Raw genomic sequence first — 144,179 nt, 5'->3', positions numbered from 1 at the left:
TCAACAAGGGCTCAATCTCCAGACTGCTCCATCACTCTGCCACAAGTCATTCCCACCACTGAAACTAAGCTATAATTCTGGGCAATCCTCCCTAAACACTCATTGTGATTCACCTCTCCCTACCCACCCCATAAGCCCCAATCATTGCTGCCTTTTTCCCTGTCTCCCATAACAGAGACCCCATTGCTTTTTCCATACAACCCCATAATCACACCACACCATTTTCATTGACTAAAAGCCATATCTGGAAGTGGATTTTTACTGGTGCTAGATTAGTCATCCCCAAAAGATTACAAAATTAGCTGTAAATAGGTATGCAATAGGATTAGTGTTGTTTCTCCCTGAAAGATGCATTACAACATGGCCAGTGGCCACCTGGTTTCCAATGCCTGCCTCAGTTCCGAACCTGGATACCACAGTTTTGTTGCACACACAGCTGAAATTTGTAGTAGGTTCCACTGTAGAAATGATGATTGGTGCCCCAGATCAATGCAATTCTAGTACAACCATTTGGATGGACTGAAATTTCTAGGTCATGGTATTTCTGACATTTGTTGTACCATTTCCAGATGAGTTCTATGACCCTAAGTTGTTTAAGGCTTACCTAGATCACTAAATTTCTAAGTTTGCTTCCTCGAGACAGTCTGAGCTTTGTTATGTAACGATTTTGATGATGACTAATCTTTTGCATTTTGCAAAAGGCAGTATGTGATTATTTCTCAAAGAAGAGAAAATCTGCAGATGCTGGAAAGCCAAGCAACACACAAAAATACTGGAGGAACTCAGCAGATCAGGCAGCATCTATGGAAAAGAGTAAACAGATGACGTTTCGGGCCGAGACACTTCATCAGGATTGGAGCGAAAAGATGAGAAGTCAGAGTAAGAAGGTGGTGGAAGGTGAGGAAGAAATGCAAGGTAGTGGGTGACAGGTGAAACCAGAAGGGACGGAAGGGTGAAGTAAGGAGCTGGAAAGTTGATTGGTGAGAAAGATGAGGGGCTGGAGAAGGCCATGGAAAAAAGGGAGGGAGTGGAGCAGCAGAGGGAGGTGATGGGCAGGTAAGGAGATAAGGTGAAAGAGGGAAAAGGGAATGGTGAGGGGGAGGGGTCATTAACAGAAATTCATGCTGTCAGGTTGGAGGCTACACAGACAGAATATAAGGTGTTGCTCTTCAACCTGAGTGTGGCCCCATCACGACAGTAGAGGAGGCCAAGGACTGACATGTCAGAATGGGAAGTGGAATTAGAATGGGTGGCCACTGGGAGATCCCACTTTTCTTGGCGGATGGAGCATTGGTGATCGGCAAAGCGATCTCCCAATTTACTTAAGGTACCACTGATATACAGAAGACCACACTGGGAGCACCAGATACAGTAGATGACCCCAACAGACTCACAGGTGAAGAGTCGCCTCACGTGGACGGACTGTTTGGGGCTCTGAATGGTAGTGAGGAAGGAGGTGTAGGGGCAGATGTAGCACTTGTTCCGCATGAAGAATAAGTGCCGGGGGGAGGTTACTGTGGGGAGTCGAATGGGCACGGGAGATGCGTAGGGACTGATCCCTACAGAAAGCAGAAAGTAGGAGGGAGGGAAAGATGTGCTTGGTGGTGGGATCCCATTGGAGATGGCAGAAGTTATGAAGAACTACATGTTGGACACAGAGGCTGGTGGGGTGGAAGGTGAGGATAAGAGGAACCTGATCCCTGGTGGAGTGGCGGGATGATGAGGTGATGGCTGATGTGTGCAAAATGGAAGAGATGTGATTAAAGACAGCATTGATGGTGGATGATGGGAAGCCCCTTTTTTTGAAGGAGGATAATCTCCTTCATTCTGGAATGAAAAACCACATCCTGAGAGCGGATATGGCAGAGACAGAGGAATTGAGAGAAGGGGATTGCATTTTTACAAGAAACTGGGTGGGAGGAGATAGAGTACAGGTAGCTGTGAGAGTCAGTACATTTATAAAAGACATCAATGGATAAGCTGCCTCCAGAGAGAGACAGAGAGATCGAGAAAGGGGAAGTTGATGTCAGAAATGGACCAGGTAAATTTGAGGGCAGGGTGGAAATTGAAGGCAAAATTGATGAAGGTAACGAGCTCTGCATGGGTGCAGGAAGCAGCACCAATGCAGTTGTCGATGTAGAATAGGAAAGGTTGGGGAGTGATACCAGTGTAGACTTGGAACATAGACTGTTCCATGTTGCCAACAAAAAGGCGAGCTTAACTAGGATCCACGAGTACCCATGACTACACCTCTTTTTTAAGGAAGTGGTAGGAGCCGAAGAAATTATTGAGATTGAGGACCAGTTCCAACAGATGGAGAAGGGGAACTGGTTGGGTCTGGTGTCCAGAAAGAAACGGGGAGCCTTGAAGCCTTCCTGGTGTGGGATGAAGGTGTATAGGGACTGAACGTCCATAGTGTCACGGATGTAGGTGGGAAGGGACCACCTACTTATATGCAGATATAAGTTCAGTTGTGCAGGAAAAAAGGTTCTACCTGGATAGGCAGGTTTGTGGATTTTGGGGTAGGAGGTAGAGTCGGGAGGTGAAGGTGAGGGAACTGTGAGGTTCGCGGCAGTGGAGGCCACTTTCCACGTACATCCATGACACTTCATGTGCTCTTAATCTTTTCAATGACTTCAAGTTCCCTGGCCTCGATCACCTTACTTTTACTCTGGCTGCCCAGTCCCCAAAACATCTCCATTCCCCACCAGGAAGGCCTCAAAGCTCTCCATTTCTTTCTGGACACCAGACCCTACCAGCTTCCCTCCACCATCACTCTTCTCCACCTGGCGGAACTGATCCTCTCAATAATTTCTCCTTCAGCTCCTCCCACTTCCTTCAAACAGAAGGTGTAGCCAAGGGCACTCGCATGGGTCCCAGCTATTCCTGCCTTTTTATTAGTTACATGGAACAGTCTATACCAGCCTACACTGGTATCACTCCCCTACTTTGCCTGTGCTGCATCAACGACTGTATTGGTGCTGCCTCCTGCACCCATGTGGAACTCATCGACTTCATCAACTTTGCCTCCGATTTCCACCCTACCCTCAATTTTTCCTGGTCCATTTCTGACACCTACCTCCCCTTTCTTGATTTCTCTGTCTCTATCTCTGGAGAGAGCTTATCCACTAATGTCTTTTATAAACCCACAGATTCTCACAACTACCTAGACTATACCTCTTCCCACCCTGTTTCTCGTAAAAATGCCACCCCCTTCTCTCAGTTCCTCAGTCTCCACCCCATCTGTTCTCTGGACGAGGCTTTCCATTCCAGAACTAAAGAGATGTCTGCCTTCTTTTAAAAAAAAGAGCTTCCTTTCTTCCACCATCATTGCTGCCCTCAACCGCATCTCTTCCATTTCACGCACGTGTGCCCTCACCCCATCCTCCTGCCACCCCACCAGGGATAGGGTTTCTCTTGTCCTCACCCACCACCCCACCAGCCTCCATATCCAGTATATAATTCTCTGTAATTTCTGCTATCTCCAACAGGATCCCACCACTAAGCACATCTTTCCCTCCACACTACTTTCTGCTTTCTGCAGGGATCACTCCCTACACAACTCTCTTGTCTATTCATCCCTCCCCATTGATCTCCCTCCTGGCACTTATTCTTGCAAGCGGAACAAGAGCCACACCTGCCCCTACACCTCCTCCCTCACTCCCAGTCAGGGCCCCAAATAGCCCTTCCAGGTGAGGCGACACTTCACCTGTGAGTCTATTGGGGTCATCTGCTGTATCCGGTGTTCCTGGTGTGGCCTCCTGTATATCAGTGAGACCTGATGTGGATTGGGAGGCCGCTTCGCCAAGTATCTATGCTCCGTCCACCGGAAAAAATGGGATCTCCCAGTTGCCACCCATTTTAATTCCACTTCCCATTCCGATATGTCGGTTCTTGGCCCTCTTTACTGCTGCGATGAGGCGATACTCATATTAGACCATAAGACCATAAGACAAAGGAGCAGAAGTCAGCCACTCGGCCCATCGAGTCTGCTCCGCCATTTTATCATGAGCTGATCCATTCTCCCATCTAGTCCCACTCCCCCGCCTTCTCACCATAACCTTTGATGCCCTGGCTACTCAGATACCCATCAATCTCTGCCTTAAATACACCCAATGACTTGGCCTCCACTGCTGCCCGTGGCAACAAATTCCATAGATTCACCACCCTCTGACTAAAAAAATTTCTTTGCATTTCTGTTCTGAATGGGCGCCCTTCAATCCTTAAGTCATGCCCTCTCGTACTAGACTCCCCCATCATGGGAAACAACCTTGCCACATCCACTCTGTCCATGCCTTTCAACATTCGAAATGTTTCTATGAGGTCTCCCCTCATTCTTCTAAACTCCAAGGAATACAGTCCAAGAGCGGACAAACATTCGCTCATATGTTCCTCATATGTTAACCCTCTCATTCCCGGAATCATTCTAGTGAATCTTCTCTGTACCCTCTCCAACATCAGCACATCCTTTCTTAAATAAGGAGACCAAAACTGCCCACAGTACTCCAAGTGAGGTCTCACCAGCGCCTTATAGAACCTCATCATCACATACCTGCTCCTATACTCTATTCCTCTAGAAATGAGTGCCAACATTGCATTCGCCTTCTTCACTACTGACTCAACCTGGAGGTTAACTTTAAGGGTATCTTGTACGAGGACTCCCAAGTCCCGTTGCATCTCAGAAGGAACAATACTTTGTATTCCATCTGGGGAGCCTCCAAACTGATGGCATGAACGTCAATTTCTCAAACTTCCAGTAATGGCACCCCCCCCCCCTACTTTTACCATTCCCCATTCCCATTTCCCTCTCTCATCCTATCTCCTTACCTGCCCATCACCTCCTTCTGCTGCTCTTCCCCCTTCCCTTTCTTCCATGTCCTTCTGTTCTCCCCGCCCAGCCCTTTTACCTTTTTCACCAATTAACTTCCCAGCTCTTTGCATCACCCCTCCCTCCCGGTTTCACCTATCACCTGCCACCTTGTACTTCTTCCTCTCCTCTCCCCATCTTCTTATCCTGACTTGTCAGCTTCTCTCTCCAGTCCTGATGAATTTTCTTGCCCCGAATCATCAACTGTTAACTCTTTTCCATAGATACTGCCTGGCCTGCTGAGTTCCTCCAGCATTTTGTGTGTATTACTTCTGAGCAGTTCTCCCTATTTTCTTCATTCATTATCTCTACTGCATTTGATACAGCTTTCAGCAAGGCTCTTTCTGCATGAATTAAAACAAAATTTAAGCTAAGTAAACAAACCATGAGGGTTCTAACTTCTCCTACAGTCAGAATATATATGTACATGTTTAAGTAAAGGTTTTTGCAAGTCATATTCAGTAGCTTCATTGTAAACAGGAAAGAAAATATATGAACAGTAGATTTTTCAATGGATCTGGGGGCTCAGTGAGCTCCCTGATGTGTTGGAGGGTGTGAACTATGGGGTGTGACTGACCTCAACTCCTCCATTTTGACATTAAATTAAGTTTGCTGTCAGCTGGCAGATACAGGCCCAGAAAGTTCTGACATTGTTTGGCCAGGGTTCTGATTCAACCTTGAAGCTTAGGCAACTTGTACGTTGTAATTCAGTGAAATTCAGCCAGGAGGAATGGTCTTGAGAACCCTCTGCCGGATTATAAAATCCACCTTGTTTACTGTTATCTCTGCTTATTTTTCAGAATTTTCTTCCTGTTCATTATCTGTGAGCCAGGACCCCAAATTTGGGCCACCGGTACCATCTGGGGGTAATAATTCTTATAGTGATTTTTGGCAAGGTATACACCCCTAGTGCTAGAAAATATGTGATAGCATTGCAGCGGTGGTACCTGTGACATGTGGTCAACATAAACCACCAAAGCACCTTCTACTCCCTTATGCAGTAAAAACACTGGCGGGTAACACTGAGCTCATCCAAACACTGAACAGGCTTGGACATGGGGTGTCTTACTCCCAACTTGAAGAGAACGACACTGCTCTGTATCTCCAAAAGCTAGCAACAGCCTCCAACCAGAGAGCTATACTTCCAGCCTCCATCAAGCCTCATGTTTTCACCAGTGTTGCATGGGACAATATCGATAGACTTGAGGAAACTTTCACTGGAAAGGGTACATCACACAGAGTCAATGGCATAGTGGTACAGGCCAGTGTCTATGGAACACATCTGCCAAGCTTCCACATATTGAGAAACTGAAGCAGAGATCAGTCACCATTGAGGACCAAGAACTGGAAGTACAAATGTTTGTATATGTAGCAGGTGCACGTGTGGGCCCACAGCCTCTCCCCACCAGGGAGCACTGTGCCCAGGAAACCAAGGAAGCTGCTCTTACTGCCTGCAAGAAGAACCTGGTGTGGATACTTGCAAGGCAAACAGATCCAGAGAATCAGACAATCCAAGCTGGACTGGTTTTAATATCAGCACCAGGGACCAAGAACCAATCTCACAAGATATTGTTGGGTATCTGCCAACCATCAATTCACCAGCCACAGAGCTGACCACAGTATCTGAAATCCTGAACCAATCAGAGCTAATCAGGAAGGAACTTCATCTAGAAACAATTGTGGTAGTTATGGATCAAGCACTCTATGCAAAAGCCACTGAAATTGCCTGGAAGCACAAAGAGCACTTCTCCAACATTCTTCTCAGGATGGGGACATTCCATACCATATGTAATGCCTTAGCCATCCTAGGAAAGCGACTTCAGGATGCTGGTCTAAAGGACATATGCATAAAGACTGGAATTGTCGCAGAGGGGTCCATCAATGGAGTCCTTGATGGTAAACACTACAACCATGCTGTCAGGATCCACAGGTACATCTATGAAGCCATAGATGAATCTATGAATCCATGTGAGATTCACATGGGCAGGGTTCACACCGTGGGTTGAGGACAACGTTCCAGAGAGGAGTGAGATGATCAAATCATTCTTAGACCATGTGAACGACATAGCCAGTGACTTGAACCAACAGAAGTTGAACAATCTGCTGCAAAGTCCACTCTTAGCTGAGCTGATAACCCTCTGGACAGACTTTCTGGAACACCTCCGTCACAACAATGGAGAGTTATCTGCATTCTGGATATCATACTTTGACATGGTAGAGAACGTAGTACTTGGTCTTCTGCGTGCTTCTCGTCAGAGGGACAGCGAGCCAACTACCAGGCTGGTATATGGAGATGTTTGGAGAAGGACCCACAAGTGCCAAGCCCTGTTGGCAGAGGATGGAAGATGGAGAGAGAAGAGGAAGCTGAACAGTTGGTGGTGCACTGGATGGAAGGCCAGCCAGCACCCGATGCCGTCCTGAATCTACTGGCCTGTAACTGTTCAAAAAAATGTTCACTCCCAAGATGTATGTGTGTTGCAAATGGCCTCAGGTGTACTGACATATGTAGACTGGCAGACTGTGAGAACCAGGCATCCATCTCAGAGAGTGTGGAAAGTTCAGATAAAGATGTGGAAGACTTGGAAAATTATTATTATTATTAATAGGTTATGAAAGTATGGAAAATGAAGTGTGGAAAACAGTCTTTGATTAGATATATTCATTTTACAACCAAATGGAGCCTAGGTTATGGCCGTGTGGAACGCCACATTTGAATTATTGTACTGTAATTTTATATGCTATGGCAAAAGCTGAAGATTATTTTGATTTGATACAACAATATGGAAAATATGACATTGATAAAACTCCAGAAATCTCTCCAAATTAGGTTTTTTTACCTTTTGAGGGGTGGGATAACATTTTCTGCTGTACTGATGTTAATATGGAATATATACAAAAAGTGATTATCTGAATTCCTGAATAAATTCTCTACAAATCCATGTGATTATATGTGTCCTAGGGTTTTTATTGACTTTTCCAAAATAAACATCAGACAAATATTTTTCTAAAAATGAAATGATTCACTCTACTGAAATTATATGATTATGAAGACACGTAGTCCTCTTTTATTATCATTTAGTAATGCATGCATTAAGAAATGATACATTATTTCCTCCAGTGTGATATCACAAAACACAGGGCAAACCAAGACTGAAAAAACTAACAAAACCACATAATTATAACATATAGTTACAAACAGTGTAACAATACCATAACTTGATGAAGCCCATGAGCCCAATAAAGTTCAAAGTCTCTCAAATGTCCCACATCTCACGCAGACGGAAGAAGGAAGAAAAGCTCTCCCTGCCATACCGACCACAATCCGACTCTGAGTCATCTGAAAACTTCGAGCTCTGGTCAGCTCTCCGACACCGAGTACTGAGCGCCATCTCTGTTCGAACGAATCGACCTCCTCGGTCACCAAAAGCAGGCAAGGCCGGGGATTTTGAGGCCTACCCTCTGAAAGATTCCTGACCACGTGGTAATGACAGCAGCAAATGGGCGTTTCAGAAATTTCTCCAGATGTTCCTCTGTGCTTTTACGTCCATTCTCCATCAAATCAGAATTGTCCACGGCCCCTATTAACAGATACGATATTTTTCACTGGAGGGCTGCGCACACTGTACTGCAAGTGCCACCAATGACATAGTTTTCAATGTATAATTTTATAACAATATTTGATGAGAACTGCTTGAACTCAGTTAACATTCTGACAAATTTCAATGTTGAGTGATCACTGATGACAAAATACCACTAGGTTGAATATGTATGTTGTACTTTATATTGGCCACTTTTCAGAAATGCTTATTTTGGGGTAGTGTTATAAAATGCATGATAGCACACACAAAGCTACCACTGGTGCAATGCTATCACATATTTTTCAGCTCTAGAGGTGTATACCTTGCCAAAAGTCACAATGAGCATTATTCCCCTCAGATGGTACCAACCAACCTTACTGGCTCACGGACTATTAATACTATGCCTATTTTCTCATTATTTCTCTTTACCCATCTACTATTCCATTCTTTCATGTCCTACTGCCGTGCTTAATCCTAATATTTGAAAATACTCCATTATGGTACTTCCTAAGCTTCATTTCTTTATTTTTTGTGCCCCACTAACTTTTGCAAAGTCTTGTGGTGGTTCTTTGTTTACTGGATGTTAATGCGTACCAAAGCAGTCTGTGACAATGGTTTCTGTTTCTCTTTTCGCTGCTTCTTCCCACCAGCATTTTTGAGGCTGATGTTGAAACCCATCAGTTCCTGTCTGAGCGGCAACTTGGATCAGTTTGACTACCGAAGTAACAGGTCCTCAGCAGATGCCATTTCATTGGCTCTTCACAAAACCCTGGAACATCTGGACAGCAAGGATGTGTAAATCAGGATGTTCTTTATTGATTACAGCTCAGCATTTAATAAAATCATCCCTTCAAAACTAATCAGTGAACTCCAAGACCTGGGCCTCAATACCCCCTTGTGTATTAGGATCCTGGATCTCCTCACCTGTAGACCCCAGTGAGTTTGGAATGGCAAAAATATCCCCTCCGGAATCTCCCATCAGCACAGGAACACCACAGGCATGTGTGCTTTGCTCCCTGCACGCCATATATGTTTGCTGATGACACCACTGTGCGGTCTCTATCAAAGTTGGTGATAAATCAGGAAGGAGATTGAAAATTTGACTGAGTGATGTAATAACATCAACCTCTCATCACTTTCAATAAGACCAAGGAACGGATTGTAGACTTCAGGAGAGGGAAATCAGAGGTCCATGAGTCAGTACTCAGAGGAGGAGAGGGTCAGTAACACCAATGCTTTCAAGTGGAAAATCCTACAAAAAGTAGTGGATTTGGCCCAGTACATCACAGGTAAAGCCCTCCTCCCAACCATTGAACACATCCACATGAAACATTGTCAGAGAAAAGCAGCATGCATCATCAAAGATCCTCACCACTCAGGCCATGTTCTTTTCTCGCTGCTGCCATCAGGTAGAAGGTACAGGTGCCTCAAGACTCGCACCACCAGGTTCAAGAACAGTTACTACGCCTCAGCCATCAGGCTCTTAAACAAAAGGGGATAACTACACTCATTCGATACCTGGTGTTCCCACAACTGATGATGGTCTCACTTTAAGGACTCCTTGTCTTGCTATTTCATGCTCTTTCATTCCATGTTGTTTCATATTTGTTATTTATTGCTATTTGCATATGCACAAATTTGTTGTTCATTGATCCTGTTTACATGTACCATTCTAGAGATTTGCTATGTATGCCTGCAGGAAAAAGAATCTCAGGGTTGTGTGTGGTGACATGTATGTACTCTGATAATAAATTTTATTTTGAACTTTGATTTTTGAGGATATTGGAAATCCCTGATAATTATTACTATATTCACATACTTACAAACCAGTTTCTTCAAATTTATTTCCTCTACTGCTGGTTTAAATAATGTCCCCCATCTTTCAAGTCAATCTGTTAAAATAATTTCTGTTAGTTTATTTAGTGCCAGTTTTGTCTTTTGTCCTAATGCCATTGTAATATCCTTGAATATCAACAACAATTGTTGCTCAAAATCTGAAATAGAAACAGAAACTCCAAGAAGCACTCAGCAGGTCAAGGAGAACGTTTCTCTTTCTTTAAAAGCTACCTGACCTGAGAATTTCCAGAACTTCTACTTTTATACAGTTTTTCACTAGTCTAGCTGCTGCCTGTCTTGTCTTTGCTTTTCGTGGCAGTGATATATTAAGAAAAATTTTGAAGCCAATTGTATTCACAGTATAGCTGTGTTTCAGTCATCTTCACGATATCAAGATCTTGCCCATAAATTATTGCATTGTCTACTCATTTTGTTTTAAACATTGCACACATTGTTGTCAGAATAGTCAATTATTATTCCTCCATTTTATAATGGTTATTAAAGACTGACTTATTTAATTTCTAACCACTTGTGCTTTCTCTGTTCTTTCTTTTAGTTTGTTCTTTCCTGTTTATTCCTGGCTCTTTTATGGTACCTTCTAAAGATTCCAGCATTGTTTAAAGTTTTATGAGCAGCCTAGCTATTCTTTTTTTTTGGAAAACTCATTGCTGGAGGAACTCAGTGGATTAAACAGCACCTGTAGAGGCAAAGAGATGGTCAATACTTTGAATTGTGACCCTGCATCAGCACTGGAAGTGTGGAGGCAAGATAAAGAGGTGAGGGGAAGAGATGAGAAGAGGGGGTAGGTGGAAGTAAGTGAAAGTATGCATGTGTCACCATATACTAACTTGACATTCATTTTCTTGCAGGCATTTACAGGAAAATAAAGAAATGCAATATAATTTATGAAAAACTATACATAAATAAAGACTGACAAACAACCCACATGATAGATAGATATACATATAAAAATTGAGAACATAAATTGTAGAGACCTTGAAAGTGAGCCTCTAGATTGTGGGATCAGTTCAGAGTTGAATTGAGTGAAGTTATCCATGCCAGTTCAGAAGCCTGATGGCTGTAGGGTAATAACTGTTCCTGAACCTGGTGCTGTGGGATCCAAGAGTCTTGTACCTCTTGCCCAATGGTAGTAGCAAGAAGAAATTGACCAACAACAGCGGTGTCATGAGCATGTATTCAGCCACGCAATCATAGCGAGTAGATGCTGATAGTGATTATGGAGGAGATGTTGCCATCTGTACCTTCTGGGGTCTGCAAATGAGAAAACAAAGGATCCATTTGCAGAGAAAGGTATCAAAGCCCAGGTCTTGAAGCTTAGTGATTAGTTTTGAGGGGACGCATGCTGAGCTGTAGTCAATGAAGAGCATTCAGATATATGCATCTACATTGTCTGGGTGTCCCAGAGCTGAGTGAGGAGCCAATGAAATAGCATCTGCAGTTAACCTGTTGTGATGGTAGGCAAATTGGAGCAGATCCATGTCACTCTTCAGGCAGGAGTTCATATGCTTCATGACCAACCTCTCAAAGCGCTTCGTCACAATGGATGTAAGTGGTACTGGGGGATAGTCACTGAGGCAGGTTACCACGTTTTTCTTGGGCACCAGTACGACTGCAGCCTTTTGAAGCAGGTGGGTCCTCAGTCTGCCAAAGCGAGAGGTTGAAGATCTCTTTGAACTTTCCAGACAGTTGGTTAGCGTAGGTCTCCAGTATACCGTCTGAGCCAGATACTTTCTGTAGGTTCACCTTCCTGAAGGGGCTCTTACAGCCTCAGGCTAAAATCACAGGGTTGTTGAGGCTGTGAGGACTTGTGAACGTGCTTCCATATTATGTCGGACAAAGTGAGCATTAAAGGATTAAAATCATTTGGGAGCATTGTTCTTGTTCAGAAGGGTCTCGTCCCAAAACATCGACTGTACTCTTTTCCATGGATGCTGCCTAGCCTGCTGAGTTCCTCCAGCATTTGTGTGTGTTTCTTGTTCAGGGACTGCCCATCCAAATGTTAAATGTCCTTCCTGTGGCAGCGCTGCCAGTATCTTTACAATGAAATGTTTCCACCCCACTTCACAGTTTATCCATACATTAATCTGTCTGTGTCTTAGTCACTAACATTCTGCTTTTCATCTAAACACTTCTTTATTACTATTTGTTAAATACAACTTTTGGATCCTCCAGCTCTCTGATCAGAATATATTCCTGCCATTTCAAAGTGACTGTCTCGTGTACAAGATAATGAGAGGCATTGATCGTGTGGATAGTCAGAGGCTTTTCCCCAGGGCTGAAATGGCTAGCACAAAAGGGCATAGTTTTAAGGCGTTTGGAAGTAGATACAGAGGAGATGTTAGGGGTAAGTTTTTTACGCAGAGAGTGGTGAGTGCATGGAATGGGCTGCTGGCAACGGTGGAGGCGGAAATGATAGGGTCTTTTAAGAGACTCCTGGATGGCTACATGGAACTTAGAAAAATAGAGAGCTATGGGTAAAGCCTAGGTAGTTCTAAGGTAGGGACATGTTCAGCACAGCTTTGTGGGCCAAATGGCCTGTATTGTGCTGTAGGTTTTCTATGTTTCTATGACTATGTTGGTAATAAACTCTTGTGCACTCTTGGATCTTGGTACAAACCACACTGGCCTGGAACTTCTGGAGCACCCAAATGAATGTGCTAGATTATCATATTGGAGCTCTTACGAATGTTTCATTTGTCGATCCCAATTTTCTTTATTAAGTAGCAGTTGCAGCATGAGCTTCAGACACTACTGAAAAGGTTTTGCATATTGCATTGCCAAAAGTGTGTCGTACAGGACCCAGGCAATTGGGGGACCAGGGGAAAAAGCCACGAGGCTTGGCAAAAGGATTGAAGCTGGGAATTCTGTTCACGTGCAAGGTAAATGGAAGGTGGGGTGGGTGTTTTAGAAAGGTCGAGGCCAGGAAGGGGGAGTGTGGTTCAGAGGCAGCAATCAAGCTGTTGGAGGTTGAAAGGGGTTCTCCATATGCTGGCTGAGCTGGCGAAAATGAGCAGTTGAGAGGATCAGGAGGGTGGGGAAGGAGATTATTTATTGGGAAGGCTCATGGAAAGGTGGGGCATGGGTCTTGGTTCAGAAGATTTGGGCTGTGCCTGGGACAGGGGGAAGGTTTGAGAGAACAACATCAGAATGGGAGATCATCATTGTATGTTGTGGGGGTGCTGGGGAAGTCTAAAAATGAAAGTTAATTATAGAACTTAGCTTACAGGAGGACTAACCTGCTGTAGCATTCTTAGAACCTAATCATTTTAAAGATGCACAATAATGCACTTCTTAGACCATTTTGTCCTATTTCCATGCAACCCTTGAGCAGAGATGTTGCTTGGTAATGGTTGCAGCCCAAACATGGTTGATTTGAAGATCACATTTAGAGGCACAAGGGCCAATCACACAGAGTGCCCAGTCAAATTTGCAGCCTGACACAAAATAACCAGGGAATACTCCCCTTCGCTTTTCATTCTGAATAAAGTCATAACTCAGGTTTAAAAAAAACAGTGATCAAAGTTCTGGGTTACTGTCCTTGCCCCTAATTATAGATTCCTACAGAGCGGAGTTATTTTTACTCTGCGCAGGCTCAACATTTTGCTGTCCTCTTCGAGTCTTTTTTATCCTCACAGATATTGAATACACTGTACCTTTAGATTGGAGCTGAACCGACGAGACATCCTTTACCACCTCTTCTCTGTTTAATCTTACCTTTAACTAAGTGATAGTCTTACCCTCTCCTTGCATGAGTACCCTGGTGTTGTGCACTATATTCACTGGACAACAAAGATTTTGCTTCCTGAATACTTCTGTGTGTATTTTATGGATTTTGGGCTGCTGATCATGAAAATCATCATGGAATTTCCCTATCATGCACCATTTGTTTGAAATTACCTATATTTGTTACTTCAATTCATAATTCAAGTCAACTAAAATGTTGCCCACAATGTAAGCTGAAAAGTTTTCTGTCTTGTCCAGGCATTTTTGGGCATGCTTAGGTAGGGTGGATGCTGCATAGCAGGACAGGTTTTAGAAAGGCTATAAATTAACATGAAGGATTTCAATAGCTGAGACAGATGTTTCCCAGAATAACTGATGCCAAGATTAAGGAAGGCATTTTTGTTGATCCACAAATTAAACAGGCCTCAATGACAGACAATTCAAAGAACCTCTAGTGGGACCATAGAAAATTGCATGGAAGATATTCAAGGATGTTGTTAAAAAAAATTATTGGCAACTGCAGAGCACCAAACAAAGTGCAGCTGGTTGACAACATAGATGAAGCATACAAAACCACGTCACTGAAGATTCATTTTCTGCATTCCCATTTAAACTTCTTCCCTGAAAATCTTAGCATTATCAGTGACGAGCATGCTGAAGGGTTTCACAAGGACATTGTGGTCCTGGAGAAATGATACCCGCAAATGGAGTCCATCAATGCTGGCTGATTATTGTTGGACACTTAAGCAAGAACCCTCAGACACCAAGTACAAACGAAAATCATCAACAAAACAATTTTAGTGAAGTTGAACTATTGCAAAGAATCAGCTGTTACACAATTAAATGCAATATATTCAATAAAAGTTAACTTGTTTATCCAAATTTCTATCTGATACAAATAGTCTGAAATTATATTAGTGTTCAGCTTCAAGGGATCTATCATAAAAAAATACTGAGGAAGCAACACTTTTGTAAAAAGATTTGTTGTCCAGTGTTACTTACTATATTACTTCTCCCTGCTGCTTCTTTGCAGTTTTGAGCATCTCGAGCTCAGATCCCGGCCAACACCTCAGAACTGGGCTGTTTTGAGGTCTTGTCAGTTCATTTATGGCAGCATGAATGAATGTAAACCACTGGCTCATTTCTCTTTGACCTGTACTTCAGAAAATGTTCGTCCTACCTCTATAGAGTCAACACTCAAAGGGATGTCTAGCTACTAATCCATGTGGATGATTACCTTAATTTTGTGCCATTCCATGTATAATTGTCGTCTTCCTTCACATTCAGGGTATTATTTTGGTTTCATATAAGGCCTGTCTTTATCATAGTCTGGATATCAGTTGTAAATTTGCAGTATGAGATAAGTAAGCTCAGTTTAATTGGATAAAGATGTGCCAAGTCCCATTCATTTCGAGATGATCTCCATTTGGAATCATTTGATAAGGTACAGAGTCAGGAGCAAAGTCTGCAGATAATAGTGTCATAGAGTACTACAGCATAGAAATGGGCCCTTTGGACCATCAAGTCTGTGTCTGCCTAGTCCCATCTACCTGCACCCAGACAATAGTCCTCCATACCCCTCTCATCCACGAAAATATCTAAACTTCTCTTGTATGTTACAATTGGACCTTCATCTCTACCATTTTCGCTGGCAACTTTTCACACTCCTGCCACCTTTGAGTGAATAGGTTTCTTCTCAGGTTCCTCTTAAATATTTTACCTTTCACCCTAAACCTACAGTTCTCATCTCAAACAATGTGAGGTTAAAAAAATCCTGAATAGGTGCACCCTATCGGTATCCCTCATAATTTTAGAAACATAGAAAACCAACAGCACAATGCAGGCCCTTTGGCTGACAGAGCTGTGCTGAACATGTCCTTACCTTAGAACTACCTAGGCTTTACCCACAGCTCTCTACTTTTCTAAGCTCCACGTAGCCATCCAGGAGTCTCTTAAAAGACCCTATCGTTTCTGCCTCCGCCACTGCTGCCAGCAGTCCATTCCATGCACTCACCACTCTCTGCATAAAGAGCTTACCCCTGACATCTCTGTACCTACTTCCAAGCACCTTAAAACTATGCCCTCTCATGCTAACCATTTCAGCCCTGGGAAAAAGCCTCTGACTATCCACACAATCAATGCCTGTCATTATCTTGTACACCTCTATCAGGTCACCTCTCATCTTCTGTGGCTCCAAGGAGAAAAGGCTGAGTTCACTCAACCTATTCTCATAAGGCATACTCCCCAATCCAGGCAACATCCTTGTAAATCTCCTCCGCACCCTTTTTATGGTTTCCACATCCTTTCTGTAGTGAGGCGACCAGAATTGAGCACAGTACTCCAAGTGGGGTCTGACTAGGGTCCTATACAGCTGCAACATTACCACTCAGCTCTTGAACTCAATCCCACGGTTGATGAAGGCCAATGTATCGTGTGCTTTCTTAACCACAGAGTCAACCTGCGTAGCAGCTTTGCGTGTCCTATGGACTTGGACCCCAAGATCCCTCTGACCCTCCACATTGCCAAGAGTCTTACCATGAATGCTCTATTCTGCCATCATATTTGACCTACCAAAAGGAACCACCTCACACTTATCCGGGTTGAACTCCATCTGCCACTCCTCAGCCCAGTTTTGCATCCTATCGATGTCCCCCTGTAGCCTCTGACAGCCCTCCACACTATCCACAACACCCCCAACCTTTGTGTCATCAGCAAATTTACTAACCCATCCCTCAACTTCCTCATCCAGGTCATTTATAAAAATCACGAAGAGTAAGGATCCCAGAACAGATCCTTGAGGCACATCACTGGTCACCGACCTCCATGCAGAATATGACCCATCTACAACCACTCTTTGCCTTCTGTGGGCAAGCCAGTTCTGGATCCACAAAGCAATGTTATCTTGGATCCGATTTTGTATAGGTTTACAAGATCACTCCTCTTTCTGCTGCTCTTCAGGGAATAAATTCCTAACCTATTCAACCTTTTCGTATAACTCAAATCCTCAAGTTTTAGAAACATCCTTGTAAAATTTCACTGCACTCTTTCAAGCTTATTAATATTTTTCATGTAGGGAAGTGCCCAGAACTGCACACAATACACTAAATTCGGCCAAACCAATGTCTTGTCCATTTTGTGGTGGCACAGTAGCATGGTGGCTAGTACAACGCTTTACTGTACAGGTGACTGGGTTCAATTCCCACCATTGCTTGTAAGGCGTTTGTACATTCTCGCTGTGACCGCGTGGGTTTCCTCCGGGTACTCCGGTTTCCTCCTGCAGTCCAAAGACGTACCGGTTGGTAAGTTAATTGGTCAGTATAAGATTGTCTAGCAATTAAAATTGGGGGAATTTGCTGGGCAGCGTGGCTCGAAGATCCTGCTTTGCAATAAATAAATACATTTATGAAGGCCAATGTGTCAAAAGCTGTCTTTATAACCCTATCTACCTAGAGTTCAAGGAATGTTGGATCTGTATTATCTGGTTCCTTTGTTCTACTGCTCACCTCAGAGCCAAAGCCCCACCATTCACTGTGTATGTGTTACCTTGGTTTGTCCTTACGAAGACTGCCACCTCATACATGAAATTCTATTTGCCATTTTTCAGTCTATTTTCACAGCTTGTTAAGTTCACTTTTCAAACTTCAATAGCCTTTCTGCCTGTGCACTACGACCTGAATCTTGGTGTCACCCACAACAATGGCATCGGCTTTATATTGTTTCATTAGAGGAAATTGTGATACCTTCTGGGATTGTACCCTTTACCAGCTCAGCACTAACACTTTACACTGGGTACAACTTTATGCCCATATAGCTACAGCTGAAATACTAGGCACAGATCTGGTCTCTGTACTACACTGCAGCCGCTGGAAATAAAAACTGACAATGCTTGAGCATCTGGATCCAAGAGAATGCATAAACACCATTGATCAATTTGAGGAAAGGAAACATTGGAAAGAGATTCCTGAAGATTTGAGATCTTGAGGGTGATAGATTGGTAGGAATTAATTATATTCTGATTGTGACAAATTGATTGTGAGTATGAAGGCATGAGGAAAGAGTATTGGTTTTATCAAAGTCAAGTTTGTCATTTGCACAAATACATATATGCATAGATGCAATAAGAACTTAATTTCAGCAGCACCACATAGCATTGTGTAAGAAGTATTCTCAAAAACATAAATTATACATAATTTTACAAGAAAACAATTAGAACAAAATAAAGTCTATTTTAGTGCAAAGTGGTAATAGTGTTACACAGTTGTAATCAAGGTTGTGCAAGTTGGTTCAAGAATCAACTGGCTGAAAGGAAGTGGCTGTTCTTGAAGCTGGTGTTATAGTACTATAGGCTTCTGTATCTCCTGCCTGATAGTAGCAGCAAAAAGATCACATTGCCATATATTGGCCTACTATTTAAGACTTAGTTTTCAGGAGAAATCCCAAAGTTTCCAATGCTATGCTTCTAAGAGAAAGCCACAACAGTCATCATCCAGCTAACCCAACTGGAATTGTGGATTGACAGAGTCTGAGACTAGGTCCTAATGGTTAATTTGCATCCACAGCAATGAGTGAGATGCTGCAACATTTGTGTTTGAAACTCTTTGATTACAATGTGGTCCATCCTTCCAATCCATTCTTTGTAATTAACCTGGATCTTTCAGTTGACAGAATTAATAGAAAAGGCATTCGCTGAGAACCAGAAGAGCAAAAAAATGGATTTAGGTTATGATATGCAAGGTAAGCACAACAAAACATCCATTATCTCTACAATGCAGCCACTGTGCTGACCTTCTGTGCACTGAGGGGTCTAAAGTACAAATAGACACAGGCTTAGTTTTTGCACTTTACATTTTCCATTCATCTGGTTGGATGGAATGAAATGTGAGTGGCCGACACCTCTGCACTCCCACGTATCTTTCCATGTATTTTGATGGGAGGGTGTGGGCACGTGGCCAAGTGGTTAAGGCATTCGACTAGTGACCTGAAGGTCATGAGTTTGAGCCCCAGCCAAGGCAGCGTGTTTTTGTCCTGGAGCAAGGCACTTAAGCACACAGTGCTCTGCAACAACACTGGTGCCAAGCTGTATCGGCCCTTGCCCTTCCCTTGGACAACATCGGTGTCGTGGAGAGGGGAGACTTGCAGCATAGGCAACTGCTGGTCTTCCACACAACCTTGCCCAGGCCTGCGCCCTGGCGAGTGAAGACTTTTCAGGCACAGATCCATGGTCTCGCAAGACTTATGGATGCCTTTATTAAAGGAGGCCATTAAAACGAAACTTCTTGAAAGAACAGGGCTACATATTCATTTCCACCTATTTTGTAGAGTTACAGTTTGATGATGGGAAAATTGTAATTGCTTCATTGTGTTCTTACTGTAAATTGGATGACCCTGCCGATGGTTTAGAATGGGATTGAGTCCGCAAAGGATCTTCCAGTGCACAGGTGGCTGAACCAGGAGGATCGAGGTTCACTGTTGGGAGCTGTCTCCTATGAACATAGATGGAGTCTTTTTCCAAAGAAGGAAATGTCCGATTCCTTTATATAGAAAGGGGAAATTTTAAAGGAGATTGACATGACATGTTTTCAGTGCATAGGGTGTGTTAGGTGTTGGAGTGTCCTGCTGGGGAGGTGGTAGAAGCAGATAAAATAGTAATGTAAGAGACATTTAGACAGGTATATGAATGCGAGGGGATGTAGATTATGTGCAAGTGAATGGGATTTATTTAAAATTGGTGTGGTTGGCACAGGTATCGGCCAAGGGGCTTGTTCCTATCCTGTACTGTTTTACGTTCTACAACTCTCCTTTTCCAGATGACTTTGACTACATAATAACAGGCAACAATGGTGTTCTCACAAGAGAGGAAATCAAAAGACAGAGCGAGCTTCTAGTCCAAGATAAAACGAGAGTAGTGAGGAGAGTGAAGAAGAAAGACAGGAAACAATATGTCAGCAAGAAAAAAGTTGTTTGTTAGATTGGAATCTGATTTTGTGCATTAGTCACTGAAAATAAAATCTTTTTACAGTGGAAACATTTAGCAGGTTTGTATGACAATGCTTTTATTGTTTCAGCACATGTTCCTACTAGTCTATGATTATCATTGTTTAACCAATAATTCAGTGTCCTGTGCACCCACCTTGGTTCTGTGCATGTTTCATAGTAAATGACATCAATAGAGAGAGGTGAACTAATCTTACTTACCATGAAACATGCACAGAATCAAGCCCTCTGTATACACACATCCATCAAACGTGTCCCGACAGGCTCAGTGCAGTTCTGATGAAGGATTATGGACCTGATATGTTGCCTGGTAACGGTCTGTTTCTCTTTCTACAAATGGCTACCTGGCACAGAATGCTTCTGGCATTTTCTGTTTTTATTACAGTACAATTTAAGGATGCCTGTAACTAACCCAGCAAAAACACCCTTGATACAGGGATAGTGGTGAGTGAAAGATGGGGTCAGGGGTTTGAAGGTTGATATAAAGAAATTACCCCTAGATTGTCCTATCAAACTCTCTCAAAGTAGTTTAAACCTAGAAAAGATATAGAGCAAAACTGTGATATCCCATAACCATCCAACTGAAGTACATTTCTGTGACAGACCATCCATCAGAAGGAAAGTGGGCAAATCTTCAGCCAAATGCAGGGAGCAATGATCTCCCAGTGGCCACCCATTTTAATTCCACTTCCCATTCCCATTCTATTATGTCCATCCATGGCCTCCTCCACTGTCAGGATAAGGCCACACTTAGGTTGGAGGAACACCTTATATTCCGTTTGGATGGCTTCCAGATGTCATGAACATTGATTTCTCAAACTTCCAGTAATGCCTCCATCCCCCCCCCCCCTTTCACTATTTCCCATTCCCTTGTCCTTCTCCCAATTATCTCCTTACCCACCCATTGCCCCTCCCCCTTTCTTCCGTGGCCTTCAGTCTCTTTCACCAATCAACTTCCTGGCTCTTTGCTTCATCCCTCTGCCTCCATGTTTCACCTATCGCCTGGCATCTCTCTCTCCTCCCCCCACCTTTCAAATCTACTCCTCTGCTTTTCTTCCTCTAGGCCTGCCGAAGGGTTTCGGCCTGAAACGTTGACTGTACTTTTTTTTTTTCCATAGATGCTGCCTGGCCTGCTGAATTCCTCCAGCATTTTGTGTGTGTAGCCACTATATATGGTTTGTTGAACCTTACCAAAGCCTTCAGTTCCATCACTTGGGAACACCACTGTAGAATACACTCTTAAATGAGTGGTTATATCTCTGCTTGCTGGCTTCGTGCCTCACTGAGAAGCTGATGGGATAGAGCAATCAAGGGAACTCTACATTAGAATGCATGCTGACCATCACATCCAGGCAAATCCACCCTTGGCGCAGCTGCCACAATACTCCTCTGAACGTTCAACAGCTCTGGGTGGGGTTGGGGGTGGTTCAGTGACACAGCTAATGGATCTGTTTGGCAGGGGAGGTTGAGTAGCTGCCTCACAGTTCTATCGATCTGGGTCCAATCCTGACCTTGAATGCCATCTGTGTGGAGTTTGCACGTTCTTCCTGTGATAATGTGGGTTTCTTCCCATGTCCAAAAGACATGCAAGTTGGGAGGCCACTGTAAATTCCTTCTAGTTTGTAGGAAAGTGGAAGAATCAGGGGATTGTGATGGAAATGTGGGAAGAATAAATTGGGATTAGTATAAGTGGATCATTGATGGCTGGTGCCTCTTGCTGCAAGCCTTCAAGCAAGAGCTGAACCCTCATTCTGGCCAGCTTATGAGTCACACATCAAGACACAAAAGCGTATGCAACCTCTCTCGGAAAGGTGCGGGGTACCTGTCGATAAATGGCACCAATGTTTCAGTGACCTCCAAGGCTCGTAATTGCACTGACTGTCAATTATAGCAGAGTCTAGAGGTGGTTGAAGAGCCAAGGTAGGGGAGGTTGTCATCAACTTTAAGCCAGCCTTCTACATGGCACAGTGACTGAAATACAGTTAGTCACTTGGACTGAATTAGAAAAAAAGCAGTCATAGTAGTTGCTTGGAAGCATAATTGAACTTGTGGTGAATTAGAAGACACAAGGCAGTTTTTAATTGACTGGAATCCATAGCTCTGAAAAAAAATTATAGACCTGAAATGTTAACGTTGACCTTCACAAATGCTGTCTGATCTGCTGAGTATTTTGCCGCACCTTCTATTTTTATTTCAGAGTTCTTGCATCTGCAGTATTTTGCTTTTGTTACTGTTGAATTTTCCATCTCCAGGAGTCCTCTCTGTGGGGGAAAAAAAAGCTCTGCTCCTCTCTGATGGGATATCTATCTCTTACTTTGTTCATCGCCAGTAATTCCTATTTCTCTTGTATTTGCGAAGGTGTTGACTAAAACCAGCCACATCCCTTCTAGTTCTGGTGAAAGGTCATCAGAAATACAGGTCCTTCCCATGTTACAAATGCCCGACTTATGGACACTCCGTGAATATGAATAAATGTTTGGGAGCTGTGGCAGGATTTGATGTGGATGTATTTGATGGCTACTGCATACATCTGCCAGCTGAGAATGGACATTTCAGTGTGCCTTCTCTATCTTCTGTATGCACTGCCAGAGCTGCAATAGTCACAGAAACAGGCCCTTCAGCCCAACGAGTACACACCAAGCACAGCATCCTTCCTGCTCGTCCCAGTTGCCTGCATTCTGCCCATTACCCTCCAATCCCCTCCCAAACATTGCTTTTGAATCTGCCTTGATCATTTTATCTGGTAGTTCATTTCAGGTACTCACTGCCCTCTGCAAAGAAGTTATCTCTCAGGTCTCTTAATTCTCTCTTCCCTTATTTTTTATCTGTGCCCTCTGTCATGGTCCAGTCCGTTGACTCCTCATTTCAGTTTATTTCCTTTTCCCCGTGTTCCACTGGGCTCCTTGATTAGGGCACCTGATCCTCATTCAAACCGGCAGCATAAAAATTCTGCCTTACATCTACTCGCTGCTGGTTCATCACCTCAGCAGTGCAGCTATGCTCGTTCCGAGAGCCTGCTGTCCGCAGTTCCTGGGTCGAATCGAGAGCTTGCCATCCAGTTGAGTTTTTCCGGCCGCTTGCTGCTTCATGTGCTACCCGGAGCCGAGATACGAATGGACTGTTGTTGCTGGCTTTTGTCATCTTGCGTCCGGCTGAGTATTGCAGGCTGTTTGTCGCTACTCCGAGCCGTGATACGAATTGCCTGTCATTGTTTGGTTTTGTTTTGTTGCTCAGTGACCAAGTCCAGGCTTGATGTCCAAGTCGAGTCCAAGTCCGGGCTCCGTGTCCGAGCTCCTCCTGTTTGTTGTCCCACACCGACATCCACGTAAGCATTCTATCCTCGCTCCCCGGCTTTCCTTGCAACTATTAATAAACACACCTCTGATAATGCTACCTCCGTGTCTGTGTCCTGCACTTGGGTCCGCCTCCCTACGCCCCATTGTAACACCCTCGAGTTTTAGAGTCCTCAACCCTGAACCAGTATGACTGACAACCTTATCTATACTGCTCATGATTTATTAAGCTTCTATGAGGTCACACTTCATTTTTCTACGCTTCAAGTGTAGCCAGCCTCTCCCTATAACTCAGGTCTTCTATCTCTTCTGCAGCCTCTCCAGCTTGATATTGTCTTTCCTATACAGCGAGACCAAAACTGTACCTAGTTCTTCAAATGTGACTTCACCAATGACATATAACTGCAACATAATGTCCCTACTCCTAAACTTAATGCCCTCAGTGACAAAGGCTAGCAGACAATGTCTTCACCACCCTGTCTACTTGTGCTGCTATTTTCAGCAAAGTACACTCTAGTATTCCGTCCCTCTGTTCCACAACACTTGTCATTTGCCATTCACTGTGAAAGTTCCGCATGTCCAGAATACATCACCTCACACTTACAGTAGATATCTAAGTAAAGATACTCAAAAACTTCTATAGACGTACCGTGGAGAGCATTCTGACAGGCTGCGTGACTGGCTGGTAGGGGGGGGTGGTGGTGGGCGGCTACTGCATGGGACTAAAAGAAGCTACAGAGGGTCTACATCTTGGGTACTAGCCTACAAAGTACTTATGACATCTTCAAGGAGCGGTGTCTCAGAAAGGCAGCGTCCATTATTAAAGACCTCCAGCACCCAGGGCATGCCCTTTCTTAATGTTACCATCAGGTAGGAGATACAGAAGTCTGAAGGCACACACTCAGTGATTCAGGAACAGCTTCTTCTCTTGTGCCATCCGATTCCTAAATGGACATTGAACCCATGAACGCTACTTTACTTTTACTTTATTGTCGCCAAACAATTGTACTAAAGCGTACAATCATCACAGCGATATTTGATTATGCGCTTCGCGCTCTCTGGCATAGAAATCGATAGTAAATATAATAAAAATTTAATATATAAATCATAAATAGAAAAGGGAAAGTAAGGTAGTGCAAAAAACTGAAAGGCAGGTCCGGATATTTGGAGGGTACAGCTCAGATCCGGGTCAGGATCTGTTCAGCAGTCTTATCACAGTTGAAAAGAAGCTGTACCCAAATCTGGCCGTATAAGTCTTCAAGCTCCTGAGCCTTCTCCCGGAAGGAAGAGGGATGAAAAGTCTGTTGGCTGGGTGGGTCGTATCCTTGATTATTCTGGCAGCACTGCTCCGACAGTGTGCGGTGTAAAGTGAATCCGAGGACGGAAGATTGGTTTGTGTGATGTGCTGGGCTGTGTTCACGATCTTCTGCAGCTTCTACCGGTCTTGGACAGGACAACTTCCATACCAGGTTGTGATGCACCCTAGAAGAATGCTTTCTACGGTGCATCCATAAAAATTAGTGAGGGTTTTAGGGGACAGGCCAAATTTCTTTAGCTTTCTCAGGAAGTAAAGGCACTGATGGGCCTTCTTGGCAATGGACTCTGCTTGGTTGGACCAAGTCAGCTCATTTGTGATATTGACCCCGAGGAACTTAAAGCTTCTGACCTGTTCCACCTGCGCACCACCGATGTAGATGGGTTTGTGTGGTCTCACTTTTTCAGTATATATTATTTCTGTTTTGCATGATTTTTAATCTATTCAATATATATATCCTGTAATTGATTTACTTATTTATTTATTATTATTATTATTCAATATTATGTATTGCATTGAACTGCTGCTGTTGGGTTAATAAATTTCACATCACATAATAAACCCGATTCCGATTCTGAAATCCATTTGCCATACATCAGCCCATCCCCCGAACTGGTCAAGATCTCTTTCAATTCATTGTAACTGCTACACAGTCAACAAGAGCCCCCAATTTAGTATCATCAACAAACTCGCTAATCACATGTATATTCATCCCCAAATCATTTACGCATGGCACTGTGCAAGTCTTAGACTCGTATGTATAGCTCAGGTGTCTTAAGAACTTTGCATAGTACTGTAGTAATTTTATGTATTGCTTTGTACTGCTGCTGCAAAAAAAAGAGGTGGGTGATAATGAATCTGATTCTGATATGGGTCTCCATTGTGGACTGTGAGTGGAAAGGAGGCAGAGAGGAGAATCATAGTTCAGAAAAGGGTAGGGAGCAGGAAGCAACAGACAGATATTCTGCAAAGATCAATAAACCAATTGTTTGGAATCAAATGACCTTGCCTGGTGTCTCAGGGCTGGGTGTGTCTGCACCCGCCCCCGGCACTCTATCTCTCTCGGCTGCCCTTCTGCAGCCCTCCACCCTCACCATTCCCAACATCCTTTGCTCCCGCCAAATATACAAACTCACTCTCCATTCCACATTGACAAGTACAGTATTTGTGCAAGGACCTCTGTGATTTCTTCCCTGGCCTCCCATAAGGTCTGAGGGTACACTGTTGGACCCCGGAGGTCTGCCCACCTTAATGCATTTGAAGGCTATAAGTACCTTCTTCCTTATGCGCAAGACCCAGGCTTTACTGTGAGCACACACAAGGACTCAAATACTTGCGCTAACAGCACTTCGTGCATTACTGTGATATTCTGGTGCTGCTGCAACTTATTTTCTGCTACTTATCTATTCAATACTGTTTTGTTTTTATCTACGGCTTTATCTAATTGCCTGAGAGGAAGCCAAATAGAGTTTCATTGTACCTATGTATAATGACAATAAAGATAATTCAATTCAAAAACTACTTATTACATCATGTCTTTGGTGTCCATTAGTGGCACTGAAGAGAAATAGACATGAAAAATCTCAGCCATCTTCTGCGGCTCCCCACATAGACAGCCCTAATAGGTTTTTAAAGGACGTAGTCATCTCTTCACTGTTATATCACTGATTCTCAGCATCATCATTAACCTTGCCTTCCAAATCAATCCTATCACCATTTTTTTGCTCTCCTGTTTTTCCTTTTATGTCTGGGCTTAAACTTTTTGTATATATTTGACAGGGATTCATTTTTACCCAGCTGCTTAAATGTAACACAGGCTTCCTTCTTTATCCCAACCAGGCCCTTGATATCTGTTGTCAGCCAGGGTTCCCTGAAATTGGTAGCTTTTCCTTATCAGGAACCCTCTGGCCCTGGACTTGTGATATGACCCTTTTAAAGGCCACTAACTTGCCAACTATTCATTTGCTTTTAAACAGTCACAAAATTCAGGCGGGAGGAGAAGTTAGCGGCGCGACGCAGCGCACGCTGCTCTCCGGTGAAATGATATCGTATTTGTAAGTAGGATGCCGTGCACAATTCTGATTTGATGGAGACAGACGTGAGAAGCACAGAGGAACATCTGGAGAAACTTCTGAAATGCTCGGTTCGCTGCTGCTGCTACTGTGCGATCGAGAATCTCCGGAGGGAAGGCTCCAAAATCCCCAGCTCTGCCTGCTGCTGGCGACTGAGGCTGGGGTCGAAGCGTTCGGCAGAGGTGGTGCTCGGTACTCGGTGTCGGAGGGCTGGTCAAAGGCTCGAAGTTTTCGGACAACTCGGAGTCGGACTGTGGTCGGGCATGGCAGGGAGAATTTTCTTTCTTCTCCCGTCTGCGTGAGATGTGGGACTTTCGAGAGACTTTGAACTTTTTTACTGTGCCCATGGCCTGTTCTTCATCAAGTTATGGTATTGTTGCACTGTTGTAACTATATGTTATAATTATGTGGTTTTTGTTAGTTTTTCAGTCTTGGTCTGTCCTGTGTTTCTGTGATATCACACCGGAGGAATATTGTATCATTTCTTAATGCATGCATTACTAAATGACAATAAAAGCATGTCCTCAGAATTTAATTCACTTCAACTAGATCCTATCTCATGTTGAAGTCAGTTCATGACTTCAGTATGAAGCACTGCTCCATATTTTAAAACTATGGTGACAGGACCAAAAGTGCTCTGTGTTACTTGGCCTGCATCGTTACCTAAGAGGAGGCCCAGAAGCTCCTTCTCAAGCAGCTTCCTCTACATATTGCGTGAAGAAACTATCTTGGATGCAACACACAAATTCTGCTACATCCAGGTCGAGTAAAGCAGAGCTGAGGGCACTGGGCAGACTCAGTCACTCACTCATCGAGCCAGTGAGGCTGGCTCGCGGCCGCTCTTCCGAGACTCACTTGCTGCCCCATCACGGCTGTTTCTGTGATCCTCTCCCATGCATGGTTTTTGTTTACTGTACTTCCCAACAATTCCCAGGAACCGTGCCTCATCAGCCTAGGAATTGTCTTATTTTGGATGTCATTTATGGTCGACATTGGAATTCAGTTATTATTGTCATGCATACATTGAAAAGCTTGCCTTGCATACTGTTCCTACAGATCAATTTATTGTAGTGTAGTACAAGGTAAAACTGACAGAATGCAGACAAAAGTGTAACAGCAACAGAGAAAGTGCAGTGGAAGTAGACAATAAAATAGAAGATCATAATGTAAGGTAGATTGAGAGGTCAGGAGTCCATCTTATACTGGAGACCCGAGTTATAAACAGCGGGATATGAAACGTTCACTTCGTCTCTCCAGAAACACAGCCTGGTGTTTCCAGCATTTCCCATTTTTATATCAGATTTCCAGAATGTGCATTTTTACCTTTTATGACCAAGTCAGAATGCAGTGCGATTTGGAGGAGGAGTCTGCAGGTGGTGGTGGTATTCATATAAGCCTATCGCTCTTATTTCCACCCACCCACCAAGATTTTACTCATTGCGAGTTCGGGAGGTGCTGTCTGATTTGCACTCAGCAGATGTCTCGCATTACATTTCTAACTGCACAGTCCCGTCCACGTAATTCGGATTTCGCTTTCGAAGTTCTAGCCCATTATCTCACTACGGCTGCAAACTTAAAAGGATTGCACTGATGAACTTCTTTAGCATTCTTCGATGCAACTTCCGCAGACTTAGCAATATTGCTTGCAAGACCATTAATGGTATCGACGCGTCCAATAACTTTAACGGCTAATCCAGCTCAGCACCTTCCCGCCCAGCGGTGCCAGAACAGGCGTGTTTGCATGGTTAGAGGGATAATGTGAATCCAGCTGCGAGAAGTGCCACATCATTATTTCCCAGGAGTCTAACTCCTGTCTGGCAGAGGGAGGTAACACACCTCCGCTACCTCAGGACCGTGCTGCCCAATCATCAGCTTCACTGCACCCAGTGCAAAATTCAACCAGCAACACCCAGCAGGCGCAATCCCGGCGCAAGAGCCGGCAGAGGGCGGAGATGGGCAGGCGCAATCCCGGCGCAAGAGCTGGCAGAGGGCGGAGATGGGCAGGCGCAGTGTGAGCGTGCCGGGTACCTTCGCTTGTCCGTGCCGACTGCGCAGGCGCACGAGTTTTTTCCTCCGCCCCCTGACCCCGAGCTGCGACGCCGGGCCTGCCGTGTTGATGTGCCGCTATTGGAGTGGAAGCTGTGGTTGCTCGTCCTCGGCTTCGGTCCCAGTCGCGGGGTCGAGGCTGCCTCCCCGGCAACATGTTTTCGGCTCTGAAGAAGCTGGTGGGCACGGAGCAGGTCCCGGGCAAGGACCGGGCCATCCCGGTCGGGCTCCAGAGCATGAACCAAAGTCTGCAGCGGAGATTTGCCAAGGGAGTGCAGTACAACAGTGAGTGTGGCCGGGAACTGGGGAACTGGGGAACAGGGGTGGTGGGGTGGGACAGGGTCCGGAGGTCGGGGTGCCTCAACTGTGGAGATGGGCCAAGGGTGGTGGAGGTTGGAACCACTGTGTGAGAAACCCTAGGGCCGAAATCAAGGATAGTGGGAATTGGGGCCAAGGGAGAGGGGTTTGGAGCCAGGTGTAGCAGAATTCCTGGCGCTTGTGTAAAGAAAGGGTGGTGGGTCAGTAGCCAAGGGTCTCAGAGGCCATTGGACCTGTGTTTGGGGACAATGGTCAAGGACATGAGTTGAGAGTTAAAGGGCAAAAGTTTAGGGGGAACTTCTTTACTCAGAGAGTGGTGGCTGTGTGGAACGAGCTTCCAGCAGAAGTGGTTGAGGCAGGTTCGATGTTATCATTTAAAGTTATATATGGACAGGAAAGGAATGGAGGGTTATGGGCTGAGTGCAGGTCGGTGGGACTAGGTGAGAGTAAGAGTTCGGTACGGACCAGAAGGGCCGAGATGACCTGTTTCCGTGCTGTAATTGTTATATGGTTATATGGAATGTATGTTGTGAACAACAGTTATTGAAGTGAACTGGAGTCAAAAAAATATAGCAACAGCTGGATCAGTGGCATGGATTAATTTGGATAAGGACAAAAGGTAAATTAAGAGAGGGAATGGTGCCTTTCAGTGGCAAGTGTCAAGGCTGAGTGGTGTTGGAGAAATGAGTGTGATTGGTGCTTGGACAAGGTGCTGAGATGCTTGCCCAGTGCAGGAAGTTCAAGGATGGAGAGAATAACGGGTATGCCCGAGGGTGGAGGTGTGCTGCTGGAGGACTCTGGGGCTTTGAGTAATATGTGCAAGAGTGTCCTCCTGCAGTCTTGTCTCTGAGTGGAGAATCCAGTTCTCTAATTACTGCATTGGCTGTGGCTGTGTTCCAGTCAGCGCAAACTTTCTGGGTCAAAACTTTCTGCCTGTCACCTTCATACTTTCCAACTTGGAAAACGGCTAAATTAATTGCTACATCTTGGCTAAGATGTTGGAAGTTCTGAGGGCATTTAATTAGATGTAAAATCAGGCATTGGCAGAGATTAATGTTACACCATTAGCCTCTAGCTGTCAGTTGTCTGGAATATGACAGAGCAGTTTGCTTGCTTTTAGTGCATTTATGCCATAATGGGAACTGGAAGGAGATAAAGGACAAAACAGAGCTTGCCTGCAGAATGTCACTAATTTTAAGTGTTTTGATGTTGTCATGCTGTCCTATAATTTAATGAAGTAATGTTGGTATTTATAGTTATTCCAGTAATGTATCTCAAAGACTCATAAATGTTTGTAACTGAACAGAGAACAAATATTTTAGCCCAAGGTTATGCAGAGACAGACCTGCACTCACTGGTACTACAAGCCAGTGTAATGTAAGAATAAATCCCCTGGCCATTGGAACTGCACACATGTATCCCCCTGTTATACTGATAGACATCCTTTTCCTGGAGTTATATGGAGACTGGCCTGTATCCACGTTCATGCAGCTGTCAACCTGTCTCCACCAGAACCGTATACAAGATAGATCTCTACATAAAGACTGACTTCTCCCCACAAGTAGTCTACCCTAGACTTATGCAGGAATAAAACTATCCCCACCACTACTGCATCCTAGTCCACATCAGTATTATTATCACAATTTGAATGAATAGATCAAATAGCAATTAGAGACAGCATTGTCATTTTCTCCATTCTAACATTACAGCTGATACCTGTCGTCCCTCCTCCATTGCTCCTGAAATGCAGTGACCACAACTGCCTTATTGTGCTATAACCAACGGTTAATGAAGTATCAGCGTAACTTCCTTACTTTGGTACTCTGCCTCTCTTAATGATTCCCAGAATCCCTTAGAATCTGTAATTCATTCTTTTGACACGTATTGCAACTTTTAAAGATGTGCACATGTTACAAGGTACCTTGTTTCCACTCTTTCCTTTCGAGCTGTGCCATTTTATCCCATGTTGCCTCTGCTTATTCTTTCCTCCAAAGTACATCACTTCACACCTAAGTTAAATTGTATCTGAATTAGCTTTAATATCACTGGTGTATGTTGCGCAAATTGTTAATTTAGCGGCAACAGTACAATACAGTACATGATAAATATAGGAAAAAATGAATCACATTAAGTATATATGTATATTAAATGGTTGATTGTCATCCGTCTGTCTCAAAGGACAATGGGTGATGATGATCATTATCACAAGCCTGGGCGGAAGGTATGGAGATCCTGAGATGCCCAGTCATCAAGATCCCCCTCTCGACCTCACCAGTGTAGTCCAAAGGAAAGCTTGTGAAGTGATATGTTTGGCACCAGCTTGGCTGCAGGAGCTGCTGGAAGGATGCTCAATGATGTCTAGCTGCCTTAGGGACTCCACTCCGGATCTGCCGCCTGGGTTTACTCCCGTAGCCTTTATCTCTCCCGAGGCTGCCCACAAGGCAGTGGAGCTATTAACCCATAGGTGGGGATCTGGTTCACAATCACCAGGGCGTGTCCACACACTGGTGGGCCTGCGTGCAATGGGTACAGGGACCAAACCTCCTCCCTGTCCTCTGGAGTTTAGCCTGAGTCCAGTTTTGGGTGTCGTTAACGAGGTTCTACATGAAGCTTGCTGTTGAAGTGCCTATGTACTGGCAGGGAGAGACACATCCAGCTCTCCTTTTCGCAAGATTGCTAGCCAGCGGTGGAAGCTGAAAGTGAAAGTGACAAGCACTACCCACTACACTATCACATTAGATGCATCACAACAAAAATAGTGCAGAAATAGAAATAATTTTAAAAAACTTTAAAAAGTGAGGTAGTGTTCATAGGTTCAATGTCCATTTAGAATCGGATGGCAGAAGAAAAAAAGCTGTTCCTGAATGATATCTGCCTATTTTGGAATTTTATTATGTCTGCCAGTCCATTATTTTGCTTACTGTTTCAAATCATATTTCCAAGACTTATGTCATCCACAAATTTGGAAATGCTGGTGTGCTTCTGTATCTAAGATATGACTGTGTACTCAGTATATACTCATGTACAGGAGCTACCTAATGTGACCACTGAGTATATGTTCATGGTCTTCTGCTGCTGTAGCCCATCAACTTCGAGGTTTTGCATTCAGAGATGCTCTTCTGCACAACTATTTGTAACAAGTGCTTATTTAAGTTACTGTCACCTTCTTGTGAGCTTGAACCAGTCTGGCCCCTCTAACCTCTCACTAACAAGGCCTTTATTGCCATAGAACTGCTGCTCACTGGATGTTTTTTTTTGTTTTTCGCACCATTTTCTGTAAACTCTAGAGACTGTTGTACATGAAAATCCCAAGAGATCAGCAGCTACTGAAATATTGAAACCACCCTGTGTGGCACCAACAACATTCTATGATCAAAGTCACTCAGATCACTTTTCTTCCCTGGTCTGATGTTTGGGCTGAACAGTAATGGAATGTCCTGACTATGTCTGCGTGCTTTTATGCATTGAGTTGCTGCCACATGATTAGCTGATATATTTGCATTAATGAGCAGATGTACCTAATAATGTGGCCACTGAGTATATATGACAAAGGAGAAGTGATCCTGATATTTACCCTTTAAGTACCATTGACTCCTGTCCTTCAGGTTGAGTGGACAGCCAAATACCATCACTCTGCTTTCCGGCCAGTTTCCTCTGAGTCCCACTGTTAGTTCCTTAAATCTATCAGCCTCGGTTTACTACTGTTTTATGTAGGACCTTGACAAATGCTGCCTTCAGTTTTGGTGCGCCATTATCAAAAAAAGTGTAATTCGTTAAATGTGACTTGACTTTATCAAATGTGACCTGACTATTTTTGGAACTTGGAGTGCTTATTAATATTTTCCATAACTGTTTCCAAAAATTTCCTCTTATGAGGATAAATGGACTGGACTGTGGTTGCTTTTTAATCAAGTGTTTTTTTCTATTTCTATTCTTCACTCCAAGTAAAACCCCTGTGTCCAGGGAGATTCTGTTGAGGCCTTTTGCAGTCTCCACCACATCTCCCTCTTCCAATGATGTTGCATCCTATCTGTATCAGGAGTCTTGCTTACTTACGCTAGTGAGTACTTTTCTGATGTTATAGTTGAGATTTGGGCAGCATCCTCTTCCTTTTGTAAAAACCATTCAGTGCCCCATTTGTATTTTTTAATCAGCCCACTTGTAGAACTTAGAACAACACAGGAACAGGCCATCAACCCACTATGGTATACTGAACCAATTAAATTAGTAATCAAATGGTCACTAAACTAATCACTTCTGCCTACACAACGTGCCCATATCCTTCTGTTTCCCTTACATTCACGTGCCTATCTAAAATCTCTAACGTATCTGCCTTTACCACTACCCAAGGCAGCACATTCCAGGCACCCAGCATTCTGTGGTTTTTAAAAAAAAAACACTTGCCTGAATTTACCCAATCTCACTTTAAATGCATGCCCTCTGGTATTTGACATTTCAATCTCGGGATTAAAATATTGTCTGTCTACTCTATGCCTCTCATAATCTTATACATCTCTATTAGAACTCCACTCAGCCTTTGCTGCTCCAGAGAAAATAACCCAAGTTTTTCCAACCTCTCATTATAGCACATTCCCTCTAATCCTTGCAGCGTCTTGGTAAACCTCTTCTGCACCCTCTCCAAAAGCCTTGTCAACTTTCCTATAATGGAGCAGTCAGTACTATGTGAAATACTCCAGATGTGGCCCAACTAAAGTTCTGTAAAACTGCAACATAACTTTTGAACTCATTGCCTTGACTAATGAAGGCAAACATACCAAATGCCTTCATAACCACCCTATTAAATATTCATGTGTAGACACTTTGAGGGAGCTATGAACTTGGACCCCCAAGATCCCTCTGCTCAAAAACACTGTTTAGGGTCTTGCAGTTAACAGTGTACTGTCTCTTTGTTTGATCTACCAAGGTACAACACTTCATATTTGTCCAGGTTAAACTCCATTTGCCATTTTTCTGCCCACATCTGCTGTAATCTTTGCCAATCTTCTAAACTGTCCATAACACCACCAATCTTCATATCATCTGCAAACTTAAGCCAACCATCTACATTTTTTTCCAGGTCATTTATATACATCACAAGCAGTAGATATCCCAGTACAGATCCCTGTAGAACACTACCAATCACAAACCTCCAGCTAGAATAAGACCATAAGACAAAGAAGCAGAAGTGGGCCATTTGGCCCATCGAGTCTGCTCTGCCATTTTATCTCCTTCTACTACTTCTGTCTTCCATGGGCAAGCCAGTTCTGAAACCAAATGGTCAATTCACCATGGATCCCATGCATCTTAATCTCTGGATGATCCTCTCATGGGGGACCTTGTCAGACACCATATTAAAATCCATGTAGTCAACAGCCACGGCTCTACCTTCATCAATCATTCTCGTCAAAAATCTTAATCAGATTATTAAGACACGACTTGCACTAAACCACGTTAATTCTCCCAAATGAGACTGTGGTTTTCCAAATGCTCATAAATCCTATCCCTCAGAATTTACCCTAGTAGCTTCCCTTCCACTGACATCAGACTGTAGTTTCCAGGATTATTTCTGGTTCCCTTCTTGAATAATGGAGCATTTAGCTACTCGCCAGTCCTCTGGGATCTTACCTGTGGGCTAGAGAGGACACAACAATATTTGTCGAGGCTCCAGAAATCTCATCTCTTGCCTCCCTCGATAATCCATCATTCTATCAGGCCCTGGGGGGGGGGGGGTACATCCACCTTAATGTTCTCTAAGAGATACAACACCAGCTCCTCCTTTGCCACAGCATTTTAATACGCTTGGCACTGATCTCAGTATCCTCCACATCCTTCTCATTGGTAAATGTTGATGTAAAGTATTCATTTAGGACCTCACCCCTATCCTCTGCATCTAAGCAAATGTTCCCCCTTTTATCCTTGAATGGTCCTATCCTCTCTCTAGTTATCCTCTTGATGTATGAGAATGCCTTGGGATTCTCTTTAATCCTACTTGCCAAGGATTTTTCATGGCTTTCCTGATTTCATTTTTGAAATGCTTGCTCCTTTTACACCCTAATTTACATTTCTGTAGTAAGCTTTCCAATTCCCCATAATGTTAACTACTATTTCCTTTTCAGACTCTCTTCCTTCTCGTGCTGTCGTCATATTTTTCTTTTCACTTTCCCTCACGATTGACTAGATTCAGCCTGGTTCTCACTGAAATATTCACCTGACCTGCATAATGTTTCTTCTTCTATTCCCTTCAGCATCCAGGGCATTCTTTCTTTGATTCCTTCCCCTCTGCAGGAGTGTACCTTGCCCACAACCTGAAGGTCACCCAATCATCCTGTAATGGTATTTCCTACCAACAGTTCAGTCAACTTTGACTTGGCCAGGTCCTCTGTCATCTCATTGAAGCTAGCCATCCTGCTGTTTAGTTCTAGTTTTAGACTCTCCATACCTTGTTGTTTTCATTCTGACCCCTATGGTCCAATAAACATTGTTTCTCAAGTGTTCTCCTATGGACACTTGTCCCATTTGGATTGTCCCAGCGCAAGATCTAAAAAAAAAGTTCTTTTGTTGCAAAAAGAGTCCTCTGCTCCTGTGCCTCTGACCCCAGTTTTGTTCCAGTCAATATCAGCATAATTCAAATATGAATGTTAGCATCCTACCATTCTTGAATATTGTTTACTCCCTGGGGATTTGTTCCTCCATTTAGTGTCCTACAGACTTTCTCTAGAGCACTGGTAGGGAGAGTGACAGGCTGAATTCACCACTGTTTTACCCTAGTGTTGTATAGTGACATAACTGTACCCGATAGTGCACTACCCCAGTGTTACACAGAGACAAGGGCTGCACCTGCCTTTGCTTTGTTGGTTGTCCATCAATTTCGACAATGACAATTGTGTTTGTGCAGCTCATCTGATGTGTGTTTAGCTGCCAATTCTTGAACGGCATAGACATTCACAGTGGGGACAAGGGAGTTGTCCTGATTCTGTAGGAATGGCTCAGCTGTTGCTGCTGGTTTCCTCTTCTGTCAGGAAGTCCCCAGCTCCGCGTGATGCCTGTCTTCTAAGTTTGCTGTGAGCACGTTTAACCAAGGTGCGCCAACCAGTTCTGTCTCCTGCCCTATGTTCCAGATGCTGGGGAGCAAGCCCACTATAAGCAGTATTGGCTATCACGCAGACTTATTACCTCTTACAAGGTCTACCAAGGTTTTTACTTCCCCATGATAACTGGTCATAGAGCATCTGAGGGAGTCTGGAATCCTCCAGTTGTATAACCTGTCTGGTCCAACAAAGTTATGTTTTCAGGATCATGGCTACAATACTGGTAGTCTTTGCCCTATTGAGGACTTCCAGGTTTGTGATACGGTCATGCCAGTGGATACCCATAATGGATCTCATGTGGAAGTGCTCCAGCAGTTTGAGTTGCTTTTGTATACGGTCCACATTTCACAACCACACAGGAGGCTGGTGAGGAGAACAGCCTTGTACAAGTGGATCTTCATGGACATCTGGTTATTATGCTGTTTAGCACACGTGATCTCAGGCAGTCCAGGCTCTGACCAGCCTTGCAAATCCTGACATTGATTTCTTTATCCAAGGAACCATCACTGGAGGTGACACTGCCGAGGCGTTTAAATTCCTTTACTACCCTCAATGTTGTGCCTTCGATAGTGATGGAAGGCAGCACAGCACTGCATCCAGGAGCAGGCTGAAATAAGGCCTCTGTTTTGTCCACACTGACGGTGAGGCCAAACAGACGCGACGCTTCTCTGAACCCGTCAATAAACAGTTGCAGGTCAGACTCAGTGTGGGCCTTTGGAGCACAGTCATCTGCATAAAGTGCTCCGAGGACGACTCTTAACTGTCTTGGATAATAAAGTACAAGCACACACAACTGATGCTATTTAAAAGCTGCTCTCTGCAAAAGTGTCTGACAGCTACACAAGCACATGTGACTGACACTAATTAGAAACTGTTCAGCAACAGTCTTCTGTCCCAATTATGTGGCATAGTGTCCCAAATAAACAAAGGGAATCCTGGATATTTTCTTGATTGATCTTTTTGTTCTTTAAGAGTTGTCCCAAGTAAGTGTCTGCCTGGATTTACTGGAATCCACTGTAGTTGCTTTTGTTTAAGGAGTTAAGTGATTAAATCATTCAAGGGTCTTGAAGGGCAACTTTCTGCCACTTAGGGTAGTGGATATATGGAACAAACTGTCAGAGGATGTGGTAGAGATGGGTACAATTACAACATTTAAATACATTTCGTTGAGTACACAGATAGGAAAGGTTTGGGGGATATGGCCCATATCAGGTAGGCAACTTTAGCATGTTTGAGTTGGGCTGGAAGGCCCATTTCTGTACCATACAACTCTGGCATGGTAACTAGGAAATTAAAATTGTGTTAACAAACTAGCTAATCGTTCTGGTTTTCTGTTCCAGTGAAGATACTAATACGAGGTGATAGGAATACAGGAAAAACCACACTATGGCACAGACTGCAAGGCAAGAAGTTTGTGGAACAGTACATCCCAACTCAGGAGATCCAAGTCACCAGCATTCACTGGAGTTACAAGAGTAAGTTCTGAGAGCAAATGTGTTTTTTTTTTGAAAATGCCAGAAAAGGCGCATTGCTCAGCTATCTACACAGAATGCATGAGCAATGATTCAGTTGCTTATCTTAATTAGAAATTTTTGTTCTTTAACTTTGGTATTGTAAGACTGTGCTAAGTTGGAATTGAGAAAGCTGAGAATTCTTATCTAGTGACTATGTTGCTTCATTAATTGCAATTTGAGATCAGAACAGTATCTGGATATCAGTATCACTGCTGTACTGTGCTGAAGAGCTCTTCCTCCATCATATCGGGATCAAATGTTGCTGAGGATACGTATCATTGTGTCACATTGAAAATAAAAGATAAAGCTATCAGTAAATATGTTCAGGACAGATACATCATGGAGTAAAACTCCTTTGCACTCTTCTCTTAGACACTTCCTAAATAGTGAGTCACAGGTTAGCAGGAAAGTAAACCTTCCTTTACTCTACCTCATCAAATATTCCTAGCTCAGTTAAAATGCAGCTCCCACACAAACTGTAAACACACTCTGGTCAGACATTCTCAGGTCTGATTACCTATGATATTCCTTTTATATTCACAAGACAGACAAGGTATGAATTAGTTTCTGAATAAAGTTCCCAATGATAGTTGAGCAGAGGGCAATGACTGAAGCCTATACTAGCTGCCATTTACTATTGTTAAATTTCCCGAATGCATTGCATTTGTTGTGAAACATGTCCTTACAGAAAATAATTAGTATATGAAGAATAATAAATTTAGATTTAACATCTGAACTTTGTTTTCATTGTCTTTTCATTATTCTAATGCAAGCAGTTAATTTCATCAGTGTTGGTGTGCTTTAAGGACTAAACTGTATTCTGGTGAAATATTGCTTTTTTTTTTGTTAAATGTTGCTGTTCAAGCCAGATTTTTAAGAGGAATTTGAGTAAGTGGCCTTGAGTGCCAGGTATCTCTGCAGCTGAAATGAAGAAGGCTCATTGTTGTATTTAATACAAAAACTTAATCCCACTCCCCATAGCTGCTTACTGGTGCCAATGACCTTGCAGTATCTGCTGAAAACAAGCTAACTCAGCTTTAAAATTCAAGACGTTTGATTTTTGAAAAATATATTTTTCTTCCTCACGTTTGAAAAACTTTATGTTGATTTGATTGCTTCGAACTTCATGAATTAGCAAATCACGAATGGTCCCAGGTTGATTCCAATTGAAGTTAGAGTCCACATAGGTTCATGTCAGCTCTGACAGGGTTTGCAGGCCATTACTCTTTACAAGGCAAAACCTAACACCGTGAATGGCTGTGATGCTTCACCCTCAGATAAGCTCAATGCCTTTTATGCATAAACACAAGAAAATCTGCAGATGATGGAAATCCAAAGCAACATACACAAAATACTGGAGGAACTCAGCAGGTCGGGCAGCATCTATGGAAAAGAGTAAATAGTTGATGTTTCAGGCCGAGTCTCTTCTTCAGGACACGCTTTGAAAGGGAGAATAAAACTACACCCGTGTGAATCCCTGCAGCATCTTGTGACTCTGTGATCTCTGTCTCGGAGGCTGACATCAGAACATCTTTCACGAGGGTGAACCCTTGCAAGACATCAGGCTCTAACGGTGTACCTGGTAGGGCACTGAGAACCTGTGCCAACTAACTGGTGTTAGTGTTCAAGGACATCTTCAATCTCTCACTGCTGCAGTTGGTGTTCCTACCTGCTTCAGAAGGGCGATAATCATATCAGTGCCCAAGAAGAACAGGATGAGCTTTTTAATGACTATCACCCAGTTGCACTCACACCTGCTATAATGAAGTGCTTTGAGAGAGTGATAGTCATATCAGTGCCCAAGAAGAACAGGATGAGTTTTCGAATGATTACTGCCCAGTTGCACTCACATCTACTGTAATGAAGTGCTTTGAGAGGTTCATGATGGCTAGAATCAATTCCTGCCTAAGCACGGACCTGGACTTGCCGCAATTTACCTATCACCACAATAGATCTACAGTAGATACAATCACACTGGCTCTTCACTTATCCTTGGATCGTCTGAACTGGTGGTGGCATCCGTTAGTCTCATGAGACCATGGATCTGCTCCTGGAAGGGTTCAAGGGCGCAGACCTGGGTAAGGTTGTATGGAAGACCGGCAGTTGCCCATGCAGCAAGTCTCCCCTCTCCACGACACTAATGTTGTCCAAGGGAAGGGAAGGGCAAGGGCTGATACAGCTTGGCACCAGTGTGGTCGCAGGAGTTGCCAGAACAAGGTTGAAGGCAACGTTGGACTGCCTTAGGGACTCCAGCTCCGGATTTGTCCTCAGGGTTTACTCCCGAAGCCTTTCCCATGAGTGGGTATGGCCGCAAGGCAGCGGTGGTTTGAAATCAGAGTTTTCCCTCTCTTAGATGGACTGCCTTCCCAGGCTGATGAGCTCCATCTACCCGAAGCACTGGTTTTAAGGTGCCAGGACCCGCCTTCGCCCCTTCTCCTGTCAGTAGAAACAGTTCTGCTGGGCTTAGAGGCTAAGCCACACAAGAAGGCCAGGAGTTGGACTTGGTTGTCAGAGGCTATTTGAAGCGCATGCCGTGAGGAACACTTATAGGTAGTGGGAGCTTGTCCCCACTACCACTCCTCAGCTTGACAACCTTGGAACCAACATCATCTGAACTATAGTAATAACAATGTCAGGCTGCTGCTTATTGATTACAGCTCAGCATTCAACACTAACATATCCTCAATACCAATCAAAATCTTCAAAGCCTGGCCTCTGTACCTCCCTCTGCAAATGGATCATTGCCTTCCTTTATTGGGAGACCATACTCAGCATCCACGTTGACGATCAAATAACATTTCCTCCTTGTTGACAATCAAAACTGGCGCACCTCAATGGAGGGGAGGAGAAGATGGCGGTGCGATGCAGCGCGTGCGGCCGCTCTGAAATGGTATCATATTTGTTAAGTAGGGGCCATGCACAATTCTGATTTGATGGAGACAGACGTGAGAAGCACGGAGGAACATCTAGAGAAACTTCTGAAATGCCTGCTTTGCTGCTGCTGCTACTGTGCAATTGAGAATCTCCAGAGGGGAAGGCCCCAAATCCTCGGCTTTGCCTATTGCCTGTTGCCGGGGTCGAAGTGCTCGGCAAAGATGGTGCTCGGTGTCGGAGGCTCGAAGTTTTCGGACGGACTCAAGAGTCGGCTGTGGTCGGGTGCTTCCAGGGTGCTGCATCAGTAAGTTTGCGATGCTGGAGGATCATGGCAGGGAGTTTCTCCCTTCTACCGTCTGCGTGAGATGATGGGACTTTCGAGAGACTTTGAGGCATTTTTTTTTTACCGTGCCCAGGGTCTGTTCTTTATCGAATTACGGTATTGCTTTGCACTGTTGTAACTATATGTTATAATTATGTGGTTTTTGTCAGTTTTTTTAGTCTTGGTTTGTCTTGTGTTTATGTGATATCACACTGGAGGAACATTGTATCATTTCTTGATGCATGCATTACTGAATGACAATAAAAAAGGACTGCGTGTCCTCAACCTAATACATGCTTAGCCCAATGCACTACTCTCTCTACAGCCATGAAGGTGTGGCTGGGCATCAAATGCCAGCTATAAATTTGTGCGTGACACACCTATTGTTGGCAGAATTTCAGATGATGATGAGGCATACAGGAGTGAGATGGATCAGCTGGTTTTGAGTGCTGTCACAACACTCAATGTCAGTACGACTGAGGAATTGATTGTAGATATTTACTGACAGACAGCATGGAGTAGGCCCTTCGAGCCACATGCCCAACAACCCCCAATTTAATCCCTGCCTAATCACAGGACAATTTGTAATGACCAATTAACATCTTTGGACTGTGGGAGAAAACCAGAGCACTCGGAGGAAATCTACGTGGTCACGAGGAGAACATACAAACTCCTTACGGGCAGCAGTGGGAATTGAACCTGGGTTGATGGTGCTATAAATCATTGTGCTAACCACCACGATACCATGCAGACTTCAAGAAGGGGGAAGTGGAGGGAACACACACCAGGCCACATCGAGGGATCAGGAGTGGAAGGGGTGAGCAATATGGGAAATGAACCTTGTTAGGTGTCATGTCTCTCAGTGGGAGAGCATTTTGGAGACAGTGATCACAATTCTATCTCATTTACCATAGCATTAGAGAGGGATAGGAACAGACAAGTTAGAAAAGTGTTTAATTGGAGTAAGGGGAAATACGAAGCTATCAGGCAGGAACTTGGAAGCAGTAATTGGGAACAGGTGTTCTCAGGGAAATGTACGGCAGATATTTGGCAAATATTCAGGGGATATTTGAGTGGCATTCTGCATAGGTACATTCCAATGAGACGGAAAGGATGGTAGGGTACAGGAACTGTGGTATACAAGGCTGTTGAAAGTCTAGTCAATAAGAAAAGAAAAGCTTACAAAAGGTTCAAAAAAACTAGGTAATGACAGAGATCTAGTAGATTTATAAGGCTGGCAGGAAGGAGTTTAAGAATGAAATTAGGAGCCAAAAAGGGCCATGAGAAAGCCTTGGTGAGTGGGATTAAGGAAAACCCCCAAGGCATTCTACAGATATGTGAAGAGCAAGAGGATAAGATGTGAGAGAATAGGACCAATCAAGTGTGACATTGAAAAAGTGTGTATGGAACTGGAGGAGACAGCAGAGGTACTTAATGCGTACTTTGCTTCAGTATTCACTATGGAAAAGGATCTTGGCGATTGTAGGGATGACTTACAGCGAATTGAAAAGCTTGAGCATGTAGACATTAAGAAAGAGGATGTGCTGGAACTTTTAGAAAGCATCAAATTGGATAAGTCATCGGGACCAGATGAGATACCCCCCAGGCTACTGTGGGAGGCGAGGGAGCAGATTGCTGAGCCTCTGGCAATGATCTTTGCATCATCAGTGGGGGCAAGAGAGGTTCCAGAGGATTGGAGGGTTGCAGATATTGTTCCCTTATTCAAGAAAGGGAGTAGAGATAGCCCAGGAAATTGTAGACCAGTGAGTCTTACTTCAGTGGTTGTTAAGTTGATGGAGAAGATCCTGAGAGGCAGGATTTATGAACATTTGGAGAGGCATAATATGATTAGGAATAGTGAGCATGGCTTTGTGAAAGGCAGGTTGTGCTTTACGAACCTGATTGAATTTTTTGAGGATGTGACTAAACACATTGAAGAAGGTAGAGCTGTAGATGTAGTGTACGAGGGGTGATTGATAAGTTTGTGGCTTAAGGTAGAAGGAGTCAATTTTAGAAAACCTAGCACATTTATTTTTCAACATAGTCCCCTCCTACATTTACACACTTAGTCCAGCGGTCGTGGAGCATACGGGTCCCTTCTTTGTAGAAGTGGTCCACAGCAAGGGTGCTTGATAAGTTCGTGGCCTAAGGTAGAAGGAGATGAGTTATTAACTTCAAACTTTCTGCATTATCACTTAAAGAGTTGAACTGCACGTGCATGTAACGAGAGTGTCTTGGACCTCCAGGTGGTCCACAGCAGGGACGATTGATAAGTTCGTGGTCTAAGGTAGAAGGAGATGAGTTATACTGCTCTCGTTACATGCACGTGCAGTTCAACTCTGAGTGAAAATGCAGAAAGATTGAAGTTAATAACTCATCTCCTTCTACCCTAGGCCAGGAACTTATCAATCACCCCTGCTGTGGACCACTTCTGGAGGTCCAAGATGCCGACTTCTACAAGGAAGGGATCTGTATGCTCCACGACCGCTGGACTAAGTGTGTAAATGTAGGAAAAATAAATATGCTATGTTTTCTAAAATTGACTCCTTCTACCTTAGGCCACAAACTTATCAATCACCCCTTGTAAATGGATTTCAGCAAGGCACTTGGTACACCATGCGAGCTTATTGAGAAAGTAAGGAGGCATGGGATCCAAGGGGACCTTGCTTTGTGGATCCAGAATTGGCTTGCTCACAGAAGGCAAAGAGTGGTTGTAGATGGGTCATATTCTGCATGGAGGTCGGTGACCAGTGGTGTGCTTCATAGATCTGTTCTGGGACCCCTTCTCTTCATGATTTTTATAAATGTCCTGGATGAGGATGTGGAGGGATGGGTTAGTAAATCTGCTGATGACACAAAGGTTTGGGATGTTGTGGATAGTATGGAGGGTCATCAGAGGTTACAGCGGGACATCGATAGGATGCAAAACTGGGCTGAGAAGTGGCAGATGAGGTTCAACACATAAGTGTGAGATGGTTCATTTTGGTAGGTCAAATATGATGGCAGAATATATTAATAGTATTAATGATATAGTAAGACTCTTGACAGTGTGGAGGATCAGGGAGATCTTGGGGTCTGAGTCCATTGGACACTCAAAGCTGCTACGCAGGTTGACTTTGTGGTTAAGAAGGCATACATCAACTGTGGGATTGACTTCAAGAGCCGAGAGGTAATGTTATAGCTATATAGGACCCTGGTCAGACCCCACTTAGAGAACTGTGCTCAGTTCTGGTCACCTCACTACAGGAAGGATGTGGAAATTATAGAAAGGGTACAGAGGAGATTTACAAGAATGTTGCCTGGATTGGGGAGCATGCCTTATGAGAATAGATTGAGTGAACTCGGCCTTTTCTCTTTCGAGCAGCGGAGGATGAGAGATGACCTGATAGAGGTGTATAAGATGATGAGAGGCATTGATCTTGTGGATAGCCAGAGGCTTTTTCCCAGGACTGAAATGGCTAACACGAGAGGGCACATTTTTAAGGTGCTTGGAAGTAGGTACAGAGGAGACGTCAGGGGTAAGTTTTTTATGCAGAGAGTGGTGAGTGCGTGGAATGGGCTGCCGGCAGCGGTGGTGGAGGCGAATACGATAGGGTCTTTTAAGAGACTCCTGGATAGGTACATGGAGCTTAGAAAAATAGAGGGCTATGGGTAACCCTAGGTAATTTCTAAATAAGTACATGTTTGGTGCAGCATTGTGGGCCGAAGGACCTGTATTGTGCTGTAGGTGTTCTATGTTTCTAACATCAAGTTCCTGGGTGTCAACACCTTTGAAGATCTATCGTGGGCCCAACATATTGATGCAATTACAAAGAAGGTATGACAGCGGCTATTTTTCATTAGGACTTTGAGGAGACTTGGTTGGACACCAAAGACTCTTGCAAGTTTCTACAGATATACTGTGGAGAGCATTCTAACTTGTTGCATCACCGTCTAGTATGAACGGGCACAGGATCGGAAAAGGCTGCAGAAGATTGTGAACCCAACCAGCTCCATCATGGGCACTAGCCTCCCCAGCATCGAGAACATCTGCAAAAGGCAATCCCTCAGAAAGGTGGCATCACCCAGCACCTGCCCACTTCCCATTACTACCATCAAGGAGGAGGTACAAGAGCCTAAAGGCACTCAAAACTTTAGGGACAGTTTCTTCCTCTCCACCTTCAGATTTCTGAATGGCCAGCGAATCCATGTACACAACATCAATATTTTTTTCTCTTATTTTCACAATTTATTCAACTTTTCAAAATTTCTTATTGTAATTTGCTGTCTTGGATATTGTCTGTCACCTGGAGCTTATTTATCCTGTTTCATTGTTGCCTCGTGTCATAGGCTTCTTTAGCTTGCCCTGTTATTGCCTCGTGTCCTGACATAGCCAGTCCCATTGTGTGATTCATTTAGGTTGCTCTGATAGTGTACACTACCTTGAGTTTAGTGAGATGGTTTTGTTGGTGTCTGGAATTCAAGTAGCCTGGCCTATTATTGACTAAGTTTCTGGGCTCAGTTAGCCTTTTGTATTATTACCTGTTTGCTTGGTCAGCTTGCCACAGTCCAGTTCCTGTAGGCAAGTTTACTGTTGTCTGCAGGTTGGATAGATTCCTCCGTTATTATTGTGCCCCAGGTGCAGGTTGTCTATTCCATTATTTTCAGGTGTCTTGGGTTTGGTTAGCCAGTTCCTTATTAACTGGTAACTGGAGCTTAGTCTGTCCCATGATTGCCTGGTACTTGGTTATCTCATTCTATGATCGTCTGGAACCCTTAGATTTGGATAGACTGTCCTGCTGCTATTGGTGCCTGGAGGTTGTTAAGCCTCCGCATTATTCTCAGGAGTTTTGGGTTCGGTTAACCTGTCTGTTTTTTCTTAATGTTAAGGGTTTGGTTTCCTTGGTTATCACAGTGGGCTTGGTCAGACTCTCACCTGATTTTGAGCTCAGGGAAATTGTCCTGCTTATTATCTGGGGTCCCGGCTAGCTTAAGCTGTTGTATTAATATTAAATAGATTAACTTAGCCCAGTGCTCCAGCTAATAGCACCCTGTGCTGATGGAGATGGTCCCCTAGTTGTCTGACGTCCTGAGCTCTGACACCCTGCCCTTAGTTGGTTAGATTGGAGCTAAGATTATATATTTGTTTCAAATAAAACCAAAAATAGTTGGAAATATTTGGATGCAGCTTCTTTAATGGGAAGCGAAACAGTTAATATGTCTGGAGCTTGATTTGTCTGTTCTGGCTCATTTTGCTTTTCTATTTATTGCCTGACATTATTGATGTAAAGCCAGACAATGGTAGACCCATTTAGCAGGTGATGGAGTCACTCTAGTAAGAGTTAACATTTCAAATCAAAAAAGCTTTGAAGTGATTCTGACCTGAACTGTTAATGTTTGTTCTCTTTTCACAGATGCTGCCTTCCCTGTTTACCTAGTTTTAATTTGTATTTCTAGCATTTGCAGTTTATTTTTTCATTTTAATTTACTGACAGCGATCCCAGGGTCGATCATCTTTCTTCTCAATGATGGTGGTTCTGGGATTTATTACTGGTTCTGTTAGTGGAACTGTGGGTTCATTTGGCTTCTCTGCTCTTGTCTGAGTTCCTGAGACCCAATAGTCCATTCCATTGTTTCTGGTTTCTGGAGTCCTGTTCAGTGGTGGTGTTATTATTTGAGACTCCCTTGTTGATCAAACTCTGCAATAATTGCCTTGTGTACGGTGATCTTGCGTTCTAAAGTTTCAGTGGTGCAGGGATTCTGTTACACAGTGGCCTTCTATCTGTGTTCTTAGCTCATGTCTCCGTCAATGCTGTAAGTTTGATTTTTTTTTCAGTTTTTACATTCAAGTGAAAAAGTACCAACTTTTGTGTTTCAGCAACTGACGATATCGTGAAGGTGGAAGTTTGGGACATTGTGGATAAAGGTCAGTGCTCTCATTAACCTTTTCCTGTTTTGCTAAACGAGAGATTCATTTCTGTTGCATTTGTTGTGTAAATGTCTTCATTTTTCTGGAAAGAGCTGGAACTCTCAGTGCAGCTGTGTGAATTGTCTTTCGTCTTCTAATTTTGAAGTAAAATTTTCCTGCCTTTCCTCCTTAAAACTTGACTGTAAGGATTCATAGGCAGAATTATTTTTTTAACAATAATTTGTATGAGAGTTTTTATTGTGGCCTAAAGTGAATATTAAAGTAACTTGCAGCATTTGAAATCCTTCTGCCCATCTTGTCTATGCCAGCTCTCTCGAAGCGCAAGTTAATCCTCCTTTGTTGCCTGAGGTGCTATAGACTATTTATTAAATGTCCTTTTTGAGAGGTAGCTTTGAATCAGATTCCTCCACATTTTCACTGGGTGAAATCCAAATAACAACTTGTTCTTTAAAGAAGCCTTAAGTCTGTGATCTTCATGTTGTTGAGCCTCCAGTCAGTAGAACCACTTTCTCTTAAGTTTTTCTATAAAGCATGATGATTCTTTAACATTGGTTAAATTCCTCCACTTCTGTTCTGTAGGTTGAGCAATCCAGCTTCAGCAGCATTTCCACAGAACTGGTGCTTTATTACCTGTGTTGTTCGTGGAAATTTTCTCAACTGTCACCAGTATTTGACTTCTGTCGTTAAGCATGCTATCCAGAATTAGACAGAATACTCTAATAGAACCACATAGTCACAGAAACAGGATAGTTTCCCCGACACTGTTGGTACTTCTCAGACCACTGCTACCCCTAGCCCTCCGACATTGCATCTGCCCCTGCTTCCTCTTGGCAGTGTAAGAGCATGCGAATTTGGGAGTATGGTAACAACCTACATTATTGCTTTCCCTTGCCACCTCTGGCCTTGTACTCCAGCTCTCACTTTGGTTGTCACCTCTCCACTTTTGTTGTTCCCCCCTTTTTTTTTCTGACGCCCTTTATTTTCATTTTAGAACATAAAGCAGTAGAGAACAGAATGGCCCCTTTGGCACACAATGTTGTACCGACCTAGAAAGGCCTACTCCCTGATGTTAGTCAGACCTCAGACAAAGTTAGGAATCAAAAGATTGAGCATCTGCAACAAGTGTCCTGGGCTGTGTATATTTCAAAGCAAGAAGTATTGTAGGATAGGCGGATAATAGTGCTGAAGATGAGGTAGCTGGTTTACAAGCAGACGCAATGTGTAGTGAGGAGTGGTTGTTGAAAGGGCAAAATTGCAGTCAACAGGATGAGTTGCAACGTCAAAGGCAGACAAAGTCGAAAAGATGAATATAATACTGAAGTTGTATTTGAATGCGCACAGCATACGGAACAAGGTAGATTAACTTGTAGCACAGTTACAGTTTGGCATGTATGATGTTGTAGACATCACTGAATCATGGCTGAAAGAAGATTATAGTTGGGAGCTTAATGTCCAAAAATGTACCATTGTATCGAAAGGACAGGCAGGAAGGCAGAGCGAGCGGTGTTGCTGTGTTGGTAAAAAAAAAAAAAAAAAAAAAAAAAAAGAAATCAAATCAAATCACTCAAAAGAGTGACAGAGCATAGGAAGGTGTTGAATCATTGTGGATAGAGCTAAGGAACTGCAAGGATAAAAGGACCCTGATGGGAGTTGTATACAGATCCCCAAGGATGTGATCTACAAATTACAACAGGAGATAGAAAATGCATACCAAAAGGGCAATGGGGGATTTCAATATGCAGGTAGACTGGGGGGAAAACAGGTTGGTGCTAGATTCCAGGAGGGGAATTTCTAGAGTGCCACAAGATGGCTTTTTAGAGCAGCTCGTGGTTGAGCCCACTTGGGGATCAGCTATTCTGGATTTGGTGTTGTGCAATGAACCGAAATTAATTAGAGTGCTTAAGGTAAAAGAACCCTTGGGGGAAAGTGATTATAATGTGATAAAATTTGAGAAGGAGAAGCTAAAGTCAGATATATCAGTATCACAGTGGAGTAAATGGAACTACAGAGGCATGAGAGAGGAGTTGGCCAGCATTTATTGGAAAAGAACACTGGCAGGGATGATGGCAGACCGACAATGGCTAGAATTTCTGGAAACAATTCAAAAGGCACAGGATGTATACATCCCAAAGAGAAAGAAGTATTCTAAAAGCAAAATGACTGTGACTGACAAGAGGAATCAAAGCCGACATAAAATCCAGAGAGGGTGTATAATACAGCAAAAATTAGTGGGAAGTCAGAGGATTGGGAAACTTAAAAACGAACAAAAGGCAACAAAAAAGACATTCAGAGGGTAAAGATGGATTATGAAATTAAGCAAGCCAATAATTATAGAAGATACCAGAAGTTTCTTCAGATACATAAAGTGTAAAAAAGTTGAGAGTGGATATCGGACTGCGGGAAAATGATGCTGGAGAGGTACCAATAGTGGTACTGAATAAATATTTTGTATCAGTCTTCAGTGTGGAAGACTCTAGCAGTATGGTGAAAGTTGTCGAGGGTCATGAAGTGTGCGGAGTTACCATTACTAGAGAGAAGGTTGTAGGGAAACTGAAAGGTCTGAAGGTAGATAAGTCACCCAGACCAGATTGTGTACACCCCAGGATTCTGAAAGAGGTGGCTGAAGAGATTGTGGAGGCATTAGTAATGATCTTTCACGCATCACTACATTCTGGAATGGCTCCAGAAGACTGGAAAATTAAAATGTCACTCCTCTTCTAGAAGAAAGGAAACTATAGGCCAGTTAGTCTGATCTCAGTGCTTGAGAAGATGTTGAAGTCGATTATTAAGGATGAGGTCTCAGGGTACTTTCAGGCACGTGGTAAAATAGGCCGTAGTCAGTATGGTTTCGTCAAGGGAAAATCTTGTCTGATAAAACTGTTGGAATTCTTTGAAGAAATAACAAGCTGGATAGACAAAGGAGAATCGGTTGATGTGTATTTGGATTTTCAGAAGGCCTTTGACAAGGTGCCACTCATGAGGCTGCTTAACAAGCTATGAGCTCATGGTATTATAGGAAAGATTCTAGCATGGAAAAAACAGTAGCTGATTGGCAGGAGGCAAAGAGTGGGAATAAAGGAGCCTTTTCTGGTTGGTTGCTGGTGACCAGTGGTGTTCCTCGGGGGTCTGTGTTGGGACTGATTCTTTTTACGTCATATGTCAATGATTTGGATGATGGAATTGATGGCACTGTTGCAAAGTTTGCAGATGATATGAAGATAGGTGGAGAGGCAGGTAGTTTTGAGGAAGTGGGGAGGCGATAGAAGGACTTCGACAGTTTAGGAGAATGGACAAAGAAATGGCAAAGTCTTCATGTATATTTAAGGCAGAAGTTGTAAGTTTGCAGATGATATGAAGATAGGTGGAGAGGCAGGTAGTTTTGAGGAAGTGGGGAGGCGATGGAAGGACCTCGACAGTTTAGGAGAATGGGCAATGAAATGGCAAAGTCTTCATGTATATTTAAGGCAGAAGTTGGTAGATTCTTGACTGGTCAGGTCATATGATATGGGGAGACAGCAGGAGATTGAGGCTGAGAGGAAAATTGTATCAACCATGATGAAATGGCAGAGCAGACTTAATGTGCTGAATGACCTAATTCTGCTCCTACATCTTATGGTTTTATCAATATAACCCCTCCCTCCTACGTAGCCCATAACCCACAATTTTCCTTTCATCCACGCACCAAATACAGCTCCCTGTCAGTAATCCTACAACCTGGAAAAATTCCCTGGTTTCCCTCTTTATCGAATCCCATTGAGGTGAACTTGGGAGAGTGCTCTTTCTACAACTTGTAAGCTCCTTCTCATTTCACTTTGTGTCGTGGTTATCAATCCTCTGAATTCATTCTGTTCAGGTGGTGCAGTTCCCTCCACTGGTACATTGGGTGAGTGTTAGTCTGCTTGACAATGACTTTGTTTAGCTTCTGGCTGCAGAATCTGATTGCAAATGTAAGACGTATGTTGAACTTGATAGTCTTGTACTGTCTCAGGTGCATGTGGTTGCAATGACTAGTAAATTCTATGTAGTGTTAGTGTCTACATCTTACGTTTTTCTTTCATCAGTTTATCAACTGCTGCTACGCATGCTTACTCTGGATGGAGAATTTTCCATGGGCTCTGACTTCACTGAGATAGAGTTCCAGAAATACCTACTCAGCTACACTACAGTTGATGTGGCCTCTGGGGTGCAGTCCCACTGATGTGGCCTCTCAACACAGCACTTAAGAACTTGGAAATTGAAGCAAGAGTCGGCCATGTGGCGCTTGGCTAGCTGTGCTATTCAGTCAAATCACTGCTTATCTTTGATCTCATTAACACTCTCCTGTGCACTAGTCCACATCTCTTGATTCCCAAAACTCCATTGATCTGTTTCTTGAATAAGCTCAGCAACTAGCTCCACACTGTCTGAGTAGAAAATTCAGTAGCTACCTTGATGGCTGTCCTCTAATGTTCGGATGGTATCACAATTATAAATACTCTGGCTAGGGAAGACACCATCTGTGTATCCACTCTCGTCAGGCTACATCAGAATTTTGTACATTTCAATGAAATCACATCTCATTAATCTAACTTTTCTAGAGGACAGCGCTAACCTGTTTCACCTCTCTTTGTAGGACAATCCCAAAAGAGCCAATTTGGTGACCCTTGATCTTACTCGCTCTTCCATGGACATGTCCTTCCTGTGGACCTGAAAGTTGTTTGCAATGTAATCACAGCAGGGTTGTTCACCGATACAGAACTTTTTACTTCAGTCCTCTTGCGATTAAGACTTTCTATTGCATACTGTTCCTGCATATGAGTTTTCAGTGATTTGTGTACCAGAGTCCCCAGATTCTCTGAAACACCAGCATCTTTCAGTCCGTCACTGATTGTTTAAAAAAAAATCATTTAACCTTGTTATTTTTTCCATATTGTAAGGGACCTCTCAGTTTACCGGTTATATTCTGTCTGTCTTGTCCATATCCAGCCACTTGTCCTGGAGCCTCTCCTTCTACCTCACAACTGACACTTACCCAGCTTCCCATCATTACTAAACTTGGATCTTATTGCGCTTCATTTTCTCAGCAAAATCATGGATAAAGATTATGCATGACTCTGCCCTGATATCATCCACCTCCAGCATCCTCCCCTCACGAGTTATAGCCTTCGAGTTTTAAATAATAACCTGGGTGCTGACCTTTGCTGATGCACGGTTCTACAGTTCGGCAACAGCCTTGACTTTTGTGTGTTCTTATTCACAATGTTATGTTTAATAGATTGCCCATGGAGCAGATAAGCAAAATCTGGTTCAGTTTCATTTCATCGCTCAATTGGTTGGGCATTTACTTTATTAACTGTTCACATCTATTTAGCTTATCATTAGCCATCAGATGATGTGGCTGCTGCCACTCCTGTAAACTCCTTTAACCAGCTGTTTTATGGCACTCTGACCACGTGATTGTGGTTCTTTATGATTTGCGAGAATTTGAGACTTGCCTATCATGTCCGGAAAATGTTAGGATGAGATGTGAGATTGCTTGGAGAATCACCAACAGCTGCATATATTAACTGTGCGCATCCAGATGAACCCTTTTTGCACTCAGTTCCGTTTCCTGTTCCTAGTTTTGGATCAGTTTGTTTTTCAGCCCAGTTGTTTTGCACTTTTTTCATTACCAATGCTGACAGATTATAGTAGATTTTCTCCATCTGTGATTGGTTTTGTACATTACCATAGCCACTAATCTTTCAATTAAATAAAAATATCCAAGAATATTTTTAAAAATTCTACCATGATCAGCCTATCTGATCTTCATTTGCAAACCTATCTGAAAATACACATACAAACCAGTCTGAAAATGCCTTTGAATTGGACATCAACTTTTGGGAAGATTTATTCTGCAAACTTTCTATTGATTTTTATTTCTGTCCTAAATAATAACAAAACATTGCACACTGTACCTCCTACCTTGCTCCTTTCATGGTGCCATGTTAGGAAATTTGGTTAAACTTCATTTGCTGCAAATTGGAATACAAAATGCATATCAATATACTGTGTACATTGAATGACAGGTCATGGATGTTGCTGGTCAGGCCTGAATTTATTTGCTGTCCAAAACTAATTATAAATAAGGGTAGTTAAGAATAATCATGAAGGTCATTATTTTACCAGATGGGTTTTTGCATCAATCCAGTCATTTTATCATCCTCATTACTAATACAAGGTGTTCATTCTAGTAATTATTCAGAATTAAACTATTATGCTGCTCTGGTGGAATTTGCCTTGTCTTTGAGACTGGTGCGATTGACTACCGAATTACTAGATGATTAATTTGGCTTTGGAAGTTCCGAGTGCATGATATGAAAAAGAGCATGAGAATTCTCTGTGGTATCCTGGCCATTGTCTGTGTCTTAATCGCCATTACTAAACTGATTAATTAAATTAACTTGCGTGTGAAGATGTAAAAGGTGTGTTAGAAATACTTGCGGCTAATATGACCAATTTCTGCGCTGATCAGTGATGCGATTATAATACTAAATTTTAATTCCTGAAGCTTGCCTGTATGTATGAAAATTAGTAACACTTGATTGTCTTTGCATTGCCTGCATGATCATGACGTTGCTTCTCAGTATTTGGTGGAATTGTAAGCTAGAATACTGACCTTGTAAAGTGTCTTCTCCACCACCTCATGTTGCAGATGTTCAAAGTACTGTTAGATTGCACTTAGAGTATTGTGTATAGTTCTGGTTGCCACACCGCAGGAAGGGTTTGGTAGTAATAGGGAAAGTGCAGAAGAAATTCACCAAGATGTTGTCTGGAATGTAAGACTGTAGTTATAAAAGAGTTTGGATAAGCTGGGTTTGTTCTCGCTGAAGCCTCGGAGGCTGAGATCTTGCAAAAATTTACAAAGAGATGAGGGGCACAAGAAAAATGGTCAAAATCTTTTTCCTAGGTGAGTCTAAAGGTGGAACGAGCAGGTTTAGTGTAAGAGGGAAGAAATTTAAAGGAGATTTTCACACAGATGGTGGTTATCTGGAATAGGCTGCCAGATGAGGGGATAGATGCAGATAAGTCACAAAGTTTAGAAGACATTTGTCTAGGGTCTAGACTGATGCGAATGGGATATGCCTGGATGATCAGTATAGATGGAGTGGCTGAAAGTGTTGTTTCTGTGCTGTATGTTTCTATGATTTTGCATGCCAGTGAGAAAAGGGGTTAGAGATAATACTTGAGGGCACATTTTATGCAAAGTTTCTGTTGGAATAGAGACTTGAACTCCAGCATTGTGGAGTTGAATGAGAGTCACTGTGTGCAACTCGGGTGATGATTGGTTTCAGAAGTCTTTGTCCGTAGGAGTAGAGGAGAGAAAGAGGGAAAAATTACTGCTGGCTTAACATCCTAACTAGAAGATGTTGAGAACTTTGTATGTGACTGATGTACTCTCATGCTGCAATTGTCTGTCTCTCTTCAATAAGTGAACAAATTCTTATTGTTCTTCAAGCTTCTGCATTATTGTGATCCTTGAGAAAAGTTAATATCCACAAGAGCTGTAGAAGGTCTACTGCTCTACTGCTGCTGACCTGGCATTGAAAGATGCCCACCCCATTACCAGTGTTAGAGGAATCCCATTTTCTTCCACACATGCAAACTACACAGACAGCGCTGGAAATCAAAACTGAACCTGAGCAGCTGGACCTCTGAGGCTGCATCTTGCCTGCTGTGTCTTTGTGATGCCCAAACTGACCTTTTGCTGTCCACATGACCTTTTCATTCCACATGTTGCATCCCCTCTTCGCCCTTTGCTGCCAGCTATGTCTGATTGATTTCTGTACCCACACTTCAACTTGCTGAACTTTCAAGCCTGCTTGTTCATCGAGTTGCAGTGAAGAAGGGCGCCATTCAGCCCATTGCATCTCTGCTGGCTACACTCCAGTCCATTGCCATGTAGAGCAATTGGATATCCTTATTTCACTAAGTCCTTCCTGAGCAGTCAGTCTAGATATTAAACCGCTAATCATTCTTGTTTGTTTCAAAGTCAACCCAACCTAAGAACCTAACCAATACTAACAGTAAAATCAACAGAATCTTCTCTGTAATCACTCCATTCTTCCCTAATCTGCTGCAATTTCAGCATTATCTCCCCACTCTTTTACTCTGCTTCAGCTAATAAAAGCAGGCTCACTTCTCAGTCATCCTATTTGTTTATGACACTGCCTGCATTTGCACTTCAAGGTCCCTCTGTTCTTTTACACATAACTTCTACTATTTAACGTCTACTTCCTCTGTTTGCTTTCTGAAATTATATTTTCACAAACTTCTTTCAATTGAATTACATTTGGCACTTTTGTGCACATGAAACAGTTTATTGCTATCTTCCTTGTGTTTAACTTGCTTCCTTGTTATTGGCCACATTGCTAAAGTTGCTACCTTTGGCACATTTCTTAATCATGGCCCATACTTTTAGTCCAGATTATTAAAATGTACCAGTAATTCAAGGAATTTACTGCTGGGTCCTACAGAACGATGTGTTCAGGAACCGTTGAAACTTTGAAACTAATCTTTGCATTTTGAATCCAATTTATCATTTACTGTAGGATCCCACAGGCTTTCCTGATCAATCAGGTTTTCATGCTACGTCCAATTATTTGATACACTGTACACCTGCTTATTAATACAAACATCTTATCAGCCAATCATGTGGGAGTGACCCGTGCACAAAAGCATGCAGACATGGTCAAGAGGTTCAGTTGTTCAATCCAAACATCACAATGAGGAAGAAAAGTGATCTAAGTGACCAAGTTGCTTGATACTGCTGAAATTGCAGCAGACTTCGGAAGAATGGCGTGGTTACAGAGAAGATTCCTTTGATTTTGCCATCAGTATTGGTTAGATTTTTAGGTTGGGTTGACTTTGAAACAAAAGAGAATGATTATTGGTGCCATATGGGGTGGTTTGAATATCTCAGAAAATACAGATTTCCTGGGAATTTCACGCACAGCAGTCTAGAGTGCTGGTGAAAATGGTGTGAAAAAACAATAAAATATACGGTGAGCGGCAGTCCTGTGGGCGAAAATGCCTTGTTAATGGGAGAGGTCAAAGGAAAATGGTCAGAATGGTTCAAGCTGATAGGAAGGTGACAGTGACTCAAATAACCACGCATTACAATAATGGTACAAAAATGTTGAATACACTACTTGCTGCGTGTGGTGGTGGTAGAATTGGTTGAAACAGGGCCGTGACGTGAACGCTTCTACCTTGGTGAACCAGTTCACTTGCTCTTTGCTATTCCACTGCCGAATACGCCTGCCCTGCGTGGGAAAGATCTACTCATGCTAAGAAGATGGATGCTATTCTGAATGCAAGCTGCCAACTTATCACAGGTTGTTTAAAACCAACAAACACCAACAGCCTATATATCCTGGTGGGTATCGCTCCCCCTGATATAAGAAGAATAGAATGACTCTGTCAAACATCAGATGAGAGACACCCTCTATATGGTCATACACCTACACCCAGCCGCCTAAGGTCAAGGAAGAGCTTCATGAACAGTGTTGTTCCATTACAATCAACCCCATCTGAAGCCCGCATCGCCTTGTGGAAAGACCGGCTCACCAGTCTCAAACAACCCCCAATGACAGAAATTCCACCGGATGAAAGCCTTCCCCCAGGAGCTAATTGCAACTGAACAACCTGGAAGTGCCTTGACAGACTCAGGACCAGTGTAGGTCGTTCAAAGATGTCACTAAGCAAATGGGGATATACAACCAGCTCGACAACTTGTGAATGTGAAACTATGCAACATCTCCTGCAATGCGCATCGCTAGAGGAACCCTGTACTGTTGCAGATCTTGCTGAATTCAACAACAAGGCGCAAAAATGTGTCCAGTTCTGGCTGGGCCATGTATAGACTGTCTGTGGACACGATAAGAAGAAGAAAATTACAATAATAGGGTGCAGAAGAGCATCTCTGAGTGCACTACACATCAAACCTCGAATTGGATGGGTTTACAGCAGCAGAAGACAGAGAACATACATCTTTATCTCTTTATTTGCCCATCACATCCCTCTGATGCTCCTCCCCCTTCCCTTTCGTCCATAGTTTCCTACCCTCTCTTATCAGATTTCCCTCTTCTCCAGCTCGTTATCTCTCACCTATCAGCTTCCTAGCTCTTTACTTCACCCCTCTCTGTCTTCTGGTTTCACCCATCACCAACTACCTAATACTACTTATACCGCGCGCCCCCACCCCCCCCCCCACTTTCTTGCTCTAACTTCTCATCCTTTTTTTTTCTAGCCCTGATGAAGGGTCTTGGCTTGAAATGTTGACTGTTTACTTTTTTCCCAAAGATGCTGCCTGGCCTGCTGTGTTCCTCCAGCATTTTGTGCATGTGGCTTGGATTTACAGCATCTGCAGATTTTCTCAACTTGGAGTTTATGATGTTGAGGGCAAGATTCTTCCTGTGATTGTTCCTTGGCAGATGATGAACTGAATTTGAGGATGTTGATGAACATCTGAACAGCTGTCCTTCACCTAATAGATCTCCTTGTGGCAAAGCACTGCATTTTCCATCATGTAACAACATCTCCACACTAGCACCATCTGAATGCGATAGTAACTTAAACGCATGAGATTATGCACGAGTTCTATATTAACATTTTTACAAGAATTGTGGGGGTATAGGAGTTGTATGGCGCATCTGAACTCGTGTATGAAAAAATTGACACATGGAATGTGGTTTTGTATGGCAGTACCTTTCTTGGTCTGTATGCAATTGGATCCTTGACTCCCTAATCACAAGAGCACAATCTGTGCGGGTTGGTATTAATAACTCCTCCTCGCTGAAAATCAACACTGGCGCACCTCAGGTGTGTGTGCTTAGCCCACTGTTCTACTCTCTCTATACCCATGACAGTGGCCAGGCATAGCTCAAATGTCATATATAAATTTGCTGAGGATACAACCATTGTTGGCAGAATCTCAGATAGAGATGAGAAGCTATACAGGAGTGAGATATGCCAGCTAGCTGAGTGGTGTCGCAGCAACAACTTGCACTCAACGTCAGTAAGACCAAAGTGCTGATTGTGAACTTCAGAAAAGGTAGGACAAGGGATCACGAACCATTCCTCATAGAGGGATCAGAAGAAGAGAGAGAGAGATACATACATAAATACATACCCAGGAATGTGAAATTACTCAGAGAATCTCACCTGGTCCCAAAATATTTATGCACCTATAAAAAAGGCAAGACAGCAGTTATATTCATTAGGAGGTTTGGTTTGTCACCGAAGATGCTCAAACTTCTACAGATGTATCATGGACAACATTCCGACTGGCTGAATCACTGTCTGGTATTGGTGGGGGTGCTACTGCACAGGATCGAATGAAACTACATAAAGTTGTAAAACTAGTCAGCCCCAACTTGGGTATTAGCCTCCGTAGTATCCAAGACCTCTTCAAGGAGTGGTGTCTCAGAAAGGCACTGTCCATTATGAAGGACCCCCATCACCCAGGATATACCCTTCTTCTCATCAGTGTGTCCTTCCTGAAAGAACACTCAGGAACAGCTTCCCCTCTGCCATTGATTCCTAAATGGATGTTGAACCCATGAACACTAACTGACTTTAGTTGTTTTTGTTTTTGCACTATTTTTAATTTAACTTTAACACACACACACACACTCTAATTGATTTACTTATTTACTTTTCCTATATTATCATGTATTGCATTGTACTGCTGCCACTAAGTTAACAAATTTCACGACATCTGCTGGTGATATTAAACCTGATTCTGATGCTGATATCAGAAATCTCCGAAAGCTTGCTCATTTGGGAGTCATGGTTCTACATCAGTTGGTCCTTCCTCTTCTTGTGACCTCTGTTGCTCAACTCCAACAGATCTTTTTTGATCTTCTTACTATTTTACACAAACCCTTCTAAATTATCCTTGTATTCTACTTCACCCTCGGCCTCATTTACCAACTGAAAATGATCTTCGAGGTTTTCCAGGTTTATAAACCCAAGGGAATCATGCACACACCAGCAATGTCGCCCTTCGTATTTCTTGAAACAGTCAAACCAGCCATGGCTGTTCTTGAACTTACTATTTAACCTCTTCATCACGAAGGATGATTGCATTTCTTACTTTAATGGCTAGAAGGTCCATTTTGTTGAATGGGAAAGAGATTAACCCTCCTAAGGTATTTCATTGGTTTTCACAAACTATATGTGTTTGAATTTGGAGAAAATTAAAGTGCAGTTTATGACCCTTCCATTAAGTTTGAAAAAACTTGGAGGCCATTCATTCAGCATTTTCATTTGACGTAATTTGATCATTTCCAAACTTGTTTTATCTCTCTGTACTGTTGTTGGAGGGGAATGGAGTCGCCGACACGAACATTTTCTTCTTTTCCATTTTTAAGTTGTTAGTTTTGCCCAAGTCTTTTAGTTTAGTTGATTAATTTTGTTTTTCTTTGGGGATGGGGTTTTTTTTTTGTTTTTTTTTCTTTTTTGATTTGTATTATCCGTTGTCAGTTCTACATGATTGGGAGCTTTGTTAACTTAGACTATTTGATTTTATAATTACTTTTCTTAAGTGTAACAATATATCTCCTACTATTTGTATTATTGCTATGTTTTGTTTCTATATTTCGAAATTAATAAAAAGATTGAAAAAGAAAGAACTTATTGGCACCTTCAGAAGCATCATCACTTTTTACACCCCACATTCTTTGAATTCTTGTTCTAAAAATATTTTTCACGAAAAAGGGAAAAAGGGACTCATTTCATTGATTCTGATTTTCTAATACACACTTTCATTTCAATAGGTACTTGCATCAGTAGCCAATGGAAAACAACTCGAATGAATTTCCCATCAATACCTGGGATTTTAATTGCAACTTAATGCAAATGTTGATACGAATCTTTCTCTCTGCCCCCTAAAATTACGTACTGCAAATTCAAGGACATATGACCTATAGTGTGAATTACACTTAAATTAAAAATCGTAAATTGTGAATCTGTAAATCAAAGGATATAATTATTTACAAAGAGATATCAGGTCAGTCAACTTCTAACATCACAGTAGGTAAATTATTAAGACACAATTCTAGTGACAGCATGAATCTACACTTAGAGGTATGGGTTGATTTGGGAGAGTCGGCATGAATTAGGACATTTGTCTCTGAATGTAAGTGCACACAATGCAGTCTCCCAATCTACATTGGGCCTCACTCCATCCAGCAGAAAAAGTGGAATCTCGTGGTGGCCTCCTGTATATTGGTGAGATCTGATGTAGCTTGGGAAACCGCTTCACTAAGCACCTATGCTCCATCCGCCAGAGAAAGCAGGACCTCCCAGGGGCCACCCATTTCAATTCCACTTCCTATTCCCATTCCGACATGTCAGTCCATGGTTTCTTCTACTACTGCAATGAGGCCACACTCCGATTAGAGGAGCAACACCTTGTATTCTGTCTGGGTAGCCTCCAACCTGATGGCGTGAACATTGATTTCTCGAACTTCTGGTAATTGCCCGTCCCCTTCATCATTCCCAGTCCCATTTCCCTTTCACACCTCATCTCCTTACCTGCCCATCGCCTCCCTCTGGTACTCCTCCCCCCTTCCCTTTCTTCTGTGGCCTTCTGGCCTCTCCTATCAGATTCCCCTTTATCCAGCCCATGATCTCTTTCACCTATCAGCTTCCCAGCTCTTTACTTCACCCCTTCCCCCTCTCCCGGTTTCACATATCACCTACCACTTTGTTCTACATCCTCCCCTTCCCCTCCCCCACCCTCTTGCTCTAACTTCTCATCTCTTTTCCAGTCCTGATGAAGGATCTTGGCCCAAAACCTCGACTGTTTACTCTTTTCCATAGATGCTGTCTGGCCTGCTGAATTCCTACAGCATTTTGTGTATGTTGCTCATAAACTCCAGGTTTGGGTTCACCAACATCACCTTTTATCTGAATGCCAGTCATAACTAGCACGTCATATTTCCCAGTGGTGATGGAGGCCATTCACCCCACTGAGACTGTGCCAGCTTTCAGAGCCATTCCATTCACCATTTAGCTGTTTCCTCACATATCCATTAATACCTTCTGCCACACCCCCTGTTTCTCCTGCCATTAACCTACAATGGCCAGTTAACCTAACCAACCTGTGCACCACTGGGATGTGGAAAGACCCAGAAGCATTCAGTGCAATTGTAGGGAGAATGTGAAATCTCTTCATGGCACCGGAGGTCAGGATTGAACCTCAGTCTCTGGAGGTGTGTGGTATCTATAGAACTTGCAATACCATTGTGCCTCCTGCCACCACTAAGGTGCTATGCAAGTCTGCCATGAAGTTGCAGGAGTGGGCAACTCCACACATTGAGTCTAATCGCCATTCAATAAGGATACAGCTGACCTGCTTGCTACCTCATTCCTCTCTGGTTGAGTAACCTTTCATCCCCTTGCTAATCAAGAATTCTACTCCCATTTGCTTTTGAGCAAGTGTGTTTCAAAGACAGATAATTCAGTGAGAGAGAGAAAAAATTACTTCATCTGTCTTCAGTGATTAAACTCTTATTGTGAGACAGTGAGCCTTTATCTGTGTCTGGAGGGTATGTCCATCCTATCAGGGATCTTTATATTTCAGAGAATCATAGAGAGATCCAACATGGAAGCAGATCCTTCTGCCCAGAGACCGCGCCAACTGGCAAGCACCCATTTTACATTAACCTTGGCCTAATCTATTTTATTCTCCTTTTACTTGGTGAATATCCTGAAAGGGTACATTATGTATGATTTTATTATCTTAAGATTTGATTGTAAATAAGTCATATTTGACTATTTCAGATATTTGTGTTGATGTATTTTAAGGCTTGGGAACGGAAGCAGTATTTACACTGAAAATAATAGGAAATTCCTTTGTGATTTTCAATTAAGCTCTTTCCCACAATGTACTTCCCACCCCTTCCTGTTTGTCAAGATGTACCTACAACAGTGACACACGTCCCTCCAGTGTCATTCTTGTAGTCAAATATGAATAGAAACTTAGTCATAACCTGAACGATTTCTCTCTTATTTAGTACATTTTCCGCACCTACCAATTCCATCCATTTTCAAAGTTGTTTGGCTGCTTAATGTGCCCTCCAGTGTTTGTCATTTCTAATACTTTGTAACATCGGTGTTCATATCAGTTCTCTTTCCATGAATTGTTAATTGGGAATGATGCATGTATGCCTTCCGCCTGCACGCCAGGCTGCTATTAAGGTCTTGAAGCATCTTGGGTTTTGTTTTTCCTTGATGATAACACAATGTTTTTCTTTGCAGCCTAATTTCCACTTTCATCTTACTCTTCTAAACTCCTGTGGACTTGCTACAATTTTGAGTTTTTTTGCTATCTACCATACACCTCCCCTTCAGCTATTTCACTCTCTCTGTTTCTTCACATTCCACAGACCCTGGATTTGGGAGTTATTTTTTATTATTGCAGTCACACAGCTCAGAAACGGATCCGTGAGACCAACTGGACACCACCAATCAAGATTGCTATCTAAGCTAGTCCTATTTTCCTGCATTTGACCCATATCATGCTTAACATTTCCTATCCATGGACCTGTCCAAGTACCTTTTTAAATATTAATGCACCAGCTCTCTCTGTGTACTGACCACTGTCTGGGTAAAAACTTTACCCTTCAAGTTCCTATTAAATCTCTTCCTTTTCACCTTATCAAAGCCCCCTAGGTCTTGACTACCTAACTAATTATTTTCTTGATTCCTCAATCCTGGAAAAAAGACTGTATGTGTTAGCCCCTGTCTGTGCCCCTCATGATATGCACCTCTGTAAAAAGGTTCCTCATTCCCCTATGTTCTAGTGGGGGAAAATTTTCACAACTGGATCAACAGCTCTCCATAATTCAGTTCCTTGAATCCTGACAACATCATGAATCTCTACTGGCCTGTGTATAGCTTATTGGATCCAAATTAATGGATCTGAAGCAAAGGACCATATGCTGAGGAACCTAACTGAGTTGAACAGTTTTTGCTTGGGGTGGGTTGTGTTGTCGGTGTTTCTGGTCAAGTCCCTGCATTCAGACGTTGGTTCTGAACCTTCACCAGGTCTAACCTTTATCCCTTTCCATAACAATGCTAAGTGTAACTGAATCATGATTGATACTGCTAAGACACTGTTCTGGTGCCTTTTTTTTCCCCCTGCTATCTGGGTTGCTGTTGGAGTTGTACTTTCCCAGGCAAGTGGAGAGTATTCAATCACAGGCCTGTCATATTTGAATATGGTGTCAAAAAATGGGTCACTCGCCATATGATACCCTGAAACTGGCTGGCCCAGATGGCATGTTGGGCAATGTTGATGATAGGGGTCTTGGGGAATATCATTGAACATAATCATAAAGTATTCTGGGCAGAGACTACAAAAGGAACTACAGACCCCATTTCCAGAAAAGTTGGGGTATTTTCCAAAAACAAAAATCTGTGATATGTTAATTCACGTGAACCTTTATTTAACTGACAAAAGTACAAAGAAAAGATATTCAATCGTTTTTACTGACCAACTTAATTGTATTTTGTAAATATACACAAATTTAGAATTTGATGGCTTGCAACACACTCAACAAAAGTAGAGACAGAGTTAAAATAAGATTGAAAAGTGCACAGAATATTCAAGTAACACTGGTTTGGAAGACTCCACATTAAGCAGGCTAATTGGTAGCAGGTGAGGTATCATGATTGGGTATAAAAGTAGCGTCCATCAAAGGCTCAGTCTTTGCAAGCAAGGATGGGTCGTGGCTCACCCCTTTGTGCCAAAATTCGTGAGAGAATTGTTAGTCAGTTCAAAAGGAACATTTCTCAACACAAGATTGCAGAGAATTTAGGTCTTTCAACATCTACAGTACATAATATTGTGAAAAGATTCGGAGAATTCAGAGACATCTCAGTGCGTAAAGGGCAAGGTTGGAAACAGCTGTTGAATGCGCGTGATCTTCGAGCCCTCAGGTGGCACTGCCTAAGAAACCATCATGCTACTGTGACAATTATAGCCACCTGGGCTCGGGAGTACTTCAGAGAACCATTGCCACTCAACACAGTCCGTTGCTGCATCCAGAAATGCAACTTGAAACTGTATTATGCAAGGAGGAAACCATACATCAACTCTATGCACAAATGCCGGTGAGTTCTCTGGGCCCGAGCTCATCTCAGATGGACCGAAAGACTGTGGAACCGTGTGCTGTGGTCAGATGAGTCCACATTTCAGCTAGTTTTTGGAAAAAACGGGCACGAAGTTCTCTGTGCCAAAGATGAAAACTACCATCCAGATTGTTATCAGCGAAAGGTGCAAAAGCCAGCATCTGTGCTGGTATGGGAGTGCATCAGTGCCCACGGCATGGGTGACTTGCATGTATGTGAAGTTACCATTGACTCTGAGGCGTATATTAGGATTTTAGAGAGACATATGTTGCCATCAAGGCGACGTCTCTTCCCGGGACGTCCATGCTTATTTCAGCAGGACAATGCCAGACCACATTCTGCAAGGGCTACAACAGCGTGGCTTTGTAGACACAGAGTGCGTGTGCTTGACTGGCCTGCTGCCAGTCAAGATCTGTCTCCTATTGAAAATGTACGGCGCATCATGAAGAGGAGAATCAGACAACGGAGACCACGGACTGTTGAGCAGCTGAAGTCTTATATCAAGCAAGGAAGGACAAAATTTCCAATTGCAAACCTACTACAATTAGTATCCTCAGTTCCAAAACGATTAAAAAGTGTTATTAAAAGGAAAGGTGATGTAACACAATGGTAAACATACCTCTGTCCCAACTTTTGTTGAGTGTGTTGCAGCCATCAAATTCTAAATTTGTGTACATTTACAAAATACAATTAAGTTGGTCAGTAAAACTATTGAAAATCTTTTCTTTGTACTTTTGTCAGTTAAATAAAGGTTCACGTGAATTAACATATCACAGATTTTTGTTTTTATTGCATTTTGGAAAATATCCCAACTTTTCTGGAAATGGGGTTTGTATTTTTAGTTTTACATCACTCTACAGGTCAAAAGGAAGTTTATAAATATGTCTTCAAAAGTAGCTAGCTTCTGTTTTTATTTTTAGATCAAAATCTTATTAATAATAGGGCCAATCTGAAAGAACCTCTCATGATCCCAGAATACATCCTAGGTAACCAAGAAAGCTCACTAACACCTTTACTTTCTGATGAGGTTGAAGAGAGCCAGACTATGCGCATCTATACTCAAGTTATTCTACAGATGTGCAGTAGAGAGCATCCTAACAAACTGCATCACTGCTTCGTACGGAAACTGCACTGCTCCAGACAGGAAGGCTTTACAGTGGGTAGTCAAAACTGCCCAGCGCATCACCGGCAGCAGCCTACCTGCCATCAAGGACGTGTATACAGAAAGCTGCCAGAACTAGGCTGGCAATATCATGGAGGATCTCACCCACCATGCTTATGGACTACTTGTCCCACTCCCATCAGAGAGATGACTGCAACATCCACAGCAGGACCACCAAACTCAAAAATGGTTGTTTTCCCCAATCAATAAGGCTGATCAACACCTCCACCCACTAACCCACCCTACAAGAACCCCACCACCATAACTTATCATCTCCTATCAGTCACCTAATGTACAGACATTCCTGTACTGGACATCACCTTATGTGCATATATCAATCTATGTATACAAGGTAACTTGTGTATCTATATTTATTGTGTTTTTCTTTATTGTTTTGTTGTTTATCTTAGTGTGTTTTTATATGGTGCATCAGATCTGGAGTAACAATTATTTTGTTCTCTTATACACCTTCGTACTGGAAATGACATCAAACAATCCTGAATCTTGAAACTCGAAAAATCGCGTTGGTGCACCAGAGAGGTTTCTGTTCTGCAACTTGACTAGCAATTTGATTTTAAATCTTTGACTCGGGTTAAAACTAATTTCATCATTTGCTTTGCCTTTAGCATGCAGATAGTGCTCTATTCGACATGTTTTTAACTGGCCCATCAAAAGACTCAAAAAAAAAAAAATTAAGAAATATAACAACGGCAGCTAACTAAAACTGTAATATTCAAAGTAATTTTAGTACAGCAATGTAAAGAAACCGCAATAGATGGGGAAGGATCCCTGAGGACATTGCTTTGTTTTGGGAGAGCAAGTTGAAGTTTCCAGGCTGTTTACTCATTGTTCGTCCCTCCCACTGCTACTTAAATGACGTATAGTTTGGTGAGATATTTGGAAGGAAATTAAGACATACAATTTATTAACCAATTGTTGTCCTTGTTCAGGCAAAAGCCGAAGAAAAGGAGATGGCTTGAAACTGGAGAATGATCCACAAGAGGTACTGTTTGATGTATTTGGAGTTATATTGCAGTATGACCTTGCCATTGATTGTTGTCAAAACATTCCATAGAGACTCCTTGCTTGTAATGTATTGCAGGTATTGTTTCTCCATCTACTTCTTTTCCACTAAATCTTCCTGTTGTCACATTTTTGCAGTATATGGTCCTCATGGCCTTATCTATAACATGAACTGCCCATGCTCCCTGGAAAAGTAATTTTTCAGCTATTGGTGGCGCTGAAGTCCACTTCATTTCCTGTCTCTTATGCTCTGGTTTTTATTTTCTTTTGTTCTCAAATTACAACTAAGATCGCTGTTTATTCAACAGCATTCTATGGAAATAGGGATAGACAGTGACTTCAGAATGACATCTCAGAATCACAGAAGATGAAAGAGTTTGCAGATAATAGAATTTAGAGCGAAAAGCAAACTACTGGAGAACTCAACAGTATGGACAGTGTCTGTAAAAGCAAAAGGATGGTCGATGTTTCAGGTTGAGGCCCTGCATCAGGCCTGGAATCACATTTGATCCTGAATCTCCCTATATATGAAAATGTAAAATAGCTGGGTGATATTTCCCATGTGTTGGATAAGTAAAGCCCTCGGCTAGGTCAACCTTTTACTGAACAATGTGGGGGAGTGGGGTGTTGGTTCTGTTTTCTGTTGTCAAGGATGTCAGCAGCTGTCAGTTGGAAGTTGTATTTAATGTAACCTGCAGTGCAAAATTTACACGAGTTGTCCTGCCACTTGATAAATCTTTGCTTCTATTCGTAAATAAACATAAGTACATTAATTTACAGTTATTAGTCGCTGAGGCTGCAGGTGTATATGCACGTCTGAAATGTCATATGCACCGATTGCATACCTGTGCACTTCATTTCCATTCTGTTAGCAGTTCAGTGCATTGTATCAGAACTGAAGCTCAAAGGCAGTATTTTAGTTAATGGCTGCAGTGATCCAGGATTGGGTAGGTGATATGATGGCATCCACCTAGTATGATGTATCGATAAGCTTCAATGAATGATATGTTCTGTGGGTTGCATCAGTCTCCAGTCCTGCAGTTGATTTGTGTTCACATTAGTTAGCAGCCTTTTCATTTCACTGGCTCATAAAGTTAGCCTGTATTTTAAGTGTGGAGATCATCTCTTTCCATCCTCAAGCATTCTTCACACTGACACTGGAGAAACACTTGAATCGTGTGTTTACTTGGAGTATTAGGAAGTAGATAGAATTCACTATATTTGAGTGCCAGTGCAATTCTTGAGTATTAAGCCCACTAATTTGACAGAACAGCTCACAGGCTGAGGTTGGCAGCTAAAGCTGACTCAAGCCTGGCTCTAGATCAGTAGAAAGCAGGGTGAAAGTCCAGTGCTTTTGGAGAAATGTTTCACTCTGCTGTAGCCATGTTCAGAAGAGGGCAGAGGGAAATGCTGCTCAGATTTTCCAGACCCTGCATATTGCAGCCCCAGATCCTGCAACTGCACCCACACCCACATTGAGTAAATTGCAAAGATGGAGCAGCAGTGGAAGCCTGGCTGACGTTAATCAGTTGAGCTCCTCAGCCATGAGTAATAGTGCAAGTAGGCTAGGCCCAGAACTGATAAGGTAAATAAGCTGAAATAAATTTCCAAATGTTTCAGAGCAACAAAATACAGACGCAAATTGGGTTAAATGTCAGGAATTTCTTCATCATTTCAACCTTTTATTAAACATTCATAAAATAAAGGCAAACTTGCAAATATTTCTCGAACAGCTGGAAGTTTTTGATCAGTCTATGTGGATGAACTAAATTAATGAGCTGGCTTTCTTAGTCATGTCTCAATATCAGTTATCATGGGGAACAAGTTTTTGGCTTTAAGCTCCCCTCAAGGAAGGTAAATAAGTTCTAAGTTATCCTTGTCCATCATGCTTTGACCTTGAATGTATCTGTAATGCAGACTGCCTGAGGTGTGGGAGTAATGACAGCAAGTCACTATGACCTCTGCTTCTCCAAGATGCCGACAACTGGTTTCTATGTTGGTGAGGTCGTCGTAATTAATATCATAAGGAAGACATTGCTCCTTCAGCTACTGTGTGTTAATCAGATACCTATTAATCCCTTGTACATGTTTAAGTACTTGAGATCAAAATGTAGTTTGTTTATTTTTCTTCTCTTCTGCCCTCATTCCTCATCCTCTACATTTCTTCCAGACAGATCAGATATGATTAGGAAACATTTGTCACCTTATAGTCTCAACGTCATTTATATAACCTGGGTTTCTTCGACTCCACCTTATCACAGTTCTCCTTTCTCTCCACCATCTCCTTCCCTGCACTTTAAAATCTTGCACTCATTTCAAGTTCTGATGAAAGATCTTAGACCTAAAACATTTACACTGTTTCTCTCTCCCCAAATGTTGCCAGACCATGTGTTTTTTTTTTATTTTAGTATTTCAGCAATTTTTGTCCTCTAACTGTTCTACCTTCTAGTGAGATTTTAGCTGGACAATAAATCAGCTCCACTTACCTGCCTTGTTTCACACGTTGTGTTGTCCCAGGATCTACCAATCCCAATTTTAAATGTAATCAGTCTCCAGCATCCTGGAGCAGAGTTCTGTGCTTCCACAGTCCATTGTTTCTTGAGGAGTCAGAAGCGTAAAGCTTTAATTTTATGGTTATACCTGTTCTGCCAGCATAGGAAACAGTTTCTCATCAAGCCACCTTGTATCCTGTTCAAAGCACCTCCTGGGGATCCAGTCACAAACAAGATAAAATCTGCAGATGCTGGAAATCCAAGCAACACACAAAATGTTGGAGGAACTCAGCAGCCATGGAAAGGAGTATTGTTGACATTTTGGGACGAAAGCCTTCGGCATGACTGGAGGAAAATAAATCTGAGGAGTAGATTTAAAAGGTGGGGAGAGGGGAGAGAGAAACACAAGGTGGTAGGTGAAACCTGAAGAGGGAGGGATGAAGTAAAGAGCTGAAGGGCATGGAAGGAAGAAAAGGGGGAAGGAGCATCAGAGGGAGTCGATGGGTGGGCGAAGAGATAAGGTGAGAGAGGAAAAAGGAGATGAGAAATGGTGAAGGACGGACGGGGGGGGGGGGGGGGCGCATGCATTACCAGAAGGTCAAGAAATCGATGTTTGTGCCATCAGTTTGGAGGCTACCTAAACAGAATACAAGGTGTTGTTCCTCCAACCTAAGTATGGCCTCATCACGACAGTGGAGGGGGCCATGGATAGACATATCAGAATGGGAAGTTGAATTAAAATGGGTGGCCACTGGGAGATCCCACTTTTTCTGGCGGATGGACCATAGGTGCTTGGATAACGGTCTCCCAGTCTACGCCGGGTCTCACTGATATACGAGATGCCGCACTGGGGCCACCGAACACCGTGTATGACCCCAACAGACTCACAGGTGAAGAGTCGCCACAGCTGGGGATCTTTGAATTCTCCTAGTGGGACACAGTACTGCTCCAACAACCGGGATTCAGTCCTGATCGCTGGTGCTGTTGGTACGGAGGTTACATGTTCTACCTGTGACCACATGGGTTTCCTCCAGGTGCTGTGGTTTCCAGCAATGTGTGGGTTGTCCTGGTGTGTAGTTGACTGGTGGAATCTGGGAGTTAAGGGGAATAGAGTTTAATTAGATGCTTGATGGTTGACTCAGACTCAATGTGTCAAAGGGCATTCTTCTGTCTTGCATTTTTCTGATTCTAGTTCTGAGATGGTGCCCAGCACTGTACCAGATGCAATTAAGAGGTACAGGTTTATTGCGTTTCCAGGTCCAAGGATGCCATTCTGCTGTCACAAACAGTTGTTTTCAGTGAGAAGCATTAATCCTCCCTGTTTTATTTTGATAGACTGATGCAGAGATGGCCCTGGATGCAGAATTCCTCGATGTCTACAAAAACTGTAATGGTGTTATAATGATGTTTGACATCACCAAGCAATGGTAAGACTATTTCAGTGTTTTACACCAGATCCCCATTGTATGTTATTCTGTGAATGTAGAACTCTGTGCATAACACTAACCCCATTAACTTTTAGGAACTTTGGGTTAAAGTTGCAGGTTTAAAAAGTGACTTGTGAAAAGTGACTTCTGAGTCACCCTTTTACTTATTCTCCGGTGGGATGTGGTCAACAAAGTTCATCTGATTTTCCCTTGGTACTGCTGAAGGAGTGGATTACACTTCCAGCACAGGATAGCATGTGAGTCAAAAGAGCATGTGTAGACAGCTGCCTATTCACCTGCTGCCTGTGCCCTCAGTGGAAACGTTTGCCTGTTTCTGTTGACACTATGGAAAATTCCTATTGTACATCTTGTTCACAGTTGCAGCTACAGCACCCAGAGGTAGAGGATGTAGTTGTCCAGGGGTGTGCAGGCATGAAGTAGCCTCAAGCTTCTTGAGTGAAAATATAAGAAAATTGTCACTTGGCCCCTCAAACCTGCCCTGGTCAATGTGATCGTGGCTGATCTGTCCAGGTCTCATAGAACAGAGACAAGTAGAGCACAGTATGGGCCCTTCAGCCCACAATGTTGTGCTATCTTTTATAAACCTACTCTATGACCAGTTTATCCCTTCCCTCTGACACAGCCCATAACTTTCTGTTTTCTTACTTCCACATGCCTCGTAAATATATCAGCTTCTGTCACCACCCCAGCAGTGCATTCTATGCACCTACCATTCTCTGTTTTTAAAAAAAACTCATCTTCCCTAAACTTCCCTCAACTCATATCCTCCAATGCTCTAAAGTAAAAAATACCTTAGCTCACTCAACCTTTCCTCATGAGTCATGTTCTCAAATCCAAGCAGCATCCTGGTAAACCTCTGCACTCTTTCTAAAGCTTGCATGTCCTTCCGATGATGAGGCAACCAGAACTGAACACAATACTCCCAAGTATGATATAACCAGAGTTTTATAGACCTACAACATTACCTCATGGCTCTTGACCTCAGTCCCCCCAACTAATAAAGGTTAACTCACCATGTGCCTCGTGAGCCACCCTATCAGCTGTGTGACAACCTTGAGGGCTGTATGGCCAAGATCTCTCTGTTTGTCCGCGCTGCTAAAAATCCTGCCATTAACCTGTACTCTGCCTTCAAATTCAATCATTTCACACTTTTCTGGATTGAACTCCTCTGCCCAGCCCTGCACCCTGTCAGTGTTCCATTGTAATCTAACAACAGCCTTCTACACTGTCAACAACACTATGAATCTTTGTGTCATCTGCAAACTTACCAGCCTACCCTTTCATTTCCTCATCCAAGCCATTTATAAAAATTGCAAAGAGCAGGAGTCTCAGAGCACCACAAGTTACTGGCCTCCAGGCAGAATACGCTCCATCTACCAGCACCCTCAGCCCGTTGTGGTCAAGCCAATTGTGAATTCACGCAGCCAAGTTTCCCTGGATCCTATGTCTCGTGCCTCTCAGTGCAGATTCCCACAGCCCTGGTTTTTTGTAAGATCAATCCGTTTTTTTCTTTAAATAACCCAAGTGATCTTGCCTCTACAAGATCACTTGGGTGATGGAGAGGTGAGGATAGAATTAAAGGGAGAGGGGTGATATAACTAGTCACGGAAAATGTCACAGCAATCATCAGAAGGGACAGACTGGAGGGTTTGTTTACTGAGGCTATGTGAGTAGAACAGAGGATTAAAAAAAGGATGACCATGTTAATGGGGTTATATTATAAAACATTCAATAGTCTGCAGGATTTAGAAGCAACTTTATAGAGAGATTGCAGACTGTTGCAAAAAAACACAGCATTGTGATATTATGTGATTTTTACTTCCACACATTGAGTGGGACTCCCATACTGAGTGTAAAAGAGTTAAATGGGATAGAGTTTGTCAAATGTTTTCAGGAATGTTTCCTTAATCAATATAGAGGTCCCAATTAGAGAGAGTGTGATACTGTATCTCTTATTAGGGAAAGGGGCAGGGCAAGTAATGGAAGTGTGTGTGAGTAGGGAAACTCTTTGGATCTAGATCATAAGACATAGAAGCAGAATGAGGTTATTTGGCCAATTAAATCTGCTCCAATCTGTGACTTACGTCCATTCATTTCAAGTTAACTCTGGAGAAGGATAGTTCTGGTCCTCGGATTGAGATTCTAAATTGAAGGAAGACCAATTTTGATGGCATCAGAAAGGATTGGGCAAGTGTGGATTGAGATAGGTTGTTTTCTGCCAAAGGTGTGCTTGATAAGTGGGGGTCTTCAAAAGTGAAATTTTGAGAGTACAATGTGCATGTTCCTTTCAGTATAAAAGGTAAGGGTAACAAGTTTAGGGAACCTTGGTTTTTGAGATATTGAGGCCCTAGTTAAGAAGGATGAGGTGCATGGCAGTTATAGACAGCAAGGAACAAATAAAGTGTTTCAGGAGTATAGGAAATGCAAGAGAACACTTAAGAGGGAAACCAGGGCCAAAAGAAGGGTTGCTTGGGTTTTTACAGATATTCAGAGCAAAAGTATAGTAAGGGACAAAATCAGTTTACTTGAGGAACCATGAGGTCATCTATGCATGGAGCCAAAAGAGATGGGGGATATCTTATATGGGTTCTTACATGGGTGTGTGTATTTGGGAGATGGATGGAGTCTATGAACTGAGGCAAAACAGCAGTGAGGTCGTGGAGCATATATGGATTATAAAAGAGGAGGTGCTTGATGTCTTGTGGCAAGTTAGGGTAGATAAGTCTTCAGAACCTGACAAGGTGTTCCCTTGGACCTTGCTGGAAGCTATCAGAAATTGCAAGGGGGATCTGGAGGATAGCTGATATTCCATTGTTCTAAAGATAAGACTTGTGTTGTTTGTCATTCATATCAACGATCTGGATGATGTAGTAAACCGATTCAGCAAATTTGCAGATGACACCAAGATTGGGGGCATAGTGAACTGTGAGGAAGACTATTAAAGCTTGCAGTGTAATCTGGACCAGATGGAGAAATGGGCTGAAAGATGGCAGACAAGTGTGAAATATTGCACTTTGAATGGACAAACCAGGGTAGGACTTGCACAGTGAACAGCAGGGCACTGAGAAGTGTGGTAGAACCGAAGGATCCAGGAGTGAAGTACTCCTTGACCCTCCACAGGGATTAAGGCTTAACTTTGTCCTTCCCCTTTCTGTGCCTCCCTCCTCTCTGCATTCCTCCCAAGTGAACATGGACACTTTCTTACTTCCAGCTGTGGCTCTTGCAGAGATGGCAGAGAGTGAGTCAGGTTACTTTATTCTCTCCCGACCTCCCAAATTTCTCCAGGTGTGTGGTGGTAACTAGGACCCCTTCATCTGGATGCCCCTTGGCTGTGTTTCTCTGCTCCATTCTTACCTCTAGTGGCGGCTTTTGTTGTTGTGAAGAGATCACTTCATTCATCTTGAATACATTTTCTAGGTTTGGTCCAGATGACTAGTTTTGGCATTGTACCCACTACACTGAACTTCATCGATAAATCAATGAAACTGTACACAGAAGAGCAAATGACGTATTGATTCTTTACCCTGCAGGACCTTCAGTTATATCATGAAAGAACTTCCAAAAGTGCCTGACCATATTCCAGTCTGTGTCCTTGGGAACCATCGTGACATGGGAGAGCACCGGGTCATCCTTCCTGATGACGTCAAGGAGTTCATTTACGGTATCAACAGGTAAAGCAAATGACGGATTTGCAATCAAGAGGTTTGGACTCTTTTCACATTGGTGGATGATGAGGAAGCAAAATGGGTGTTCTCAGATTGTGGAGAAAGTCAGAGGGATCCCCGTTTGTTTCATTGTTTTTCTCACACAGACCCCTCCTTGTGCTGTTCCTTTTGCAAGGCTATGGTGTGTATTGATGTATGGCCACCAGGTCAATAGGATTAGTGGTGATTGTTCCAATGCTATGGAGAGGGAGTGGGGCAGAGGGTAAATTTAGTTTTGATGCAGAGAGAAGGGACTACTGAGATTAGATTAGTTTGTTGTCATATACACCAGGGTGCAATGATATTCCTTGTTCACACAAAGCTCAGCTGGTAAAGAGCACACATGGTAATAATGAATACAGCAATAGCCACAGGGGTGAGTACAAAACAGCTGAATGGTGCAAAAATAAATGCTAAAACAGCAACAGAAAATGAGGTGCAATTAAGTCCCAGAACACGTCAGCACCACATCACCATTGTGAAGGGATGTGAAATTGTTGATTGGTTCTCAAGTCTGATAGCAGTGGAGAAGGATTTGGGATTAATCTGGCTCTATGGACAGAGCAAGCCATTCTGGGTGGTTTCAGAATGCTTCAAGGCTTTTGGGGCACAAAGTTCGATTGCCTTGGGACTGACTCAGGTCTACATGAAGTGAGAGTGCAAGTATTAATTTAGATTGAATTCAAGCTATGGGCAAAGATGAGCATTGGAATTAGTTTGGGAATAATACAAGGATAAAAGGAGAGAGCAAAGTAATAGAATTAGATGAAATTGATGGAGGTCTATGGTGCAGCAGTGCAGTAATGGAGTTTTTTAGAAGTAGGGCATGGTAATTGACAGTAAAACAACTGGGAGAAGACCTAGAACAGTACAGCATGTTACTAACTCTCTGGCCCACCATGTGCCGATGTTTTAACCTGCTCCATGATCAATCTAACCCTTCCCTCCTACATACCCTCCATTTTTCTTTCATCCATGTGCTATCTAAGAGCCTCTTAAATGTCCCTAGCATGTCCCGTAAATCTCCTCCAGTCACCTTAAAAGGATGTCCTCTGGTATTAGCCATAACCAACCGTGGGGAAAAGGTACAGTCAATTGAATTGAAACAAAGCTGCAGGGAGAAATAGTTCATTTTGTTTTGAGTAATTACAGTACAGTTTGTTATAAAACCAATGGAGGTGTGAGTGTTAATTCTACTTCCACTACACCTTAAGTTTGCCTTGTGCAATTGAATTATACAAAATGACAGCATGTAGGAGATGTTACTAAATGACCTTTAGAAGAAAATAACTCTGTGACCACTTTTCAATATCCACTTAAGTGCAATTTGTTCAGTACTCCTGTTGGCAGTATGTTCCAGATTCTGGCTTTTCTCTGAGTGTAAAAAAAAAGTCCTTTCTCAGATGCTTTGTAAACCTCCTACCCCTTATCCTAAATTTGAGCCCTCTTGCTCTACATGCCTCTGCTCTGAGGTATGGTTTCCTACTATGTACCCTATCTATGTCCCCTCAGCTTTCTCCAAAGGAAAGCAAGCCCAGCCTCTCCTGTCTCTTGTAACTGAAATGATCCATGCCAAACAGTGATATGGTGAAGTCAACAGAGATTGCAGATGCTGAAATCTAAAACAAAAACATATTCTTGACTTACATTTCATAGTTGTAATATATTGCTTTGTTTTTCTTTCCCTCTCTGTTTAATCACGTTAGTTTATCAAGTAGGTGACTTCAACAACTTGCCCCCAACATCCTGTCACAGGCATTTACTTTACCCTTTCTGCTCATCTCTTACCTCCAGTGCATGACCTGTCAAATAGTTTCAGCATTTTCTGTTTCTATTTCAGATTTATGGTATTGGTAGATTTTTTAATCAATACTGTTGACCTAATCTTAACCCTAACTCTAATGAATTATGTTACAGAAGTGCAAGTCAAGTTTCATGGCTGTAGCAGCAGTAATAAACCAGATGTATGCAGAGCAGAGAGCAAGAATGTACATGGAAAGAGCTATGGGTTGGTGTCATCAAGGTTAGTGATGAAAGGGGGGGTTAACAGACATTGGTGCCTGAAGAATTCTTCATTGTGGACTAATGTGGTTCATTGAAGTGCTGATGTCTAAAGATAGATCTGATGAGGTAAATGTATGACTTAGAAGCTTGAAGGGGCATGAAGATTTACGGGTTGATTCACAATGATGAATTCTTTAGGCACAAAATTATTGTTTTCCCATTGGAAAGAAACCTTGTTGGCACTAACCATAGCTCTTCATCCATTTAACTTCTCGCTGCCTGTTCTAAACGTATCCGATTTACTGTAGCTGTTTTTGCATGAAGGCAGAAGTAACAGTGGAATTGCTAGATGATTCTATCAATCACTTAATAGTTGCATTTATGAAACTGTAACGATTGAATGGGTTAGAGCAGGGTTCTGGCGAGTTCAGTTGAAATAGAGTAGTATGTTTCAGTGGCAACAAAGAAATTCTCCATGCTGTTGGACCCAGCCTTTATCCACCCCAGCCAAAGGCTAAATGTTGACCTGCAATGTTCACTTAGCTGCTTACTGCTAGTTCCTGTTTAAACCCTTGTTATCATTGTGGGATTTCCCCTTCGAACTTTCACAAGGGAGCTAATGGGAGAGGCCATGAGCAAAATGGCCACACTAAAACAGGACTGTCAAATCCTTGAATGTTTGTGATTATACCTGATGTTTTCGAGCATTCAAGAGCTATTGTATTTAAATATGATGTAAAATATTTTCAAAAGCACCCAAATCAGAACACTGATAGGATTAGAACTCATTTCATATTTATTAATACATTTAAATTAACTCAGTTAAAAATGAGCCATTTACGTTTTCCTTGCCCTTCTCCCTTGCAGTTGTTCCTCTTTATTCAAAGAATGGGCTGACTGTTCCTGTGCTCGACAGATTGCCCAGCGATAGCACTGGCAAATCCATCGAAGTTCTCACTTCAACTTTGGAGTACAGTTGAGAAATCCTCTGCACTCAGCTGTGTGAAAGTTTTGGACTTCTGCATTTGTGCTCACTTCTGTGGAGTCCAGAACTTGTGCACAGCTTTGGAGCTTCAAACCACAGCTCCATGTGGAATTTCCAGCTTCCTGCTAGAAATTCTGGGCAAGTACTTGGTCATTATCATATTGTTGTTTACGGGAGCTTGCTTTATGCCATGTTTCCCACAGCTCAGCGGTGACCACACTTAAAATAGCTGTGCTTTAGCTGCAAAGCATTTTGGATATCCTGAGGTTGTGAACAGAGCTGCAGACATAAATCATTAGAGCTGACTCCTGATACTGGACATTGTCCCTCCTTTTCCAATCATAACCTGTTAAGCACAGTTCTGGAAGTGCATGGTTGTTCAGTTGGTGTTTGTAGAACGTTATAAATAATATTGTTCGAGGTGGATCAGAGCTTTTTCTCCCCCTGTGTTTATGCCAGTTTACTAAGAGCTGATGCATCAAAACAGTTGATGTCAGGTGGAGAGCTTTGCCCAGAAATTTCACACACTGCGGCCCCTGTGGTTTCCTGTGCTCCAACTCAGAAACCTCGAGCTGGGTTTAAAAAGCAGAATTAACCTCTGAAGAGTGGGAAGTTGCCAATGGTAGGCTAGACTGTGGGAACGTTGAGCTGCCTGCCCACTGCTCAGTACATAATTACACTGCCTTTCTCTGCTCCTGGCAACCACCAGGCTCAGACTTGTCAGTCCTGTTTGTCTCCAGCCATTCCTCTTGTCTGTGGGCTTTTACTGGACAAAGAAAATATTTGCACTTCTTTTTTAGACTGAGTGCATCACAGAACAGGCATCATAGTCTGTTGTGCAGATGTGGTGATCTGTTATAGTGGTGAGAGAGCAGTGTAATGTTACTTCTGTGTATTTTGCAGTGCTATTGTGAACAGCTTCATTTCCCAGAAGTACTCTTGTTACAATCTATTTTTGGAAACAGTTTAAATATTAGATTAATCCCACAGTAAACCTGTTATCATATACATAGCATCTCAGTTGCTGTTGCATTTGCTTTTTTAATCCTTGGATGAGTATCCTGCTGGCTGTGTCTGACCAGCGAATGTCATTGTTAAGAAAGTGTTCATGGAGTTAGCTGGCAGAGAGAATATCTGGTAGTGTTCTCTCCACTTTGTGGGGGAATTGCTGGTGTTTTTGTTTTATCCCAAATCCTGCTGCCTTTCCTTTTCCCTTGACTGCATGTTCATTTGAGACAAGGACTATCAAGGAAATATTTGCACATTGTAAGATGCCTGTTGCCACTGGAGCATAGCTTTGCTGCCTTCAACATTTTGCCACTGTGTCCAACTGTGCATTTGCAGCTGGTTCATCCCCTGTCGTGCTGCTTCAGTCTAGTGTAATGATGCTCTGTAGAGTGTTTTCTGTTAGGGTGATGATAAAGAGCATCACTTCACCAATGGGGATGTGCAATTCTCCCATAAGGATTGTTTAAATCAAAACTTAAATTGTGGCAGGTAGTTAGAGGATGAATACTCTGTTCTGTGTTTGAAGGCAGTGTTACTGCTTGGATCCTTCAAAGAGGCTCACAGCCTGAAATTCCACCGTAATTTGAACCTATTATTAAGTTGACATTCATGAATGTTAATTGCTGATTAGAGGTGCTGTCACAGTGCAGCATTTAATTAGGGATGCTGTTGGTGAAGAGCAGCAGTTTTCTTGGCTTGTTGGCCAAAACTTAGCCTTTAGGCTGGTGCAGGGAGTAGTAAGAGTAACTTTTTGATGGGGCAAATGTAAATCTGATGGAAAGAAAGACTTGCATTTTGAAACCATGTTCCAGAATCTCAGGGTGCCCCAAAGCTCCCTACAGCTAAGGAAATATTTTTTGACTTGTCACTGTTGTATAAAGGAAATTAAGAAGAAAGCTTTCTACCTAGAGTGTGATAGCACTATATAACTTGTTTATAGAATGTAGGCAGTTAAGACAAGTAGCATGAAAGGATGCAGGAAAAATTGGATAATAATCTGAGGGAGAAAGAAATGAGATATATTTGCAAATAACGTGAAAGCAAGTTCATGTAGGGCAGTGACAGTGGCGTGGGTGAGTTGGACTAACTCCTCATTCTCATTCTGTGTACTTTCTGTAACTGATAGTACTAGCTGTTGTGTCACTGAGGATCCCATTCACCAATCTGATCAGTCTTTATTTCCTCCAACTAATGTTGCTTTTCCTTTCATCATTAGGTTACCCAGGTCATCGTATATTCGATATGCAGAATCTTCAATGAAGAATGGTTTTGGGTTGAAGTACTTGCACAAGTTTTTCAATATTCCATTTCTTCAACTGCAGGTGAGTTGCTTGGATCAAAATTTGAATTTTCTATTATAATTGCAATGTAATGCTTTCTGTACTGTGATGGCACTTATATTGTACATATTTCTTAATTATTAGAAAAAAATTATTTAAAAGCATTAAAATCCCAGCCTTTGAAATATTTTCGTTCTTTAACCACCAACCATGCTTTCTCAGTTGATGGAAAATAGGTAGAAAATGTGGCAGAACAGAGCTCACCCTTGCTGCTCAGCAATAGGTTGCCCCAGGAAGAGAGACAAGAAAGGAGGAAGAGATTTTTTTTTAATGCAAGTTATTTTTATTTGATATACTTTTTTGTAAAGTGGCAGAACTTCGGTATTAAACTGAAGGTGATATCAAAAGATAATACTGTGTTTGATCAGTTTGATCGTCAATTAACTGTTTAGAAACTTCTAAGGCCTGTAAACTGTCTTTGCTGAATGGGCTCTGTTACACAGTCATGTCCAGGATTCTGTCATTGACCACGTCCATTTTGGTGTTTGAGTTTCAATAAATCTGCTCGTCAAGCAACAACAACAGCTTGCGTTTATGCTGCTGAAATTAGCAGTCTGCAGATGTTTTAAATCTGAACTAAAACAAACAGTATTGAAATACTCAACAGGTCAGGTCACATCTGTGGGAAGAGGAAAACACAATTAATGTTTGGGATTGAAAACCCTTCGACCTCAACTGAGGTTTGAGTCGGGAACAAAGTAAAGGCAGGTTGTTAAGCTGTAGGGAAGATGGAGAGGAATTATCCCAGTAGGGTGTACCGTGGGGATAAACTGTAAACAAGGTTGCCTGGTGAATGGGTGATCATTTAGTGAGCGAGAACATAGATAACAGAACAGGCCAAAGAATTTTTTAAAAAAGAGAAAGTTCAAAGAACTTGACATTTAAGAGACTTGAGTGATAGAAAAATAGAGAGCCTTGTGGGAGAGAAGGATTAGATTGATCTTAGAGTAGGTTAAAAGGGCGTGTACCATACTGTAATGTTCTAATGTAAAAACTCAGCAGGTCAGGCAGCATCTTTTTGAGGCAAGAGATGTCAATATGTCAGATTGATACCCTGCATTAGGACTGGGAGGGAAGATGAAAGATGCTGTTAAACAGCAGTACGGGTAGGGGGTGGAGCAGAAGCTGGTGGGTCATAGGTGGAACCATACAGGTGGAGGATGATGGACAGGTGAAACCAGATGGGGGAGGTGGGTGGGAAAGGTGACAAAGGGACAAGAAACTTCGAGTAGACTGGTGATCCTGTGTGGGTGGAGAGCATGGTATATGTGGCCTGTAGGTGGAGAATTCTGTATTCTTACCATCTTCATAAACAAAAGTTGCAAAATGCAGAGCAGGAAGGCATGTCCAACCATTTAGGCTTGCTACAGCCTCCATCCCAGAGGAGAAAAAAGGGAGGGAGAGCAAAACAGTATACAAGCTGAGCCAGTATCACAGATGAGTGTCTAATACAGACACAAATCTCCTTTTCAGTGGGTGATGAATGGAGAGCTGAATGTCTTCTCAACATTTAGTTCAAGGAAGTATCTGATTGTTTTGGGCAGTTGGGCAGAAGAGCCTGTTCTGTGCTCTATCTCTAAATTAAAAATAAATAAAAATTTGTTTAAGGTGGCACTTGCAAGCTGGTGTTTATTGCCTATATTTAATTGTCCTTGATTAAGAGGTGATGAATCTCCTCTTGAACCACTGTTGGAGTTTCAGGATGAAGTTTGGATGATGGGACCTTGCAGAGGCAACCCAGGAGATGCTGGAGGAAGTCAGCAGGTCAAGTAGCAGCCATGGAGGGAAAAGCACAGTTGACGTTTCAGGTCAAGACCCCTCTTCTGGACTGAAAGCTTGAGAGGAGATGGTGTAAAGAAGTGGAGCAAGAGCTAGTAGATGATAGGTGGATCCAGGTGAGGAGGGGTGATAGGCAGATGGGGGGAGGGCAGGTGGAAATAGCAAAAGCTGAAAGGTTTCGAACGGCTGCAGCTATTTGATTCTAATAGGAAAGAAAGGTGATGCATGGAATCGAGAGGGAGGCGGGGAGAGCAAATGGGAATAATTTGGGAGAGGAGAACCAGAGGCAAAAGAGTGTGGGTGATGGGCATTTGGGGTGGGTGGAGCAAGGGAATGTATGGTGATGGGGGTGCGTGCTAGCATGGGTGTAGGAGGGGAAAAGAGTACAGTAATGGAGTGGGTATAGAAAGAACTGAGTAGTTCAGGAGAGATGAGAGAGAAGACACAAAAGGGGAGCAGTTTGCTGGAAGCAGAATTCTAAAGTGATTGATATATGTTCTTGTTTGGGCTGCCCCTGTTCTTCCTGGTGGTAAAGGTCACACGATTGGGAGTTGCTGCTGGAGTAGCCTGGACTAGTAACTGCGGTCTCATATTAAGGAGGGACATTTGACACACCACAGTTCCCAAGGAGATGTTGGATTGCATCGCGGGAGAGAGAGTTTAAAGGAAGTATGCAGGGGTAGTCGGGACATTCTGCGTGCCACAGTTCCGGAGGAGATGTTGGACTGCGTAGTGGGAGAGAGAGTTTAAAGGAAGCATGCAGGGGTAGTCGGGACATTCTGCGTGCCACAGTTCCGGAGGAGATGCTGGATTGCGTAGTAGGAGAGAGAGTTTAAAAGAAGCAAGCGGGGCACATGAGGTTGCTTAACAAGATTAGAGCTCATGGTATTACAGAAAAGATACTAGCATGGATAGAAAATCAGATGATTGGCAGGATGCAAAGAGTGTTAATAAAAGGGGCCTTTTCTGATTGGCCTCTGGTGACTAGTGGTGTTTTGCAGGAGTTGATGTTGGCACTGCTTCTTTTCACATTAAATGACAATGATTTCAATGGAGGAATTGATGACTTCATGGCCAAATTTGTGGACGATATGAAGGTAGGTGGTGGGTCAGGTAGTGTTGAGGAAGCAGGGAGTCTGCGGAAGGATGTAGACATGGAGAATGGGCAAAGAAGTGGCAAATGGAGTATAATGCACTTTGGTAGAAGGAATAAGGGCATAGATTATTTTTCTAAATGGGGAGAAAATTAAAAAATCAGAGGTGCAAAGGGACTCGGGAGTCCTCTTGCAGAATTCCCTAGAGGTTAACTTGGAGGGTGAGACAGTGGTAAGGAAGCCAAATGCAATGTTAGCATTCATTTTAAAAGGTCTAGAATATGAAAGCAAGGATGGGATGCTGAGTCTTTATAAACCATTGGTCAGACCTCACTTGGAGTATTGAGAGCAGTTTTGGGTCCCTTATCTCAGAAAAGATGTGCTGGCATTGGAGAGAGTCCAGAGGAGGTTCACGAGAATGATTTTGGGAATGAAAGGATTAATGTGTGAGGAGTGTTTGATGGCTCTGGGCTTTACTTGCTGGAGTTTAGACGAATGAGGATCTTTAGATTATATGTCTATGGAACCCTGAAATTGGCAATACAGTATGTGAGGGTGGTAAAGGAGGCATATAGCATGCTTGCCTTCATTGATAAAGCCATAGAGCTTTAACTGTAAAAGTTGGCAAATCATATTGCAGCTGGTTCTGCCATATTTGGAATATTGTGTGCAGTCCTGGTCACCACACTACAGAAAGGATGTGGAGACTTTGGAGAGGATGCAGCAGAGGTTGACTTGGAGCACATTAGCTGTAAGGAGAAGCTGGACAAACTTGGATTGTCTTCTGGAATGTCAGGGGCTGAGGGATGAGACGCACAGAGTAGCTGGTCTGACGTACTGTAGATGGTTAGAATTTCTGCAGCTGGAGGTGGTTATTGATTGCCGCATCAGCCCATGACATGGTTTTGCTGCATGCAGGCATGAATTGCTTGATTTACTGAAGAATTGTGAATAGGATTGAACGTCGTGCAATCATCAGCAAACATTCCCACATCTAACCTTGCAATGGAAGGAAAGTCATTGACAAAGTAATGGTTCTGGTGAAGGACATTTGCCTTCAGTACTGTGCTCAATTAGGATGTCATATAGGCAGCTAGGTTAGAGATCATAAACATAAGAGGCTCTAGAAATTTTGAGGAGCACCCTCAAAATGCTGGAGCATCTGAGCAGGTTAGGCAGCATCTGTGGAGGAGAATAAATAAACAGGTTATTTCCCCTCCATAGATGCTGTCCAACCTACTGAGTTTTTTTGTATGTAGCTGGGTTGAAGACTGGAGGAGATTTTTTAAAATATGGAGCTGGATAACCTCATCTCAAAGCCTTTCTACATTTGATATCATCCCTTCAAGTTTGCCAAGACAGTCTGTAATCCGTGCATGGTTGTCTTCAAAATATGTAACAGGCAACAGTTGATTTTAAACAACACACATCAAAGTTGCTGGTGAACGCAGCAGGCCAGGCAGCATCTCTAGGAAGAGGTGCAGTCAACGTTTCAGGCCGAGACCCTTCGTCAGGACTAACTGAAGGAAGAGTGAGTAAGGGATTTGAAAGTTGGAGGGGGAGGGGGAGATCCAAAATGATAGGAGAAGACAGGAGGGGGAGGGATGGAGCCAAGAGCTGGACAGGTGATTGGCAAAAGGGGATACGAGAGGATCATGGGGCAGGAGGTCTGAGAAGAAAGACAAGGGGGGGTGGAACCCAGAGGATGGGCAAGAGGTATATTCAGAGGGACAGAGGGAGAAAAAGGAGAGTGAGAGAAAGAATGTGTGCATAAAAATAAGTAACAGATGGGGTACGAGGGGGAGGTGGGGCCTAGCGGAAGTTAGAGAAGTCGATGTTCATGCCATCAGGCTGGAGGCTACCCAGATGGAATATAAGGTGTTGTTCCTCCAACCTGAGTGTGGCTTCATCTTTACAGTAGAGGAGGCCGTGGATAGACATGTCAGAATGGAAATGGGATGTGGAATTAAAATGTGTGGCCACTGGGAGATCCTGCTTTCTCTGACGGACAGAGCGTAGATGTTCAGCAAAGCGGTCTCCGATTTTAAAGACTGAAGTGAGTCTAGTACCACGTGGTGGAATTTGATTTTTGAAACTGTGATTTTGATGGCAGATCTTTTGAAGAATTGACCACACGCTGTTAGCTCATTCATGAGGCAGATCTATTTTAGAGCATCAAAGCTGAACCACAGATACCATTTCCAGCTTGGCCAATTCCCTTTTCCCATTCTTTGTCTTTGCAAATATCATGTGGGTCAGGTGTGCAAGAGTTGTTAAAAGGTTTGACTTTTTGTCTAAGGCTATCAATAAAAGCACGGAGTCCATTTTAATTTTGGTTAAGATTAGTATCATATGTCATTCATATTGTGTATAATGTTCTTCAGTTCTGATAAACACTGCTGCAGACCATTGTACTTCGGACAATAATAATTCTTATCCATGGCTACTAACAGCTCTTCCTCTGTGTTCTGTGCCTTACTGTGCCTTCGTAAACCCAAAAACTGCAGGAAGAACCCTTTACAATGCTAAGGGCTGTATTGTCAATGAATGAAGGTGCATGCAATATGAATTCTTAATGTCTTCTGTTTTTTTCCTCTTTATACATTTGCAAGAATATGTTTGTGAACCCTTTGCAATTACGTGGTTTTCTGTATTAATTATGAAATATGATCTGATCTTCATCGAAGTCACAATAATAGTACTTTTCATGTCTTTATTGAACACATAGTTTAATCATTCACAGTCCAGGCTGTAAAAGGTATATGAACCCTTGTATTTAGTAACTGGTAGAACCACCTTGATCGCGAAGAACATCTACCAAACATTTCCTATAGCTGCTAATCGGACTTGCACAACGGCGAAGAAGAATTTTAGACAATTCCTCCATAGACAACTGTTCTATTTCAATATTTCTGGGATGCCTTGCTTGAACGGCCCTCCAGGTCATGCCACAGCTTCTCAATTGGGTTATGGTCTGGACTCTGACTTGGTCATTCCAAAACACGAATTTTCTTCTTTTTAAGCCATTCTGTTGTTGATTTACTTTTGTTTTTCAGATCATTGTCTTGTTGCATTATCCAACTTCTACTAAACTTCAGGTGACAGAATGCTAACCTGATATTCTCCTGTAAAATGTCTTGATACAATTTTGAATTCATTGTTCCCTCAACAATTGCAAGTGCAGCAAAGCAGTCTCAAACCATGATGCTCCTTCCACCATGCTTCACAGTTGGGATGAGGTTTTGGTGTTGGTGTGCAGTGCCCTTTTTCCTCCAAACATAGCGGTGTGCATTTCTGCCAAAAAGTTCAACTTTTGTCTCATCTGTCCACAGAACATTGTCGGAGGGGCATTGTAGTCTTTTGCAAACTTGCGATGTGCAGCAATTGGAGAGCAGTGGTTTCCTCCATGGTGTCCTTCCATGAACACCATCCTTGTTCAGTGTTTTACTTATAGTGGACATATGAACAGAGATCTTCGCAAGTTGCAGGGATTTGTGCAGGTCTTTTGCTATTACCCTTGGGTTCTTTTTCACCTCCTTCAGCATTGCACGTTGTGCTCTTGGTGTGATCTTTGCAGGATGCCACTCCTAGGGAGAGAAAGTAACAGTACTGAGTTTCCTCCATTTGTAGACAATTTCCCGTAACAGTGGACTGATGAACACTCAAGTCTTTAGAAATGATTTTTATAACCTTTTTCAGCTTCATGTATCTCAACAATTCTCCTGAGATCCTCTGAAAGTTGTTTTGATCAAGGCATGGTGTACATAAACAGATCTTTCTTGAGAACAGCAGGCTCTGTCAGTAACCTGACTTTCTTTTTTTATAGGGCAGGGCACCTCTACAACCCACACCTCCAATCTCATCTCATTGATTGGAACACCTGACTCCAAATAGCTTTTGTAGAAGGCATTACCCCAGAGGTTCACATACTTAACTAAGAATGTAAACTGTGATTGTTTAAATAGTGTACTCAGTATTGACAAGAAGAAGATTCAAGATTCAAAGATTCATTATTGTCATTCTAACCATACATCAGCTCTGCAGGGCAGAATGAGACAGCGTTTCTCAGGGGCAGTGCAATCATAACATAACAAACGCAACACTAAATAATAAACATAACAATAAATAGTAAAACACAACAGCCACATGTCAGTTAAAATCAGTTATAAGTGTCCAGTGCAAGTTAAAAGTGTCCAAAGCAGAGTCAGGTGGAGCAGCTATTTAGCAGTCTGACTGCCTGTGGGAGGAAGCTGTTTAGTAGCCTTGTGGTTTTAGTTTTGATGCTCCTGTAACGTTTGCCTGATGGCAGAAGAACAAACTGTTCATGGAGAGGGTGTGAGGAGTCTTTAATGATGTACCGTGTCTTCTAGAGGCATCGACTCTGAAAGAGATCTTGGACAGAAGGTAGGGAGACTCCAATAACCTTCTTTGCTCCCCTAACCACCCTCTGCAAGGCTTTTTTGTTCGACAGCACTGCAGCTGGAGTACCAGGTTGTGATGCAAAAGGTCAGCACAATCTCAACCACACCTCTGTAGAATGTAGTTAAGATGTTAGTAGGGAGTGATGCTTGTTTAAGCTTCCTCAGAAAGTGCAATCTCTGCTGGGCCAATTGTTTGTGTGTTATTAGTTTCGGCAGATTGTATTTGTCTATTATTGTGACTTAGATTAATATCAGACTGCATTTTATAAGTAATGCAGAAAACCACGTAATTGCAAAGGTTCGCAAACTTTTTCTTACAACTGTAAATAACCTCTGTTCTCTCTGGCATTTACCCTGAAGAATTGGCCAGGATACACACGTGAGACCATTGAACAGCAAGATACAAATAACAAATGTGAAGTCACAGCTGAGTTTCTGCAATGATGACCAATCAACTGATTTTTGTTGTTCCTTTTCATGCTTTGTGGTGCATTAGATGGCATTTTTGCCATTTCCATAGCATTTGACTGTTTTTTACGAGGCAGAGTTGCTAGCTTGACCCTCAACTCGGCAGGGATGGAAAGCGTGCAAGGAGCTGGCCGGATTTGAACTCGGGGCCATTCACCTTGATGTCTGGTGCTGACGCCACGACACCGCCAGCCGGCTAAAATCAGCTGATTGATAAGTATATAAAAGCCAAGTATTCGGAGGACGCACCACAAATGAACAGTGCACTGATGATGTCTCCTTGTATGGTGACAAAATGTTTGCAAATGGATTGCCAAGATCTGAGAACGGCTCAACCCTACCATCAGCCACCCGAGCTACACATTTTCTAAGTTATTTCCAGCAAATAATAATATCCTATTTAATCATGTCTCTGTGTAACGTACACATTGACACACTTCATGGAGGTGTCCTTTGCGTTGTATGACAAATCATTACCTGAAGGCATTTAGAAGGAAGAATGCTTGAGGTATTGAAGGGGATCATACCCACAAGAAGCCAGGCTAGACACCCATAAATGGGAAATAACATTCAAGCTACACAATGACTGGACAGTATCCATTTTCATCAAGAAAAGATCCAGTTGCTTTTAGTTGAGGTTCAGCAATACTCCTCACTCCAGCTGTTAATTTCCAGGTTGTCACTATTTGTTAAGAAAATGTTATGAGCACATATGGTGTCCTGTGGTGAGTGACTTGATTCCTGGTCCCAGAGGTTTTTCACTTTCTACAAGGCACGTCAGGAGTGTGATGGAATTCCCTGCACTTGCCTGGGGGTCCAGTTCTCAACAGTTCTCAAGAGGCATATTGTAATCCAAGACCAAGCAATCCACTTACTTGGTATCTGGTTTTGTCATACAGCACAGCACCAGGCCTTTTGGCCCCTGAGTCCATGCCTATGCTTTTATACACACACACACACACACACACACACACACACACACACACACAGACACACAGACACACACACACACACACACACACACACACACACTCACTCACTCACTCACTCACTCACTCACTCACTCACTCACTCACTCACTCATCTGGATCGAATCCGGAACTCTGGAACTGAGCTGTGCATCTGTGCTGCCCTTAAAATGCTATTTCTCCTAGCTGGAGAATCTTTATTAGGGCATGGTCGAAGGATAAGGGGATGATATGAGAGGTTTCTTCACTCAAAAGGTTGCATACCTATGGATATCTCTGACCCGGAGAGATGCAGGTGTGCAGCTGGCAATTACATTCAAGACTGATGGATTTGAGCATTAAGGGAATCACAAGTCCAGTGGAGAGGGGTTTGAGTTACAGCAGTGGAAATTGTGTTCACTGAACTGAGGATATGGGGAGGGAAAAGTCTGCAGATGATGGAGAACTCGGAGCTTTGTAGAAGAGGAGGGAAAAGGCGGGAATGGTGAACGCTGTCAGAAGGTGCAAAGAAGGAAGTTGTAAAATAAAAACAAAATGCTTGAAAGCCTCAGTGGGCCTGGCCACATCTGTGGAAGGAGAAACAGCTAATGTTTCAGATCTGAGATCTTTCATCAGAATTGAGAAAGATTTCATCTATTCATGCTTTCATTTTGTTTTGAGTCTACACTGATGAATTCTGGAACACTGAAAGGTGATTTGTGGTGATTGCAGTATGTGGATGAGCAAATGTCTCGTTTCCTGGATATTGACGAGGTTTTTTCTTCCTTCAGAGAGAGACGTTGCTAAGGCAGTTGGAGACTAATCAGCTGGATATTGATGCAACATTGGAAGAACTCTCTGTACAGCATGAAACCGAGGACCAAAACTATGAGCTGTAAGTATAAGCTCATTCTTTGTTTCTGTCAGCAGGTAATAGAAATATTCCAGTTTTAATTAGCTTTGTGTGTGCTCTGCAATACTGTTGTTTAGTGTGGGATTTTCTTTTCCCCCTTGCATTAAAACAGGAATTTAGTTGCAGTTGTGCAGGGGAAATGATGCCATATATCAAAGAGGGAACTTGATAAAATTTTCCTTCATCTTTACAGTGATCCAAAGAAATCATTTGAAGTTTGGTTGCCAAAATATTAAAGAGACAAATAACCAGTTAGGCGGTTGCGGGACAAGTTGCCAATATGTTTTTGGTGTCACAGCCCAGTGTTGTAGGATTTCTCATCTGGAATTGGACTTGGTTTATTGTTGTCACATGTACCGAAGTACTGTGAAAAGCCGTCCAGGCAGGTCATTCCATTTTTAAGTACTAAAGGTAATAAAAAGAAAAATAATGCAGGAAACAGTGTAATGGTTACAAAGAATGTGACATTTGGCCTTTCGCACTGAGCCAGAAATTTCCTTAATATTTGGAAGTCCCAAACAGAGAACGCCCAATACTAGGTCTCCTATTAAGGAACGAGACAAGACAGGTGATAGAAGTGTGTGATAGACCAAAGGTCAGACCTGTGGTTAGCAAGTCCAGGGATCAATGCCCAGAAGTCAGCAAAATCCATCCAGAGGGCAAAACTGAAGGTCAAAGTCCAGAGCTGAGCGAATCCCGGGGTAGAAAGACCCAAAGGTCAAAGACTGAAGTTGGTGAGTCTGGAAGTAGAGGCGCAAAGGTAGAGTCTACAGTCCAGATCAGAGACTGGAGTTTGGAGTCCTGATTTCTGGGAATTTGAGAGTCAGGGGTCAAGGCCTAGAGGCACCCTGCCCTGAAGGGTTGAAAGCATGTGTGTGTGGAAGGGTGAGAAAGGGGCTTATTTTCCTGCTGTTGCTGGTTGTTATATTGTTGCTTTGAACATTGTGGCCATGCTATGTTGGTGAAGGAATGTGCGGCACCTCTTGCAGGTTTCCCTTAGCATATCCTTGGGTGTGTAGGTTGTTAACACAAATGACACATTTCACTGTACAGAATGTTTCAATGTGATAAAATAAGTCTTTAGAGGAACACCTTGGATCTAGTGATCATAATTCCATTATTTTCAAGATAATTGTAGAGAAGGGCAGGACTGATCCTCAGGTTGCGATTTTAATTTGGAGAAAGGCCAATTTTGAGGGCACCAGAAAGGATCTACAAGTTGTGGATTGGGATAGATTGTTTTCTGAAAAGGGGAAATTTGGTAAATGAAACGTGAAATATCAAGAGTGCAGAATTTGTATGTTCCTGTTAGGGGAAAAAGGCAAGGCTAATAGGTTTAGGGAACCTTGGTTTTTGAGGGTTATTGTTGCCTTGCTTAAGAAGTAGTTACCTAGCAGGTATAGGCAGCAAGGAACAAACGTTAGACTTGAGCATAAGAAATGCAAGAGAACACTAAGAGGAAAATCAGGAGGGCTAAAAGAAGAAATGAGGTTGCTGTAGCAGACAAGGGGAAAGGGAATCTTAAAGGCTTCTGCAGATATAGTCAGAGCAAAACAATAGCAAAGGACAAAATTGGTCCACTTGACAATCAGTAGTCATCTCTGCATGGAGCTGAAAGAGATTAGGGAAATCTTGAATGGATTTTTTTTGCCTCTGAATTTACTAAGAAGATGAACACAGAATCTATGGAACTAACACACAAACTGTAGTGGGGTCATGGACCATAGCCAGATTACAGAAGAGGAGGTGCTTGCTGACTTGAGGTAAATTAGCGTAGTTATATCTATCTCCAGAGCATGACATCATGTCCCCTCGGACCTTGTAGTAAGGTGTCATGGGACTAGAGAAGAGCTAATGTAGTTCTGTTCTTCAAAAAAAAAGCTCCAAGAATAAGCCAGTGAATTATAGACCAGTGAGCCTGATGTCAGTAATGGGTAAATTATTGTTAAGTATTCTACAGGACAGGATATATAAGCATTTGAATAAACAGGATCTGATAAGGAATGGTCAACTTTGCTTTCTGTGTGGTAGACTGTCTCTAACTAATCTTAGAGTTTTTCGAGGAGGTTACTAGAAAAGTTGACGAAGGAAAGGCAGTGGATATTGTCTACATGGACGTGGTCAAGTAGGTTCAGTTGCTTGTCGTTCAGGATGAGGAAGTAAATTGGATTCAACATTCAGGAGAAGCCAGAGAGTAGTAGTAGATGGTTACCTTTCTGACTGGAGGCCAGTGACTAGTGCTGTGCTGCAGGAATTGGTGCAGGGTCTGTTGTTGTTTGTCATCTACATCAATGATCTGGATAATAATGTAGTAAACTGGATCAGCAGATTTGCAGATGACACCAAGATTGGGGGCAAAGTGGACTGTGAGGAAAGCTATCAAAGCTTGCAGCGGGATCTGGACCAGCTGGAAAAATGTGCTGGCAAATGGCAGAAGAAACTTAATGCAGACAAGTGTGAGGTGTTGCATTTGGGATGATGAACGGTGGGAGAACACACCCACAGTCTGCTCCCATCTTTGTCAACTTAAACCTTGCTCAATGCCTTAATCAGAGAGGAGCACTGGAGTTGATCATGGGATCTCGTCCTACATCCAGGCCACACACTCTGCTCTCAACCTCACCGAACTTCCTCTGAGCCAGATTGCTCAATCAACCCAAAAGACGAAGAAGCAGAAAGCCCTTAACTCCGAGTGGAGTCATCAGGACGCCGTCATGGCGGCGTTTTCTTTAGCAGGCTTTCTTATTTTTACAAGACCGAGTTGCTAGCTCAGCGCTCAACCCAGGATGGATGGAAGGCGGGCAAGGGAGCCGGCTGGATTCGAACTTGGGAGCCTTTGCTCCGAAGTCCGGCGCTGATGCCACTACGCCACCAGCCAGCTAATCAACCCAAAAACACACCATCAAAATGTAAATCACAGGTTCTAATTGCAGTAGAATCCTATTTGAAAGAAGTAGTTTTGTGAACTGTCTGCAAGACATTGATAGTGTAGTTCGCTGGCACTATCTTGAACGCACGTTGTACAATTAAAACTGGATACCAGGATGTACCAGAGCTGGAGTAAACCAACCAACAGCTCACCTTCATTAGTTCTTGGTTCAGCTGTATCGCTAGTACTGCATACAATGCTACTGTGGATAGGACCCACCCTCTGTATATAGTGACTGGGTTATATCACCCAGTCCTCTGACTGCCGTGCACACACTTTGATGGGTGCATCATCCGATATTTTCCTGGGATATGCTGTGAGACTGTAATAACACCAGGGTATCCCAGTGAGGGTAGGAAATAATCAAGGAGAATTGTCCGTGATATCTGGTGAATCAGGGATGGGCAGTTTGGAGGCATAATGGTAGAAAATTCTGGGAAGAAGTTGGAGTTGATGGTCTACTCTAATGTGCTCTAAGTGGAGAAATGCCAAATGGACATTTCAAAGCTTTGACGTCTACTTTTATGGCTTCGCAAAACCGTGACTGGCAGTCGGTTGTGACATGTGGACTACAGCTTTGCAATCCTTGACTGAAAGGCACAAATAGTTATAGATCAGTTATCTTCTGTAAGAGAAGACTTGTGTCCCTGATATTAAATCTGCAGTGCCTGGGCTCTTAATTAATTTATTTAAAGCTATTGTGATGTTAGATGAGTGGCTGCGTAAGAGATCGTTTTTCCGATCTCTGACCACCTTGCAGCAAGAGAGACAGTTACAGCATTGGGAACACGGCTTCTCAACACAAGCTAATTGTAGCTTGTGGTTTATCCCTGCAGAGCTTTGAACCATAGCGCATCTCCCACTTGCTTATCTCATATTGTAAGGAGACAGGCCGGGATTTTAATTAGGAATTTGGAGCGACAGTCCCTACCACATGCTGCATTGTAATTCTACCTCATCGTCAGTTATGTGATTGACCAGGTGGGTGGAATCATCAGACATCTATTCATTATTTCAGCAAACTATTTGCATCACTGAACATTTCTGCAAACAGTGTATGCCCAGAACTGAATTTTGCTGTTCTGCTTGAAGCCTTGTTTTGGGAATAGAATTTTGATCTGATTATCTTTTATTTTGATAGGAGTCAATAAGTTCCTTCTGAAGTTTGTGCCTCTGTTAGGAAATGCATCTGCCTCATGACCCAGGTGATAATTGGTGGCCCTGAGGACAGAGGTCATAGGCTTACAACAGGCTTTCCTGAAGCTGTCCTTAGGTTGCTGGAGTCTCTATGGAATGTGTAGAGTGCTAAGATCAGCATGTTAAAGCCACTGGAAATCATTGGCCCTAATATTCAAGGAGAGAAACCTCAAAGATACCTGCCACAGATATGAAAGAGAATAAATGTCAGCAAGGCAAAAAGTTGAAAGTAATGGACAGTCACGGCCTGAATTTGGGTTGAAGAAGGAGCATGAAGTGTGGAGATGAAGCCATTTTAAAGAAAGACATGGACAGCTGAAGACTTTGCCATCTGGTAGGTGAAGAGGCCAAACTCAGAGGTGAAGGTTTTTGGACCAGATACAAGTCAAAGAGACATTGAAGAGAAGAGATTGTTTAAAAGCATAAAGAGTCTGATACTGAGGTTGAGGATTTTAAATTTTTGCTCTCTCTCCTTGCCCCACTCAAAAAGGTCTTTCAGCATCTTCTGGCATCCAGGAGTAAACTGAACTTTTTATAGACTGAAGTGGAAGAATTTGCAGAGGTTTGTGAATGTTAAAGATGAGTTTGAAAGTTATTACTCTGTGTTAGGTGGTTGTGTTTCAAGGCTCTGTCTGGATTGCTCAGGAAGGTACAGTTTTATTTTGGTTAAGCAACAAAAATGGGTGGAGGACATAGAGCATTCCGGCACAGTACAGGCTTTTTGGCCCATGATATTGTACCGAAGTTTTAACCTACTACACGATCAATCTAACCCTCCCCTCCAATCTCCTCCTTGAATATATTCAGATGTCTCAGCCTCCACATCTCTGGTGACGAGAATTCCAAAGATGAGAAAAGAAATTCCTCTTCATTTCTGGTGGTGCACTATTTTGAAATGATTTCCCTTTATTCCATATTTTGAGTCATAAGTTTGCAATTGACTTGAAAGTTGGTGGTATTGTTGATACTGGGAGAAATAGACTTAGTTTATAGAATGATATCAATCACTTTTAAGTTAGGCAGAGCAATTGCAGGTGGAATTTAATCCTGGTAAGTGTGAAGCATTGCGTATTGTCAAGTGAGGTCAGGATATGTGCCATGAGATCCTTGGGGAACAAAGGGATCTTGGTGTACTGGTCCAGAGATGCCTGAAGTTGGCAGCGTAGATAGACTAGTGAAGAAGGCATTGAGGATGCTTGCCTTCAATAGCCTGGGCGTAGAATATAAGAGGCCTTGGTGCAATTTTGTAAAACACCTGTGGTTGCTCTATAGGAAGGCATGATTGCACTGGCGAGGATGCAGCAGAGGTCCACCAGGATGTTGCCTGGATTGAAAGGTTTCATTTGAGAGAGTGGATAGGGTAAGTGTGTTTTCCTAAGTTTGAAGAAGGCTAAGGGACACCTGTTAAGAGTATACAAAATTGAGAGGCGTAGGAACCCGTTTGCTATGTTAGTGATGCCCAAGACCAGAGGAGTAAGAGATTTGTGGTTATGATCTGGAATATATGCTTTAAGTGGGCGATGGAGGCAGTGACTTTTATTTAAGAAACATCTGAACAAGTACTTCAATCACCAGGGCAGAGTATGTTCTAAATTAAATGCTGGTAAATGGGATCAATATAGATAGGAACTTGATCAGCACAGATATGGTGGGCCACATGCCTGTCTCTGATTTTTCCCTCAAGATGGAATATATCTCAATGTAATAAATGGTCAAAATCCCTCAATACCACGTTTCAATAACATTATCTTTCATTCTTCTAAACTCTGTGTTCAATGTTTCCACATAAAGATCACTTTTTCATTTCAATAATCAACCAAGTAAAACATATTTTTGAGCTGTGACCTTGAATAAGGAGACCAAAACCAACTCATTCCTCCGGGTGCTGTAGAAAAGCTCTTGAGTTGCAGTAGTAGTTCCCGATTCTTGTTTTCCATTTCCTTGACGATAAATGCTGATGTTTTATTTGCCTCAAAAAAAATTATCGACATCAGGTCAGCAGCTGTTTGAAGAAAAATAGGCAATGCCACCTGCCTCCTCAGAATGGAGAGAGAGGAAGTGGGGGAGGAGAAGGGATGATAAGGGCAAATTATGAAGCTTAAGGCTAGAATTTGCGGGTGTGAATTGGGATTATGTTTTTGCAGGGAAATGTACTCTGGACATGTGGTCGATGTTTAGAGATCTCTTGCAGGATTTAGGGATAAATTTGTCCCGGTGAGGAAGATAAAGAATGGTAGGGTGAAGGAACCATGGGTGACAAGTGAGGTGGAAAATCTAGTCAGGTGGAAGAAGGCAGCATACATGAGGTTTAGGAAGCAAGGATGAGATGGGTCTATTGAGGAATATAAGGAAGCAAGAAAGGAGCTTGAGAAGGGGCTGAGAAGAGCAAGAAGGGGGCATGAGAAGGCCTTGGCAAGTAGGGTAAAGGAAAACCCCAAGGCATTCTTCAATTATGTGAAGAAAAAAAGGTTGACAGGAGTGAAGGTAGGACCAATTAGAGTTAAAGGTGGGAAGATGTGCCTGGAGGCTGTGGAAGTGAGCGAGGTCCTCAATGAATACTTCTCTTTGGTATTCACCAATGAGAGGGAACTTGATGATGGTGAGGACAATATGAGTGAGGTTGATGTGCTGGAACATGTTGATGTTAAGGGAGAGGAGGTGTTGAGTTGTTAAAATACATTAGGACAGATAAGTCCCTGGGGCCTGACGGAATATTCCCCAAGGCTGCCCCACGAGGCGAGGGAAGAGATTGCTGAGCCTCTGGCTAGGATCTCTCTGTCCTCGTTGTCCATGGGAATGGTACTGGAGGATTGGAGGGAGGCGAATGTTGTCCCCTTGTTCAAAAAAGGTAGTAGGGATAGTCCGGGTAATTATAGACCAGTGAACCTTACGTCTGTGGTGGGAAAGCTGTTGGAAAAGATTCTTAGAGATAGGATCTATGGGCATTTAGAGAATCATGGTCTGATCAGGGACAGTCAGCATGGCTTTGTGAAGGGCAGATTGTGTCTAACAAGCCTGATAGAGTTCCTTGAGGAGGTGACCAGGCATATAGATGAGGGTAGTGTAGTGGATGTGATCCACATGGATTTTAGTAAGGCATTTGACAAGGTTCCACATGGTAGGCTTATTCAAAAAGTCAGAAGGCTGGGATCCAGGGAAGTTTGACCAGGTGGATTCAGAATTGGCTTGCCTGCAGAAGGCAGAGGGTCGTGGTGGAGGGAGTACATTCAGATTGGAGGGTTGTGACTAGTGGTGTCTCACAAGGATCGGTTCTGAGACCTCTACTTTTTGTGATTTTTTTTATTAACGACCTGGATGTGGGGGTAGAAGGGTGGGTTGGCAAGTTTGCAGACAACACAAAGGTTGGTGGTGTTGTAGATAGTGTAGAGGAATATCAAAGATTGCAGAGAGACAGTGTTAGGATGTAGAAGTGGGCTGAGAAGTGGCAGATGGAATTCAACCCGGAGAAGTGTGAGGTGGTACACTTTGGAAGGACAAACTCCAAGGCAGAGTACAAAGTAAATGGCAGGATACTTGATAGTGTGGAGGAGCAGAGGGATCTTGGGGTACATGTCCACAGATCCCTGAAAGTTGCCTCACAGGTAGATAGGGTAGTTAAGAAAGCTTATGGGGTGTTAGCTTTCATAAGTGGAGGGATAGAGTTTAAGAGTCGCGATGTAATGATGCAGCTCTATAAAACTCTGGTTAGGCCGCACTTGGAGTACTGTGTCCAGTTCTGGTCGCCTCACTATAGGAAGGATGTGGAAGCATTGGAAAGGGTACAGAGGAGATTTACCAGGATGCTGCCTGGTTTAGAGAATATGGATTATGATCAGAGATTAAGGGAGCTAGGGCTTTACTCTTTGGAGAGAAGGAGGATGAGAGGAGACATGATAGAGGTGTACAAGATAATAAGAGGAATAGATAGAGTGGATAGCCAGCGCCTCTTCCCCAGGACACCACTGCTCAATACAAGAGGACATGGCTTGAAGGTGAAGGGTGGGAAGTTCAAGGGGGATATTAGAGGAAGGCTTTTTACTCAGAGTGGTTGGTGCGTGGAATGCACTGCCTGAGTCGGTGGTGGAGGCAGATACACTAGTGAAGTTTAAGAGAGTACTAGACAGGTATATGGAGGAATTTAAGGTGGGGGGTTATGTGGGAGGCAGGGTTTGAGGGTCGAAGGGCCTGTAATGTGCTGTACTATTCTATGTTCTAAAAGGCCGAAGAGAGACCAGAGTTAGGGGAAGTGAGAGGAGGAGAAGGACAGGGGTTGGGACAAGCAGCAGGTGGGAGTGGGAGAGCAAATGGCTGACAATAACATTTTAACTACCTCAGTGGAGTTGTACACGACTGGCTCTGCCTTTCCTTTTCAATAGTATGGAACAAGCCCTCCCATGATAAGTCTTACGGTAACAGGCCCATCTGTCACCGGGCACCTTTGTTAGACTTGCACTGTTGACAGCTGTTAGTCATATGAACAGGTAGTGTGTCCTTGAGCCTAATAACTCCTGACCAACTTTGTTGACTTTGCTAGCAAGGATGCCCAGAGTGTGGCTTGTTTGAATTTGTAACAAACTTTTGGCAAGGTGCCTCATATTGAGATGCAGGAGGTTGTGGACGCTGGAATCTGCTGCAAAAACAAACTGGTGGAGGAACTCAGTGGGTCAGGCAACAACCGTGGAGGGATCTGAACAGTCGACGTTTCTGGTTGAGATCTTTCGTCTGAGCTGTAAGATTGGAGGGAAGGTAACAGCGCACAGAGGTGGAGTGAGAGCCGGTGGATCCAGCTGAGGAGGGGTGGTTGGCAGGTGGTCAGTTGGAGGGGAAGGGTGGGGATGGGGATGGGGACAGAGGCTTAGAGGTGATGTGGAGGCAATAGACGGCTGTAGATGCTGGTATCCGATAGAAAAGGAAGTTAGAGCATGGATTCAATTAGAGTAGGACTGGGCAGATGGGAACAGTGGGGTGGAGGGCACCCAGAGAGGAGAGAGTGTGTGAGATGGGAAAATGGAGAGGATGGAGGATGGGAAAGAAGCTGGATAATGGAGGACTGTAGGAGACCTGGAGAGAGAATGAGACAGAAAAGGTGCAGGGTACCTGAAATTGGAAAACTCAATGATGCCTTTGGATTGTAGACTACCCAGGTAGTCTGAGGTTCGTTTTGCCTCAGAGAAGGCCGAGGAGAGGCATCAATGAGACAAAGGGCAGAATTAGACACTGCTTTGCTGCGTGCATCTGCCATGGCCATCTGGAGCTCCCGGTTACCAGTCATTTAACTCCCCTCCACTACCACACCAATCAGTCAGTCCTTGGCCACATTCACAGCCAGAGGGAGCCAGATACAAGCAAGATGCACAGCATCTCCCATTCCACATGGGTAGTCTGCAAACCAATGGCACAAACATTGTAGTCTCTTACTTCAGATGATCCACACCTCCTCTGTCCATTTCTCTCCTCTCCTGATCAATCTAGTTCTACACACACCCAATCCCACATCGCTGTTTCTTCTCTCCCCCCCCCCCCGCCAACCATCCGCTCCCCTCCTCCCCTGCATCAACTTCCTAGCTCCTTGTCTCTTTATACCGGCCACTTCGCCTCTGACCATCCATTTCCCTTTACAGATGCTGTTTAGCGTAGCAGTTAGTGTGACACTGTTACAGTTAGGGCATTCCAGAGTTCAGAGTTCAATTCTTGGGCTGTTCTGTAAGGAGCCTCTGTACGTCCTTCCCGTGAAATGCGTGGATTTTTCCAGGGTGTTCCAGTTTCCTCCCACAGTCCAAAGGCACGCCGGGTTGGTTAATTGGTCATTGCAAATGGTCCTGTGATTAGGTTAGGGCTAATCAGGGTTGCTGGGGCAGTGTGGCCCGAAGGGCAGGAAGGGCCAATTCCCTTTATTTGCTGTATTGCTGAATAAATAAATAAATGAAGGCAGGTGAGGCTGAGCTGGAGTGGATGAGTTGAGAAGGTGATGCAAATCACTTTCCTGGATGACATCCAGACCCACCCTCTGTTCCAACTTGCCCTGTTTCTTTGAAATGTATCTGGATACCTGAGTAATATTCTCTGGAGCAGAGACAGCTGTTACTGGAAGGAGGAAAGTGAATCCAAAGTGGAAAACTACTTGGAAGTTAAGAAATGCTACAATTGATAAACTTCACAAAGTTATGTCTAAACAAGGATGGAGCCTTGGCACGGATCTTTAAACTTCTATAGAATCACACAAAAAAAAATCAATGCCGTGTTCAATGCTCATGCTGCGAAGTTGTGAGAAGCCCTCCATCCGGCAAAACTCTTCCCTCCACCCAACAGATGAGGTGTCTTTCAGGATGGTACGCTCCTGAAGAGCGGGCTGAACTCCCAGCCTTCCGACTGAAGGTTGAGAACTTTTTTTTAAAAAAGGCTGTTTTGACAATGAACAAAAAGCTATTGAGGTAAACATTGCACCCTTCAAATCTGAAGCAGATGATGAGAGTCGCAAATTGTTATAAAGTGACAAATCCATGCCTTACATAAAACTCCCACCTTTAATAATCCTGCAGCGTGATTTATTCTCCCAGCATCTCCTGCTTTATAAACGTAGTCCAAGCTTCTTTTCTTAAACAACCACATGTTCCAAATGTTCATCGTGAACAAATTCATATTTAAAGCCAGCAGGATGAGCCTGCTTTAATTTGTGGCCTGTCAGTATAAGGTGAAACTGTTTGGTCAATAAGAAAGGCTTTGTACTTTTAGCGTTAGTTTTGTTTGTATGAATTCTGGAGATGCTGTAACATGGATGAACTGGTCTAACGTGGAATGTCCCGAGAAGAATTTTGCTTTTCCAACTGGTCCATGCATCCACAGATGCAGCCTAACCAGTATCTTCCCTTTCCCTTGTTTGTTCTGCAGATTTCTTGAGCTGATGGATAACAAGAATCGGAGCTTCCATTCTCCTGTCGCAGCCAATGAGCAAAGCCCATCATCGGGGTCCCAGTCACCCGTGGTACCGCCGAGTTCGGCTTCCACAACCAACTCCAGCCCAGGGACTCCTCAGCCTCCAATCCAAGCACCACCCACTCCATCAATGTCCCCTCCCCCTCCTTCAGTGTCCCCCAGTGCTGAGCAACGCACCGAAATGCCACCTGTGCCTGTCAGCACCCCTTCTCCCTCCCCTCCCCCCAGCGCCCTGGCTGCGCCCATGGCTCAGAAACGCAGCTTCATCTCCAGACTCTTTGGATCCTCCTTCACACCTGAGGCTCCGGCCATGAAGCCTGGTAAGGACTGAAGCCATTCCAGGGACACAATGGGTACTTGAGGATAGATGGAGCAAAACCCCTCCTCAAGAGCTGGGGAGCCAGAGGCACTGAGGGACCGGGCACTAATCAGTGCTGGGGCATTTAGGGGCAAAGCAAACAACAAGTTTTCACAGTGGCTTCCTGTGGTCAAGAGCTGTCCATGGTCAGTGGTTGATTGGGAATAGCTGGAATTCTGTTGGGAAATCAAGTGCACCATGGACAGGTACAGTACTGAAATACTGACACAAACACAAACAAATTTCATGACATGGATAAACCTGATTCTGATGTGGGTCTCTATTGTGGACTGAGAGTGGGAAGGGGGCCAGGAAGAGGGGAATCAAGGCTGGGAAAGGGGGAAGGGAGAGAGGTAGGTGTGAGAAGCACCTGGGGGACATTCTGTAATGATCCATAAACCAAACATTTGGAATCACATAACTCTGCCTGGTGTCTGAGGGCTGGGTGTGTCTGTACCCATACCACTCCCCGCCCCGGCACTCCTCCTGCCACCTGTCTCACACCCCACCTGCGGTGCTTCAGCCTCGCTGTCCCCAACATCCTTTGCTTCTGCCGGATTTACAAACTTGCTCTCCTCTCCACATTGACAAATGCAGTACTATGCAAAAGTCTTGGGCACATTACAGAGTTCACAGTTTGAAGTTCCTGGGTGTCAGGATCTCTGAGGACCTAACCTGGTCCCAACATATTGTCCCTCCCCCTCCTGTCTTCTCCTATCATTTTGGATCTCCCCCTCCCCCTCCCACTTTCAAATCTCTCACTAGCTCTTCCTTCAGTTAGTCCTGACGAAGGGTCTCGGCCGGAAACATCAACTGTACCTTTTCCTAAAGATGCTGCCTGGCCTGCTGCGTTCACCAGCAAATTTGATGTGTGTTGTCCCAACATATTGATACAGCTACAAAGAAGGCAAGACAGCATCTATACTTCATTAGGAGTTTGAAGAGATTTGGTATGTCAACGAAAACACCCAAAAACTTCTACAGATTTCCTGTGGAGAGCATTATGACAGGCTGCATCACTGTCTGGTATTGTGGGGTGGGGGGGGGGTGCTACTGCACAGGACCGAAAGAAGCTACAGAGGGTCGTAAATTTAGTCAGCTCCATCTTGGGTAGTAGCCTACAAAGTACCCAGGACATCTTCAAGGAGCGGTGTCTCAGAAAGGCAGCGTCCATTATTAAGGACCTCCAGCACGCAGGGCATGCCCTTTTCTCACTGTTACCATCAGGTAGGAGGTACAGAAGCCTGAAGGCACACACTCAGCGATTCAGGAACAGTTTCTTCCCCTCTGCCATCCGATTCCTAAATGGACATTGATCCCGTGAACACTACCTCACTTTTTTAATGTATTGTTTCTGGGATTTTTTGCATGATTTTTAATCTATTCAATATGCATGTACTGTAATTGATTTACTTATTTATTTTATTTATTTATTTCTTCTATATTATGTATTGCATTGAACTGCCAGTGATAATAAACCTGATTGCGATTCTATATAATGTGCCTAAGACTTCTGCACAGTGCTTTAGATTTAAATATGGGCGTACTAGGATAGGAAACAGACTCAAGGTGGGTAGGTGGGGTGTATTCTCCCCTATGTCCTGTCTAAATACAGGTAGGAAAATTGTGTAATAAGCACAGTAATCTGATCTTAAGTACCTCATTCCTTGTTTAATATGTTGAAATTACCAGATAAAACAGCCAAGCCTACTGAATAATTTTCCATTTTCTGCCGGTTAACAGTTAAATCTCCACCCAATTTATCAGGATCTTAAAGTAAAATCCTCCAGATGCTGTAAATTTTAAGAAAACAAAAGAAATGCTTTTTTCAGTAGGCCTGATTGGTTTTTCGTGTAATTTTATGGAATACCTAGTTGAGTATCTGGTGGATGATCTTTCAGACTTTGCGTGATCTAAATAACTTTAAGGCTCAGGATGGTCCCATTTTGGTCTCTCTGCTCACCCCTGTTCCAGAACTCGTGTTTTTCCGCCATACAGCCATTCCTGTCCCTCTGTAGCCTCTCTGCTGGAGCCCACTTTACAATCTATTCATCCTCATGGTGCCCTCATCTGTCATTGTGTTCCTTCACTGCATCAGTGCATTCCCACAGACCTTTACTAGCTGCTTCCCCCTCTCTCCCTCTACCATTATTTTCCTAACAAATAGCTTGTGAATCTTTCATTTGAATGTTTCTTCCCTTGATTGGTGTCTATATATTCCTTCCCTGAGCCCCACTTCCTTTTGTCACATCTGATGCCATTTCTTTCCACTTGTCTCCCTTAGCAATAGTCCTCAGTTCCCAAAAGCTTACATCTCATATTTCTTGCCAAAATTCTCTCTCCTTGTACAGATGCAGTAGTCCCGGTATCCCCTGAAGAAGAAGTGAAGACGCACAGCGTTGATGACTTTGTCCCTGATGAGGGACTGGACAAGAGCTTCTTGGAAGACCTGGCTCTTCAAAAGGAAAAGAGCAGTGAAGCCTGGCAAGAGAGTGACAGGTAGAGCTTTCAGCACATTGACCGATTCAGGGTCCCCTGGCCTGAGGATAACACTTACATTTTTTAAATGAATAACAGTGTTTAATCACAGTTAATCATTTGCTTACTTCTCATGGTTCGATAATCTAAAGAAATTATTGACAGTAATCTTCAATCCAATGGTATTACTGTTGTACTGAGTGTATACAGGCAGAGATGTTTGTTAAAGGCAACTGGGGGTAGAGGGAATGTACAGGAGCAAGTGTTACTGGTGAGTGGCATCAGCATGATGCAGGAGAGTGCAAGTGCTTTTGTTTTAATATTTATTGACTTTTGGCATCTGGTGTGGCTGATGAGGTCGGCAGTTATTGCCCTCAAAGGTGGTGGTGAGCTTGAAAGTTCTGGTAAATGCTCCCACATTGGGGGGGTGGTTCAGGATTTGAACCCTGAAGGAGCAGGGATGGAGGAGAACCTTTAGGTGGTGGTGTTCCCTTACCCTCGAATGGAGTTTTTGTGTTGGTGAGTCGAACGAGTACAGTACGGGGATGGTTTCATGGTGAATGTGGTTAGTACTAGACTGGAGACGGCAGTATTTCTGGGTGGAATTGACATAGAAGAAAAGTGAGACTGTCACTGAACAAGAGGCAGTACGGGAAGGTAGAAACCACTGCACACGAGGTGTTGGTAAAGAGTAAGATTAGCACTGTGTAGGGTGCAGTGTTCTTGAGTGAAGTTAAAATAGATTTGACAGTGTGGGGAAGTGAAGTTAATGTTGTATTAGAGGCAGTGTCAGTGGTCAGTGAGATGTCCACTGCTGCTTTGGCAGTTAAGTGTTTGACTTGTCCATGGGATGGAGGGTCTCGGCTGAAACGTCAACTGTTTACTCTTTCCCATAGATGCTGCCTGGCCTGCTGTGTTCCTCCAGCATTTTGTGTGCATTACTTCATAAATCCACATCTGTTTCTTCCTTTCCTACAGGGTGGGGACAGTGATGAGTAGAATTTGCAGTGTGCAGGGTGGGGACAGGTGGCGGTTGGTGCCACTTGAGTGGTGAGTGGAATAGTGTCCTGCAGGCTGTGTACAGGAGGCAAAATCCACAATGTTAATACTCTGCTGACTACATACAAGGACAGTGTTGGTGCAGAACAGGAGGATTGTAATGTGTGCTGTATAGAGATTTAGAGAATTGTGGATTTGAGCTGTCTTCATTGGTTTGAACATAGGGAGTTAATGAAAGATATATAAATGCAGCTCTTACATTTCTTGTAATGTGGGTGGAAGAGACTGATTGTGAGAATGTAAATAAGAGGAGCAGGAGGAGACCTCTAACATGCCGTACCATTCAGTAAGATCCGGGCTCATCTGACCTTGCTTCCGGTCCGTAACCCTCAACTCCTTAACAGATTAAACAACCTTCTCAATATGGAATATACTCAAAGGTCCCTGTTTTGCAAGATCCACAGGGAAAATAATTCTCTTGATTGTTGTTTTAAAAGTTCCAGGTTCCCCCATAAGGAAAGCTTTGCATCATCTAACTTGTCAAGCACCTCAGAATTTTACAGTTTCAGTATGTTTAAATTCCTGAGATCATAGGCCTGGTTTACAGATTTGTTCCTCTCACTACAGCACCTTTTTACCAGGAATCACCCTCCTTGCCTTAAGTTCATCTACAGCATTAACACCGTTTTGTAAATAGCTGAGGCCCCAGTGTGATCTTTGATGTCTCGCAAATGTAGACAAGTGTTAACTGTCAGTGATTGCAGTTGGTAAGAAATGAATCCACCTGTCTGGACAAGAGTCCATCGCAGAGGTTCATAAATAAATGACAATAAACCAGAATTCCTTTCTCTAGATTACTTACATTGAGAGATTACAGTAATTTAGTGTAATAGTTGACACTGCAACCTTTGATACCCTTGGGAAAAGTTACGAGCTTAATCCCACTCTTCCATCCCTAGCATTTGTTTTCTGCTCTGTCTTCGCCTTTCTTCATTGGGGTTGTAATGTGATTTTCCAATTTGCTACAATCCTTTTGGAATCTTGGGAATTAGAATATTGCAATCAATGCATCCATGATCAGCCACTTTTAAAACCCCAGGATGTAGGCCAACTTGTCCAGGAGGCTTGTCTGCTTTTTTGCTCCCATTAGTTTGTCTAATAGTTTGCCTCTTGTCATTGTGATGAAGCCCCTACCTCCCTTTTACCACCTCCACCCCAGATTTCCTACTAGTGCTTTCTGCCCTGAAAACATAAAAATTTGTCATTTTGTTAGCTCCCCTCAACCATTCCCGGAGAACATCTCACCTTTGATGGTCCTACATTTATTCTCTTCCTTTTCAACTCGCTTTTGGTAAGATGGCAGAGCACTTGATTGTAGCGGCCTCTTGGGGGCCAACCAAGGGTTATTTTTACTTTTTTAAATGTCCTTTTTATGATCACAAGACAGTACTGGGTTCCAAGAGCTTCAGGTACTGTAGGTCTACCCCATCAGTGAGCTGCTTGTTGGCGGAGGAGCTGGACTTAGTGCAGACCATGTTGCTGTCTGCTACAGGAAGGTATCAGAGTTGGTGCGCAAAGGCAGCATGCAATGCAACTATGGGTGATTGTTTTGGGCGTTTTTCTTACAACCGCAAGACCCTGTTGGGTATTGATAATGTAAGATGCCACAGGACTGTTTCCCTCATTTGGTGGTCTGATAGATGGCACAGGAGCTGCCAAGGACTAGGCCGCAAGCCGTGGGCTTGCCTGCTGCTGCAGTCCAGAAGAGGAATCAGTGGAGGCAGTGATGGCCTCTTCCATCAGTCCTGCCCTCCAGTGTTCGATCGGTGGAAAGACGAGCTGGATTGCATGCGTGTTTACGGATTGCACCATTAATTTATGGGATATATCACTCAGGGACTCTGTGTGTGTGGTTTTTGCATCTTGGCCCCGGAGGAATGCTGTTTCATTCGGCTGTATTCATGTATGGTTGAATGATAACTAAACTTGAATTTGATTTGATTCATATACTTGCAGGAGTCCTTATTGCCTTTTTTTATATTTAACATTACACGTCAAAGATCCTTCATCAGTGCAGGCTTGCTAACATGATTTATTTTCTCCTACCACTTCATTCAGCATCCTTGCATCGTTTTTGAAATGCTCTCAATTTTCTGATCCACCACTAACCCTCACGACAACATGTACATTTTCTTTCAATTTGATACCATTCTTAACTTTGTTAGCATTCTTTAAAGGGCTCTACTTCTCAGTGTGTTACTGAAGATTATGAAATTTTTCCTCAAAACCTTTGCTTTTAAATCTACTTCTTAACATTTTAAAAAAAACACAAAATGTTCAGCTGGTCAGACAGCATCTGTGTGTGTGAGGTGGGGAAAGAAAGTTAATGTTTCAGGTTGGTATATTTTCATCAAGGCTGAAGCAATTTAGAAATGAATTAAATCTTAAGTCATTAGGGGAGGGACGGAGAGAAAAAGATGAGTGGTGTTGGATGAAAGATGGTGGTAAAGGGCAGTGAATAGTAAGGAATATGTCTGCGTGAATGTATGTTTTATAGGTTAATATGTTCAGGAGTCAACCAAGGAAAAGGCCTTTTATACTTGTACCGTTCAAGAATAACATGTTCATCAATCTTTATAGAAAGGGACCTTAAGGAAGAGTGAGCTTAAATACAATAGAATTTTGTATCGAGTTAGTTTGACCTGAAACAGTCTTGAACTATGTCGTCACAAGAGGTGAGTTGACTTTGGGTAATTGGGAAGGCTGCATTAAAATGTAGACAATGCACAGGCAGCGCTGACATTCAAAGGGAGGGTGCATGATTTGTAAGAGAAAATGTATTCCATAAGATGCAGAAGGTCAGCAGGAAAACAGTCTCTCTGTGGCTGACAGGAGAGATTAAAGATAGTGTTTTATCTAAAGCAGGGGTCAAAGTTACCAGAAATAACTGCAAATCTAAGATATTGAGCATTTTGGAACTTGGCAAAAGAGCAACAAGAAATTGTTAAACAAAGGCAAGATGGAATAAGAAAATAAACTGGTGAGACACATAAGTGACTGTATGAGCTTCTTTGTGTATGTAAATTGAAATGAATAGCTGCTAAAGATTGGAGAGTAGTAAATCTAATCTATTTAAGGAAGGAGGGAGAGAAAACAGAACGATAGGGCTTGTGGTTGGCTTTGGTATTGGGGAAATTTCTGGAATCTATAGTGAAGGATGTAATAACAGAGCACCTAAGGAACAATAATAGGATTACATCAAGGAGCCAGGTGTTTTTGAGAGGTAAATCATACTTGATTCCTCATGTTCTGCAGATTTCTTTCCCCTATTCTCAAATTCTTGCATTATTTCCACTGGTGTTGGCTTATTACTTCAGCCAATCCAATCTAGCACCCAATTCCCAAATGGTTGAAGATGCATTCAGATGAAATGCATGGATGAATGAAATTAGTGCAGTCTGTACTGTTAACAGCCTAATCCTTATGTGGTGTTCCAGAGTGCATTGTCTGACAGAGATGGAAGCTGATTCAGTGATTACTTTAAAGGGGCAACTGCAAACACACTTAAAAAGCTGAATGGTACTAGTTTTAAATTAGCATTTCAAAGTTTCTTGTCGGACGTTTCAGTCAACCAAAGCTTCACGAATGTACCACCACTGAACTCTAAGACAAAATTACTTTTAATCCACCAGCAGTAGACTTAATAGTAGTGCTCAATAGACTTGGGATTCTACAGTCACCTGGTCTAGGCCGGAGGGAGGGAGCAGGTAGAAATGCAGCAAGAGACCCAGGAACTAGGTAGGTCGAGAGCTAACCCAGCCAGGCTGGCAGTACCATCATTTTTCCTGGCCAACGTCCACTCACTGGAAATCAAAATAGACTCAATTGAGACTGAGAATGAATGGCGAAAGATGAGAAACTGCTAGATTCTGGTTTTCACTGAAACGTGCCTGAACAACTGCCAGAGTCGGCATCTCAGCTAGATGGGATGACTCTGTTTCACACAGACAGAAACTCTCGTACACAGGTTGGTGCACAAACTCATCTGTAGTGACTGTTCTGGGGCCGTTGAACATCTTACAATGTCGGCCATATTACCTGCTCAGGGAATTTACTGTTGTGTTCATCATTGCCGTCTATGTCCCTCCAACTGCGAACACCAAGGACGCACTAGAAGAGCTTGACAGTATCATCAGCTCTCTACAAACAAATATTCAGAGTCTCTTCATAATTGTAGGATACTTCAATCACATTAACCTGCAGGACATTTTACCCGTCACCATGGCCAACAGGGAAACAAACAGGCTGGACCATGTTTGTAGAAACAGACACAGTGCTTACAAAGCCATCTTGGCCCCTCTGACCACATCTCCACAATGTTAATCCCAGCACGCTGCTGTTGAAAATGGAGAAACCAGACAAAAGCACCATCACTGTATGGCCTAATGAGGCAATCTCTATGCTCCAGGACCTGTTTAGAATGGGCTAACTGGCAGATGTTCAAGGAGACTGCCGCAAACAGAAGGCACAGACCTTGAGGAACATGCCTCATTTGTCACTGGCTACATCAGTAAGTGTGTATTCAACGTTAAGAACGATCATCTCATGATCCAACCAGAAGCGCTGGCTGAACACAGGTGTATCCCCTATTAAAAGCCCAGGATGCTGCCTGGAAGTCTGGAGGCAGAACAGCTCTCAGGGCAAGGACTGCCTATGCACAAAAATTCAGCAACGCCTGTCCCATACAAAACAAAGCATGACGTATGTGGCTGAGCATCAAGGCTGTTACTTCACTACACAAGGACTATACATGTCGACTGTACCAGTGATGCCTCCCTCCCCGATGCTGTAAAGCTACTCCCCTCCAAAGTGAGCAGCCACTGTCGGTAACACCTGCAGACGTGAGAAGGACCCTTCAGAGTGTCAGCTGCTGGGTCAGACAACATTCCAGGCCGAGTACTCGGGGAGTGTGCACACCAGGTTACTGATACCTTCAAAACCTCACTCATCCAGGCTGCTGTCCCCATGTGCTTCAACTCAGCCACCGTCATCCCTGTACCAAAAGACTCTACACCTTCACAACCGATGACTAGGCTCAAAAACAGTTACTTACCCCAACCAGTAAGACTGATCAACACTTCTACGCACTAATCCACCCCTCCACACCTACCAACATCACTACTTTATCATTTCCTGTCAGTCAGCTTATGTACAGACTCTCCTGTTGCTCACGTCACTTTATGGACATACAATCAATCTTTGTATATAGGTTATCTTATGTATTTACATTTATAGTGGGGTTTTTTTGTGTCCTTTATCTTATTGTGTTTTTGTGCTATATTGGATCCTGAGTAACAGTTATTCTCCTTTATACTTGTTTACTGAAATAATATGAAACAATTTTGAAAGGGGGGGAATGTGCAATGGGAAGGAGGTAGCAATGAATACACCCACAGCCACAAGCAGAATGAGCCTATCACCAGTTTATGCTGACACATTTTTGATTCTGTAAATGTGCAATTATCAGCACACCTAGGTGTTAGAAATGCTGGGGGATCATGTTAAAATGTTTAAAATTTCTACAGGGCTGATGTAGTGGCCTTGTCATGGGTGTGGGGGGCATAGGTGGTGGGAAAGAGCTGCAGCAGCTACAGCTACCAGGCAGCGATGCTCTGCTCTGAGTGATGAGTGCAAGGCCAGCACAGCCACTGGGTGGAGGTTACAGCGCTTGTAGAGTGCTGGCAAACACGGTGCAAGTTAGTGATGCTGCTGGTAGAGCAGCTCTGTGATTCACTGACAGCAGCTTTGTCTTTTCCTGCTGCAGTGATGGAGAGAGGCAGGGCAATCCCATGGTTGCCGGTTTTGAGGACGATTTAGATCTCGATGACCAGATGCTGCAGAAGCCCGCCATGAAGTCGCAGGTTCCCAGTAAGGGTATAACGCTGTCCAGTGACGAAGATGACAACACAAAAGTCACCAGGAGTCTGGATCCACTGAAGAGGTCAGTACTTGGTAATTGGTGATCGGAGGGAAATGTATAATGATGCAGTCAGGGCCAGTATTAGAGCACTGTCCTAGACATACACTGGATGTGTGGTGCTTAATTTCAAAACAAGCATACCATAGGAATTTAGAACAGTATTCCTCAAGGCCCCTACACACTTGCACTGCCATTCAATCAAACCATGCTGGTCTGATTATAATCTTGCCTATGACTTCTCATCTACTCACAGTAACCTTTCACACACCTTTATGTGTTAAATATCTGTATGTCAATTAAAAATATTCAATGATTTTGTTTCCACCTCTACTTTGAGGAAGGAAGTTCTGAAGACAACAGTTTTGTTTCTCTTTTGTCTTCCATGGACAATCCTTTATTGCCCAAGTTCTAGACCCTCTCAAAAGAGGAGATACTTTACTGCATCTCTATTGTGAAGACCTGTCAGGGCTTTAAATGTCCATAAGCTGTTGGAAAATTGAAGGAGCCATCTTTACCCCAAAAGACAGGCGGAAGAAGGGAAACAACCCCTATGCATTGTAATCATGAGAAGCTCCTGTGGATTTTCCATCACCTGGAGATGGGTTTCTGCCAAGTCCAGCTTTGCACTGTCAGGAGGCCAGGAGATAGAATAAAGCCAGAACATGAAATAAACCTTTATTCGGTAAAACCACGCAGCTACAAAAACCCAACAGTGCATCCCAAAGCATGAATGCTCTTGGATAAACTGTTTTAATAGCCAAGCTGTTGTTAGGAGCCACAACCAGTCACTGAAAGCCTGCCTGGGATTGGTTGTTTCGGCTGACCCTAAAACCATTCTGTTCCACTAATGATAACTGACTGTATTCTGTTAGCTTCACCGATTGCTCGTGGTACCTACATTTGCAAACTATGCACTAGAAAGCCCAGATCTGTCTTTGTGAATCTCCTGAAGTAAAAGAATGACGTTTGAGGGGGTCATGAACACACTGGTGAAAGAAACCAAAGAGATTTCAAGTGAAATTTAAGGCAGATATGGGAAGAGAACTAGTTGGTAACAGGAACATAATGCACAGATCTTTGAAGATGTTAAGCTGGGAAGGAAGTTAAGTGCAGGTGGACTGTATTAACACATGAAGTGAGTGTAAAACCAAGGAAACGCCGAAGCTTCACGTTACTGCTGATTAGGCTGCTATTGTAGTCAGATCTGGACCTACACTTCGGAAATGATTGAGTAGAAGAGATTTACTGAAATGGCAACAGGGACAGGGATCAGTAGTTAATAGGATGGATTGGAAAAACTTACAATATTAAAGAAAATTAATAGAATCATTCTAAATGTTGGGGAGGTGGGGTTCTGTGTATCTAAAATGGTTTCCACTGACTTGGCTGGTGGAGGCTCAATCACTGGGTTCACCAGGCATAGAGCAGTAGATTTCTGGACACTAAAAGATCGAGTACAGATTAATGCAAGTACATGGTACCCAGGCTAAAGATCAGCTATCATTTTTGAGCTGGCATTTAAATGTCAACTGAGTTTGTATCTCTTAGTTTTAGGTATTGAAGCCCACAGTTTAGGAGCATAGTTCAAAAGATCTGACCTGCAATTTATCTTTTGAGGGCGATTGTTTAAATTTAAGAGACTGGCGGAAGAAGACCTGAGAGCTCGAGCAGGATTATGAAATGAAAGTAGTTCTGTGATGTACTTGGGTCCCAGACCACTGGGAGCTTTAAATACAAGTAAAAAGAACTTTAAAATCAATTCTAAAAGATACAAGAAGCCAGTACAAAGATACTAGGATGAGAGTGATATGCTCCTTCATCCTGGCTCTAATTAGAAGTCTAACAGTGGTATTCTCATTGAGGTGAAGTTTTCAGTAGATTGCTTTGGAAGGCCAGTAAAAAGAGCATTGCAGTAATCTAGTTCATTCGATATAAAGGTGTGAATTAGTCTCTCAGGATCATTACTTGACAGAAATGGACATGCCTTTGCAATACTTAGGTGTAGAAATGTTGCTCTGGTCACTTTCTTTATGTGGGATTAAAAAATCAAATCCGAATCAAGGATAACACACAGGCATGTTTCTTCTGATTTTACAAGGGAAGCCAAGTTTATTAGGAAGTTTATCTCTTTTGGCTTTGGGAACAACCAGAAATATTTCTTTCTTTGCTTACACTGTAATCTATTTCCTACAGTTGTGTCCATTCACCTAATCTGTTAATAGTCTACATATAATCTAAGCTAACAACACCACCACATTATACTGTATATTTACACTGTTGCCTGGCTTTGTGTCATCTGAAAACTTCCTTTAATGGTCACTGTTATTGATGCTAGTCTTTGGAAATCAATGGATTTGTTAAAGTAATATTTTAAATTATCTAGGTATGGTGGAATTCAGACACCCGAATCATAACTAAACCCCAGAATTACCAGCCAAGTAAGTTAATTCATCTGTCGCCCTGTGAACCAGTCCGCATGAATCACTCACACATTGTAGTTTCCACTTAACAGCTGCATTAGGTGTGGGTCTCCTAAGGTGCAGTTCCTTCTCACACTCAGAGATAAGAAGCAGATGCATAACCAATCAGACCTCATCTGCTAAAAATGTATAACTTAGCTGATCACAGACGTTCTTCTCCAGTGTCATGAGTTGGTCAAAGTTGAGTTTAATATCATGCACACAAGGACCTGTATGCACAGGTGCAATGGAAGTATTGAGTGTGGGTGCTAAGTCTGAGTGGTCTAACAGCAAGAGGATTCTTCATATTTATGACTTCCCCTTCCTTTACAGGCCTTCCAAAAATGTGTTAAAATCCCAAGATGGATTCCCACCTAAAGCCATTGAACACCGTCCTGCTGACAGCTCTCCTGCTCCCATTCGACCAGAGCAACTAGGCAACAAACACACGACCTTTGGCCTGCCAACTAGCACCCTCTTAACCCCCATACCTTCTCTGACAACTCCGCTCGTCCCAGTGGCAGCTCCTCTCCAAAAGACTGAAGGAAAAGACCAGAGCAAAGCAAAACCACAAGAATGCAAAGAATCGTCTGAGAGTGACACTGAGGGTCCCATTGCCAAGCAGCTGCTGTCCTTTGTGTTGGACGACCCGGACTTTGAGAGTGACGATTCCAACAAAAGACCAACACTTGTAGGTTCCTAGACTAGCTGAGACTTGCTGCATGCTTTCTTTGGTGTTGGGCGGATCGGTGTGAGGGGAATGGTGATTAAATAAAATGATTTCATTTGCGGGCACGGTCAACAGTGCAGGTGTTTTTTCAGTTTCTGCACCAGTCGCCCCCAAGGCCTGGCTGAAGTGCAAAAACCAGTCGAATGCTAAACAGGGAATAGAGTTTCTTGTTCAGCCTTGTGATGCTGCCAGTCACCGCTGCCCAGTATTCACACTGTGCTGGAGTTACCATGTGAGTGCTCGGTCTGCATTAGGAATCACTGCCTACTGATGAAGGTGTTGGGAAAGCTAGTGCATAGACAGATGGGTCAAGGAGATCCAGGGCATTGGGGTTTAGGTCTAGGAGATCCAGTGGTGATGGATGATTTCTTGGATATCCGGTGTGTGGACGGATGGGCCCTGGAGGTCAAGTGCATTGTTGTGTAGGTCTTAGAGATCCATGGTGTGGATGGGTGGGACCAGGAGATCCAGAGCATTGGTATGTGGGATCAGAGACCCAGCACATGTACGGGTGGCTCTAGGAGATTCAGTGTGAAGGTGAGCAGATTCCAGAGTTCCAGTGCTCTGATGCGTAGCCTGGAATTTACTCTGAAGTCTGTGGGAAGGAGCTTGAACTCATGACTTTCTGACTGGAGCCGAGCTCCCTGGGTGATAGTGATGGAGCTGGGTGCAGCTGTAGTCTGCGTGCATTTCCTGGTCCACAGTTATCTGAACGCACTCTCCGTTTTCTTTCTGTGCCCTGGATCCTCGCCCACTGATCCCCCTGGTGCTGCCTTTCTGCAGGAGGAATTCCCTGTCCGAGAGGACAGCTCCGAGCTCTCTGACGACGACCTCAACCTCGACTCAGCGAAGCTCACTGTGCCGGCGAAAGCCCCCCTGCGGGTGGTGAAGGCAGCCAATGACCTGGACATCTTTGGCCTGGGCATCAACAACAAAAGCCCCGCAGCCCTGGAGAGCACCGATGAAGGTGATGCCAAGAGGTTGTACACGGAAACTATTCTGGGTTTCAGTGAGCAAGTTAACACTGGGTTCATTGTGACATGGTGCTTAGATAGATTCCTCCCTCGAGTTTGCCAGTGTTAATTTGTTGCAGGGCACTACCATATGCTGATATGGTTCCATTCTTTGCACTGTTTTCCATTCCAGCACCTGTAATTCCCAACAGTACTGACGCTGTCTACTTGTATATTCAGCATAAATAAGGAGAATTTGGGGAGTGAGTGTTTTGAGATTATTTCTTCTCCCGTGTGAACATGCTTGGAACACACAGACAGAAAATCACCGTGGTTCCTGGCTAAAAGCCGCCAGCCACAGGCGATCCCACTCCCACTGGGCTCCAGTGCCCAGGCTGCACCCTGCTGCCTGAAGCATTTCCTTCCTCTGACAGCCATTTACTATATAAGAGTAAGAGAGGGACTCAGCACTCGCCTTACAACTTCTCAGATTCACTGAATTAAGCTTCAGCTAAATAATTTGCTGAAAGGTACTTGGGCAGGTGCATGGATGGGGGAAGTTCAGAGTATTATGGGCCAGACTCTGGCAAATGGGATTAGTGTAGGTAGCGATCTTAGTTGTGTAACTATGCACCTTTGAATAGCTATTCTTGCTAGCTGTAACATGAACAGCCAGTCCAATGAGAATTCAAATAGCTGCAGCAATAGGAACAAATAGATTTCCAGCAAACCAGCACATCCTGCTTTTACTGCAAACCTGTCCAGTGGATAGAATCTGAATTATCTGGATCTCTCACAAAATGTTTCATTGGCTATAGCCTTCTGCTGAATTCCGCACAGATCTACTGGCAGATCAGTCGAGAATGGGAATTTCCTGGGCACAGCTTTCCACATGTGGAGCATAGGCTGTGGGATTCCTGCTCTTAACTGGGTGTGTCCTTGTGAAGTCCAGTGGAGACTCGCCATATTTCCCACTTCCATTGAAAGGAACGGAGGAAACCAAACTACAGGGAGAAAGATGGTTCAGTTCAATCAGTTTAAATGATTCTTGTAACTTTACTTATGCCGGTCTTTGATTTAAGTTTTCAATTTTAAGTAATTATTTTAATGAATGTTCATGGAGGTCAAAGGCCATGCAGAGTCACCACAGTGAGAGCAATATTGTGTCAGTATAGCCAGTTCCATGTTCTAGGAAAGACCTTTGGGTGGATTTTGTAGATTACCTTAAATAATGAACAAAGAATTCATATCCTCTCTTTTCATCATGGTCTTCTATATAGGAACAGAAAGTAAATTGTGTGAAGTTAGATAAATCTAGAATTAAAGCTAGTTCCAATATTAATAGCCTGGCAACTACTAGATTATCATAACTCACTGTTGTTCCGGATAGGATATCTGTCCTCTGAATGTGGGTGGATTGTAATGTGAGGACTGGAAGCTCACAGAATACAAAAATACGTAGATACTGGAAGTCTGAAATTAAAAACAGAAAATGTGGGTGAAGGATCTCAGACTTGAAATCTTAACTGTTTCAGAATCAGGTTTAGTATCACTAGCTTATTGTATGTTGTGAAATTTGTTGTTTTGCGGCAGAGTACATTGCAATACATAAAAAAAACTAAATTGCAATAAAAAGTAAATATTAAATGTTGTGTAAAAAGAGAGCGAAACTAAGTGAAGTAGTGCTCATGGATTCATTGTCCATTCAGAAGTCAGATGGCGGAGGGAAAGAAGCTGTTCCTGAAATGTTGAGTGTGTGTCTTCAGGCTCCTGTACCATCTCGATGGTAGCAATGAGGAGAGAGGGTGTACTAGGTGATGAGGGTCCTTAATGATGGATGCCACCTTTTTGAGGCATCACCTTTCAAAGATTACCTCAATGCTGGGGAGGCTAGTGCCCATGCTAGAGCTGACTGGGTTTACAACTTTCTGCAGTGCCCCCCTCTATACCAGACAGTGATGCAACCAGTTAGAATGCTCTCCATGGGGACATTGGTATGTTCCTTCCCACAGATGCTACGTGACCTGATGAGTCTTTCCAGCATTTTCCGTTTTATGCCAAGCTTGCTCTGTCCAGGATGGGTGGCTGAGAGCAAAAGTACGGGGAATAGATGGAATGTAATCAAGGGCTTTATTGGCTTTGCTGGAGAGGAGTCCATTTCTCAGAAAGAAGATATCTCAGAGGCATCTGAATGCAAGTTCCCAACGTTGGAGCAGATGTGACAGAGACAGGAAGAATGCAAAGGAGTCTGTACAGGAGGCTGGATGAGGCAAATAGCTGTGGGAGTGAGTGGGACAGTGGGGGAGGGTGTTGTAAGCCTTTAATAGATCTTCTTGGTAGTGTAAGCTCTTATACTTTCCATGGAGGTACCTCTGAGATGTCTTCCTGAACTGTGGTCTCCCCTCTTCCCAAGTTAACAGAGCCCTTGATTGTATCTTGTCTATTTCCTTCTCATGGATAGAACAAGGATGGGAGTTCACCTGGTCCTCACTGTCCCCACCAGTTGCACATTCAGTGATCATCCTTTTTAATTTCAGCCACTTCAACACCATGAAACACATCTTCCCCTTCCCTTTTTCAGCATTTCAAGTGGACCATTCCCTTTGTAACTCTGCTTTCCTTCTCCTGAACCCAATAATCAGTTTCCAGGTCTTGTTTACATTGAGTGAGAGGTTGTCATCGGTAAACTTAGATGTAGCATTGGAGCTGTGTTTAGCCTCACACTTACAAGTATAAAGTGAGTAGAGCAGGGAGCTAAGCACACGAACAGCCTTGTGCATCTGTGCCGATGGAGATTGTGGAGGAGATGTTTTTGCCAGTCAGAACTGACGGGGTCTGCAAGTAAGAAAACCGAGGATCCAATTGCACCAGGAGGTACTGAGGCCTCCTTGAAGCTTGTTGATTAGTTTTGAGGGAATGATAGTATTGAATACCAAGCTGTAGTCAATGAAGAGCATCCTGATGTGTGCATCTTCACTGCCCTGATACTCCAGGATTGAGTGAAGAGCCAATGAAATGACATCTACTGTTGACCTGTTGTGATGGTAGGCAAATTAGAGTGGATCCAGTGGCTTCTCAGGCAGGAATTAATATGTTTAATCACCAACCTCTCAAAGCACTTCATCACAGTGGATGTAAGTGCTACTGGACAATAGTCATTGAGGCAGGTTACCATATTCTTATTAGACACCAGTATCATTGAAGCAGATGAGAACCTCAGACCACCAAAGTGAGAGGTTAAAGATAACTGTGAATAATCCAGTCAGTTGATCATCACAGGTCTTTAGTACTCAGCCAGGTACCCCATCTGGGCTGGATGCTTTCCATGGGTTCATTCTCCTGAAGAATGCTCTCACATTGGCCTCGGACCTGAAATCACAGGGTCATCGGAGGCTGTGGGAGTTCATGAAGGTGCCTCCATGTTTTGACAGTCAAAGTGAGCAAAAAAAGGGATCGAGCTCATCTGGGATTGAAGTCTTGCCGTTACCTATGTCACTTGATTTTACTTTTTAGGAGGTGATGGCATTCAGGCCCTGCCACAGCTGTTGAGCATTATTCTGTGATTCAAGTTTGGTCCAGAATTGTCACTTCACACATGAGATGTTTTTCTGGAGATCATACCTAGACCCTTTGTATTTTACTTGTTCATCAGACCTGAATGCCTCTGGTCTAGCCCTCAGCAGATTGCAATCTCATGGTTCATTCAGGGCTTCTGGTTGGGGAAGACTGAATGTTTTTGTGGGGGCACATTTGTCTGACTTTTTTTTAAATAAAATCCACGACAACCATTCAGATCCTCTGAGTCCTTGAACATGGTCCAGTCCACCAACTCAAAGCAATCCCTGTAGCTGCTCGTCTGCCTGTATACGGGTAGGAGGAGGACAGCCAAGTGATCAGGTTTTCCGAAATGCAGTTTAGGCAAGGAATGGTAGGCATTCCTAATCGTAGTATGGTAGTGGTCGTGTGTGTCGGGCCCCTTAGTGCTGCAGGTGTTATGTTGATACTTGGGCAGAGATTTCTTCAAACGAGCCTGATTGAAGTCCCCACAATGATGCTATTACATCTTTGCTGATGGTGGCACTCAGTACCTTGAGTGCCTGCTTAATATTGGCCTTGATATGTAAACTGCGATCAGGATCATGGAGGAGAACTCTCTTTATAAGTAGAACAGTTGGAACTTAATCATTAGATGTTCCTGGTCGGGCAAACAAGTGTGACAAGATCGCTGCGTCCAAGCACCACAAAGAGTTTACCATGAAACAAAGACCCTCATCTTTTGTCTTCTCTGAATCAGCAGTACAGTCCATCCTGTATATCGGGAAGTCCTCAGGTCTGATTGTCAAATCAACATGTCTGGAGTGAGCCATGTCTCTGTAAAAGATAGAGTGCAGCAATCCCTTATTTCCCTCCAATACAGTAATCTTTCCCTTAGGTCCTCAATCTTGTTCTCCAGTGACTGTACATTTGCTAACAAGATGCTGAGAAGAGGAGGTTTCTTAACCTGGCATTTTAATCTGGCTTGGAATCCTCCCCTCCTCCCTCTCTTTTGGCCATGGTGATGTACCTTTGTTGGTTTAAAGGTATCATACCCGCAAGCTTGAGAGTTAAGTCCACTGAATCGTTCAGATCGTGAAATAGCTGGTTCATTAAGATGGCTCAGAAGTATGTTACATAAGGGAAATTACAGGCTGCAGATTGCAGTGAGAGTAGTTCAGAAGTATATTTAGAAGTTTGTGTAAGTTTCCTGTAACACGTCATTGTGTTTCACCAGTGCCATCTGGCAATGCCCACCTTCCTCCACCCCTGGATAGTCACAGTTAGGTTGACTCTTTCACGCCTCATTAATAGCATTGAGTTGGAGCCAGCGGGTTTGTGAGAATTGAACTCTGAGACAATAAGACATGGGAACAGAAATGGTTATTTGGCACATCTGATCTGATCTGCCATTTTATCATGGCTGGTTTATTTTCCTTCTCAGTCCTATTCTCCTGCCATCTCCCTGTGAGCTTCGCCCTTACTAATCAAGAATCTATCAACCTCCTCTTTAAATATACCCAGTGAATTTATATCCAAAGAATACCCAACAAATAAACCCAAAATAACCGTGGCGTGGTGGTACAATGGTTCCATTGTTTGAACCTAGGGCTGCAAATCTGTCCTTGATTTCCCAAGCAGGAAGTGGTCTTCCTTAGGCTGACAGGGTCAGGGTGTCTGTTTTTGGCTGTGGCTCATATACACCAACTGGAACTGTAGACTTAGAGTTAAGATCACAATTCATGGGTTTCAAGGAGGAAGGTGAAAAACTACTTGAAATTTTAAATGCTTGTATAAAGAATGTCAAATACACTTCTGCTGTTGCAGCTTTCAGAGATGTGTTCTGCATTCTTACGAATGTAAAGTGTTAGACACTGATTCCCATACCTTCCCTCCTATTGGGGAGCGTAACCTGGATTATATGTTACCAGCTGACTGAAATTGTCTTTGATTTCCTTCACAGAAAAAACGAGCAAGGCTTCCTCAAAAGACAAGAAGAAAAAGAAGAAAAAAGTGAGAGAGGTATATTGTTTTCCATGGCAGGGAATAATGTTGCATGTTCTGGAGGCAGGGGCCTAGAAAGTACAGGCAGGCTGTGGAGTTGGCTGGGGAGGAAGAAAACATAGTCACATTGGGTCAGAAAGATCAGATTAAAGTTGCACTCCAAGGGCCTTAACCTATAATCCGGTTTGATAATCCATTGGTTTATTGGGTGAGTGCCGTCTTTCAGATGCAGCATGGGAGCCAAGCCCAGCTGCCTGTTCAGATAAACTTTAAGTCCAGGGTACGATGACCCTTTTGCACACCATCCAGACAGATAAGTCCATATATTAAGGTAGTACAAAATGGGAAATAATGTTGTAATGTGGGAAACGTAGCAGGAAAAGATTGCATTAGAATTAATGAAAATGCTGAAAGTATTACAAGAACTTTTCCAGTGCCCCACCTGTGGACAGCAGCTCTGAACCCCAATTCACACTCTGCTTTTTCAGGATGATGAGAAAATGGAAAAGAAGAGGCAGAAACCGAAGAAAAGTAGAGAAGCAACAGAGGAGAAGCAGAAAAAGGAAAAAGAAGTCACAGCCGAAGGAGAGAAGGAGAAGAAAAAGAAGAAGAAGAAGGCTAAGAACAAATCTGAAGTGGATACGGACGATTTGGAGAAGTTTCTGATTGGCAGTGGCGATAATCATGCAAGGAGCAGGGGAGCAGGAGACTACGAGGAGCTATAGACTGGTCATCAGTACTGGTGTTTGTCTTGGTATTACAACCCTGTCCATTCCACACTTTCAGTCTCTCTCTAACACTGGTGCAAAGCATGTACCCTGGCTTTGTGGCAGAAGCTGTTTGTCCTAAGTACTCCTTGTTCCACTCAACCTCCATCACGAGTTTCTAAGTATTCCCCAGTGCTGGAAAGGATGTGTCGAACTGTGTATCGATGCAGGTGAGTCAGGGTCTGAATTGGAAGCTTCAGCCAGGCTGCCTTCAAGCTTAATCAGGCCCCTACGGCAGCTTAACATTATTCACATTTCTCAAGAAATGGGTGGACTTCTTGAAGTTGAAACTGGTGGATTTAGTCTTTAGTAAATTTCACCTTCATCAGAATTTGTTGCATTTCTACCATCTGGATTTGGAATGTCGCCCTGACTGCGGACAACCCATCACTCGTGCTCTGATCACTTTCAGGCTTGTACCCAGGTAAGAATGGCTCAGCGCCCTACCCCTCCCATGCAGATTGGAAACTCAACAGATCTACAGCACTGAACCAATGCTCCAACTCATACTTGGCCCTGTGCCTTTAAAACCGGCAGTAAACTCAGGCAGTTTGGAAGTCTTGTAACTAAAGACTCTTCTTAAAAACAAAACGATGCCTTCCCTTGCCCTACTTTTCAGTTTTTCTTTTCTGTTGTACTGACTGGATCCTTGAACCCTGAACCGCTAAGAGTTTGGATATGCTAACCTGCCCTTGACTCTTCAAACTGCTGAGCTGTCGATGACTGTGGCCTCTTGCCCATTCACTCACAGTGGGTATGTTGGGGTTGGTTAATGAGTGTAGTCCCATGGGGTACTTATAACCTGCTTCACCAGGTTCTCAGTGTGTGGTTCTGAACTCCATTACCACAGAATTGATTAAAATCAGTGTAATTCAGGCAGCTTCAAATAAGAATGGAATGATTAGTATCTAATTGTTGAGTGTAGAGTTTTTATAGCCATCAAGATAACTACCAGAATGTAAAGCCAGTTATTTCCCTGATCTAACGTGGTTCCTTTGTATGCTCCTGTCCCTGGCTGCGAGCAGTATAGGGTAAGCCCATGTGAATGGGACATCAGTAACCCAGCAGAGGTCTGAGTTCATGGCCCCAGGGTGAAACCAGCAATGAGTTTCTCACAGCTGGGAGGGAGTTAATGTGAGGCGTGCCGAGTGTACAGAAGAACAGTGCCTGCTCCACTCCACCCTGTTGGTCAGCTCCAAGTAGAATTTGTATCCAGAGTTTCCCTCTAGGATAAACGGTTGGAGAAATTGCCAGCTCTCAAGTTATTGCACTGGCTTGCTCAGATTTTAGTTTGTTTTCCTAAATTTTCCAGTGATTCAATACAGTCTTATGTTGGAGAAGTCTTTTGTTACATGTACTGCTTGTGAAATATTTTGCCAGTCTTACTCTCATTGGAGGTGTGGGGTCATAAACTCACTAGCAGAGTATTTGGCCCACTGCATCTGCTTCGACCTCCAGGCACACATATACTCCAATCCCAATATCCCCTTGTATTCCCCCCCCCCCAAACCATTAACCTGTTCTATTCCTCAGCTACACACTGGGGACAATTTAGAGCAGACAGTTAACCTACCAACCACACGTGTTTGAGACATGGGAGGAAACTGAAGAACCAAGGGGACACCACGTGGTCACAGGAAGAACATGCTAGTGCCCGAGGTCATGCTCAAACCAGGGTGACTGGAGCAGTGAAGCAGTGGTGTCAACAATTAAAGACTGGGTTCATCCGTCGCCAGTCTGCCCTCACTGCCCCCTTGCCCATTTCTCTTCACTTCCCCTGCCCATGGCCAGGCAGTGGGGAGCATGTGACACATCAGCAAAGCACTGTCTCGAGCTGTTCCGTCGTCACGTCCACCCGTTTTGTGCAGGCGGGGGCCCTTTCTGCTGTGGTGTGGTATCCATATTTAGCTTCTGTGGCCCGTTATGCCATTGGGGTTGTGGAAAGGCAACAGAAGAGCTGCAGCTCAGTGAGGTTTGCTGAAGGGAGGGAACGCTCACTCATGGAATTGCCTTGACCAAGCTGCAGGAGGGATGGCGAGTCCAGGGGAGCAGGGGAGTAGCACTTCCAGTCAGTCCACAGCACAACCAGACTGTGAATGGGCAGAGAGCAGACATCAGATCATACTCCTAGCCTGTGAAATTTGGCTGACCCTGTCCAATTCCCCTACACCATGGGCTCCCAGACTGTACAAAGTGTTCCAGAGAGTCACAGTTTACTTCAGTAAGTGTTCTCACCTTGCCTTCAGCTGCTCCTACAATGATCCTAAATTAATGAACTCTGACTTGTGTCCTTCCCACTAACTGAAACCTCGTATTTACTGTAAGAATACCACTCACTGTTGATGCAGGTAAGCTGTTTCCTCCAGTTCCTTCATGTTCCTCGTGGAAGGAAATCGCCAGCCTCACCAGGTTTTCAGGGCAGTCACAGCTGGCTTCGTTCAGTGGGCAGTGCCAGTCCGGTCAGTGAAACCTACCAACTGCAAATCAGTTTTAAAACATGAAAATTTTTTTTTAAACTGTAGATGCTGGAAATCTGAAACAAAACCAGAAATTGCTGGAAGCACTCAGCAGATCTAGCAAAATATGTGGGGGGGAAAAAAAAGCATAGTTAAAGTTTCAGGTCCAAGTGATTCCTCAAAGCCAGTAGGCTCATCAATTTGAAATGTTAACTCTCTTTCCCTCACTATAGATGTTGTGTGACCTGCTTAGTGTTACCAGCATCTTCTGTCTTTGTTTAAAGAAAAATGATGTAGGGAATTCCCTAACATGGCAGGGCAGGCTGGAGTGCTCTAATGTTGCTGACTTTGCTGCCTTCACTGTTGGAGGACCAGATGTTTGTTTTCCAATATGGCTGGTGGGTGGTGGTGCTAATTAATGGGCAGTAATTCTGTGGAAAGCAAGTGGAGCATTCAGCAACGCAGAGAATTACATCATCAAAGCCCTCCACCACTGGCTTCTGCCTTGGAGTATGTGACCTGTCAAAGGAGGGCTGAGAGAGTTTGGAGCCTTCCTCTGCACCATGTAAACATTTTCAATTATATTTCTGCATTAAAGACAAAAAAACATATTTTCTTGCTAACAGACTGGCCTGATGAGTGTTCTGTCTCAGTTTGGTTTTATTGATATTCTGCATGACATCACCTTGTGTCCTTGAACTTAAAATTATGTGAGGCACAGATAGGATAGAATATTCCCTTGGGTAGAAGTGTCAAGTCATAGAGGACATGTATTAAAGGTGAGGAGGGAAAGGTTAAAGGCGTGCAGGGCTTTTTTTTTTACAGAGGCAGGGGTCAGGAATGGGCAGCTGGGGAAAGCAGATGCAACAATTACATTCAGGAGCCTCTTAAACACATGAAAATGCAGTTTGGAAGGATATGGATCATGTACAGGCAGGAGAGATGCAGTTTAATTTGGTATTGTGTTCAGTACAGATATAGAACTGAAGAGCCTGTTCCTGTGCTGACACATTTACACACATGGGAATCTGGCAGGTTTGAATGTAGGACTTTGCAGGAGGAGAGGATGGTACAAGATCCAGGCTGTGAGGAAATAATTGGGAATGGGTGGAGAGGGGATGATACAGATGTGTGATTGTAGTCACCAGTGCACAGAAAGATTATATTGATGTGAGTCGTCATTGTCCTGTAGGAGAGATGACTGTCCCTCTGACATCCATCTCTAATTGCAGAATCAAGTCCATGGCCAGATGCATAGCAGAAATGGCCCAAGCTGGGTGCGAAATGTGCTGGTCCCTGATGGGTTGTAAAGAAGGTGGCGGTCACTGTACTGGCAAAAAATGGTCACTGAATGTGAATGTTAGTGGATGACCAGAATACACTGTGTCAGCTTCACTCTGGTGGTACATCAAGACAGTCTGGGGCCACGGTGGGGGCCTTGAACTGGGGAAGTAGGATATCGGGAGGATGCGAGGTGAGGCTTCCTACAATTGGGAATGCCATTTGCCATTCTTTAAGTTGGGGAGGAAGCAACTGCTGTTCCTGTAGCTTTAGGGGCAGCTATCAGAGGCAATTTCTTGCAATTCTAGGTAATGAATTCTTCAGATTCCCTAAGAGGAATGGGATTGTTAGAATCCCAGACCACAAACAGTAAAATTACTGGCTTGCTGCATCTTCCTTTGATTCACAAATAAGGCAATGAATAAAAAATCTTTCACAATAACTCACTTCATGGCTCTGCCTCCTGCCTGTTTGCAGTGATCATTTTCCAACAATTGTCTTCTGCTATCTGGAACTACAGCCAAGTCTGAAACAGGTGTTGGTGTTTGAGGTCTTCCTGCAACTGTCTGATTAATCCCTGCCTCCAAAGGACAGTTCCTTGAGGAGGGTGTAAGCATTCTGAGGGTGCTGGGGGGAAGGGCAGGGGGTTGGCTCCTTAGAACTTGGCCCAGAAATTGCTTTGTGCTCAAAGAAGAGTTGTTATAGAAACTGAGAGGGAATATTGTGCTCTGGATTGTCCATGCTGAGCAGGAAGAGTTACTGTAGTTGTTGGAAACCACTTAGTTCACCCTAGAACATCGCTGAGGGAACTGATAGAGAAAGGGATCGGGTTCTGCAGACTGAATAGAGGGAGTCAAAATGTTACAAAGCAGGACCTCAAGGGTTGTTAGTTGGATTGCTCCTGATGCTACGTATCTGCGAAAGTAGAAATGGGAGGAGATAAGAAAAAATGAATGTGTGGCTGAGGAGCTGGTATGGGGGGGGGGGTAGATTCTGGTTCTTGGACCATTGGGAGCACTTCTGGAGCAGAGGGGACTTGTACATGAGGGTTGTGTCTGAACTGGAAGGGGAAGCAGTGTATTGGTGAGGAGCTTACTTCAGCTACTCAGGAGGTTTTAAATTAGTCTGGCAGATGAGAGGGACCTAAAGTAATAGCATGGCCAAAGAGAAAAGAGGACAACGTGAGCAAGTCCAGTCAGCAGGCAAACTGCACTGAATGCAAGAAACCTCCCGGGTAAAGCGGGAGAGCTCCGAGCATGAATCAACAAAAGGAACAGGGCTTTTATGGTTATTTTGGAGAATGGACAGGACTGGCAACTCGGTATTCCAAGGTATCTAGTGTGACAGACAGAGCTGGAGAACATTGTGACCATGCGTAGGATATCCCAGGGGAGCCTCCAGTGAGGCCATATTGATAGGAAGTAGATTTTTTAAAAAGGGTTGATCACTTTGGAATTGTATTATAGCACCCCCCCCCCCCCCAAACAATCCAGGGAGAATTAGAGGAGCAAATATGCAGGTGAAGTTGCAGATGTAGGATTAATGAGGTTGCAATCAGTAGGTGATTTTAGCTTCCCCGATATTGACTGGAGCTGCCATAGTTTTAAGGGAGCAGAATTTGTTAAGTGAGAGCAGGAAAGATTGCTGAAGCCTACAAGAGAAGGAGCTGCACTTCTAGGGGAAATGAAGTTGGGCAAGTAGTTGAAATGTCAGAGCAATTTGGGAGCAGTGACTTTAATTCTGTTCATTTCAAGTTAATTATGGAAAAGAATGTGACTGCAAGTTAATAAATTGGGGCAAAGCTAATTTTGACAGCATCAGACAGGAACTTGTGAAGGTTGATTGGGAGAAGCTGCTTGCAGGCCCAGCAAGTGTGAGGCTTTTAAAAGTGAGATGATAGGGAGTGGTCGGGGGCAGCCTGTACCTGCTGGCAGGATTGAGATGAAGGGTGGTAGTGGAGGGTTCTTCAGACTTCAAACCTATGAGCAGTGGTATGCTACCGGGATAGATGTGGGTCCATGGTTGTTTGCCATACATGCATTAAGTAATATGGAAGAGAATGTGGGTTAGGTAGCATGTTTAGGAAGTTTGCAGATGATGGTATAGTGAAGCAAGATTACAACATGATCTTGATCAATTGGGAAAGTGGACAAAGGAATGGCAGACGAAACTGTGAGTCAGACAACTGAATGTGGGAAGTTCACCAAATGAATGGCCGGACCTTGGGATACAAGTGGTGACGGGTAGACGAGTGATATACAATGTACCTTCATCTAATCAGTTATTGCGTACAAGAGTTTGATGTCATGTTGGGTGTCAGCTTCACAAATCGTTGGTTAGGCCACACTTGGAGTACTGTGCACAATTCTGTTTGCCGTGTCATGGAAGGATGTGAGAGGGTAAAGATTCACTTCTCTGGGGATCGGAGAACTGGAGTTATAGAGAAAAGGATGGGTTGGGGCTGTTTTTCCCAGGTGAAGGAGGTTCAGGAGTGATCTTATCAAATTCTGAGGTGCATAGACAGGGTAATCAGTTTTTTGGCTATGGTAGAGATGTTTAAATGGAGAGGGGAAAGACTTAAAAGGGACCCGGAGGGGGAAGTTCTCTCACACAAAGGGTGGTGGGTTCATGGAGTGAGCTGCCAGAGGAAGTGACAGAGATGGGTACAATTACAACTTTTAAAATACACTTGGTACCAGGAGGTGGGCAGAATGCAGACAAATGGAATTAGTAGAGAGCGACATGGATGATTTGGGCCGAGGAGCCTGCTTCCGTGCTGTATGAATCTATAAACACTGAGGTCCCAGCCCAACCATGTTCATCGACTGCTTCACTGGTGAGCTTCGCTCCCGTTGGGCTTCTCAGTAAGAGCGCACCTATCTCCGACCTCAAAGCCACTATCCTGCATTGAGCCCATATTCCCTGATCCAACCATATCGACCTTCGCCGGGAACGCACTCTGTTACAGAGCCTCACGACAGCCGGGTCGCGAAGGTTAGACAACACGCTGGGTTGTCCCAGCATTTCTAACGTTTAACGTTAACAGAATCAAAGTCTGTGTTGGCACAGAAGGTGCGGCGGGCTCGTTGACAGGCGCCTCCTCCTACCGGTTTTAACTGTTATACGTGTGCTTCCCCCATCCGCTCTTGTTCCCTCCACCGCCGCCTTATCCGGGAAACAGGTCGGTCAGCGGTGGTTGCCAAAACGGGGCTGTGAGCGGGCTGAGGTCCCGCAGTCAGGCAGCAGCTACCGGGGAAACGGGTGGAGGAAGTGGGGCGGCGGGGAGCCGGCGGTTTCGGTCGGGAGCAGCTGATGTCCGGGGGAATTCAGGCGGCCGTGCCGGGTAGAGGGAAATGTGCTACTCCCCTCGCTATCTTTTAGTGAAGGTACTGACAGCGAGCTTCCCACCAATTCGGCTGCCCGCGGGGGCGCTGCCGACTGTGGACGGGCTCCCTCCCTCCATATCGGAGCTGCTCAGTCTTAGCGGGAAATTCCGACCATGGGGTCCAGGATCCCACCGGGAAGATCCCCCAGACGTGGATGGATCTGGACGCCGTGACTGAGACATCAGCCGGAATTCCCAGTACAGTAACATCTCAACCATCTTGTAAACTGCGGCAGGTTCACCTGGTCGCCGGACAGACTGCGACTGAGTGTTTGCTGCATAAAGTCAAGGGTTGGGGGAGCCGTTAGACCCCCGAGTCTGTTCTGCCATTCGATGTGACAGCGCCGGATCACCTGTACGCATCTCCTTGTTTGCATAGTCCTTCCGTCTACAGAAACCTTCCGATCCGGCGTGAGAATTCCTCGGATTCCCCCGATCCTGTTCATTTATTTGGGCGAGTTTGCATCACTGAACCGCTGGGTGTCAGTAAAGACCTGTTTACAGAACGAAAGATCTCTATATATACCGTCACCGTGCAGCTGGCCCGTCAGACCCATCCTAGCCCCACTATGAGAGTCTCTTCCAACTGTCACATCCCACCGTGTGAGGGTCACTGCCCACTGTCACATCCCACCGTGTGATGGTCACGGCCCACTGTCACATCCCACCGTGTGAGGGTCACAGCCCACTGTCACATCCCACCGTGTGAGGGTCACTGCCCCCTGTCACATCCCAGTATGTGAGGGTCACTGCCCGCTGTCACATCCCACCGTGTGATGGTCACGGCCCACTGTCACATCCCACTGTGTGAGGGTCACTGCCCACTGTCACATCCCAGTATGTGAGGGTCACCGCCCCTGTCAAGCCCCAGTATGAGTCGCATCCCACTATATGATGGCCATGACCCACTGTCACATTCCACCGTGTGAGGGTCACTGCCCACTGTCACATCCCAGTGTGAGTCACATCCCAGCATATGATGGCCATGGCCCAGTGTCACATCCCAGTATGTGAGGGTCACAGCCCCAGTGTGAGACACATCCCACCGTGTGATGGTCACGGCCCACTGTCACATCTCACCGTGTGAGGGTCACTGTCCACTGTCACAGCCCAGCATGTGAGGGTCACTGCCCATGTCACAGTCCAGTGTATAAGGGTCACTACCCCATTCACAGCACACTGTCACGCCCCAGTCTCTGTGTGAGGGTCACTGCCCATTGTCACAGCCCTGTGTGTGAGGGTCACTGCCTATTGTCACACCCCAGTCTCTGTGTAAGGATCACTGCCCATTGTCACAGCCCAGTGTGTGAGGGTCACTGCCTATTGTCACGCCCCAGTCTCTGTGTGACGGTCACTGCCCATTGTCATGCCCCAGTCTCTGTGTGACGGTCACTGCCTATTGTCACGCCCCAGTCTCTGTGTGACGGTCACTGCCCATTGTCATGCCCCAGTCTCTGTAAGGATCACTGCCCATTGTCACAGACCAGTATGTGAGGGTCACTGCCCATTGTCACGCCCCAGTTTCTGTATAAGGATCACTACCCATTGTCACAGCCCAGTGTGTAAGGATCACTGCCCACTGTCACAGACCAGTCTCTGTGTGAAGGTCACTGCCGCTGTCACAGCCCAGTCTCTGTGTAAGGATCACTACCCATTGTCACAGCCCAGTGTGTAAGGATCACTGCCCACTGTCACAGACCAGTCTCTGTGTGAAGGTCACTGCCGCTGTCACAGCCCAGTCTCTGTGTAAGGATCACTGCCCACTGTCACAGCCCAGTCTCTATGTAAGGATCACTGCCCGTTCTCACAGCCCAGTGTGCCCACTCACCCCAGGCCACTTTCTGGATTAAAGTACAAAGGCACAGTGGATTTAATCACAGGGAAATTGTCCATCACCCATCCCTCCCTGGGTCAATAGTGATCCCATTGTGTGCTGGTGTCCATTTCCTCCCCCAGACCCATTCCAATCGGAACAGGTTGAATATGGATTTGGGCGCACTGCCTGAGCACCATGGAAACCACTCCCCTTTCTGCAGCCTCACCCCCACCCCAGGTCCGGTGTGCCCAGGCTGGGGTTTAATCTGCAGGTCCAGTTGTGACAGCACCTGGAATTTCGCTGCTGTCTCTGCCTTAACTTCATTATCAACCCAAATTCCTCCTGGAATTACCCGCGCTGTCTAGGCTGTCAAGCCCTCCCACTCCCCATCTTCTCGTCATGAGCACTAATGGAGATTGAGGGTCTCTGTGTCAGTCAGTACAAATAAAGGTACTTGGACCCACAGAGTCTGTGCTTTACAACAGTGCAGACTGTACAATATTACACATACAGTGCAGGGACTATACAGCTTAGCAGGGAAAGCCCTACACTAAAGGGACACTGTGATGGTCAGTCATCACAGCCCCAGGATGTCTTTGTGGCAGTTATTCAGGACAGTGCTGGGTGCTGGCTGGTAAAGGGCTGCCTACATCCATGGTATAGGCAACAGACACATCCAACCAATCCCTGTCCTTGAAGTTCAATACTACCATTGTTGATGCCTTCATGAGCAAACCCCAGGTTGAGCAGTGAACAGAATCCTAACTTGGCCAAACAAAAGGTTACTGTGGCTACAAGAGCAGTTCAGAGGGTGGGTGGGTGGGTATGCTTTGCTCTGTTCCCCGCCAACCATCCCCATCTCGCGGCATGTCCCGTTGGAACCTGCAGGAGGTGCAGCACATCAGCTCTCCCCTTCCCACCAGCCACAGACTGGGACAGTCCTTCCAGGTGAAGCAGGGGTTCACTCGCATGTCATCCACTCTAGTCCAACGCATTTGATGTTGACAATGTGGCCTCTTCTATACTCAGTCCACAGGAGTGATCCTGAGTGTCTGGTTCCCTACCACTTTAACTCACCATCCCCTTCCCACTCTGACCTGTACAATATTACACAGATTGTATAACATTATAATATTACCAAGACTGTATAATTTTACACAGACCAGATGACATCACAGACTGCAATATTTCACAGAGTATATATTACAGGCCATATTCAGACTAACTGATGTTACAGACTATACAACATTACACAGATTATACATTACACACTGTATAACATTGCAGATGACATTACGCAGACTGGAGCACATTACAGACTGTACAACATTATGCAGGCTATGTGATGTTACAGGCTGTACAACATTATGGAGATGGTATAACATTAATAGACAGTAAAATACACGGACTAAACAATGTCACACAGAATGAACATTACACAAGCTAGACAATGTTACAGACTGTACAACCTCACACAGAGTCGACAGCGTTACACAGACTTTACAATGTTGTGGATTGGACATTACAATGATTGTACAACATTACAGACTTTGTTACACTGACTCTACATTACACAGACTATGCAACATTACAGACTTCGTTACAGAGTCTCTACACTACACAGACTGTACAACATTACAGACTTCGTTACACTGATTCTACATTACAGAGACTGTAAACATTACAGAATCTTCGTTACACAGACTCTACATTACACAGACTGTGCAATGTTACACAACTAAGTAGCTTATTTTTTCCTATAATTGCCACATTACCTCACCCTATCAGAGAAATCCCCTTTCCCTACCCCTCCGTCAGTTTCTCTGCTACCTAGACTAACTGGTGAGTTTCTTTCCCAGTTCTGGACATTCACTTTTTCCCACTCCACAGACACTGTCTGACCAGCATCCTTCTCTTTTAATCACAAGGGACTCATCAGTGCCCAACCAACACTGGATCAATTCACAGCAGCTAATTAATCTATCAATCCAGGATGTGGGGTAAAACTAGAGCACCCAGAGGAAACCCACATGGTCAAGCATGGGGAGCATGCAAACTCCACGTAGACAGCAGTCAAGATCAGGGCTGAACGTGGGTCTCGATGCTGGAATGCAGCTGCTGTACTAAACCACTGTCCTGTCCTTTGTACAAAGGAAGAGAGACAAAACAGGGAGCTACCAGTGTGTTCGTCACTGGGAGAATTCTGGAATCTATAATAAATGGAGCCTTCTAACAGAACACCCAGTAAACCGGAAGAGCACTGAGCAAGGCAGCAGAATTTGTGAAAGGAAAATCATACCTGTATCATCAATTGCAGTCGTTGAGAACGAGGGTGAGGGAGTGGGGTTGTGATCAGAGGGGCTGTGGAGAGGAGGGTGTGTAGGGGAAGTGGGTTCTGAGGAAGGAGCTGACAACATTCCTGAATTTCCTCCACCAGGAATGGCGAGGAGCAGTTGAGTCATTAACCAGGGATCCATCACTTTGGCTGTAGCTTCCCAGCCCAGGCAGTCACCATGGAAACAAGGCCTAGGGTGAGTGCTGGGAGTGGCGAAGCCAACAGTCAGGGCAGCCCCCTCCACACCCAGGCCCGGCACCTCTGAACCATGATCCCTGGTGTCAGTGCCACACTTACACCAGCTGTTCACCCCAGCCCTCACACGCACATGGGTATAATCCATCCCCACTTACACACCCACGCACCCCTCCCACACTCACACCCCACGCACACAACCCTTGCCCAACATTCTCCACGCCCCTAGCCCCTCCCCACACCCTTCTCCCAAACTCCAAGAGTGAGACCAATGTCAGGGATAAAACCAGCACCTGGGATTAACCCAAAATCAGAAGCAATAAAAACCAGAGTGAGACCAACATCTAGATGAAACCGACATCAGAGTGAGACCAACATCTGGATGAAACCGACATCAGAGTGAGACCAACATCAGAGTGAGACCAAGATCAGTGAGACCTACATCAGAGTGAGACCAAGATCAGTGAGACCCACATCAGAATGAGACCCACATCAGAGTGAGACCAAGATCAGTGAGACCCACATCAGAGTGAGATTAACATCAGAGTGAGACCCACATCAGAGTGAGACCAAGATCAGTGAGACCCACATCAGAGTGAGATTAACATCAGAGTGAGACCAAGATCAGAGTGAGACCCACATCAGAGTGAGACCCACATCAGAGTGAGACCAAGATCAGAGTGAGACCCACATCAGAGTGAGACCAACATCAAAGAGAGATCCACATCAGAGTGAGACCAAGATCAGAGAGAGACCCACAGCAGAGTGAGACCCACATCAGAGAGAGACCAAGATCAGAGTGAGACCCACATCAGAGTGAGACCCACATCAGAGTGAGACCAACATCAAAGAGAGATCCACATCAGAGTGAGACCAAGATCAGAGAGAGACCCACAACAGAGTGAGACACACATCAGAGCGAGACCAAGATCAGAGTGAGACCAGGATCAGAGTGAGACCAAGATCAAAGTGAGACCAAGATCAGAGAGAGACCCACATCAGAGTGAGACCCACATCAGAGAGAGACCAAGATCAGAGTGAGACCCACATCAGAGTGAGACCCACATCAGAGTGAGACCAACATCAAAGAGAGATCCACATCAGAGTGAGACCAAGATCAGAGAGAGACCCACAACAGAGTGAGACACACATCAGAGCGAGACCAAGATCAGAGTGAGACCAGGATCAGAGTGAGACCAAGATCAAAGTGAGACCAAGATCAGAGAGAGACCCACATCAGAGTGAGATGCACATCAGAGCGAGACCAAGATCACAGTGAGACCCACATCAGAGCGAGACCCACATCAGAGCGAGACCAAGATCACAGTGAGACCCACATCAGAGCGAGACCCACATCAGAGTGAGACCAAGATCAGAGTGAGACCCACATCAGAGTGAGACCCACATCAGAGTGAAACCAAGATCAGAGTGAGACCCACATCAGAGTGAGACCAACATTAGAGTGAGACCCACATCAGAGTGAGACACACATCAGAGCGAGACCAAGATCAGAGCGAGACCAAGATCAGAGTGAGACCCAGATCAGCGTGAGACCCAGATCAGCGTGAGACCCACATCAGAGAGAGACCAAGATCAGAGTGAGACCAAGATCAGAGAGAGACCCACATCAGAGTGAGACCCACATCAGAGAGAGACCCACATCAGAGAGAGACCCACATCAGAGTGAGACCAAGATCAGACTGAGACCAAGGTCAGAGTGACACCCAGATCAGAGTGAGACCAAGATCAGAGTGAGACCCACATCAGAGAGAGACCCACATCAGAGTGAGACCAAGATCAGAGTGAAACCCTCATCAGAGTGAGACCAAGATCAGAGTGAGACCCACATCAGAGTGAGACCCACATCAGAGTGAGACGCACATCAGAACGAGGCCAAGATCAGAGTGAGACCCATATCAGAGCGAGACCCACATCAGAGTGAGACCCACATCAGACTGAGACCAATATCAGAGTGAGACCCGTATCAGAGTGAGACCAAGATCAGAGTGAGACCCATATCAGACTGAGACCAAGGTTAGAGTGAGATCCACATCAGAGTGAGACCAAGATCAGAGTGAGATCCACATCAGAGTGAGACCAACATCAGAGTGAGACCCACATCAGAGTGAAACCCACATCAGAGTGAGACCCACATCAGAGAGAGACCCACATCAGAGTGAGATGCACATCAGAGTGAGACCCACATCAGTGAGAGACCCACATCAGAGTGAGATGCACATCAGTGAGAGACCCACATCAGAGTGAGACCAAGATCAGAGTGAAACCCTCATCAGAGTGAGACCCACATCAGAGTGAGACCCACATCAGAGAGAGACCCACATCAGAGAGAGACCCACATCAGAGTGAGACGCACATCAGAACGAGGCCAAGATCAGAGTGAGACCCATATCAGAGCGAGACCCACATCAGAGTGAGACCCACATTAGACTGAGACCAATATCAGAGTGAGACCCGTATCAGAGTGAGACCAAGATCAGAGTGAGACCCATATCAGACTGAGACCAAGGTCAGAGTGAGATCCACATCAGAGTGAGACCAAGATCAGAGTGAGATCCACATCAGAGTGAGACCAACATCAGAGTGAGACCCACATCAGAGTGAGACCCACATCAGAGTGAGACCCACATCAGAGCGAGACCAAGATCAGAGTGAGATCCACATCAGAGCGAGACCAACATCAGAGTGAAACCCACATCAGAGTGAGACCCACATCAGTGAGAGACCCACATCAGAGTGAGATGCACATCAGTGAGAGACCCACATCAGAGTGAGACGCACATCAGAGTGAGACCCACATCAGTGAGAGACCCACATCAGAGTAAGATGCACATCAGAGTGAGACGCACATCAGAGTGAGACCAAGATCAGAGTGAAACCCACATCAGAGTGAGAGCAAGATCACAGAGAGATCCACATCAGAGTGAGACCGACAACAGGATGAGACCCACATCAGCAATCATAACTGCATCAGGAGCAAGGGCGAACATCAGGAGTTAACCCATCAGGAGGAGTAGAAACTACTTCAGGAGCTGAACTGACATCATGAGTAAGACTACCATTTAGAATAAGGCCAGTAAATGGAATAAGACCAACAGAAATTCATATAAAGGTACAGCACAGAAACATCAGGACAGTACGTTTCAGACCATCATCTGACGTTAGACCAACAGGAGGAAAACATACCAGGAACAAGGGTAATGTCCAGAATAAGGACAAGACCAATGTCTAACATGTGACCAACATCTGGAGCAAGACGATCATCAGGAGTAAAACCTACACAGGAGCAGGACCAACATTAGCAAGGTCAACATCTGGAATAAGATCCACGTCAAGCAGTAAGTCCTACATCGGGAGTAATACCAACATTTGGTTTATTTTCAGGTGAATCCAGGCCATGAATCAACACTCATCTGTGTTTTACACACACTTAGTGGCCACTTTATAAGGTACAGTGGTACATCTGCCCTAACATATGCAAATATCCAACCAGCCAATCATGTGGCAGCAACTCAATGCATAAAAGCATGCAGACATGGTCAAGAGGTTCACTTGTTGTTCAGACCAAATATCAGAGTGGGAAAGAAATGTGATCTAAATGATGTTGACTGCAGAATAATTGCTGGTGCCAGATGGGATGATTTGAGTACATCAGAAACTGCTGTTCTCCTGGGATTTTCACACACAACAATCTCTAGAGTTTACAGAGAGTGGTGTGAAAAACAAAATAAAGTCCAGTGAGCAGCCATTCTTCAGGCAAAAACAGCTTGTTAATGAGAGGGAAATGGCCAGACTGGTTCAAGCTGACAGGAAGGTGACAGTAACTCAAATATCCACATGTTAAAACAGTGGTGGGCAGAAGAGCATCTCTGAACACACAACACATCGAACCTTGAAGTGGATGGGCTACAGCAGCAGAAAACCATGAACATACATTCAGTGGCCACTTTATTAGGTACAGGAGGTGTGAGAATTTTTACAGGTAGATCCATTTGACGGAGTTTTATATGCCGTCTCAGGCATGAGGGTTTTCAGTGAGATTTTCTAGCAACACGCACAAAATGCTGGAGCAACTCAGCAGGCCTGGCAGCATCCCTGGAAAAGAGTTTCGGGCTGAGACCCTTCATCAGGCCTGGAGAAAAAATAGATGAGGAGTCAGAGTGAGAAGGTGGGGGGAGGGGAGGAAGAAACACAAGCAGCTTGAACCTGAACCCTTCAAGCTGCTCCGGGCGTCCGACCACTTTGCACAGTGTAAGGGGTGAGGAAGGTGGAATAAGCAGCGGTCAGGAGAGAATTCTAGAAACCAGTTAGCTAGACATTGGCTGGAGTTCTGGGGACCTTTCGGGGCCCCACCATATCGGGCATGAGAAGGCCTAAGGCATGGTCCAGGAAACTCCAGAGGTGACCGGCTCCCGGAAAAGTCCCAAGTGCATCCTCTGTCGGGTCAGGGATGATCCAGATATCAGATCTTTGTACAGTCTCATCTGGGTGTAGGAACTTTACTGGCGTAGGTTTTCACAGCTTGCAGAGAGATTTAGGCCAGTTAGAAGAGTGGGCTGAAAGATGGCAGACGGAGTTTAATGCTGATAAGTGTGAGGTGCTACATTTTGGTAGGACTAATCAAAATAGGACATACAGGGCATTGAAGAATGCAGTAGAACAGAGGGATCCAGGAATAATGGTGCATAGTTCCCTGAAGGTGGAATCTCATGTGGATAGGGTGGTGAAGAAAGCTTTTGGTATGCTGGCCTTTATAAATCAGAGCATTGAGTCTAGGAGTTGGGATGTAATGTTGAGATTGGACAAGGCATTGGTGAGGCCAAATTTGGAGTATTGTGTACAGTTTTGGTCACCGAATTATAGGAAAGATGTCAGCAAAATTGAGAGAGTAAAGAGATTTGCTAGAATGTTACCTGGGTTTCATCACCTAAGTTACAGAGAAAGGTTGAATGAGTTGGTTCTTTATTCTTTGGAACATAAAGGTTGAGGGGGGACTTGATAGAGGAATTTAAAATTGTGAGGGGGATAGATAGAGTTGACGTGGGTAGGCTTTTTCCACTGAGAGTGGGGGAGATTCAAACAAGAGGACATGAGTTGAGAGTTAAAGGGCAAAAGTTTAGGGGTAACATGAGGGGGAACTTCTTTATTCAGAGAGTGGTAGCTGTGCTGTGTGGAACGAGCTTCCAGCAGAAGTGGTTGAGGCAGGTTCGATGTTGTCATTTAAACTTAAATTGGACAGCTATATGGACAGGAAAGGAATGGAGGTTTATGGGCTGAGTGCAGGTCGGTGGGACTAGGTGAGAGTAAGAGTTCAGCATGGACTAGAAGGGCCGAGATGGCCTGTTTCCGTGCTGTAATTGTTATATGGTTATATGGTTATATTTCAGCATTGTGTTAATGCAGACATAGGAATATTTTACAGGTAAGTAAAATATTCCTTGTTTAATCCAGGAGCAGGGTTTGTTAGAGCGAAGTCTAAGCATCATATTTTTCCAGGATATGGAAATTTTTACAGGTTAATTCCGCATGTGATACTTTGAGCAGTTTTGTACTGAAAGGAATTGTTTCCTGTTTAGTAAGGGGCGTAGATAAGTATTTGAGTTGAGACTCCGGTATGGTGTGTTGCCACCCTGGTGCCAGGCTCAAAAAATGTTCCCTGGTATGTACAGGACATTCTGAGAAGGTAGGGTGAGTAAACAGACGTATGGTCTATAGAGGTACAAGTGACATAGGCAGGAGCAGGGAAGAGGTCCTGAAAAGGGATTTTAAGGAGCTAGGTAGAAAGTTAAAAAGCAGGATTACAAGATTCTCACAATTGATGTCAGGATTAATCTCATTGTTACTACCTATGCCACATGGTAGCCAGATAAGAAAGAGATACATAGTGCATGGCTAGGGAGCTGGTGCAGTTAAGGGCATCAGAATCTCTTTCAGGGCAGGGGGGACCTGTACAAACAAGATGGTTTTCATCTGAATTGGAGGGGAATCAATATCCTCACTGGGAGGTTTGCTAGTGCGTCTCAGGAGCAATGCTCCCTCTAATTTTTATCACAGCTGCGCGGACCAACCATTGCTCTGAACAGGAAACTTTTACACGGCCTGAAAACTGCACAACACTTTAAATGCTTTTATTTGTAATATGTATACAGTGAATATTTAGAATGAAAATTGGGAAATCACATACTTTTGATTTTATTTATTATTTGAAGGGTATAATGAAATACAGACCAACAAAGAAAATCTTTCGTGTTCTGTAAACTTTTTCTTGTGTCTTTATCCAGCTGCATGGCAACAAAGGCTATGTGTGTGGGAGCATTTCAGTTACTGTGCGGCAGCTTAGAAAGGGCAGTGCTTGGGAGGCAGTGAGATAGTAACTACAGCAGCAGGCAGCAGGTGGTAGTGTTGAGGGCCAGAAAGATGTTCTGACTGAAAGGACAACAAGGGGCAGGCTAATAAACGGGCTGGAACCGATCACCTGAAGAGGATGAACTTAGAGCCTGAAATTACAATGTTGCTGTCATTATAGAGACCTGGTTGTGCGAGGAACAATAATGACAGTTTCACTTTCCTGGGTTTTGTTGCTTTAGACGTGATGGGGGGGTGGTGGAAGTAAAAGAGATATTCCACTGCTGATAAGCAGAATGTCACAGCAGTTCTCAGAGAGGACACACTGGAGGCTCATCCACACAGGCAATTTGGATGGAGATCCAAAATTTAAAAGATGCAGTTGTGCTGATGGGATTACACTACAGGCCCCCAACAGCCGCAGGGGTGGAGTAACAAATAGGTAACAGATTATGGAAAGGCACGGAAACTTCGGGTGGTGATAGTGGGGGGACATTAACTTTCCCAGAATTGACTGGAACTTCCTTAATACAAGAAGCTTAGATGGGGTGGGATTTCTTCAGCGCGTTCAAGAGGGGTTCTTGAGACGAAATGTGGAGAGTCAGACTAGAGGAGAAAACGGACTGGATCTGGGTTTGGGAAACGTGCCAGGCCAGGTGATGGAACTGATAGTGGGTGAACATTTTGGGAACGGTGACCACAACTCATTATGTTTTAAGGTTGTTATGAGTAAAGATAATATCGGATCTTGTGGGAAGGCAGTAAATTGGGGGAGGACAAATACGACAGGATCAGATGTGAGCTGAGGAACATTGACTGGGAGCAGCTGCTGTAGGACAAGCCTGCGCCTGACATATGGGAGTCATTTAAAGACAAGCTGATCAGAGTTCAAGATCGGACTGTTCCAGTAAGGATAAGGATGGTTATGTATGGGAATCATGGGTGACTCCAGAGGTCCTAAATTTAGTCAGGAAGGAAAAGAAATCATACATAAGGTTCAGAAAGCTAAAATCAGATTGGGCCTTTGTAGAATATAACTTTGCAGGGGAATTGCTCGAGAGATTATTAGGAAAGTCAAAAGGAGCTAAGACATGTCTTTGGTGAGCAGGATCAAGGTGAATGTCAAGACATTATATACTGACATTAAGAAAAATAGAATAATAAGAGAGGTTAGGTCCACTCAAGGATTAAGGAGGGAATGTGTGCTTAGAGTCAGAGGAAGTGGCTAAGATATTAAATGAGTACTTTGTGGGTCTTCTGAAAACTATTAAGGTCGATAAGTAACCATGGCCGGACAGCACATATCCCAAAATATTGAGAGAAGCAAGTGACACATACTGTTCCTTCTAAGCAGCGCAGCCCCGCAGAAACTGCAATGCCCCCACGCACATAGCCTTTGTTGCTACACAGCTGGAATATTACTTTATATCAACTAACACACATCAAAGTTGCTGGTGAACGCAGCAGGCCAGGCAGCATCTCTAGGAAGAGGTACAGTCGACGTTTCAGGCCGAGACTTTGCGTTATTACTTTATATCATGTTTTATTAAAGTGCCGAGTAGTTTTCAGGCTGTGTAAAACAAATTCCTGCTCAGAGCAATGGTTAGTCCACATGGTTGTAACAGAGAGTTAAATCACATAATATCACATCAGTGATATTACTTGTTGACATTTCTAGGGAGAGGTTGCTTGGGAAACTGAAAGGTCTGAAGGTAGAGAAGTCACTGAGACCAGATGGACTACTCCCCAGGGTAGTTGAAGAGACTGTGGAGCCATTAGTAATGATCTTTCAAGAACCACTTGATTCTGCAATAGTTCCACAGCACTGGAAAATTGCAAATGTCACTTCAATCATCAAGAAGGGAGGGAGGTAGAAGAAAGAAGATTATAGGCCAGTTAACCTGACCTCAGTGGTTGGGAAGATGGTGGATTTGATTGTTAAAGATAAGATCTCAGGGTACTTGGAGGCACATAATAAAATAGGCCAAAGTCAGCCTGGTTTCCTTAAGGGAAATTCTGTTGGAATCCTTTGAGGAAATAACAAGTTGGATAGACAAAGGAGAATCAATGGGTGCTGTGCGTTTGGATTTTCAGAAGACCTTTAACAAGGTGCCGCACATGAAGCTGCTAACAAGATAAGAGCTCATGGTATTACAGGAAAGATACTAGCATGGATGGAGCATTGACTGATTGGCAGAAGGCAGAGTAGGAATAAAGGGAGCCTCTTCTGGTTGGGTGCCACTGACAATTGGTGTTCTGAAGGGGTTGGTGTTGGGACCGCTTCTTTTCATGTTATATGTCAATGATTTGGAGAATGGAATTAATGGCTTTGTGGTCACACTTGTGGACAATACAAAGGTAGGTGGAGGGGCAGTTAGTTTAGAGAACGTAGAGAGGCTACAGAAGACTTGGACAGATTAGGAGAATAGGCGAATAAGTGGCAGATGGATTACAGTGTCAGGAAATGTATGGTCATGCACTTTGATAAAAGGAATAAAAACATAGATTATTTTCTAAACAGGGAGAAAATTCAACAATCCGAGGTGCGATGGGACTTGGGAGTCCGTGTGCAGGGTTCCCTGAAGGCTAACTTGCAGGTTGAGTCGATGGTGAGGAAGACAAATGTGATGTTTGCATTCATTTTGAGAGGACTAGAGCATAAAAACGAAGATGTAATGCTGAGGCTTTTTAAGCAGTTGTGAGCAGTTTTGGGCCCCTTCCTTAAGAAAGGATATGCTGCATTGGAGAGGATTCATAGGAAGTTCACGTAAATGATTCTGGGATTTTACTTACTGGAATTTAGAAGAATGAGAGGGGATCTCATTGAAACCTATCAAATATAAGCCTTAGATAAGGTGGATGTGGAGAGGATTTTTCCTATAATAGGGGAGTCTAGGACTGGAGGGCACAGCTGCAGAATCGAGGGATATCCGTTTACAACAGAGATGAGGAGGAGTTTCTTTAACAAAAGGGTGGTGAATCTATGGAATTCAATGCCACAGGTGGCCATGGAGGCCAAGTCATTAGGTGTATTTAAAGCAGAGGTTGATAGGTTCTTGATTAGTCAGGGTGTGAAAGGTTGCGGAGAGAAGATAAGAGAATGGGGTTGAGAGGGAAATGGATCAGCCATGTTCGAACAGGCTCGAGGGGCCGAAGGGCCTAATTTTCCTCCTATGTCTTATGATATGGAAGCTAATGGAGAGAATATTAAGGGAGGGGATTTATTTAGTTTTGGAAGTGCACAGCCTGCATTGGGACAGCCAGCATGATTTTATTTATGGAAAGTCATGCCTTACAAACTTTATCAAGAGTTTTGAGGCACTGCATACCTCTTGATGAGGGTAAGGTAGTGGATGTTACCTACATGGACTTGAGTAAGGCACTTGATAAGGTCTACCTCATGGCAGGCTGGTTCAGAAGGTAAAGGTGGATGGGATCCAGAGTGAATTGCAAGTTTGGATCCATAACTGGCTTGCCCACAGAAGACTGAGAGTAGGAGTAGAAGGCTGTTATACTGGCTGGATGTCCGTGACCAGTGGTTCTCCACAACAATCAGTACTGGGACTCCTTTTGTTTGTCATGTACATCAATGAACTGAATGAGTTTGTGGGTGGTGCCAAGATTGGTGGAGTTGTGGGCTGTGTAAAGATCTATCAAAGAACACAGTGGGACATACAGTGACTATAAAAAGTATTCATCCCCCTTTGGAAGTTTCCACTTTTTATTGTTTTACAACATCGAATCACAGTGGATTTAATTTGGCTTTTTTGACACTGATCAACAGAAACAGACTTGTGTCAAAGTGAAAACAAATCTCTACAAAGTGATCTAAATTAATTACAAATATAAAAGACAAAATTATTAATTGCATAAGTATTCAGTCCCCTTTAATATGACACACCAAGTCATCAACGGTGTTAGAAATCACATAATTAGTTAAATAGAAATCTGTTTTTGGAGACCTGTGTGTTAATTGATTGTAGTAAAAATACACCTGTATCTGGAAGGTCCAACTGCTGGTGAGTCAGCATCCTGGCAAAAGCTACACCATGAAGACAAAAGAAAACTCCAAGCAACTCCATGAAAAGGTTATTGAAAAGCACAAGTAAAGAGATGGACACAAGAAAATTTCCAAAGGTCACTTAATATCCCTTGGAGTACAGTTAAGTCAATCATCCAGAAATAGAAAGAATATGGACTAGTGAGGGAGGCCACCAAGACCTGTGACAACTCTGGAGGAGTTACAAGCTTCAGGGGCTGAGATGGGAGAGACTGTGTATACAACAACTGTTACCCAGGTGCTTCACCAGTCGCAGCTTTATGGGAGAGTGGCAAAGAGAAAGCCACTGTTGAAAAAAACTCTCAAAATCTTGGCTAGAGTTTGCCAGAAGTCATGTGGGGAACTCTGAAGTCAGCTGGAAGAAGGTTCTGCAGTTTGATGAAAGAAAAGCTGAGCTTTTTGGCCATCAGATTAAACGCTGTGTTTGGTGAAAGCCAAACACCACACATCTTTGAAAACACACCATACCTACCACGAAGCATGGTGGTGGCTGCATCATGCTGTGGGGATGCTTCACTGCAGCAGGCTGGAAGGTAGGGGGTAAAATGAATGCAGCAAAATACAAGGAAAACCTGATGCAGTCTGCAAGAGAACTGCGACTTGGGAGAGGATTTGTTTTCCAGCAAGACAATGACCCCAAGAATAAAGTCAAAGCTACACAGGAATGGCTTAAAAACAACAAAGTTGATATCCTGAAGTGGCCAAGTCAGAGTCCAGACCTCAATCCAATTGAAAGTTTGTGGCTGGACTTGAAAAGGGCTGTTCACTCACAATCCCCATGCAATATAACAGAACTTGAACAGTCTTGTAAAGAAGAATGGGGGAAAATTGCAGTGTCCAGATGTACAAAGCTGATAGAGACCTATCCACACGGACTCAGGACTGTAATTGCTGCCAAAGGTGCATCGACTAAATACTGACTTGAAGAGAGTGAATAGTTATGCAATCAATTATTTTGTGTCTTATATTTGTAATTAATTTAGATCACTTTGTAGAGATCTGTTTTCACTTTGACATGAGTCTTTTTCTGTTGATTGGTGTCAAAAAAAAAGCCATATTAAATCCACTGCGATTCAATGTTGTAAAACAATAAAACATGAAAACTTCCGGGGGTGAATACTTTCTATAGGCTCTGTAGATCAGTTACAGACATGGGCAGAGAAGTGACAGAAAGAGTTTAATCTGGGCAAAGTGGGAGGTGCTATGCTCTGGGAGGTCAAATGGAAGGAGAGAGTATACGGATAATGGGGGGCCCCTTGATAACACTGAGGTATAGAGAGATCTTAGGATCCAGGTCTATAGCATGCTGAATGTGACTGTGCAAATGGATCAGCTGGCAAAGAAGGCATATGGAATGCCAGTCTTCATTGGTAGGGGTTCAGATGTAAGAGTATGGAAGTCATGTTGCAGCTATATAGAGCTTTAGTTGGGCTGGACTTAGAGTCTTATGTGCAATTCTGTTCACCTCATTTTGGGAGGGGTGTGGAGAAGGCGTAGAAAAGGTTTACCAGGATACTGCCTGGATTAAAGGGTATGAGCTAGAAGGAAAGGTATGAAAAACATGGATTATTCCCCCAGAGTGTCGGAGGGTAAGGAATAGGGGCTTTTAAAATTATGAAATTATTAGGGTAGACATTCAGAATCTTTTCCCCAGAGTAGAAATGACAAATATCAGAGGACATGCTTTTAAATTTGGACGTTTAAAGGAAACGTGGGGTGCAATTTTTTTTACACATTGAGTTCTAGGTGCCCAGAATATGTTTTCAGGGGTAAGAGTAGAATCCAACAGTCTGGAGGAGTTTCCGAGGCTTTTAGATATGAAGGGTATGGGGGATATGGATGATACTCGGTGGGGGGGGGGGAGCACTTTGTATAAATTGGCATCAAGATCAGCACAACATGGTGTGCCCAGTGGCCTCTCCAATGCCATTGTTCCATGTTATGTAGAGGAGGAGCTTGGCCAAGAATATTATTTTTCAGTTTATCTATGCCTACAGGCTTTTCTGTGTTAATCCAGTGCAAGAGATTTATTATGGGGTAAACTGTTTGGCTTCATTTACAGGTAAATGCAGCCCTGAGATTCTTTACTGCAAATAAAGAGTCATTCACTTCCCTCCCGAACCTGTCCTCTCTTCCCTTTCCCCCACCTTCCTTGCACCCCTTCTCTCTACCCCATCCTCCTCCCCATCCCCTTCTCTCTCCCGCCACCCTCCTCTCCATCCCCTTCTCTCTTCCCTCCTTCCCATC

The 144,179-nt window shown here is 43.7% G+C and overlaps 1 protein-coding gene across 3 annotated transcripts; it reads left to right on the top strand.

Moving 5' to 3' along the window:
* The first annotated feature begins 28,783 nt into the window (after positions 1-28,783).
* On the top strand, positions 28,784-123,108 carry LOC140186391 (rab-like protein 6). 3 transcript variants are annotated; one of them, XM_072240607.1, is made up of 15 exons: positions 28,784-29,030; positions 37,492-37,626; positions 46,719-46,766; positions 66,045-66,097; positions 69,945-70,036; positions 73,588-73,728; positions 78,975-79,080; positions 88,599-88,702; positions 99,735-100,099; positions 102,489-102,636; positions 109,439-109,615; positions 112,387-112,744; positions 113,567-113,750; positions 119,234-119,283; positions 119,763-123,108. In XM_072240607.1, exons 1-15 carry the CDS (start codon positions 28,901-28,903, stop codon positions 119,997-119,999), a joined length of 2,328 nt encoding a protein of 775 aa, XP_072096708.1. In that variant the 5' UTR covers positions 28,784-28,900; the 3' UTR covers positions 120,000-123,108. The 3 variants fall into 3 exon arrangements, with proteins under 3 accessions (XP_072096708.1, XP_072096707.1, XP_072096709.1); XM_072240606.1 differs by having other exon boundaries at positions 119,234-119,292; XM_072240608.1 differs by lacking the exons at positions 28,784-29,030; positions 37,492-37,626; positions 46,719-46,766; positions 66,045-66,097; positions 69,945-70,036 and adding an exon at positions 75,679-75,784 and having other exon boundaries at positions 73,597-73,728; positions 119,234-119,292.
* Positions 123,109-144,179: the final 21,071 nt, after the last annotated feature.

This window comes from Mobula birostris, chromosome 22 (assembly GCF_030028105.1).
Source record: "Mobula birostris isolate sMobBir1 chromosome 22, sMobBir1.hap1, whole genome shotgun sequence".
NCBI lineage: Eukaryota > Metazoa > Chordata > Chondrichthyes > Myliobatiformes > Myliobatidae > Mobula > Mobula birostris.
The sequence above is the reverse complement of the archived record's forward strand: the minus strand, read 5'-3'. Positions and strand labels throughout refer to the sequence as shown.

What these genes read in the sequence shown, in the direction of transcription:
- LOC140186391 (XM_072240606.1), top strand. Translation starts at nt 28,901, where the DNA reads ATGTTTTCGGCTCTGAAGAAGCTGGTGGGCACGGAGCAGGTCCCGGGC. An exon ending in CCAACAAAAGACCAACACTT is followed by an intron (nt 112,745 to 113,566) that starts GTAGGTTCCTAG and finishes GCCTTTCTGCAG; the next exon opens with GAGGAATTCCCTGTCCGAGA. An exon ending in CCTGGAGAGCACCGATGAAG is followed by an intron (nt 113,751 to 119,233) that starts GTGATGCCAAGA and finishes TTTCCTTCACAG; the next exon opens with AAAAAACGAGCAAGGCTTCC.